Consider the following 117,661-nt stretch of genomic DNA (forward strand, 5'->3'; position numbering starts at 1 on the left):
GTTCTTTTCATTGCCTGAGGTTTCAAGTCTCACCGTTGTGGGACATGCCCACGGAGAGGCACTTGTGGAAGCGGCAGTACTGGCACTTGTTGCGGTTCTTCTTCTGGATTTTGCAGTTGCGTTCACACTTGTCGTACTCCAGCTTCAACCGGATGGTCCTCCTGAAGAAACCCTGGTCGAGACAAGAATAACACATACGATCCAAAACGTTATGACAGAGCGGCAAAAGCCTCGAGAGGTTTTGCACCCGAGGAACAAAAAACTCATCCTCAGATTAAGCTTCTATAATTTTGCATGAAAAAAATTAAAACTACCTGCTACTCAACAAGCTGGAAGATAACAGGTTCATTTTATGCTATAGATACAAACTGATTTGCATTGGGATGCTGGACCCTCTCATGCTTGCTTGCAAGTGTTATTATTACCATTATTACTTTGCTAATGCTTACAGACGTCACATGGGCCGATGCTTTGACGTACACCGATATCTCAGCTGGGACATTCCTCGGCCCTCGCTGTCACAAAGACTTTCTGCCAGTGTATCTGGATCCGCATGACCACGCACACACATCAGTCATCATCTTACACCCGGCCCGTGGCTGCCTTTTATGCACGACACTGTTATTAAGAGTTATTATGTGTCACGTATCACTTTACTGTGCCACTTTTAATGTGGCGAGGGAGAGCGAGGGGTGTGATCTTTATGACGGTGTTGAAATGGGGAAATGTGAAGCTCCGGACATATAATTTTGTGCCAGCCGACAAAAACAAAAACATTATGAAACAACCTAGGTGCACTAAACAGATGTGAGGTGTTTACAGCGTGTCTTCGCACGTCTGCGTGGAGATGTACAGACACAAGCGGAGCCCAGTTCTTTGCCGTGAGACAGGAGGAAAGACGGACGCAGGGAGACGTGATTCAAAATGGTTAAATGTAGGGGCATCTTTGTGGCACACACATAACGTCCACCTTCTGAGCAGGTACATTTACTTTTGTGATTTCACTGCTAAATCCCATTTCTGTCTGTGCCAACCATCCCGCTGCCGTAAGCGCTCACACCACATTCCGCCACCGCTTTAATAGCGAGGTGTCGGAAAATGCTACGCCGAGCCTGTCCAGCGCCGAAACAGTGAATTGTGACTCGCCACAGAGCCAGATTTTTTTTCCATGATGGCGACAACACCCCCCCCCCCCGGCAGAGAAATTTTGTAACGCGTAAAGGCGTCCGATGGTTCCATGTCGTCGCGTTCCCACTTTTAGAACGGCATCGCATCGGTCTGACACAGTTGACCGGTCGCGTGGCCAAATCTTTGACGGCGTGATGAGCGTTTGTTTGTGGCGATTCTGAGGAATGACGGAGCTCAAGAGCACACACACAGACACAGATTGGGAAATTGACGGAAAGACTTGGACTGGGAAAGGAAAATTGTGAATAGCCTCCTGCCTGCGTCCATCTCTCTTGTCTCCTTGAGATTCCAGTGAGAACTGAAGGCACGGTGCCAGCGGCGCAGAGTGAAAACAATCGGAACACACTTTTTCCTCTCTCCGCCTCGGGGAGAAGTGGGGCTATTATGGAGGGGAACGGCACAAAGATCCAGCAGCACCGCTGAAAAGCCTCTGTCCGGCTTCAAAGACACACGACACAAGGCGGTGGATTCACGGCGAAACTTTTGAGCGGGCAAGGTGATGAGTTACAAATATAGCAAACAAAGACTCGGGTCAGCAGGTCGGCCTGGGGCTCACGTGACTGCACAAACAATGCGGTGACGATTCTTAATAGTTTTAACAGGCGCACTGAGCTCAGTGGTCTCAGTTACAATGTGCTGTCTTAATATGAATATTTTTTTGGATCCAGAGCTTATTTCTTTTAGGACTGATGAGAATAGTTTTTTTTAAAACAAATGGAAAAATATCTTTTATCGTTAAATCAAAAAATGTGCCCGTAAGAAGGTAATTCAATCTGAGGAACAGCACTGCTCTGTGTGTGTGTGTGTGTGTGTGTGTGTGTGTGTGTGTGTGTGTGTGTGTGTGTGTGTGTGTGTGTGTGTGTGTGTGTGTGTGTGTGTGTGTGTGTGTGTGTGTGTGTCACTCAGCTGGGCACTGTGCCAAGCAGGGGAGAGGTGACGAGTCAGCCAAGGCCATCGCGTCCCCCAACTCACATGACCTGTCGGCATGTCTCGGAGTCTTTCCACTGGTCTCTGGCTCAGCTCCGCTGTGTGTGTGTGTGTGTGTGTGTGTGTGTGTGTGTGTGTGTGTGTGTGTGTGTGTGTGTGTGTGTGTGTGTGTGTGTGTGTGTGTGTGTGTGTGTGTGTGTGTGTGTGTGTCACAGGCAGTGCATGTGGGCGTTAATGTGCATGCGGGGGCATGAGTATGTGTTGGCTTGTATCATTTGTTTTTCAATTGTGAAACACCTGCACAGCAACATGAAGGAGAACCAACATTTGCTGCAACCTTGCCGCACAAGTGAATTGAATGTGGTCTTCACGTTTATATTTATATCTCAACGCGATGTTTCATGTTTCATGTCCCGTGTCACTTTGACACGTTCAGTATGTCAGGACATTCACACACAATTCATACTTTAGTCCCCGCCTCTCTCACCTTGCAGCCCTCGCATGCGTGCACCCCGTAGTGGAAGCCTGAGGCCTTGTCCGTGCACACCCTGCACCCCAGGCTGAGGCTCTCCTCGGGCCCCGGTGCGGCCCCGCAGCCCCCCGACGACGGACTGGAGGCCGGGGTCAAGGTGTCTGCGGCGGAGGGGAAACAACAGGGAGCGGTTACACCGGGCTCCCCATTGAACAAAGACGCATTAAGGATACACAGTGCAATTAAGGTGCGGAGCAAGCAACTACGGAATGTAGTTGGCAGACTGACAACACTTAAAGGAGCAGTTCCACATTTTGGTAAATTTGTTTTCTTCCTCCGAGTAAGGACTCTTCACAGTCATGAAGGCATGATGATATCTTTTGAATAAACAATACAATACAATACAAAACAAAGTTACACCTAAGGAGCTGCTGCCTTTGACAACCTGAGCACATCAGATAAGTGTCTCCCTCGAATGACAGAAGCCATGTGGACGCAAGAGAAATTGATCCCATTAGTATCTCATCTCCTTTTATCATTGGAGTCAAAAGGTCAAAAGCTCAGCGTTTTTAACAATCTACATTACCTGCTCTTGGATGAGATAGTGAAAATAAACTCTGGCATGTTTGGTTCAATTTTAAAAAGCAGCTTGAGCCACTGAGTGGAATTGACATTTGTCATCATAACCAAGGGCATATTCCCTCTCTTTCTGGAGGATCCGTCCACCTGTAACGACACTCACCCAGTGCGGTGGAGCTCTCCGACCCCGAGCCGGTGCTCTGGTACTCTGGGAAGTCGAATCCCAGCCCGTTGTCCCCCATCGACTGGGAGATGTCGCGGAGGTCCTCCATCAGGTCCCCACACAGAGGACTGTCCAGGAGGGAATCCCCCAGCGGGGACGGCGGGCTGTACAGATCCCCTGCCATGGTGGAGGTCAAGCCAGACCGGGGAGGGATAAAAAAAAACAAACTCCCTCCCTCACTCAGCCAACTGGAAGTAAGAGGAGAGAATAACGATTTAGGACCAAACCGAAGCACCAACCTCTGACAACAACCCTGGTTAGTTTTCCGCTTTGGTCCAAACGTTCTCAAGCCTTCACCCTTTTCCAAACCGACCGTTGTCCGTAAATTTCTCCAGAAATCCAGAGTTCTGGCTGAAGGTCGGCGAGTTCATGTCAGGGGAGAAAACGCTTCGTTACAGTCCATTTCGTCCACGTTAAAACTTTTGCACTTCTCACATCTGAAACCTGAGCTTTTTGAAAATAACGCTCAGGGGAGATGGATACATCTGACGTTCACAGCAAAATCGAAATATCACTATATTACACTATATCACTGTGGGCAATACTGAGGATACCTCTAGTATATATATATATATATTGTAATGTGGAAAACGGGGTGTAAATCAACACAGGAGAGGCATCGGGACCAGGCTGTGAGGCAAAAGAAGCTGCAACTTACCAATTTATCAGTATTCTATTACTATATCAAATACTATATTTCTACAGTTAAAGTCCAACATGTTTGGAGAGTGCTCAGATCTTAATTATTGTCCGTTTTTGGGGCTACCTCCCACCAGTTTCTCCGATCACTAAACCAGGACACATCTATAAATGTTTCAAGTCATACACGAGGGACAGAATCGCTCTTTTTTTCTTTCTTTCTTTAAGCAGCAGTAAGAGCCTTTAAAGATGATTTTTTTTTAGGCTTTTTCCGCCTTTAATTTGACAGGACAGCTCGGTGAGAAAGGGGAGAGAGAGAGAGAGAGGTGGGAAGACGCGGGAAATCGTCAGAGATCGAATTGGAACCCTGGACGTCTGCGTACATGTACATGTGTTCCTGCTCTATCCACTGAGCCACCCCGGCCAATGGTGGCTCAGATATTGATCAGCGACACATGTTGTTTACAAAATCGCTGTTGGTTGTGGGTTTATTAGGTTTCAGACAAAAACGGGAACAAATCCAGAGCCGGTTACATGTGTAACTTTTCGGGACACTTACGCCTGAGGTGAGGCTGATGAATTCATAATGTGAAGGTGTTTGGTTTGGGTTTAACATATATGTGGGAGGGGGTTGGTGGAGCTCCCAGCTGCTCCCAGCGGGGCGAAGAACATCTGTTGGAGCCATCGCACCACATCGCAGCACCGTGTCCAGAGCTATGGTTCCATTACGGCCCTCTGTCGTTCTATAGACTGCAGGCCGATGAACGCTTGGCCCCTTGCTCCTTACATCACCGCAATTTAATTCCATCCGTGTCACTACGACGTCATTCGATTGTTTGAGCGGGAATCAGAATGGTATCTCCGATCAAAGAGACTCGGCTGTTTGGGGGGGGGGCCCCCATGACGGCGCTCGTGGGAGCTCGGTGTAAAGTCTCCGTTTGCACAGCTGCACGCGCCTGTGAGGGCGAGCGTGGACGGGGCCGCTATGCGACTGTAAATTTCCTCTCTGATAAGTGGCCCTTTTTTTGAGCTAATGACTGAGCCACGATAATCAGGTAAATTGGCATCTTTGTCGGTCTGGAGCACAGGTCTGGAGGGAAAGCATGCACTCCGTCAACTCTGGAGGTCAGATAGCAGGGACGTGATTGATCAGCACGCTTGTTTATCTCGTCTTTGTGTGTTCTGCGTTTTGGAAGGACGAGTCCTGACGGCATGCCAGAACTTGTGTAAAGGGGAAATATCCGAGAGTGTGTGTGTGTGTGTGTGTATGTATGTGTGTGAATGCATGCATTTTTGCAGCTGTGGTATATTGTGCAACATACGCTATAAATGTGTTTTAGTGTGTGTCTTCTCGTCTACTGAAAGACTGTAAGACAAGGCACAGGGAGACTGTGCGACTGCACACACACACGTGCACACGCGCACACACGCACACACGCACATCTGCCCTGTGACAAACTGATGGCCCGGGAGTCAGCAGAGAGATTTCCACATCAGAGAGTAAATCCGCGAGACAGTAAATAGCTTTTTTTGTCTCTGAAACATATTCCTTGTCTTGAAAAAACGAGGGAGATCTTAGAGAAGGCAGCAGCGCCGGCGCACACCTACTGTACAGAACCTCATATGGTATCATTTATCTGCATTTTTTTACGCTCATGCCGATTTCTGCACAGTGGCTGAATTGTGTCCAAGACATGTAGGATTCCAGCTCTGGTTGCGCAGATATTACAGTATAGATGTGGAATGTGCCCCGTCCTGAAGTGCACCCTGTAAAGTTGAGTCGTAAACAGAAATGTAATGGGCAAGAACTTTGCTACTCTTTCAAGATATTTTTTCGAGAAGAAATTCCCCCCCAAAACAAGATTTGATGATACACACTTTCACTGTTTTATGGAATCCAAAAAATAAGAGATTAATAAAAATGAAAACATTTCAAACACGTCATTTAGCCTTACTGGGTCTCTGCTGTTATATCTTTGGCTTCCTCTTTCATAGATGACCCGGGCCCAGCAGGCCTCGCATGTTTCCATCTCACCTCAAAGCACATTGTGTTTTTTAAAAAATTCCCAGAGGAAAACTGTAATCCCAGACCGGGGGGGACTCTATCTTTAGGTCAAAGGAGAAGAGGAAACGCGGCAGGGGCGTCACGCCGCACGGCTAGAGCGTGTTAACAGATGACAGAACCCAGAGTCACAAGATGTTACGCGTGCGTGTAGGTCAGATGGATACCTGAACAGGTGACGGTCTCCATTTGAGATTCCAAGACTGGTGTCCGGTCGGCGGCGGCGGTTAGGAATAGAGAGCAGCTCTGTCTCCCCGTTTGTCGGTGCCCTCTGCGGAGTCGGGATCAGCTGCTGTGACCTTTTCAAGACCTTTCATCTCTCTGCAACCAGATCATCCAGGGCGAGCACACGCACACACGCGCACACACACATACACACACACACACACACACACACACACAGATACACAGAAAAAATTTAAAAGAGAGAGAAAAAAATCAGGTACAGAGCAGATCCCACAAGCAGCTTCCTCAAAACAAGTGATCTGACTGTGATTGTCCTCTTCTGCTGCTGCACACAGGCAGAGACATTGAAACAAACTGGGGGGGGGGGGTGTTCCTTTAATCACAATGACGCGTTTCTTGACACTGTGTGGGCGTGTGGGGGGTTTATTACAAAACCACCGGTCAGGAAGCTTAGAGTGGGGGCTCCCGATCCCTCCGGGCGAACAGCCACACGTTCGACTGCACGAGGGCTTTTGTAAGACAAGTGTAACCGGTTACTGGTGGTGAACAATAAACCTTACAATAAAAAAATTAAAAAAAACAACCTTTCAAGGCAAACAGGCAGCCGGGGTTCATATGATCTCAATGACATAACTTCATAGCTTTTGAGAGAGAAGTTATTATGCATCACCTCAGAGAAAAAGTATCCGGAGCACGTCCAGAAGCCGTCACCGGTCCGGGACGTCCGACACACACACACACACACACACACGCACACACAGGTCTTGAGATCGGCTCTACAACAGCCGTCGTGCGCCGGTCACCTCCGCTCGGTGTCGATCCTCAGCTTCTGACTTCTGCTGCGCACGATGTCACGTCGCGACCGGCGGCGTCATGACGCACACACCTCCTTGACACACCTATAGTTTCAGCCAATGGGCGCGCAGGGATTTGAACGCAGCGCGCTATTGGTGCTTGACGTGTGTTCCGCTTTCGGTGGCGCAGAATGTCACCTGAGAACATTTGCTCAAGTGCTGAAGCTTTGATTTTTGCCGTTCTTGTACGTCTACTTCACTTGGTACTTCATTATTATCATTATTATTATTATTATTTCATTGCAGAGGGAAATGTCGCACTTTTTTAATCCTCTGTATTCATTTAATAGCTGCTTAATTTACTGATCACATGTTTGTAGACAACACGATGATCTTACAAAATGATCTACAAATTAAACACAACATTCTTATAAAATACACAGCGGTATATAAAAGAAACTAAAAGCAGATCCGCCAGCGACAGCAGTAAAATTCTGCTTTCATTTGCTTTAATAATCGAATATTTTGTAATTGTGTGGTAGTCACAGTAGCCACTTTTCTGATTGGTGCTAATTTTGCTGATACCTTATACTTTTAGTATGAGCTTTTAAAAAAAAATACATGTCTTATATAGTTTCCTGTCAGATTTGTTATATGGGAGACGAACACAAGTATCGTCTTCCTCTATCATTTGTGCAAAACTGAAATGTAGACCATTGCATTTCAACAACAACAATAATGTAATATCTTTATTCATACAGCACATGGCAAGCATGAACAAAAAACACTGCATAAGTGAATAAAAGTACTAAAGGAATCACATTAAAAATTAAACATGGCGAAAACAGACCAAAAACTAGAATAATACAAAATTGGTGAAGGGTAGAATGATGTTTTACGGGTTAGATTCAGAAAGAAGCCCCTGACTGTGAGGTTTTCCAGAGGCCTCGGGGCTGTTATTTCAAAAGCTCTGTTTCCCTCAGTCCTCAGCTGAGAGCCTGGAACAGATAGCAGACCCCTGCCGGAGGGCCTTGGAGTGCGAGCCGGGTCAGAAGGGGATAAAAAGATCTGAGATATTACTGAGGAGTCAGATCATATGATGCATATGAAAACAACCTTCAATTCTAAATCATACTGGAAGCCGGTGTAGAGGATAAAACGTGGTCAAGAGCCCATCTCCTGTGTTTTATAATGTTATCGGTCTACAATCTTACTATTTAGGGATGTGAAGAGGCTGTTAAATCGTTGTGTGATGAGACAAGAGTATATGAAATAGTCTCAATTACCTAAGCGTCGAGTGGCAGATTATAGAACTTGTACAAACATGTTCTGTAATCTGCTGCTCGATGCTTAGGTTACAGTCAAACATGCCAAAAATTTCGAGCAACAGGCAAAATGCATTCCAACGGTCCCCCAGCAGATGGCAGCGTTTGAGTGTTTTTGTGTTGTTAATAATAATAATAATAATACATTTTATTTATGAATCACTTTTTTAACAATGCTCAAAGGCACTTTACATTGGTTAAACTATAAACACAAAATACAATACAAAAGAAGTTCTCAAGAGTTTGGGTTTTGAGTTGTTTGAGCCAACAACAAGATATTACATTTTCGGGGATGTCCAGTTTGTTATATCAACTATAAACCCTCCCGTAGAGAACTGTGTTATCAGCAGAACAGTGAAGGGGAAACACCGTGTCTACAAATAATATTAATAACTAATGCGAGCATGTTAAAAGAGAATAACATTGGTCCCACAATTGACCCCTGAGGTACTCCATATTTAACTGTAGCGAATGAAGAAAAATCAACACCAATCAATGCATCACATTGACGCCAATAGATTCCACTTACTCGGTAAAGAAAGTCAAAAAAAAATAAAAAATCACCATCAAATTCAAAAAGATATTGAAAACCAGGGACGATGCCAATGCTCTGCTGTAGGCCCGAGTACTTCCCCATTGAGTTGTAATGAAGGCCGATGCTCCTCCATAGGCACATAGTGGACCAGATCGTCGATATTGTTCCACCTTCGCTCAGTCGCTTACATTTACCAAAAGCTGGCAATTGACAATTTGCTTCACATTAATAAAACGGCCTCATAGCTCCTGAGCACAAACAACCGACTGGACGTCCACCATGTAGTCGTCCACATAGCGGCAGAGCACCTACACAGGGCACAAGGTACCGAGGTGCCTAACCTGGAGGGCTTTAAAACTGCAAAATCCATATTACTCTCGGACTAAAAAGTTATGACCTTGGGTTGGAGGAATGGGCTACAGGTCTCCGTTAGACGCTGTTGACAGACGAGAAGGGGGTGCATCAACAGAGCACGGAGATCCCAAGTAAGACTGCATCAACACCAGCTTGGCCTGCTCCTGCAGCTCAAGGCACCTAGCACCGCCTGCAGGATCCTGCACCGTCTATCAAACAATCCTTGCACAGACTTCAAGGATGCCCTACAGTGAACATTAGTGTGGGTCCATATGGTCCTGCTCTCGCTCTATCAGCAAGTATGGGGCCTGGGTGCTGTAGATCCTGGAGATAACCTATAGCCAACGGGCCCAGTTTCTTTCAATCTCTCCTTTTCTTTTTTTTTTTTTAAAAACCAGACCATGAGGCGAGCTGCTCCCTTCGCTGAACTTGTTGTATTTCATGCTCGGCATAACTAACATACAGCAAATACCATCCCTACCAAGTGGGCCGCACACGGGATGTGCACGTTCTCGTGGGCTTCTTTCTGTATGTTTACTGGGAGCCACGGTTAGTACACTGTGTGCGCACTCACTGGTGTAGTACGATACTTTGTTGCGCGTGTGCCCCGTTGTCGCACATAATTGAAATGACGCCGCCGTTGGGCACAAACGACGTGTCCTCCTTCCTCGGCTGGCTTCCACTATCACAAGTTTGAAAAACGCATTTATTGTTCCCTCCCCTTCTGCCACACAGCCAAGATGGCGACCATCGAAGTGTCCGGCATTTTACACACCATTTTTTGGGGGGGGTGGGGTTGGGGGTGGGGGGCGTTTTGAGCTCACTATCCGGGTACTTCATGTTTGGGTGCTTCCTCTTTCCAGCTCCATCAGCTGATTGACAACCAACCGTGCTGCCTTGTACTTGGTGTACCCTTGTCATTCATTCATTCATTTCAATATCCCTCCGCCCCTTAAGGCCAGAAGCCCCTCTGTGATTAACCCCACTGCCCGGCAGCGTGTCCTGCCCTCTCAGGGAGCCCTTTTTTCAAACTTCTATTCCCCGGTGTTGTGTGCATGACAGTGTTCACGACAGCTGTGATGCTGTTAACAAGTTTAGGTTCAATAAGTGACTTCCGTCTCAGTGTAACTCAATGAACACATCTCGCCTAAAAGGCCGAATTAATTTTCCAAATGCTGCATCATACTGATGCGTGGCGACTTTCCAACGTGTCTTTTTATCTGTGATTTAAGTTAATGGAACGCACCCCTCCTCTTTCTGTTTGCAGGCGATAGTCAGGACAATGTATCTCTGTGCAAACTGCTGTAGCAATTGTACAGACAACAGGTCATATCTGGCGCCACCTGCTGTATCAGAATGCATAACAATCTCCAAGTGAGTCTCTTCTAAAGTGAGGGATTCTCTGGGGGGATTTCAGCCATCGTCTTTTCCTGATAATTTCCAGAGTAGTACTTCTGACGGTGCTCAATGTTTGTTTGTTTTTTTCCACACAGGTAAGTGGGAGGATGATGATTTAGGATTTATTTTGCGGATACATCAGGTCCTGGTCTCGTGTTGCACGCTTTCTGCGGCTCGATTAGGTAGCAGCTAACGAACCTTTGGTGAAGTTTGGGATCTGCACTACGCTCTGAAAATGTGGTGTCAACATGAAACCATTTAGCCCAAAGAATACAGCACGGCTCCCTTTTTTTGTTATTTCCTTTGAATTTCCTATCTTCTAATAGTTTAGATCCTCCAGTTCCCCTTTGATCCAGCACATAATACACATCACAAATTATTTGTCTCCATTTAAAAGTACAAAGACACACCATGTTACACACTTGAATTCAAGACTACATGCTCCTAAGAGGCTTTTGAGATTAGCATTTCAACATATATTGAGATCCTTCAAAAGGATTACAGAATAAGGCAACATTTCTTATGAAAATATTGTAACATGAGACTCCAAACAACGCAAAGATCAGACTACAGTCATCGGTTGTATGCAATCATTTTTTATCCAGTCTTTATTGATGGTAAAAAGTACAAAGCTTAAACAGGTATGATGATTTAAAAAAAAAAAAAACTCTTGAGTGATAATTATAGTTGGTACCAAATGCATATTCTGATGAAGTTCCACTCACCGATTCAATGGAAACCTTTCGGTTCTTCGTTGAGCTCGGTAAACCACAATTTGTCAGATGCAGGGCGTAAACAAGGAACGTGTGTGTGCTCATGATGTATTGCTGCCCTCCAGGGAAGGCAGTAGGTTGTATAGTTAGCTCCTGATGGGGTAAAATCACAACCCTGAAACCACACAACCTACTACCTCACCCTGTACGAACACCAGAAGAAGCCACCCCGGACGGGTGGGAGCGCCACGGGGAGGCGAGGGGGGATCTTTGAGGGAAGTCACGTGTGGTCATTGAACAAACGAAGACGCAGCGTTTTTTAATGAGAACTTTTGACTCAAAAGGTCACAAAACAAAGTATTGAAATTATTAGCTAATGAAGACACATTGTTGATTTGTTTGAAATAATAATAAGCACAAACAAAGGGGTAGACTCCTAGATGTACACTTAAGTAACAAAGAAAGCTCAAAGCATTTAAAATCCCCCCCCAAAACCCTGCTTTTTAGAAGATTTGCCATATTTTTTTTAAAAATTAAAACACAAAAGTGCTCTCTAACTTATTACCTTCCCCTCGATATGATCCTTTCCCTCTGACTTTAATACATGTAATGTGATAAGAGACAAGAGACAGGTCCAATTTAAAGGGGAAAAACAAACATTTTACAACAAAAGGTCGCGTTTTCCTTCGTCCTGATGCCAGCACAGTCGCTTCAGGAAAGACAGTAAGTTGTATAGTCATCTGACAGCTTGGGAATGACCCTAAAACTATACAACCTACTACCTCACCCCAAAGGACAGTTTGACCTCCCGCAGCGTCTCCTGCGTCACCGTCAACCTGTCGGGGAACAAGAAGCTCGACAAAGAGACAAACGGCCTTCAGGAAACACAGGAAACAAAAAAAATACTGACACCAACTGTTTTCTGTGGACTGAAAAATGAAATATATATTTTCCGATCGTTAGTAAGTGAACCTTTGAATTGAGGTGGATTTGTCTTGCGGTGTGAACTTCCATGCTCATATATTATCACTGAACTACTAGCATTACTGTATTCCATTTACATTAAATATATAATAATGATTGAATTAAATTGTCACTGTACATTTTTTATGTAAAGCCAATTAAGACCCTTTTTCAAAAACGAATCCATATCCTAAATCATTTCCTAAATGACGAGGAAGTACTCGCTTCTGGTAGGTAGGGTTCATTACACAAAATCATACATTTGTTATCATTACTCTTTTAACAAGAATGTATTTTCATTTTATTTCACTTTCTATGAAAATGAATTCTGTGTATTCACAGACTGAGATGTTGTTTCTTGAGTGAGTATACTTCCTGTATCACTCGTGCTTGACACGTCAACTTCTCTCTCTGCGGTGGCGGCTTCAGGTTCGTCAGTTCATCTCCTCTCGGGTTTCCTCTTCCTGTTGGGGACAAATGAGAAGAGAAAGCAAGCTCGGTCAGGTGTCAAAAGGTCGGACTTTCACCTCTCGTTCTACACAAGAGCGTCACGTGACAATAGCGAAACATGCAAACACAAGGAGTGAAAGTGTCTTCTGCTCTGTTTTATTTATGAGGGTCCTGTGTTGTTCCCTGGTAGCTTAGGCAACAGGTAAAAGGTAAACAAACCCGCCAGGAGTTGATTGAGCAAAAAGTTCTGTGACGCTATCCGTCAGTGGGCTTCATCTGAAGCCCGTTTGTGTGCGGCTCAGGAAGCCTCAGCGCAAGTGAGCATACATTTTCACGTGCCCGTGTGTGTTCGGCTGAAAGGTCAAGAGACAGGTTGTGGTCGATCGAGGGAGTTTCCTGAGCGAGACGTGACAGACTGCGGCTCTGCTGCGGTTTCCCCTCGAGCTGGGGTGGGTGGGTGGGGGGGTGGGGGGGGGGTGTTCAGGTGAGGTCCAACTTATAAAAGTGAGTCAGTGCCTCAACTCCTCGCGCGCACACGCACAAGCCCGTTTGCGGCTGTTTTATTGCAGGTCGGTTATCCCATAAATGCCACACAAATCTCTAGCGCGAGCTACTTAATGTCCGAGCCTGTGAGGTATCACAGCACCTCGCTGGTTCCCTCACAACGCTCGACGGGAGTACTGCAAGGCGTCGGGGTCTGTGCGGGGAGACGACCTTTCACTAGGAAGGGTCGTTTAAAACAAATTGAAAAAAAATAAAAAGCTTAGCTCAATGTGTCTATATCCACCCCACCACGAAGGAGGTGGACTGAATTTTGCTGGTGGTGCTCACGGCCCCGGAAAAGTTTCTAGGATAGATTGTTCAATTCATTGTGAACTGTTTAAGTTGGAACTACTTTCTTAAAAAAGAAAAAGAAAAAAAGGCCCGTTTTCGGGAAGGAGATGGTGCAGAAGATTTTTTTTTGTAATTTTGGTTTGCTGAGAGCAATATTGACACAATCTCCCTCCTTTCCATAGTGCCGGAGAGGAGAAGAACGCAGATATTTCAAGTGTCCAAACTATTGCAAAGTGTTAAATTCATGCTTTTACAAGCAGTGTATTAAATCAATAATATATATATTAATGGCAGTTACTTATAAAATGTATATTTCCAAAGAATAAAATATATTCAGAGTGTATTATCACGGCCATACAACCCAAACGAACACCTGTATCCAGTCTTCGAAAAAATACTATTATACTATGAATTAATAAAATGAGAAACTGAGGAACACGACGGAGCCATGTGCTCTCGTACGACGTTCGAAAAGAATATATTTTCATGCACAATGTTTCAGACACACGGCGCCACAAACTGTGTTAAACTGTCGAGAATGATCCTCAGCGTAATTTGGGATTAGCCACTGCACTCTTTGAAGTCGGCGGACTTAAAACTGTAAAATCAGTAACTATTAATGAAAAGCATTTCCATTTTCCCCACAGTTTGATGTTTTTTTTTAAATTGTTAACATTTAAACGTTTATGTAAAAAGCACAGTCGCTCATGTCACCGGAAACACCGGGAAATAACGAGAAGACGATGCGAGATAAAACTCGTGACCTGGAATCAAACCTTTGACCCGTGTTTTGCTCCAGGACTGATTCCAGACATTCATGTGCTGTTGGAATTACATCTTATTCTCGTTCCCGTCAGCCTGCAGTTGACCAAAACCACCAACAGGTGTCACATCTCCCCAAGTGCACGAGGAGAGCGTGTGCAGAGCCAAGGGGCTCCCGTGACAATGAGTCCTTTGTGCAGTTCCGGGTGCCAGCCGGCCCGACGTGCCCTCGTGTACGGTTTCCCCTCTAATCTTCATTTGACCTTTAGGGTAACGGCTTTCTCTTTCACCTTTCCCCCCCCAAACGATTTCCTTTGAGGAGATTATCTTTGAGCTGCGGCAGCCGCTCACTGATTCAGATGACGTGACACACACACACACACACAAAACATGATTCGGTGGGTCGCTCTCCTGCAAGCTTGTGTTCCGATAAACTGACAAAAAATAAATAAAAACTGTATTAATTGTGGCACAGGAATCCAAGAGATTCAAATTCCCTACTAAAGACCTGGGTCAAGTGATTTTTGACTTTGAGCAGTGTTTCAAACACACACACACACGCGCGCACACAGAGTTAAATGCATCGTAGAGTGTGAGGTAAATATAAACTAACATGAAAAAAAAGGTTAAATATAGAAAAAGAAAAAAAAAGAAACTGGGGTCTGAGGTCTGACCAGGAAAAATAAAGTCATTCCCAAATAATGAGTGAGCCTGCAAATGAAAGAGGAAAAACAGAGACGTGAATATAGTTATCACACGCACGCGCACGCATGCATGCACGCACGCGAAGGTGTAGACCTCAGGTCATAAACCTGCCAAGCAGCTCCTTGAGTGTATCATTAAGGCCGATGTGACATGTGTTAGAGTGATCATGGCTGAATTTAGACTGGAGAAGCGTATTACCACACAACTGGCCGGTGATGGAGAAGCTGAGACTCGTCTCTCAGGAAAAAAAGAACATGCTCCAGAAAATGACCGGTGGAAATCACATATCCCCGTTCTGTGTTATTAGAATTACAAATTAAGGTTGTGGCTTTCTGTTCTACAGCTAGTTTTTTTTTTGTCCTCCAATTTCTGCCATTTGGGATTTCTTTCATGTGGTCGGATTTAAGTTTCTAAATTAACACCAAAAATGTTTGAATTGCAAAGTGTTCAAAATAGGTTTATAATAAAATACAATAATACAATAGTAAAATATTAAAAATATAAGGAATCAATTTTAACATGTAGACATGAACACTTTTCAGCTATTCAGCTGTTCACTTTTTCAGAAATTCAGCTGCAGATAATCCCGATTTTCAGTTTTTAATTTGTTTTTACTTACAAATAATTTTTAAAATATTGTGCCATATTACTTATTATATAAATAAATATTACAGCTGTCTCTCGACTTGCACTCTCTCTCAAATACTCAAACACACACACACACACACACACACACGAAAAACCCATTATGTAATGTGAAAGCTGAAATTTCAGAAAAAAATGTATTGTAAGTGTGAATAAAGAAATTTAATTAAATAAAATCTATTATTTTATGATCATATGTGATATATAATATTTAACATATAGCATATGATCAAGAAAAATCCTATTATTAAATAAAAAACACCATAATGTATTGTGATACAAAAATAATTATTGAAATAAAACCCTTTTCAATTTCACAATTACATTCAATTGAAGAGTCTAAATGCATGCATTTATATATATTCACTTGAAAACCACACACACACACACACACACTGAAGGACTTTGTATTGCTGAACCTTTAGAAAATGAAAAGATAGATTTTCCCACAAACTTTTGTTTCTGCTTCATTTAAATCCTCCCTTCAAAACAAAACCTCAACACACACACACACACACACACACACACACGCACACACACGCACACACACACACACACACACACACACACACACACACACACACACCAGAAACAAAAAGAGGGTGCAACTGAAATTCAAGTTAACATGTCTCATGCCTCATTTCCATCTGGTTCTTCTGTTTTACAAGTTACAGAAGACGCTGTTCGTGCCACATTTGCAATAGCAAGCAATAAAGACGAGTCCGTCTAGTTCCATCTTTAAAACTTACTTGGCCATGAGATGCTATGAATAATAATCAATACTTTAAGTTTGTCTGTGAAAATGTTCCCTTATACCTTTTCACTGCCTGTGTGTGCCTCTGAATTATTCTCCAAAGCACCTGTGTGTGTTTGAGTAAGACTGAGTGGCCATCTGTAGTGCCTGCATTGTGTGTGTGTGTGTGTGTGTGTGTGTGTGTGTGTGTGTGTGTGTGTGTGTTTGTGTGTGAATGCTCAGAGGAGGAGGCTGTGCCCTGCACTCCTTGGGAGAGGCGTGGGAACCCCATTCATCTTAGGAGCCAGGGTTCATTGTGGGGTACATAGCATCAAATGTGTCTGGGTGTTTGCCTGTGTGTGTGTGTGTGTGTGTGTGTGTGTGTGTGTGTGTGTGTGCGCGTGTGTGTGTGTGTGTGTGCGCCGGTGTGTGTGCGTGTATGTGTCTGGTTCAGTATGTGTGATTGCTTTATGTTCAGTTTTACACATCTCCTTCAATTGTGGGTTTTTCCGATGTTCTGTAACACATTGTAAGAATTGGATCATAAACCAGACACGCAGAGTCGATGTTGGAGCCAATTGTTTTTTCATTTTCTTCTCTTAAAAAATGTAATAAAAATCAACACACAACTCCTCTGTGATCTATCGTTTACAGCGTGAAGGTCAAACCTTTTTTTTTTTTAACACAAGAAATCAGTTTGTATTGTATAAACTCTCACAACAAACTGCGACTTGCCAACAGTTTTGTTTTAACATATGTGACTTTTCTAGGGATTCCAAGACCTAACCAGGTTTGTTTTCCTGGTGTTGTGGGGATAAATATTTTTTCCAGGGCGGACAATATTTTGAGCAAATATTCTCCGTGACTTTCGTTGTTATTCATTCTTCAAACAGGCCTGACAAATCAGACAATGTAAATATGCGGAGGACACTTTAAAACATGTCCATGAGGGGGGGGGGGGGATATTTTTGATGTTAACGCAACATCCAGCGCATCAACGCAGGTTCCTCCTCGTTTACCTAAACAGGTCGATTGTGAACACAAACCGCCGCAAATTTTATTTCTACAGCATATGCTGAACTGGATCGGATGAAACGATGGAGAAAGGAGAGAAACAGGAAATAGAGCGGAGAAAAAAAAATCGCGTCCACTGGTCTTGTGCTGCAGCTTTTAACGCTGCGACTCGCGAAACGACGGTTTTGTCCCAAGAACGACATATGTTCCTTCTCCAAACGCTGACGTGTTAATTCATGATTTTCACCTGGCTTAGAATAGGTTTTTTTTTTGAAAACGGCAAAATTAAGGGGGAAGCAGCGCCAGTGGTTTCCTAACGGGGCGACAGCAATGGCGCCTCTCGCGCTGTCCCCCCGAGGTGTGAGAGTGGCAGATGAATAGGCCTGTCAGACGTGGGACGTAGGTGGGAGGACTGGAGCTATCTGCGATGACTCACGCTGCCTCCGCTCCTACCTATCGGTCACGGCTGACTCTGATGTGCTTGAGGTGTTTCGATGCAAAGCCACATTGAGAGGCAATGTGGGAAGGAGAGGGTAAGGTTTTCAATTAGCGCTTCGCTCGAAGACGCTGATTTGTGGAGCGATAATTAAAACAATGCCATGCTGGATGGCAATGACGAGGGGTGTGGCGTGTGGAGTTAATTTTTTTTTATTATGTGGAAAATATGATTTAACACAGTTCAAATTAGAGCTGATGTTCTCCCTCAAGGACGACGCTGGTTGAAACTAACTTTAATGAATATGTGACTTTGTAGATATCTCACATCGCTTGGGGTTTAACTGAACCCTCGAACCGTACAATCTAACCTTATAGAGGATTTTCCACAGTTTGACGCCGCGGATCATTTTTCTGTTTACGCGTGTTGAGAAAGAAAATTCCAAAAATGAAAACAAACCATGAAGTAAAGTTTAATCACAAATAGGTCCAAAAGGCCTGTTCGAGCTGCATTAAAGCTACGTGTGGCCACGTGTCGGCGTTGACCCATTTACCAGCATTTAACCTTCTATTACAAACACTAAACCTTATTCACTAAAATTAGATTTTCGTGAGATTACTCGGTTGGTAGTTTTCTGACAGTCGACCTGAAGAGAAAAAGGAGGGAGAGACAGAGAAAGGGAGAGAGAGAAGGAGCGTTGTGGTGGGGCTCGGCCTTGTGTAGCAGGCCTCGTCTGGCCCTCAGCCCAACATTACAGCACTGGTCCCTCCCTGCTCCCTCCAAAACCCTCTCTTTCACACACACACACACGCGCACACACACACACACACACACACACACACACACACACACACACACACAGACACACACACACACAGACACACACAGAGACAGACAGACAGACAGACAGAAGGCCGACCTGGAGTGCAAAACAGCAGGTATAGGAACGCACCACAGGACAGATTAGCTCGGTTTTGTCCAAAATTCAACGCCCACGCCACGTCCCCCCCTCTCCTTCGCTTCACTTATATTTAGTGAAGCTTCCTCTCTCTGGATAGTCATGTCTTCCTGGAGGAAACAACATGCAGACACAACGTTTGAACGCACAAAAAAACACGGAGATCGAACGGAGCCGCGCTCCGACGTTTGTTTCCTCTTTTGTGTTTCAACCGTTCTGTCAGAAGAATACCTCTGCATGTGTGCATGCTTTCGCACGCACAGGCATATACACACACACACACACACACACACACTTACCTCCACACCCACACGTACTCTTTGACTTACCCACTGAGTCTTGGAGGCAGCTGGCACACACACACACCCGCCACAGTCGTCAGCTATCCGGGGCAAAGTGCCGAAAATCTCTGCCGCTCATTGTGCTGGATCTTTCCATAGCTGCACACAGTGTGTCCACATATCCTCTCTGTAGAGAAGGGGCAGAGAAGGAGCTTGGATTCAGTCACACAGCTCTGCACTCCATGCAAGGAGTAGGCGGGCACGCCGACGAGAGACCCATTCAGAGTCCCAGCAAGTGCCAGCCTCCCTCTGTGCCTCAACGCCTGGTCTATTTGTCTGTCTGCCCCTCTGTCTGGGTCTTACCCTGTCAATCCGGCCACCTCTCCGCCAAAACCCGACTCTAAGCCGCCGGTAACCTGCCTAACCTCGGCTAACTGCTTTGTAATATTTACAAACTGGCTCCCCTCGCTCTCCCCTGTCTGCCCACCTCCCAGTCCTAGACTGTCAGGGCCCGCCACAATGAGGAGGCCATGTGGGTTTCCGTTGGAGTCGCGTGTTCCTCCCGTCTGGCAGTTAACAAGGCTTTGAATGAGGAATGTTAGCAAACAGAGCCGCTGAATGTCGGGTGAATGCTAAGCCAGGCAGCCAGTCAGATCGCAGCGCTGGCCTGGGCATATGAATAATGCAGAGGACTCGACAGGGAGGAGAGGAGGAGAGGCTCCGCCTCCCACTGCCCCCTTCCACACTCCACCCACCCCTTCCTTCTCCCCGCTCGAAACTCAAATGCCTTCACGGGAGCAAGACAGCGGGGAGGGGATGGGGATGGGGGACTGGGGAGAGGATTCAAGATCTCTACCGCTACTCAGTTGTGCAATGAAAAAAAACAGAAGAAGCATCCTGCAAAAGGAGAAGAGTTACACATGCACATGTAATTACTGCAAATCAGTTCTTGAAACATACCACCCCCCACCCCCCCCCCGTCATTGGGAACTATCTCACTCTTTTTTGGCTTTTTGTGTCTTTTGTCTGAAATTGGCACCTGTCCCAGAAAAAGCCCTGTTGCTGCTCCGCCCTCCTGCTCGCCTTTCACTGGAGACTGCCCACGAGAGAGAGAGAGAGAGAGAGAGAGAGAGAGGGTGGGGCAGAAAACCCAAAAGAGGGAGAGGTTTGGAGATGGAAAGTGTGAGGAAGGTGGAGGGCAAATGAGATAAGAAGCACAAGAAAATACACGAGAAAGCATCTGGTTCAATCGAGACACAAGCACAGGTACAATGAAAACGAGCAGCTGCTGAAAAAGAAACGTCTCTCTTCGTCCACGGCTTCAAGGAGGATTCGGGGGGGGGGGGCACGGCGAGCAATGGAGAAACACGTGTTCAAAAAGCCTCTGCATCACGGTGGGGCAGGAGCCAAAAAAACGCGGATTCTGCCCAGTCCAATTTAACTCTCCTGACAACCACCAGGAAGAGGCCAAAACTGACCAAATGCAGGCGAAGTGACACAAGCAGGGGGTCCCGGAGAAGCTTCTTTTTTTGGGGGCAAATGGCGCCGAGACGTCGAAGCAGAAGTGAAGCGGAGCCACTTGTTGCGTGATATTGAGGATCAGATCTTGCAGACAGAAGTGAGAGCCGGCAGAGGGTTAAAATTCTGGGACTGGGAGTAGTAAAAAATCCCTCCCTCTTTTGGCACGGACGAGCTAAAGGGGAGGGCCCGCCTGTAGAAATAGCAGCAGAGCGTTTTTCCCTTCTCTCTCTCTCTTTTTTTTTCTTCTTTTTTCTTCTCAGAGCTGCAGCGTCCTAGTCTACCCTCTCGCATGTGGCCGGGACCCAGGGAGAGAGGGGAAGGAGAGCGATGGATAGAAAAAGAGGCAAGGGCAGGGAGGGGAGGGGGCGAGAGAGGGGGAGGGAAGAAGACCTGTGAGTGGAGGAGAAAGGGCTCAGCTGATGATGAAATACGGGACGTGTGGGAGTGCGTGCGCCACTGCGCGGTTTCATCACCGGGCCTGGGCGCGACGTGCGCGCGCACGAGGCGGGGTGGGCTGCACGGCAGGGGAGGGGGAGTCGAGTGTCCGTGTGTCTTCACAGCAAAGACACACGGACACTCGCGAATGATTAAAAGGATTCTGGGAAAACTTGCAACACCCTAACTTTGAGATTCGGGTGAAACATTAACGTTTGGCTCTTTTTATTCCCGAGCCGTTGCTGCTGTGAGCTGGATATCAGACATTTGTCATTCACCTACATGTTCCTTTATCACAAAACTTTCCGGGGGGTGGGGGGATGAAGACAAGCTGCAGCTGGCACCTTTTTTAAGGCCCGAAAAAGAGAGCGTGGCAACGAAAGGCGATGAATATTGTCTTGATTACTGTTTCTCTCTTGATTGACCACAGACACATTAATGTGCTGCAAAGGTGGCGACACCGGCTGATTTGGCACACGGTCGGAGCCAGATAAGCACCTGGGTGCCACTCGCCCCCGCCACGATTGCGACAGTGAAGCGCGCTGTAATATTTACCGCAGTGTGACCGCCATGTGCCGTTACTGGGCCACCCTCGCCTCGCCGCAAACTGCAGCGGCCCACTGCTCGCAAAACAAGGAGGAGAAGAGGAACGTCTGGGCAGGGTACCGGACGGTAAAATGGACCCCGCTGATGACTCTGCTCGCGTCCCGCGCCCTCCTTCCCCCCCTTTCGCCTCCCCCCTTCAGTGTCCAGCCTGTTCCGTCTCCCACCCTTTCTTGTCCTTTCAGCAGCACCGTTATAGCCCACAGTAATAAACAGCGCCGCTCTGAGCAGCCAGTGTTAATTTGAGCCTGCACAAGGAGGATCTTTTTTTATGTTTTTGTGCCAGATACCACCCCTGCTGTCTCTTTTTCTCGCTCTCTCTCTCTCTCTCTCTCTCCCTCCCAGCCTCATGCACACCTACCAACCTCTGCATCAGCACGCTGAAGGTTATTCTCACCCGTCCGGTGTACGCCCAACTTGACCCCCCCCCCCCAAAAAAAAATCTCTCTGTGGCTACAATGCTGTAATACCCCCTGGGTTGTTTGCAAAAGATTCCCGCATGGCAACAAAAAACAAAAACAAAAATTTCCCCTCATTTGGACACCCTTCCGCCTCCCCTCAAGTCTTTCTCCTTCCCAAAAGAAACCCAGAACTCTGCGCATGCAGGCTAAAATGTTTCCCCTCCTCTCTCCCCGAAGTAGCGGCCGCACAAAAGAGAGAGGGGGGGGCTGTCCAAAAACACAACGGATCTCACATCATGGAGCACGGCTCGGCGAGCTGCGCTTGATTTTCAATGGGGTCTTTATTGCTCACGCAGGTCTGAAGGGGAAATCTGCAGGAAAACCGCCCTAATCTTCACTTAGTCTTTTTATCATGTGTTGTTGTTTTTTTGTTTTCACTGTGGACGAGCAGACAAAGCGAGTAGGAGCTGGAAAAGCAAACTAATATGGCCGCTTGGTTACTTAGTCTCTCCTACCTCCTTACTCACAGTCTTGGATGCTGAACGAAAAAGGCGTTACGGTGCTTGTGTGTGTGTGTGTGTTTTTCTACTTTCTAGCGAGAGAGAGGGAGAGAGCGAGTGCACTTGTCTTGCTTAACTCTCCTCAGCTTTCCACAGTCTACAAATGAAACTCAGGCTTCCTGTGCTCTGTGTACTGCCGCTGCACCATCCGCATATCAAAAAAACCACACAACACACGAACTGGGAAAAACTTGCGGCTGTGAATAATGTGAAGCAGAAATCAGGTGACTACTACGCGGGGTTCAGCCCCGAGGCAACCCGTGAGTTCGGTTCACATAGCTGAGACATAAATTCACTTGTGTCCCTTGATAACAAAATAAAAACACAAAAAAAACGGATCGGGCGCGCCGCGCAGTTATCAGCTCGAACCCTGTGACGTCACATGGCGCCACGTCTTTGAACCAATGGCGATCGCTACATGCATGCAACGGTGTGCTGAGCATAAAACCAACAATGCTGTAAACAAATGCATGTTTCACTTGCAGTTCGGAGAGTCCCTCGGCCCCCTCCGCATCAATCCGAGACACCGTTTGTGCTCGTCAGTTGTTTACCATCCAACATGTGGCAGGAATTCAAAAAACTTGGCAGAGCTTGCCGCACCGTACGTCGCGGAGAGTTCACTTGAGGATACGTGCTCTGGTTTTGGCTGAGCTGCCAACTCCTGACACTGTAGCCCTCTGCGCGGCCTCACCCCTGCCGGAGCGGCCTGCGCAATGCTGCCATTGATGAAACTCCAACATTAACAACCTCATTTATGACACCTCCACCGCAGCGTTTTCATCAAGCTCCTTCCTCCTCCTGCTTTAAACCGATCCGGGGCCGGGGTCTTTCGAAAAAATGATTTGTTTTCGTGTCAAGTCATATTTTAAAAGCTCGGCATATTTCATCTTACGCGCAAGTAAAGAGGAGAAGCTTGCAGCAGAGCAATTAGGGGTCGACCACACATATATCAAAAATCTCAAATATGGAAATTGGGAGGGGAATTAAATACAAAATACTATCAAATAAGCCCATTACAGTAAATGTGTCAATGATGCACAGCTCATGTTGCCTTGTGATAACATGGCAGTGAATGTGTCAGAGTGGAAATGAGTTACAGGTCACTCATGAACCAAAACAATGGAGCTGTTGACTCAGTGGCCTTATCAGACCCTCGGCACCTTCACATCCTTCTGAATCATCACGCGAAACAAACACCAATCTATATGTGCACGTGCACGCGCGCACACACACACAGTTCTCAGAGCTGTGCAGCTCCGGAAAACACAAGAAAACACAAACATAGCACTGGAGAATAACGCAAGTCACAAAGTTGTTGTTATTACACAGAGGTAAAATAAAATATATACATAGTATAAAAATTGTTTAAAAAAACACGTAAATTGTGATTAAATGACAAATACATTTTTTTAATAGGAATCAGGGAAGATAAGCAAACGAACAGCATCTTTTTGAAGAAAAATCCATCACAAGCCTTAATTTATAATCAATTTCTGCACGAAATAAAAATGCAGATTCTAAATGCATTGCTTGTAGCTTTTAGTTAGCAGAGAATTACATGAAGTTAAATAAGTGCAAGCGCCTGAGAATGCCCGTACGGCGACGGGTGATCCCTCTCTATAGCTAGCTCTGTGAACATATGACATTTTAAAAGCCATAGTTCAAGTCTTATTCAAAAGCTCCATGACATGAATTCCTGAATAGGAAAAACTCACACACGTAATCTCTTTTGTGTTCAAAGTGATAAATTTAAAGATGCCTGTATAGTCACACTCCGGCGAACGCTCGCTCACACACACACACTTCCTCCTCTCTTTTGGTGACCAAAGCGGCGGGCCGGCTCTGTCGACAAGGTGGTCTGCGGAGGGGCCCCTCGGCAGCACGCGCCTCAACAACTTCTCCATTACAGCCGTGACCCCGGAGGTCAGTCTCTGAAGGGTTCTGAACAAAGGCCACGACCCCGGGGTCAGAAGTGTAATGCCGGTGGCAGGCTGGGGAGCCGCGGCAAAGGGCGCGTGCTGTTTGCTTTGAAAGGTAAGGATCACTAACACAGGGGCCTAATAAGGATTAAGGGGCCATCCCCTTTGGGATGTCACTCTGGGGCCCCATACATCAGTCTCTATTAACCTCCGTGACCCCCGGCGGCCATTATGGGGCCACAGGTCACAGTCGCTCGCGCCGCAGAGCAGTAAAAACTAACATTACATGCCGTCTCTCACGCGGGTGGTGCTGATTATGTGGACAAATTGTTTTGAGAGGTTAACGCCTTGTCAAATAGGTCTGCACATTGAGGAGGTTTGTTCAGGCAGCTTTCAACTTGTTGCAGTCGTTGGCAGATTTCAGTATTTAAGGAAGGTACTTCGATGTAAAAAGCAGTCATGACCCATGGGGTTAGCTGTCTCAGTGAAAAAACAAAAGCCTGACAGGTCGTGGAAAACTAAATGTAAGAACAATAATTAAATGCACATTTGAAAAATCATGTGAAAGTCATCATGAGGGTCTTCATTTATTTTTTTCACTTTGATAAAATGCCACCAAGAGTTTCGTTAAAACTTTGTTAAAGGCAGGTGAGCAGGAACTGCGAGACAGAATCACAAAATGGAGGACAGGAGACAACATGGCGGTCTAAAGGTCTGTCACTCACACACACACCAGCAATGATTTGCAAAATTGCGACGAGAACGTTGTACATTTTATAACATATCCCTTCAAGTAAAACAATGTTATTTTTTTAACAAATGCCAAATCATATTTTGTACAAAGGCTTAACAGTAGGAGATACCAATATGAATTCCTTTAGTCACTTTGGAGCCAAACACAGACAGAGTTTAACCCTGTGCAGTGAGTCAGGGACGAGAAACTAACAAGATGTTTTTTAACCTGTTTGATTTGTTTCACATTGTATTTATGGATTTCTCCTTTTAGAAAAAAAAAGTTGGTAGGGATTAAAAAAAAATGATTTCAGTTGTTTTAAAGTTTATAACAAATATGAAATACAATTATTTCAAGCCAGAATGAAAAAAAGAGACTAAAGTATTAAAGCATTTGTTTCTCTCTATATTACTGAATATAAAACACTCTCTCACACACACACACACACACACACATAAAAACATTTCAGCTTTAACACTACATAGTCAGTTTTAGTGTGTGTGTATGTGTGTGTATATTTTTTTATATTTATCTAGTAACATTATTATGAACAAAAATTTTAAATATATGCCACTCTGTGATTAATTGGTAATGTAATGTGAGCCACTGTAAACAGGAAAATTCCATTAATTTAGCAAATTTGCATTGCTTTTGCTATAATTATACATTATTAAAAACTCCAAATAGATTTATGGATTAGTTTTAAAAATGTACTTGGTTGAAATTGACTTGTTTAACAGAAAAGTTTGGTAAACTCAATTCTACATTTTAATGTAACCAAATAAGATAAAACAATAAAACAAAATACTATTTTGGCCTTTTTTTCCCTCAAACAAAAAAAGAAAACACCCAACACCTCAACAAACTTTGATTATGAATACAGACTCTGTATATTTTAAGAACAAATTGATGATAACTATGTTTTTGCTGCATTCTGCCTGGCAGAATTTCAAAGTCACTTTCATTATGATTGGTTTTCATGAACTGAACACTGGAAAGTATTATGGTAGAGTTGAAAACACTGTGCAGTCCTTTTCCCTCAAACTTATATCAGCAGTAATTGATATTTTCAAAAATACAATATTATAATTATCATTTAAAAATTAAGATATGGCTATTTTTAAACTCCTGAGGCTTCAGTTTCAGTTGGAAACCTTTAAAAGTACTTAGAGATTTCTTTCTCAACTTGTACAGGTATGCTGTACTGTGAAGATTGTTATCGAGGTTGTCACAACATGGTCTTATTTTAAATCTCTCTAGATTGCTAAAATAAATATAAAATATTGCAACTATCAGCAGAAAGGTGACCATCCATCCAATCATTTTAGACCTTTCAGATTGTATGTGTGTGTGTGTGAGACTGAAAAATCCACTTTTCATATCCAATAATTGCAAAATGCTTTGATCTTGTTTTTTTTCACTAATTCATATAGAAAGAACAACATGTATCAAATTTCTTTACCCTACAAAAATGCTTTTCAAATCTTATTTTGTAAATATACCCGTGTCAAGCAGCCGACCGACACTAAATAAACAAGGCGGTAGAAGGCTGCAAGGTCAAAATAACATTCTTGGTGTGTGTGTGTGTCTCCCGAGCACAGTTCACACTTATCAAGGGCAGCTAACTGAGCACTTTGATTCAGACGTAGTCCTTTGATAATCATTAAGCCACTCACCTCGAGCCGAGCGTCTCCGTGTAGAGGGAGCCCGTTCGACAGCAGAGGTTGGAAAAGAGGAGAGATGAGGTGGACCTGCGCATGCTAGAGACAAATGTCCCAAACAGATTTTAAAACAGCAGAGAAAGACGATAAATCCAAAACAAGCAGCGACTTTGACAGCTTCACGATTCATCCCCTTTTTTTTTTGTAGCTCGTCTCTCATTAAATTAAGGGCAGTGCTTTGGGAGAATCATTGTCCTACTTTCAGTTAACCATGAGACTCCCCCCTTCTAGGTCATTTTGCAAACTGTCAGGTGTATTGGAAAAGTTTGGTTTTCCAATTTAGCGTTAGAATAGAGTGCCCCTCTTGAGGATGTGAAAATTTGTAATTACAGGGATGTTTATCCAGGGGACAAAGAAACGACACTCCGATCCTTGACAAAATGAGCTTTTTACCCTTCATAAATTCTGATGTGAGGCATGCATTAAAAAAAAATCAATTCATAACTGTATTAATGCAGCAATCCTTACTACCTTGGTGCCTTATTAAAATATTGCATTAAATAGATTTTGATTGTGAGGCATCAAAACATTCTACAAAGCCATAGGAGGCAGGAAAAATGCTCCGAATGGGAATTCAAGTGCTCTCAAGGCTGCAACCTTTCAGCTTGAATGTGTTATTTTTGAGCACAGTTAGTTTGGAATAATACATTTTAAAAAAGAGAATCTACAATCTGACAGGCAGATGCATTTTTTTTTTTATATTTGAAACTTAACCCCCATTCTCTCCCCCCTCCCATCTCACAAACACTCTCCTGGTCCCCCGGCTACTTACTGCTCATATTTCGGGGGTCTGTCCCACATTAATTAAAACATTTTTTTGGGGCTCTTACAAAAGACCAGCTCAACACAGGTCTCTGGCATTCTCAGGGAGTGGTACCACCTCTTAAAGGGTGCGGACCTGCTGTCGGTTCTACTTTAATGCCACGTCACAGAGACACTGCAGCCTGGATGGTCCAGGCGTGACCTAGCTCAGCCCAGATAGGAGCCACTCGCACCCCAGCCCCGAACAGGACCGTACACCCACATTTCATACGGGGAAGGCGGCGATGGCTCTGTGTGTGTGTGTGTGTGTGTCTGTGTAAGGGGGAGGTGAAGAAATTTATTTTAACTGCTAAATCGCTGTCCTTCCTGTGTCTGTGATTTCGCAGCCCCTCTCTCTCTCTTCTCTTTTACTTTCCAAAAATCAGACATTTGTCGGACTGAGTGACAGCACGCTCGTTTCAGTCGCTCGTATCACGTTCGGCTGACTGACGGTTTAGAAACGCACCAAACAAACAAGTTTTTGTTTGATTTCATTTCTAGTTTGCACACACAAGCTACTCTCTCTCTCACACACACACACACACACACACACACACACACACACACACACACACACACACACACACACACACACACACACACACACACACACACACACACACACACACACACACACACACACGTCTCTCGTCTGGTTTACACATGGTGACACGAGGCATACGAGTATGTCTTTGTGAAACCAATATAATCTAATAATCAGAGATTTATCTGTAAATTTATGAATTTAGGAAATAATTTGTATATACTTTTTTTTTTATTGCTGGTTCACCGTGGTTTACTAAGAAGAACACATCCCTGACCAAAAATGCGTGTGTGTGTGTGTCAGTGTGACTTAATGATCTGTTCAAGGACATCCATGTAGCACGCTCAAATTGAAAAATGAAGAGTGATAATAGGTGGGGGCATCTCCGAGGCTTGATGCTTGTGATTTATCTTTAATTGGATTTTACAAAGGGGTCTCCTGGTGGGAGGCGGCGGACTGGTTTCTGAACTGTCTCTACAACTTCGTGCAAAACGTACAGACAAATAGGCAAAGTCTTTTCCGAGCATTTAGAGAAATGCAATTAAACCTGAAACCGTCTTAAATCTGACCGGCATAATTATTGTTTTGTAAAATCAACACAGCAGCGCGGAAAGGTTCGTCTGCATATTTTTACATATATTTCGTGTGACAACACTGAACCTTTTTTTTTTAATGTGTTTTGTTCCCTGCTCTTTTCCTATTCAGAACTGACCTTGATATTTACCCCAAATCATTGTCCAAAAATGAAACCCTGATCTAAATGGTCAAACAATGTATGGCATTCATTTTGCTTTGTCAGAGAATTTAAAAAAAGAAGCCTAAAACTTTTCCTTATACTTTTCTTTTTAAAATATATTTTCTGGGGAGTTTTTTATGGTTTGAAATGCCAAACACATAAATCACTTTAAACCACCGGCTCTTTTTCCTCAGAGTATTAGCGCACTGTGCGGTTTGCTGCAGTGTGCAGTCTAGCAAGAGGGGAAAGGAGACGCTGGCCCTCAGGGGTTAAGATGCTAGCAGTCATGTGCCTGTCGGCTGCAACAAAAGCCTGCCTATGTAGGGTGCATACAGATGGAGCGAGCTCCTTTGTGTGCAGCGTTTCACACGTCGCAGCCTCGGAGCTGCCAGGTCTGGTTCTCTGGGCCTGGCTACAGGCCTGGCTAGCAGCTTGTAGCACCTGACGCTGGGCTCACACTTTGATTTGCCCTGCTCGAGAACCAGGCGCAGCGAGGTTTGAAAGATAATGGGAGCCGAAGTCCAGACAGTGGGTCGCACAGCTCCACACAATCAACTGCAACAAACTACAGTACAACAGAGCCCGGTGCTGTGGCCAGGCGGGACTCAGGCTCCCACTCAGGTCTGCCACAAAATATTTGATTCGTCCGTCCTTTGTTGTCCGTAAGATACGCCTGTAAAATACTGATGTAAATACAAACAGCCTGAGTTTTTAATCATGTGTACAGCTGTGCACGATGTGTACATAGTTCTGCAGCCTACTATACACACTGTGTCTGTCTATTCGGCTATATTTATGCTAGGTGCGCCAAGTCACTAAGGCATGGTCCTTATATTGTACATGTGAGTGTACACAGTGATTAAACTAGCAGATGCCTGAAAACCCCTTCAACAAACGAAGTATAGACCTTCACAAGCTTTTCAGTCTCCTGAGATTGAAAGATGTTTTTTCTCTACATAAATGTCTTGTTTGCCCTCGTATGGCGTTTTTTCTTCTTTTTTCTTTTAATACACTTGCTGTGCGGACGTTCATACAGTTTGCTCCTCCTACCCGTGGTCAGGCACGAACTGCACATCGTGATACATACTGAAAACTAATACTATTCTATTCTTTAGCTTTACATGTTCAAACAAGTCTCTTTCGTCGTTGACAAAAACATAAACTGTGACTCTGCCACTGATACAAAGTGGCACATGATGTGCTGCAAAAGAAAATGCATGCTCCTATGACTATATTCAAAATATGACTTGACCTTGAACGCAGACAATAAGTTTCATTATGCACCACATGTTATTCACAATGTGAATGTCACTGTGGTAAATCGCAATTGTGTGTCACACTGTTTGTTGAAGGCCATTACACTTTGAATAAAACCTCATTGTTATCAAAAGTGATAAAAGAGGCATGTTATGATACTGTCGTGTTCCTCGTGAATAAACAGACATAAACAATAAGCAACAACGCTTTAAATCTCTACAGTATATTCAATTCGCGAGCCACTCGGGTGGATCCTCTTACCGAGAGTGAGCGAGGGGGTGGGGGGTTCCATACGCTACCTGAGGACCCTTCAGCAGCACACCTGGCTGTCGTGAGGAGGCAGCCTTTGACCTTTTTAATGCAGGACAATCTCTGTGAGCACGAGGAGACCACACAGCCATGGCTGCACTTGAAGCCCACATTAAGTGGATGGAAATTCTGCAGAGGACCAGCATTATTCTACTACATCAAGTGCATAGCCCACGTGCTTTCACACAGTTAACTTTTCAAAAAATATCATTATGTATAAGCATATCGTCGACAGAAATACTTGTTAAACTGTGCTTTTTTGGGGTTTCGGTTTTTGTAAAGCCCCGAGCGAGCCCATCTGAGCGACAGAGGCTACACTCAGAAGAAAATAGAAGCATGAAAAGTCAATTCTGCGATCCTTCCAAAAATGACAATGAATCTTTAATGAGATGATACTCTGTTCTCTCTAAATATTCTTCTAAAATAGGCTGACTGGCACAAAAACAACATTTGTTTCAATGTTAGGACCAATGGTTTCGCTAAAAGCGCTTCTGCTCAAATTAGCATGGTGGTATTTTACTTAAAACGTGAAAATATTTGAATGTGACCCAGTGATGCTTCTTATAGCTAATAACGTATTAGAAACAGAATTAGTGTCTGCTTTTAAGATGAACTGAAATGACAAACAGCATGTTAGCCTCCGTTTTAAAGAGACGAAGAATGCAAAAAAAAGTCAAACATGAGAATACAATGCGTCAAGTTCCCAGAGAAGAGGAGTGACAAACTAAAAGTCCTGCAAACTAACAGTTACTTTTTAGCAATTTTTTTTTTAACGGCACAATGGTAATGTAAGCTGCCATCACACTTGTTCTTGAAGCTGGTGAGGTGCAACAAGCTCCCGTGAAACACACACACACACACACACACACACACACACACACACACACACACACACACACACACGGATACTGTACATGCCACATGCATGAGTTATATACAACCAGGACGAGCCAGCTGGGAGCCTGACAACCACAGCGATGGAGGAGACGTGAGGGAGGGAGGGAGGGGGAAAGGTACCCTAGGGTGTTAGTTTTCTGCCAGGGAGTCCCTATTGACCTGTTAAACCTTTGTGACTGGAACAAATGCAAATGGCGCTGACTTGTTCACACAAAATACTAAAGGCCCATTCAAATGAGGCCCAGGGCCACAATACAGCAGTGGCCGAGCACTCTGTGGAGGCAGGGCAGCCTCCAGTCTGAGAGAGCCACAGGGACAGGGATTCTTTAAAGAACATCGCCGAGTTCATTTCGGTCGTCTGGTGGAGAGCAGCCACTCACTCTCATTACTTCTCCTTCCCGAGCACAGACTCACGCACTGACGGATACCAGATAAAGTTACCTCACACCTCTACTGTAATTCTGCCTTAATAAATCATAAACACAGTTACACTGCCCTGAACTTTAACTCATAATGACCTTGTATGTAGTAGTTTGTAACTGAACACCAGTGGACGCGAACTGTTCCTGTTATGAAGCATGGCACCAGTCATGCTTGATATTCAGACACAGCATAAGCCAACTAGGCTTTTGCAAGGGTACCCTGTGTCCCTGTGGCTTGTATCATATCCTACTTTTTCAAAATGTGTCAATGGAGTATAGAACAAATAATGAGATGAGAGCAAGGAGGGAGGGGTAGAGAGTGGCAAAGAAATATATAAATGGAATCATAAATAGAGTGACTACATAACAAACAAATAACAATATGAGAGATTAATTCTCATACAATAAGAGTTATGTACCCATAATAAAGAAGCATCCGTGTGGCTGCTAAAATGTGAGTAAGGTATTTACATGCGACAGAGATGGAAGAAAGCCCGACAGGCCCGGTCGAGGTTTTCCATAATCAGAGAATGAGCAATTCAAACAGACATAGGAGATTTGAATGAGTCAGGCCACAACTTGGTTAACTGGGTTACAAAAACAAAATTCTTTCTGCATGCAAACGTCATCTGTGATGCTAAAAATGAAAGCAGCGGGGGCACTGTGGGAGGCTCTGGGATGAAAATAACCATTAAAATGCCAAACAAAACACCTTTGAATGAAATACGGTATCGTACGTGTAGCACAGAGGCTTGGTTCGTCTATAGCTCATTGGACTGTAAATGTGTCAAAAGAAACTAAACGAATACGATTTGTTTTTAGTATACAGCACAGTAGGTTGTTGGAAGTCATTGAGGGCTTTCTTGTTCCATCCCTTTCTGTCCAAATAAGATGAGTCGAAGCCTGAGGATGGCTCTCAGCAGCACATCTGGACAACACCTGATGTGAGGGATGCTGCCCACTGGACCTTCACTACACCAGCTCTATCAAATGAAGGGTTATTTCCAAAAGTACGGATGTGGTGGGAAGAAAACCAACCATCTTCTCAATCCACTACACTAAAAGTGGAAACTTAAGTCACTACAGTAGATTTGATGAGCAAAGTATTACATTTTATTTTGTTTTTTTATAGGGACTTGATTTGATAGATATAAAAAATATATATATATTACTATGACTCTGAATTGCTTCCTTTGTAATTTGGCTAATTTGATTTAAATAATAACTTTTGTCTGGATTCATCTGATCAGAGAATTTCAACAAAAAGAAGTAAAATAAATTTGAACATTAATTGTTAAAAATCCTTAATTGCAGTATGCATGGAAGTTAGGAAAAGACCACCACGGAGCTCAGAGAATCCGACTGTACTTACACTAGACTATTAACTTATGCCACTGCGGATGTCATTGAAATAGGTAAATGAAAATGTTGCTGAGGCACGGAAATGTGGGATGGCGTTATCTACTTTCCTTTCCTATAAGATGGTCCAGTGTGTCCTATGCTAGAAAGATAAGAAAGGAAGCAATGAAGCACCCTTTCCCACGTCTCTGTGCCACTCTGGGTCACTCCACTCGGTTTTCGACCGCAGGCCCAGATTTAAGTCTAACAGCATTTACAAACAGTTTTTATGGACTGTAAAAGCTCGTTTTGTGGGCACGAGCAACTTGTTACACAGAACAGCCCAAAGAGTGCAACGGTTGTAAACAACAACACCAATAATGTTTCATTTCTGATTTATATATATTTAATTTTTGCTAGTAACTATCAGGTAGAGACTAGAGCCCGACCAAAGTTAAAAATTTCCATTATATATATATCAAATCCTTATTATAAAGAAGTGAGGCTTCATTTTTAACAGTTTAGCCATAAACTTTACTACATATAAAGAAAACACAAATAAAACCAAATATATAGAACCTAAATCAAGAAAGCTTTTTTTTTTTTTTTACATAGAATGTACAGATAAACACATATCTTCTCTGCATTGTTTAATCTGTAGAATCAAAGTTTTAATATTGGAGCATATTGGCAAACATAAATGCTGATATGTCTGTGAAAGGCTCATATCGACCAGGCTCTTGCAGAGACATAAAAAGTTCTTCTGTATTACTGCTTCTATTATCTTTTTCTACACCACTGAGGGTTTACTAAAATATTGCATATATATAATGGGAAATAACACGAAGTAAACTCTTTATGCTACTTTACACTACAAATCATTAGGTGTAGTGCCAAGTATGACACATTCTGCTTAAATCAATCATTTAACTGAATTGAGGCATTTGTCAGAGTGAGTGCCTAAAATCTTTGGATATAATAATCAAATAATAAGTTGATGCTTATTCATCTATCCCACTGGACAGAAAGGAAGAGCCAAAGTGCACTGAGGGTCCCGATGTCAAACGTCCATCCTGAACAAACAGGAAAATGACAGAGGTCTCGGCCGACGCAGCTACAACAACAAAACAAACATTTATAGAACCTTTTCTGTCCCACTCTTATCAGTGGAAAGCATATCCGGCATCTAATCCCTCAAAGCCACAGACCTTTATTTCGTATTCTAGCGAAGCTCCTAATGTTTCCAAACATTCTTATGTCATGCTGAATTATGGGGAAACGGTACAAACTGACGTGAGAGAATTCTTCACATTCGAAACAGCACGGTTCAGTCAACACGTGAACAAAATGCCGTGGCTTCAGGCTGCAGACCTACTGTTTGGTAGGTGACTGTCGCGCGAGGAGGAGGGTTTTGTTTTTTTTCATGGATACACTTATGATTAAGCGGAACATCAGGTTTCGAGCCGCAACTGTGAACTCGGCGAACTTTTCTGAGCCTGACAATGACCTCGCGCTGCAGGAATTACACTGCAGCTGAGAACTCCACCCACCTGCTAAAAACAAACACGATAAAAATACCTGCAGCCAGGATTTCACCCTGGCCAGGGACAGGTACAGGTACTGTACTGTCAGAGAGGCCATGTTGTTGGGATCAACTTCATAAATAAAGAAACAAGTTTATCTATTCCCAGAGAGTCAAATCCCCCAAAATCTTCGACACAGTTTCGCTGCTCGAAAGCTCAAGTCAGGCCTCTTTCTCCTTCACGGGGAGAGTCAGAGTGCTGATGGTGTTGCTGGACAAACTGTGGCTCATCACGCGAGTCTGATTCAGCTAATTGTGGTCTATTAAAGATTCCCTCAACTGGATTGAAACATTAAACAGAGACTGACAGTTTGAGCATTAATCATCGGAATTTCTGTCTGGATAGCACTTCGCAGTTTCACAGGAGATGACGAACGATGCCCAGAAGCATCCTGCTTGAACTCAGGAGATATAATTATGAGAAATGCTTTAAGAGATTTCATTTTCTAGTACCTGGTAAATTCCGTATAGATTCAAAATAAAATGTTCATGCAAAATGAATGCAAATTAACGTATTATATGTAACATAGGATTTGTATTGCATAGATAATCAGCATTTTGCAACATTTTGGAGGCATAAAGAAATATAATAAAGCATCTTGGACCTGCATGTCCTCCAAGAGTCTGGCCAAAATGACAAAATTGTAAGGGACATAATCTCTTTGTTTTTGTCCATTTGTCTCAGAGGACATTTATGTGCATTACAGTCATCATGTACTGTACTCACCTGCTTTGCAGCATCTGAGAACTTGCGGTTCCGCGTCCACTTTTTTTTTGTCCTCTGTGGACCTGCACCCAAAAACACACAAAAAAAACAAATCAAAGACGGCGGAAAGTCATAGCTCCTCGTTCGTTTTGACCGGCACTGTGATAAATGATCGAAAAGCTGCAATTGATTATGACGTGTGGTACTTGGTTCTGTTGCCGGTTGTTCTCCCGCAGTGTGCCAGTACAAGCTGAGCGCAGGACATTCTTCGTGAGAACATTTCTGCATGTTGCATGTCAGCGCTGATGGGCACAGGACTCTTGGTATTCTGTAGCGCCCCGATGCCCAAAGCTGAGAAAAAGTAGGATCGGTTCATCCTTAAAAAAAAAAGGAGCAGACGTTTACCGTCCATAGGTTGTGTCCATTTCAGAAAGTATAATAATAAAACAAGTCACCGATTCACTTTCTGCCCTTTTACGAAGGTCAGAGCATAAAGCTTTAAATGGACACGTTGTCCTGAGTAATCCGGCCCTTCTGCTGTACGCACACAACAAATAGAGGAAAGGGGTAAAGGCTGCTGCATTACTCTGCGATCAGTGCAGTTCGGTATCTCCACTGTTCAAAAGCCGAGATAGCTATGAATGCTTCTATCACACTGCAGTGGCAGTGATACAGTATGTCCCACTTCATTACCTTTCAATCTTGCAGACGTGCAGGTCAAAAACAGTTTAAGCAAAACAGATGAAAGAGGCTGAGTAGGTGGTTTCAGTTCAGAGCATGCTTTTTGATTTAATTCCCCCCCAAAATAAAAAAAAATGTACAATCGAACCTCGAAGATGAGATTATCTTCGATTAGGGTTTAGGTCATGCAGTTTTTTCGAACATTTGCCTTGGCCCGAATTTGATTCTTGGAACAAATGTCATCCAACATGAAATGTGACTGGGAGCAAATGTAATCTTGGTGACCTTCAAGCCAAAAGTGTTGTTCTGCCAGTAAGATGATATTTAATGTTATTATCTTAGCCGCTTATCTCTCACGCTGAAGGTTTTATCAGCTATTTCTAGCTTTTGCTCTTTCCATGCCCACATTTAAGGAACACAAAGGGATTCGGAATACTTAAGCCAGTTTGTGTAGGTGTTTTATGCCCCCCCCTCTCCTAAGTACATAACACGGGCAGCTTTTTTCTCCTGTGCGTATGTTAAAACTAAACTGGAAGAACCTGCACTGCTCCCCACAGAGCTTTGCTTCATTTGCTTTTTCGTCTCTCCTTTCCTCTGTCCCCCCCCCCCCCCCCTCGAACGTTCTCACAGGACTCGTGAACTCTCCATAAACTAGCCGATTCCCGCCAGAACCCTGTGCTGTCTATCCCGACATCAGTAGGACTACAAGTGAAACAAAATGGTGTGGAAAAAAAGACGAGATAGGCAATAAGGTATATGGAGGGAGGGAGGGAGGGAAAGACAAAAAGAGAGAGAAGCAGGCCAGATTGCAGAGGGTTGAATCAATGCAGCGGCCTGGTCTCTTATTTTCCCTCCCCTCTCTTTTTTCTTTTTTTCATTTTTTTCTCTCGCTCTCAAATGATTCACAGTGGAAAGAAAAGGCCTTTTCCCTGTCCTCAGTTGAACTCCACATCAGCTTCCTGTTAGAAAGGCAAGGAGGAAACACCCAGAGCAACATGCGCGCGCACACACACGGACATGCACACACACACGCACACACGGACACACACACACACACAGGAAGGCCTTCACCAGTGGATTCTTCGCTGCCAGAGAAATTAGGTCAAGCACTTAAATGCCCTGCACTGAGATGCGCAGAGATTTAAAATGTGAAGTGTTTGGTGGGGACAGCAAAGGCATACCAGAGCAACAAACATATACACGTAAACACACTCACAACTGCCCTCGCTGCAATTGAAAATACACACTAGCTACACACTGTATTATCAACTCATGGCTTGCCACATTAATAATACCAAGAAGAGAAAAAAAGAAGAAGAAAGAATCAGGGACAGACGCCCACTGCTCCTACTGTTAATTCACCATCTGTGCAGATCAGAACATAACAAAGTGTCTCAGGCAAACACGAAAAAAATAAAAATAATCGACGTGCATCTAAAAGAGGCCAAGAGAAACACCTCTGAAGTCTCTTCACGGGACAAAACTACGTGTCCACATTCTCAAAACGCCAGATGACCTGATTAGGGAGTGACAGGAGTCTCAGTGCGCCTCTACAACACAGTTTAGGACGGGACTGGGCAGCGCAACACACTACGCTGCAGTATCAGCCGTGCACGCCAACCCTCCCCTCCCCGCACTCTGACCTGAAATGCCCTTAAAGAAACAACACACCATCATCACCATCGCATCCAATCAACTATTCATAGAAAGGCTGGATTGCTCTTGGTCTGATCTCGCCGTTTAGGGTTTCAATCAATTGCGTGAGATATGAGAGAGCGGGAGAGAGCGGGAGTGAGTGTGTGTGTGTGTGTGTGTGGGGGGGTTTGAACTACAGGGTAAATCACACAACAATCTCGCCAGTTCTCACTCTACAACCACGTGCTCTCTCTCCAGTCCCACTAACTCACAGTGGAGAAAAGAACCCAGGTCCATTGTCTCTGTTCCACTTTTCTCAAAAAGTACAATGGCATGTTTTCCTGTTTGTGACGGTGACTGTGCTTTATGAACATGCGATAGCACATCACAGGTTTGCGACTGAGGGCGGTGGCCAGAAGGTCACCGTGACCCTGTTCGTAATTCCGGCTTTTGACAGTTGTTTGTCTCTCCGGAGAAGAGTGTGAGAAAAAAAGAGACAACGTGGTAACTGCACAACACCATGTTTCTGTCAGCCAACACAGATCTCTTTTTTTGGGATACACTGCTGAGTTGCAATTTCCACTGACACTCCGGTACGAACAGAATCTTGCCCGGCCGGCCAACCTGCAGATGAGAGCGCGCGCACACACACACACACACACACACACACACACACGCGCGCACACACACACCGAAATACATGCAGGATGCCAGATGATCTCAAAGGATTAACAACGCCTAAAGATAAACTGATAAGTGTGTGTGTTTGTGTGCGCCACTTGAAAACTTGTGACTGAGCACAGGGTTACGATGTGCTGTGGGTAGACGTTAGCTTAGCCACGAACATTAGTTGTGGTATGATCTTAGACAACTAAACAAAAAAAAAGAAAAAAGAGAGACCTCCATCTAGCACATAATCAAGAGACTATTATTTTTTTTTACATAATGTGATGTAAAGCAAAACTGTTTCTGGGATTTTCAGTGCACATGTGCATTTTGCTTTAGTTGATGGGCCAAATGTATTATTTTCCAGGGAAATGTGCAATTTGATCAATTCATAGTCTATAGCATGACAATATAATATTTTGACTATACAATGAACTCGATGTGAACACATAGCACACTATTTATATTGTTCTCTAATGTGAAAATCTACATGACCAACCTTATGAACGTGCAGCTCCTGTTATTACACACATACACACACACACACACACACACATATACAGTATAATGCCAAATAAATATTACTACACACATCCTCATTTTAATTTTAATTCCTTAAAGGAAGGTAAATATATTTTTGAAATCATATTCAAGTTCACAGCACACCTGAAAAGCAGCCAGCAAACACCCTCGCAGGTATTTTTAACCATTAAAAAAAAAAAAAATTACACAGCAACTTCTGAGTCAGCTCCTCTCAGATTTCAATGAATTAATTTCATCAACAACAAAAAAAAAAAAGAAGAAAAAAAAATTCTCTGAGGGGAAAACCACAGTGACACACCGGGGGAGAACCGGACCAGCTCCACCATATGTCTTCACGTCTTACATGCACCGATCATCGCGCGGCGAACGGGGTGAACGCAGCGCTCCTAATTGAACGCACGTTTTTTTTTTTTAATTTTTTTGTTTTTTCTTACAAATCTTACAAATGGCTCACGTGGACGGCGGTGATGTGTGTTGTTGTTGTTGTTGTTGTTGTTGTCGACGCCATGCGCCTCATCTGTGCTCGCATCGGGGGACAAAGGGGGAAAAGATTAGCGCCTCAGCCAGTGCGGAGGGACGAGCTGCGTTGCTCCGCGTTCGCAGCGCCGGCGACCATTTCGTTTCCCACGCAAACACACTGGAATCACGCGGCGGGGGGACTCCTTCTCAAATGTACGGACGATTAATGTCTAATCTTAAATCTGTAAGCGCCCAGGACCCCCCCCTTCCTCAAGGACTGTGGATGCTTCAGTCACAACAGCGTCGACACCCGCTGACCCAGTCTCGGGGAGTGAAGACACAACGACGCGCCCTCGTCTGTCATTTCCTGCGCACTTTGCGCAAGTGTCCGACGCCTCTGATCCAAAACTAAGACAGGACAAAGAGTAACAGTGATACATAGAATGTCAACGCACCGGCTGGGTGTCAAGTTCAAAGTCGCGTGGGCTCTTCCTCCGGGTGGGTTGGGGGGGGGGGCGCTGGGGGGTGGTGGTGGCGGGGGGTGGGGGGATATGGGCCGCGGCTTGTCCAACAACTCCAAAACCTCCGTGGGCTTTACATTTCCCGGACGGTGGTGGCTCGTCCTCTCCTCGGCGATAGGTCTGGTCCCGGCGAGAGCGGAGAGACGCGGGGTGGAGGGGGGGGGGGGGGGGGGGGGGGGGGGGGGGGGGGGGGGGGGGGGGGGGGGGGGGGGGGGGGGGGGGGGGGGGGGGGGGGGGGGGGGTAGCACAAAGCGACGATGTTTACAGACTGACGCGCAGACAAACAACAAAAAAAACATAGTCGTGTTGAATAATGTCGGGTGACAATTTCCGAGAGCGGCTACATCGGGACAAATAAAGGAGTCGTCCCCCCCCCCCCCCCGCCCGTCGCCCGCCCCCTCTCTCTCTCTCTCTCTCTCTCTCTCTCTCTCCCAGCTCGGTTCAATGGGGACACGGGCGGCGGCGGCAGACTGCGCTGCTCGTCCTGCGCGTCCTGCGCCGCCGACCAACCCAGATGCGTCGAGTTCAGCCGAGGTGAAAAGCGCCGTTACACAACCGGCCGGGCCCGGGGCGTGCGGCGAGCAGGCCCGCGGCCCCACTGTCGCGCTGCTACTCGGACGTCTCCGAAATGTCGCAGGAAAGAAGGGAGAGAGTTCCCACAGCGAGATATCTGCAACACTACAACTGCGGTTGAAACGTTATTAAGCCCCCCCTCTCTCGCCCTCTCGCTGCCCCTTCCGCGGGTCCTATTCGCTCCGGGGAACTTACCTGATGTCCGCCTCGAGAGAAGAACAAGGCGCGTTCAGGGTGTCCTTCACTTCACTTGAGGGTCGGGGAAGGTGACCCGAACTGCCCCTCGCGAAATTGTACATTTAAAAAGGAGTCATAGTTGCTGTTTGACTCGGTGAAGTGCAACAGGGGCACCGTCAAGTCACCGCTCTGACGTCGTGCACGGACCTCGGCTCCATCTGGGATTAGCCTATTTTAGAAAATAATACTCCGTGTTTATCATTTGCGCCTCTCCCGACCTCACCCCGACACCCTCCCACCCCACAGTGTTTAACGGCGAGCATGCGCATGTTTTAATGCCACTATGGAGTCTTATTAACATTAAAATATAGGTATTTCATATTTAACAAGTAGGACAAACCGAAGCAGTCGTGCGGTCAAAGAGAATTAACAAAACCGAAAGAGGTCACACGCGCACTGCGCACTTCATTTCTCATGCTAGCCACATCTTTAGCTCCAAAGCTAAATGTCCGTCTGTGTTCAAGCTAGCCGACGACACACACGCAGAGGCACCGTGGGACTTGAACGCAGCGTTTCTCACACCTGTTTGCCCCGCGTTAATGCGCCTGACTCGAGCCCGCCCGGCTGAGAGTCGAGTCGACGGAGGTCCGGTTATCCGGTCAGTCGCCTCAGGTGACTCAGAAGACAGGCCCAGACTTGTCGAATTAACCCGATTTGCCTCGTAGACACTTTATTGATTAATCGACTGTGTGTGTGTGTGTGTGTGTGTGTGTGTGAGAGTGTGTGTGTTTAAATCCCACTTTTACACAGGTAAATTAAACAATCGCTCCCCCAACATTTAAAGTCCTTTTATTCTCTCATCCTGGTTCATAAGAGTCTCGATTTAATTTCATTTCATTTAGTTTAATGAAACGATGACAATACACCAATGTTTGATGTCACATTTGTACTTTTTGGCTTTTTACTCAACACTATTTTTTTTACAGCTTGAGAGCAGTGGAATTACAGTCATTTTAAGTTTGCTTGTAAATTTATGTTAATATGAAAAAAAGTACATTTTCGGTGGATTTCTCACCAGATTCACAATCTAATGATCATATTGATATATATTTATTAAAAAATGTTTATGCTTCACAAAACACATCGCATTAGCTCAGATGGATAGTCTCAGAGTCATTATTTAAAATGCAGAGACAGAAATCAAAGTGCATGTTAAATAAAGTTGATCAGTTTTTATAGTACAAAGAATATTTTTTTAAAGGCACTGATAATATTCAATTGAAATATGGACTCCCTTGACTCTTTATTAACAGTCCTTTGCCAAGAAATAGAGGGAAGGAAATTGATTGGTAAGTAGTAAAACTGCAAGTTGACTATTAAAGGAAATAGTTAATTTTTCTACTTATTGTGAAAATCACATTAGTTAATTTACAAACTTGGCTGTCCTTTGAATTAATTTTTGTTTGCAGGGAATGTTTTATAGAAAAAAACTGCAATTAGAAACACCCGTTGTGTTTATGGTTTGTCATAAAAATCTGAGACAGAAACTCAAATAATTAACTTGAAATGAATATCAAAGTAAAAGGTAATGCTCTCTTGTTCGGTTCAACACAGGCTTGTTTATGCAGCTTGCAGTGTATGTGTGTGTGTGTGTTTTGTCTCTGTACCATGTCGTAGCACCGGACCCACTGTGAACCTGTACAACAGAAGCGAGAGTATTGCTTGGTGGTAAATCTGTGTTCTTGACCCATCGACTGTGTGTGAAAGCACAAAAAACTACAAATTAAGGGAGAAAGGTCGATACCGAGAGAAAAAGAGAAAGAGAGAGGGAGTGGTGTGTGTGGGTGTGTGTGTGTGTGTGTGTGTCTGTGTGTGTTCCTACATCTCGACTGCATATGGACTGCTGAGTATGTAGGCTAAAGATAATAGGGATTAGGATGTGCCACAAGTTAATGCTGATGATGATGTTCACACACACACAAACACACACACACACACACACACACACACACACACCCACACCTTTTTTTAAAATTTCCAAATACAGTGTTTAATAGTAAAATAAAGCTGAATGTATGGACGTATTAAGTTGGAAAGACTGCTTGATTATAAATCAAAGAATTAGATTATAATTCACTAACAGACAGCAAATTAATTTCATCCAATTCTAAATAAACATTATCACCAATGTGCAAATTATAATTAAATAAATAAATACATTATAATTACTTTGATACTGGTAAAGCAAATATTTTCAAAAAATTTTGAACTGCTTAGATTTGTTCCATAACCATGACTGTATACAATAAAACATTTTTTTTAAGCTTAATGTATTTGCTCCATAAGGAGACATTTCAAGCCTCTCACTGAAGCCTCTAATGTCCCACATGTAATCACACATATTATATGAAATATTACACATTATGGTACCTATAAGGGTGTTGGATGATATTACTTTTTTAATATTATCAAGTCCCCTATATATATATAGATAGATATATGTATTCCTCTCTTGCTTTGTTTTAGTAAAATTGATATTAATCAAATGTTTTATTTTATCTAAACTTTTATTCTTCTACTGTAAAGTCTGCTTTAGGTCTTCTGCTGTGATTTTATCTGTATTTTTTTTTTATTTATCTGAATTAATATCCTGAAGCTCTAACTTACGCAGACATTTAGTAATTCACTTTGGAAGAAACTTGACAATGAACAGGACAGTCACTGTGGTGGACATCACAAAATCCAAGCAGCAACTCTCAAACTTGAACAAGAACGCAACAAAAAGTCTGAATGTCGCGGTAAAAGATTGAAATATCACTTTGAGTGCAATATTAAAAGAGGTTAAGTCACGCTGATGGACATACTGTAGATACGGTATCGAGCACTCATCATCCAAAACCTTACACCTAAATGCACTCGAGCACTCGATACTCATCAATCTTTCATTCAATACATGATTTGTACACAAACTCAGTCACTCAATTCAATTAAGGAAGAGGTATCGACAGGAGAAGACCATTGACTCCACTTTGAGATGAGTCTTTATTTCCACACTTTGAACCAGGAGAGGAAAAGAGAGGAGGGAAAGAGGTTGTGTCTTGTGGAGGTGGCCAGGGCACTCACTCCATTTGGCACTACTAATTTGCGATCACTCTCTTTGAGCTCTCTCCCTACCACGTCTCCAGACAGTGTGGATGGCAGCGGAGACAAAGCTAGCATTCTCCTCCGCCCCGAGACCCCTCTTAGTTTTATGTCAGGCCACTGCTCTCGGACCATTCTGCATGGAGTACCCGACAAACGACAGCACCTAGGGGAGAGGAGAAGAGGAAGGAGAGGCGCGGCGAGGGGAGGTGTGGAAAAAAAAAAGTGGGAGGAGGCTTTGGTGAGAGCCAACTACTGTCTCTCTCTCTCTCTTTCTCTCTCTCTCTCTCTCTCTCTCTCTCCCCCCCCCCCCTCGCCGCCAAACTCTCTTCTTGCCGCTCCTTCCTCTCCTTGGATGGCACCCCAGCCTGGTCCCCTCAGACGTGCTGCAGTGCAGTGCCACGCCCCGGCCGAGCGCCATGAAAAGACTCCAGAACCCGATCGATCGCGCAGCTCTGACCAGGACAGCCGATCGCATCCTCCATCTCGCCCCTCCACCGTCTGCAGTCACTTAGCCAGCAAACTGAATGGAGATAAGTGTTTTTTTAAAAGTTCGACCGAGTCCCGAGCAGCTCGGTTTCGGCCGCTGCACCTGCGCCGTTGAAATAAGGTGCATCCTCTGGGAATCTGATACACACCGGATGAGAAACCCTTTTATGAGGCACATCAGGCCATGAGACGACAGAGCCACATGGAAATACAGTTTCTGTGTCACTAATGTCACTGGTTTTAGTGTCTGACACTTAAAAAGTATCCCAAAGAATTCCACACAGAGAAGGTGCAGGTTATAATTTGGGGCGAAGCTGCGCCATTGAAACTGCCTCAGAGATTATTTCCGTCCACCCCCCCTCCTTCATGGTTGGCATGCACTCGGTATTCATTTATTAAAGTTTTTGTTTGACTAATGCAGGTTGGCTGAGCAATGCGTGTTTGTACAGCAAACGCCCCTGTCAAAGCAAATCATTAAGACGAGTGAGGGATAATTGCATTTCATGGAGCTCGCTGAAAAGGAGTCAACGTCCCGAGTGTAACTTATATCTGATTTCATCTTTTGAGAAAATCAGCGTGAGCACTCGTGGCATGCGCTACTGTCCGAACGAGTTCCTCCCCCTGCCTTATCGGCTCCATTATCAGCAGTCCGGCGGACGTGCAGTGTGTTTTTGCGGCCCCGGTTGCCATAGGTAACACGTCAGTGATTACCCAGAGGGCCAAGGGTGTCCTCAAGCTCAGGTCAGAGGCACTTCTCCGCGAGAGAGAGAGAGAGAGAGAGAGAGAGAGAGAGAGAGAGAGAGAGAGAGAGAGAGAGGGATACGACAGTAGGCTGCAGCTGCCGTCTGTAACTCCAGGCCTGTGCAGTTATCAGTCTTATCTGCCGGAAAAGGCTGCACTGCGTTCACGTCGGTGTATGTGAGCCGTGTCGGGGCGTATTTTTTATTAAACCTGAACATGTTGTTTTTCGATTTCTAGGTGGTGATTTTGAACACGGTGGCGCTACATTTCTCACACGATTATCTCATCTTAAGTCGACTGCCACGTGTTTAGCCGTGACTCAATCGATGAATCAATGACTCGACTGTTTTCCTCCTTTACACATCAATTATGTTTGAAAGCAGATCCCCCCCCCCCAAAAAAAAAAAGAAATAGTAAAGCTAACAAAAATACAGAGGGAAAGGGAAAATACTGCCTCAGTCCTCTTTTTTCGGCTTGGGCCGATTCCCACAGGTTGTCTCACTTATTAGCTGCTTTCCTGCACTGGACCGACGAGCACAATCCCTCTCAGTCTCACTCGAACACATAACAATGCCAGGAATGGCTGCATTTGTGCAGCACGACCATTAGGCAACATCCGACTTGCCTAATTCATTCAATTTCTCCCTCGGCCATGCCAGCACAATTGGCCTGAAAGGGTGCAGGTGGGGGGCTAAGAGGAGGCTGGGAAAGCGCGTCGCTGAAATGCAAGCGGGGCCGAAGCTGGTCGCGCACAGTTCGCATCACTTTTTCAGGTGCGGACGGGTTAAAGTGCAGGACAAAGGGGCAGTCTGTTGGGAAATTCGTGTCCTTGAGGCGATCCCAGCAGGGCTCAGTGGTCACTGTGACTGCCCCCCCCCCCCCACACACACACACACACTGGAGCTCGACCCCGACTATATCTTTAGCTGTGAATGGTACAAATGACCGGATCGTGTGGCCGTACTTTGTCCCCACTTCAATCCCCTTTCTCAGTTTCTCACTTTTCTTTCTCTCCGGATGATCACAAACAGCCATTGTCACTGCGGACCACGAGAACAATCGGGTTCTTATGCTGCGGCCGGTCAGGGGATGGGAGGGTAAACTTCAGCAATGACTGCGCTAAGTAAATTATAGCTCCAATGGCCTGGTGCGGTTTGGAGAGGCTGTGCTTTGTGAGAGGTCCTGCAGCTGAAAACCACGAGTTCAGCACATTTTGCTGCTGCTGCAGCTGCAGTGCAAAATGGCAACACACACAAAAGTTGTATTTTCTGAGCACGGCGCACACCGGTGCGAACGAGAATCAGGAGCACGCTTACTTTTCAATCTCCGCCGTGTCACGTCTTGTGAAAACTGAATCATTGCGAGACTGCGGGAGAGGATTGCCACAAGTGCTCCCTCTCTCTCTCTCTCTCACCCTCCCTCTCTCCCTGTTCCCTCGCTCTCTCTCAGATCGAGGCTCCGCCTGTCGACTGTCCTCCCGCTCTCCCAGTCACTCCACCCCTCCCGCCCTATCCCCTTTCTACATGACATCATCCGCACATCTGTCGTCCCACCAGGGCGCTGGTGACACAGACAGGCCACAAAATTAGTAGAGCTCTCTCCCTCCGCCTTTCATCCCCGTCTCTTTCTTCCCCCTCTGACTCCTGGTCCCCCCCCCCCCCCCCCCCCCTCTCTATAGGTGCTTTTCTTCCTGTCTTTCTTTCTTTCCTGGACACCTTTTTTTTTTTACGCCCCCCCCCCCCCCCCCCCCCCCCCAACCTCTGCATTATGTCCTGCAAATAATATGGTTGCACACTACATTACATCTGCCCGTTTCCTACAATGTGGCACGTACATTTGAGCCGGCAGGAAACGGCCATTAAACTAAATGATCCATGGGCCTCACCCCAGCCTTGACCCGTGTGATTGTGAGCAAACTCAATCAGCGAGGTCAGCACTAACATGATGTGACTCTCCGCAAAAGTTTTCTCCCTCGACTTTCTCTGATTTGAGCCATTAGAGCCTGCTAAAACCGGTTACGAGGTCGCGGTTGTATCGACGTGTGTGTGTGTGTGTGTGTGTGAGCATGAGAGAGGACAGAGAAAGAGAGTGGGAGCAATTTTTTGGGGTGTTTTTCGACGATTAAGGGCTAAGGGTATCTTCAAGGGAATAGAAAACTTACAGAAGTGTAACACATGTTGGATTCCCAAAGCCCCAGTGCAATAATTCTCCACATACGAATTACTAACAGACCAAATCATGTTGTGCTGGATCGCACCAGCTGCAGTGGTGTAAATTTTAAAAAAAATATACTATTAATTCACAAGTTAACTAAGTTTCCTTTAAAAAAATAAAAAAGGTACTTTATCTAAAGGGGTTAAAGGGAGCAGACAAGCAGCTCTTAAACAATTCCGAACCCAACACCCCCCAAAAAAATGAATGAGTACAGTAAATGCGTGCTACATAAAAAGCATCGTAAAAGAAAAATAGCTACAATTATATATATTTTTAATTATTATTTGCTGAGCCAAATGGTGTTTTTTTTTTTGTCTTTATAACTTTTAATTGTTAGTTTGAGGAAATCTTACTGAGAAGTTTTTCATACATGTTGTCATTGACAAATGTGGCACTGCGGTGCAACCGGATTCTGCATTTGGAAAGCTCTCTGTGTGGTTCAGATCTCTTTTTGCAGTCACTGTGGACCCTTCGGCAGATCTAATGGCTTTTGAATCCTATTGTCAGTTACTAATGACTGGACGGTGTTTGCGTGGGAGACTTGCAACAAACAAGTTTGAATTTTAGAAATAACTTTTAAATTTCTGCTGTCAAAATGCTTTGTGTGTTTAAAAAAATACCTCGTACTACTTCGGCTTTGTGCAGAGCAGCAGTGCACACAGTTATATTTTGATGTTACAGGCCGTCTTTGACTGAACGCCACGTGTCCCGTGTTTGCGCGAGGCAAACGTGACGGTTACATTTTGAAATCTCGAAATGGTAGGAACCAAGATGGTGGAACCACTGAGGAGCGTTGCGAGCGACGGTGCCTTCGCCTCCCCGTCCTGTGAAACACAGGAGTAAAGAGCCCCCTTGAGGATCGAGAAATCACCTACTTTATACACGACTGGTGACTCTGAAACTGCTGACACGCGGAAAACATCAAACTCTACTCGGGGCCTCGCTCTTAAATATTTCAAACAATGGGAAATGAATGAGCTCACATCACAAAATATGCATTATCAACTTACATACAGGACTGAACGGATACTACTGCATTGTTACGATAAGTTCTCTCGGAGCCGTTTAATGCACGATTGGTCTGTTTTGAGCAAACGTGCTGAGTTCCAGCTGCTGTTCTCGTGCCATGAAAGACAAGAGGAGAGTTGTGAGGTCGGTCCGACGAGCGAAAAACATGCTTGACCTAAAGCAGAGATGGTCCGAACTCAGGCGAGATCTTCTCTGGTGCTTTGTCTCCCTCTGCAGTTGCAGCCAAATAAAGACGGATGCAGGGGGAGATTAAAAACCAGAGTGAGGTGCTAAAACCGTTGCAAAATAGTGTGTGTGTGCGGGGGGGGGGGGGGGGGGGGGGGGGGGGGAAGTAGCCAGGTACGATGAAGACTTTCTAAGAGAAACAAGCTAAGTAAAAAGCAGTTTCAACTCATTTTCCCCCCTTTTTGGCTCCAGGCTTGTTTTTGAAAACCTTCTCTCTTTTTTTTGGTGACACTGCACTATATCCACTTTCCCAGCATCTGTAACATGTTTACTCCTCGAAAATCTGTATTTCCACACCAGGAACATAAATCCCGGGTTTTACATGAAAGGAAATCTGTCCCCGAGACATTTATGCACCTCGTGGCATTGTTGAAAAGCGCGGCCCTCCCTTCGTCTGCTCTCAAAAGGGTTCAAGATGCTTCCCCCCGACGACAGTAATCGCTTAAAAGTGGAACCGTCCCTTACATGGGAACGATTTCCCTCTGTCATCTTTTCCTGTTTGTTTCGTGGAGGCTCTGAATAGTGTCAATTAGATTTGATTACAAAGCAGTCTCTTCTAGTCTGTGTCATAAATACACTACTGCCTGTTAAAACCCCCGCGGAGTTGGTTTTGTTTTTCATCTGCGACACTCTGTGTTCCCTTCACAACGCAGGGGGGGCCATGTTCACTACAACCACACCTGGAGTTCCAGTTCATTCCGACATGCCTCTCACCCCATTACATATACAAGCACCATGTGCTTGTCTTGCCGTATTAAAGTCTGAACAATGCCTCTGACATTGCGGTGAAGCTTGGAAGCCACTTGAGTTGCACGTAGCTATGTTACAAAGTGGCCCGCGGGCACTCGTCTGACCTGAACAGATTAAACCCATCAGCTTGTCTCGGGAGATCATAGACACGCACACGTTACGTACGACCAGAGGCCTTTGATGCACGTGTGATTAAAGCCCAAGTGTCGTACTCCGACGTTGAGGCTGGTGTTAATCTGCATTTGTGTTGCTGTCAACAAATCCGAGGGAAAGACTAAAAGCAACAATGTGACATTAGCCCGTCTCGGTACTGTCTGTGTCAGCGATGCTGCGGCGGTGGATCTGCATGTTGTTCAGTACGTGTGGTGACCTAACGACTGTTGGGCAGCTCCTGGGTGTTCTCGCATGTTTTTCTCAGACGCCTTTCGGTAAATACTGACGACGGCAATAGTGCATTGGGTTTTTCTTTCATTTATTATTCATCCCGACGGATAAAATTCTTTGGGCCTTCAGGGACAGACCAGGCGTCGCTATTCCACGACAAGATATTTCAGGTTTTGAGAGCCTGCAAGGTTTTGTTCAGAGAATTTCTAATATGAATAAACTAGTTTCTGAATGGTTGTTCGTCTCTGTATGTTGGCACTGCGATACCCTGGCGACCTGTCTACCCCGCCTCTCGCCCAATGTCAGCTGGGATTGGCCCAAGCCCCACCGCGACCCTTAATGGATAAAGCGGTATTGATAGTGGATGGCTCGATGGATGGATACACTCGTTTTTATATTATTTTATTATTACATTTCATTTTGCTGACACGTTTGTCCAAAGTGACTTACAATTATTGAGGCAGATAGCATCAAGGGCCTTGCCTTAGGGCCCACACTGGGATGACCTGGAATTGAACCTCGACATTATGTGCCAAAGTCAGCGGTGTAACCCACTAAGCTGTACCAGCTGCCTCTTTGATTTTTTGCTACCGACTGCTGATCATTTGACTTAATAATACTTTTTTCATTTTATTTTATCAGAGCACCATTTTCAAGTGCACAGACAAAATATTGTTTAAAAAAAAGGGAGATGTATTTTTGTTAAGCCGATCACAGTATTTATGGAATAATAAATAAAGGTTTACCGTACGTGAACAGGTTGGGATGGTCCAGGCAGTCACAGCAGCCACAGCAGCTGACGGTGTTGGTAAGGTCACATTAGACGTGATGTCACATGTCTGATGCAAGTAGTAAATGAAGAAAAAAAAAATTATCAGAGGGATCACAAACTATAAACAATATATGATGGTGAATAGTGATAGAGAATGACAACAGTGAGTGAAGAGGGAAAAGGGGGGAACATTTGTGTCTAATGATGAATGTAAAGAATGAATGAAAACGCTGATGTGTTGGCTGCTCCGCCTGAGGTTCGAGGCGCTTTCTAAAATATTAATGAACCAGCTTTGGAACACAAGATATCACGACACTATTAAAATTCCCCCCTGAATTCACAGGGAACAATCCAAAAGCTTTTGTTTTCTGTTGATGAGCTTCTCCTGAGGATGGGATTGACCATGCCTCACACTTGCCCTGCTTCTTGTGATTAATTATCAGACGTTTACTGTTATAATCAATAATTCCCCAACAACTACTAAAGGGACACTGCTGAGGATTCTGAGCAGAGGGCATGAGATCCAAACTCGCACAGAGCCACGAGACACCATAATCAATCTGGACTTTATAGGCTCCTATCCAAGTGGCAACCCAGCGTTTGTGAGCTGCCATTTTGAAGCCTCGAGTTTAGTATTTTGGCCAGCGCCATCTTGTTTTTTCTTGGGGCGGGGCCTGACTGAGAGCTCGAGGATGCTTACACCTGTGAACCGCACCCACTGGGTGTTACAAGCTTTCAATCACACAGTATTCATGTGCCAATGCATACCATTTATACTTTATCGTTTATTCTACTCTAAATTGAACCATAAGTTACAATATGAACATCATGCTGTATTGAAGAAGACTCGAAACTAGCGACTGAGACCATAAACTCCTCAGGAAAACGTTTGCTGACGTTATAAATCAAGTGAGCAGTTAGGGTCATTTTTTCTCATTGACTTCTTCTGGCAACCTGTGAGTCACCCTCTGCTGGCCCTTTGAGAGAATGCAGGCTTTCAGCCCCTTCCGCACTGGGTTCACTTTTGGGACCCACAGTCCTTTTTATATACAGTCCATCCAGCCTGGGCCCTCTCTGGCGTCACTGCTACAGTTTCTCCCTGCCGGTTTCCAGCCCTGTCATTCGTCCTTGTAATGTGGATGATGTTTTCAAAAAACATTTCTGTCAAAACGGACAGTTTCCCCGATAGATTCTTTTTTTTTTTTTTTTTTTTTGAAGGAGTCCACTGTCATCACTGATCCGATGTGTTGCTCGACAGTAAAACAAAAAACAAAAACGAATTCCTGTGCAGCTCCCCACTTCCCGTGTCTCCCTGTTCACCTCTTCTTCTGCTTCTCAAAAAAAAAAATATGAAAAGAAACAGATATCACCAGGGCGAACGCCAGGACAGTGAGTGCACACAGCTTAAGTGCTATCTTGGCTTTGGAAATTGTGGTTTAGGAGGATTATTTGGACAGAACGCGAGAGGGATTGAGAAAGAGACAGAGAAACTGGGTGAAAAAAAAAAAAAGAACAGACAGAACACACATACACAAAGGGGGCTCTTCCTCCGCCCGCCCCGAGCCAGAGACATTATCTGCGAATTGTCCGCTGGAATGGCTGCACGTTGAGGTTTACGACGGCCAAGACGCTCCAATTTAGTGGCAAAGCCGCTTCTCATTCTCAACGGCACCGAGCACATCCGACTGCAGCTACAGTTACACATAGTCTGAGCGGGCATACACATCAAGCCAATCTCATACACAGCCAAAGAATGGGAGGTATTTTCTTTTATGTTTTTGCACTATCTCTCAAAATGCTCCGCTAGACCGCTGCCGAGAATTCAGATGAAAAGGTCAATCATGTCCACAGTGCTCCCCTCAATCACTCTCTAAGAGAGTGTCTCACTTTGTGTCCACATGACCGATGCCTCGGAACAAATTGTATTAATATTATCTCCTTTGCGGCTATTTGTTGGAGCTCAAGTGAAGCTCGGGATCGTCTCAATTTTCAGTCTCCAAAACGTCAACAACAAGCGGAGAAAATATGTACTTTGTCCTCGGTCCACTCCGCCAAGTAGACCAATAAAAACGCCCCGTCCTTTGAAGGTCCCTTGGAATTGAACGGGGGCCGTCTCCTCCCATTGTACTTTTTTTCTTTCTTTCTTCTACTCTCTTCAAACAGCGGCCTGTTTGCTGTAGAACATCTTTTAAAAGGAAGAAACTGCAAATATACCTTTTGTTGTCGTCCTCGTTGGCCTTTTCTATCTAATTGCACTTGGGCACCTCGAGGACTACATGGGTTTAACAGGTATATTCACTACATAGAAAATTGTATTCTAACATAGATGTTGTTCCAAAAAAAGGGGCAACTTTTAGGGCTACAACTTTACTTCAAATCAAATTTGTTTTCATCACATAAAAATGCAGGCTTGTTTTTAAATTTCTTTTGATTTACAGATACTGCACTTCATGCTATATGAACAGATTGGATACTCTGGGACAATGTATTTTTCCTTCATACCACCACACGATGGCGTATATTGTTGGTGAAGCACCAGCAGGAATATACAGAGTGAGCTGTATAACCCCAGAGTCTGAGCATCTGCCCCGCTGGAGAGCCAATAAGGGAGAAAGTGGAAATCCAGCCGCACAGAGCCCAGCTTGAATTTTGAGGACTGCAAAGAAAAAGAAAAAAAATTGAATTTCTCTGCTGGGAATTAATAACACTACATCTTAAGAGGTGATGGAAGTCTAATTTTTTTCTCCCCCACACATTCATTTTAGTCTTCTGTGGTCATCAGAATCATCAACATCATCAATTTGTTAGGTGATTAATTTCCTCATATAATCAATCATTTTTGGCTACAAAAGTTTTGCTCATAATTTACCTGACATTACCATAGACACATAGACACACAGACAGACAGACAGACAGACAGACAAACAGATAGATAGATAGATAGATAGATAGATAGATAGATAGATATGCTGATTGGGGGGTGTCACCCATCCTTCCAGTGCCACAACATTCGCACTTCTGGAAACGTGAGCAGTGCGTATTTGGAATCGGAGCATCCGGAACCCCCTACTGACCCCCCCACCCACCCCTGTCTGTTTTTCCCACCCAGTCCTCCAACAGCCCAGGTGACGGAGCGCACTTCGGCCGAAGGGATGCAGCCTCTCATCACCTCCCAACACACGGACAGCAGAGGTCGGAGCCGCCGCAGCGCGCCACGGCTGCACCGTCGCTGAAGAAGACCACCACCACCACCACCACCACCCCCCCCCCCCCCCTCACCAGCGGCGGGGGAACGGAGAGAACCTGCAGGACTTCACATCAAAAGGATATAACTTCTCGTTTTTGTTTTTTTCAAACTTCATCTCTTTTTCTTTCTTTTTCTCTCCAAACCGCAAGAGCGCAGCAAACGCGGTGTTCAATGCGCAACCATGCTCATCATCTCCTCCCGCAGCGCGCTGCTGTCCGTCTACTACCCGCAGATCTTCCTCATCCTCACCAGCGGTAGCTACCTGTAAGGTTTCCTATACTCATGCACTTGCTTCAATTCGATCGTCGGTCAAGTCTTTTTTTCTTTGTTTTTGACGCCAAGCTCCCCCGGACACGTGCAGACGCGCGGAGGAAAATGCGCGTCAATTACGCAGCACCGGGGGGAAATTGGGAAAAGTCAAGTCCGGATCTCACACAGGGGAATCGTTCATAAATGTTTGCTGCGGGGGATTTTTTATTATATAACGAGAGCATGTGCAGGGTGTTTCAAAACTTGAACCTTGTTCAGTGGAGTAAATGGCGATATAGATATAGTGTGTTCATTTTTAAATTGGATCTGGTATTATTTTGGAAATGGTAAAAAAAAAAAAAATTTAAAAAATGTTGGAGTAAAATTGAGGAACCATCTGGTAGGATTTGATTTTATTCCATAATGGAAACGAGGGCTTCAGGCTGTTCCCCATAATGATGTGAGCAGTTATGTCATGCTCACTGTAAGATTGTGTCATAAGTCGACTATACTAATAAAGAAGTGCATGGAGCCAATATTTAATCCACATGATTTTTGATGAGGTCATCACCTGCTCATGTGGATTTACACATTAAGCCATGGCCACTTTGTCTCGTATAAAGCAGCATATTGAAACAAATATTGGACAACCTCATGGTCTCTCTCTCTCTAAAGGAGCAGCAGGCCGATGTAATGAGCTTTTTCATGACATGGCCATCTCTATACATGCCTCTCATAACAAGGGCAGTTCCTGAAACCTAAAATAGCTGTGGTGATTTAATGTATGTTTTCTGTGACAGAAGAGAGGAGGACGAAAAAGCATGAGCTGCGGCCAAAGTCCCATTTCTGTGATTATTACAATTTTTCGCGTTCAACGTCTTTATGAAGGTCCATTGAATTACGCACGATGTGGGGGGGGGGGTAGGAATGAACGATGCAGAGTATGTGTTCTTACTGTGTAACTTCCGATCAGGGCTCGTTTATCTTCATTACGTATACAGACTGGCAACTGGAATGAAAAGTTTAGCAAAACCTTTGTTCATTGGAAATAAATGTTCTCTTGTTTTGCTCAGATCACAACCAAGCGATGACTGTTTCAGCCAGAATCTATATACTTCCTTGTAAAAAACAGTTTTTCCTCTGTCATTAATCTCCCTCTCTCTCTCTCTCTGTACAGGGCGCTGTCCTCCGTGGTCGCTCTGGGCGCGAACATCATCTGCAACAAGATCCCGGGACTGGCGCCCCGTCAGAGGGCCCTCTGTCAGACGCGGCCCGACGCCATCATCATCATCGGCGAGGGCGCCCAGCTGGGCATCAACGAATGCCAGTACCAGTTCCGGTATGGCCGGTGGAACTGCTCGGCCCTGGGCGAGAGGACCGTGTTCGGACAAGAGCTGAGAGTAGGTCAGTCCGTTTGAAACTCAAAAGATTCTTCACGTTTCCTTGGAGAGCTTTTAAATGCTACCGTGTGACGCTGAGGAGCATTGCTCTGAGGGCCAGGGGGCCTTAGTGAGATGCGAGGCAACAGGTATGCTCAGGTGCACAGCTTGTTTTCAAAGTCTTCTCCATTGTCTTGCGGCATGAGAAAAAAAAGCTGCAGTCGGCATTAAAGCAGACTTCTTGACGGGTGGCAAAACTCAAGCGAAGGCATTTTCTGCTTGGCACCGCACATGCGGCGACCACAATGAATTCACTGCCTTTGTTTCTGTCACTATAAAAGTCCAACTCAAAAGGATTTGTTCGTGTCCCCAGAGGGAGGTTCGGTGTGTGATTTGGCGTGTGGATCATCACTGCGCTTGCGACACACCGTCGCAGGAAAGCAGTCGTAAACGGGAGTGGGGAGACTCTTCCTCGTGAAAGCGCGGTCGGAAGGCTTATCTGGGCGTGCCATCTACTGAAAGAATTTATAACTGCAATCTGTGAACGCAGAAAACACAATCTCGCCGGGGGGTTTTTTCGAGCGCAACATTCTCGTGCCGTTTGATTTCTCACAGAAGCCCCGTTTGCTTCCACAGTGTGTGAACTTCTCGTTTAAATTGTGTCTCCCTCCGAAAATATGTTTTGTTGCGGTCTCGCTGCGGGTTTGGGCCCCATGTTTAATCTAGCAGCTCTGGGAGCAATCACTTTCCGTCTACACGGGAGAAGGGCAGGCAGACGTCTGGATCCCTTTATTTCTTTTGTCAAGAGGAAATGTCTCTTTTCTCTTGTGGCGTGTAAACCGGCCCCGAAGAGACACTTTGGTCTCGGCCTTGTTCCTTTCCATGAAGACAGTTTTTTAACCAAATGAGAGTTTCCTGTGAGATTTGATCTAATTGGATGTGTATAAAAAAATATAATTAGAGGGTCACAACTAATGGTGTAGAATGTGTCCGATTTCCAGGCGTCTTCATGGGTCGGTTGCTTTCCTCTTCACATTCTTCTCCATTGTTTTCTGTGCATTTTAATAAATTGAACCGTCAGCCTCCTCTTGTGTCGCCTATGCACCCTCTGCCACTTCGCGCCATTGACCTGCCGGGGCCCACGATCTCATTAAGGAATTGAGAAAGACCAGAGAGATTCGTGAAAACCACTAATTGAAGTCAGCTCCGGCAGCTGGATGGCAACAATGGAGCCCTGCATGCGCCGCCGTGCAATCCAAACAAATCACGGTGCGAGGAGATGGCTGTTTGGCTATGGCATGCGCCTGATGCCTTGAGAAACGCTTCCCCCATACAATGTGTCTCCGAATGGGTCGCGGATTACGGCTGATGAGAGAGGACTTCAGGGTTTGTTATGAGTTATGGACTGGGGGAACCGCAGGCCCAACGGTTTCAGCGAGCGGGCTTGTCAGGTTGGAGGGGAGCCATCGGAATCGCCTCTACCAGAGACGCCACGCATTAATACTTGAGGAGGAACAAAGGCCTAGGCATTATCCTGATTGGAGAGATGATATCCCGTTACCAATTGTTGTGCCAATACATTCACCCCCCCCCCCCCCCACCAACATAAATATAAATGTGTTTATCCTGAAGTTCAAATGGTGACACACACGAAAAAGCTTGGAAGTGGGCACATCTCAGTCGAGCCTTGGCCACAGATCATTTCAACATGGGACGCCAGCGGTATCGCTTTGCCGTAATAACGCTGACCGCCTGAGACACGGACACAGAACGACACTTAAGCCGTGTGAGAAACTGCATTGATGAAAAACAATAAGCAACTCCACAAGTTGCCGACACAGAGGGGGAAAGAAGAAAAAAAAAGCTCCTCTAGTCCGCCAGTAGATGTCACTTGTGTTTTCTTCACCGCACTTATTATTGTTGCTCCAACTGTGACAGAGTACAGATGCAGATCAGAGATAGGAAAACGAGGCACGTAAATATAATTACATGACTCTAAGTGGTGGCTGTCTCTCTCTGAAAGAGTAGTCCAGCCACAGTAAGTTTGGGGGTTCATAGGCCCCAAGCAGGTTCCTCTGAATGCGAAAGCCGGCCCAGTAGTCCAGCCATCAGATCTCCTTATCTAGTGCCACAAATCTGAGTAACTGTATCAGAAAATAACTACTCTCCCATCTCGAGCACAATTAAAGAATTCTCAAATCCTTTTGCTCATCCGAGAAAAAACTCAGCGTGGCAACGGCCTTACAGTATATCGGCTTCTCCCGGGTATTTTCCCAGGTAAAAGAATCTATCCATAATCTATGCCGCTTGTCCTTTGAGGGTCATGAGGGGGGCAGGAGGCGATCCCAGTTTACACCGGGCGAGATGCAGGCCGACATGCAGGGACAAAACAACGACGCATGCTCACATTCACACCAACAGGCAATTAAGAGTCTCCCAAACTAAGAGTAACAGAGAGGAGAACATGCAAACTCCTCCCCGAAAGGCCCATTCAGCCCGTCGGATTCGAAACCCGACTTGGGTCTCAAGCCAAAGAGACGTTGTACAACTTCACAGGCCTATAATCCTGCTTGTGCCATAACTATATGACGTGTTTTGCAATTCTTTCCTTTCAGAGGCAAGAGCTGTAATAACTAATTTCAGAATGAGAGAATTTTTTTTATCACTGTACTTCCATTTATTCCTTTTCTCCTCCATTCTCTTCAGGCAGCAGGGAGGCAGCGTTCACTTACGCCATCACTGCGGCCGGAGTCGCCCATGCAGTGACTGCAGCCTGTAGCCAGGGCAACCTGAGCCAGTGCGGCTGTGACCGCGAGAAGCAGGGCTACCACGACCAGGAGGAGGGCTGGAAGTGGGGCGGCTGCTCGGCCGACGTCAAGTACGGAGTGGAGTTCTCGCGGCGCTTCGTGGACGCCCGGGAGATCAAGAAGAACGCCCGGCGGCTCATGAACCTGCACAACAATGAGGCAGGGCGAAAGGTAATGAAGTGCATCTACTGCTAAATCGGAGGCTACATTCTTTTCCACATCAACGTCAAGCTCAGTCCCGAGGGCAAAACAGTCACCTGTCAATTTTGTCATCTGCGAATTTTTGCATGGCATTATAACATAAATCTGGTTCAGACCACGACGTAACCCAATACGCACATGGTTGCACAAACGGCCTCTGGTCAGTTTTCTCGGGGCTGTCACGCCATTTTGTGGTCTGAGGAAAAGGTAACGTTAATTAGAGACTCCAGTTTTTGGGGGTACGAGTTATTTTCCCCAGGTTTCTGACATAAAGTTGGCATTCAGGTCAGGGTGCGGAAAGGTGAAATGTATGCCGAGAGCCCGGCGTACCGAACGAGACAGATTATGTGGCCGTGTGCGATTACCCTTAAGCGTTTCAAAGTCGAAGCCAAGGACGCAGATTCAAAATGACAATTCGTGCGTTTTTCTCCCGCAGAACAGGCTCTTTTACTTTACATTGACCCAACCTGTCCTCTCTCTTTCTCTCTCTCTCTCTCTCTCTCTCTGCGATCAGATCCTCGAGGAGAGGATGAAGCTCGAGTGCAAGTGTCACGGCGTCTCCGGCTCGTGCACCACCAAGACGTGCTGGATCACCCTGCCCAAGTTCAGAGAGATCGGCTACCTGCTGAAGGAGCGCTACAGCGCCGCAGTTCAAGTGGAGCCCGTCCGGGCCTCGCGGCTCCGCCAGCCGTCCTTCCTGCGCCTCAAAGAGGCCCGGGGCTACCAGAAGCCCACGGACACGGACCTGGTCTACCTTGAGCACTCGCCCAACTACTGCGAGGAGGACGCGGCGACGGGGAGCATGGGGACGAGGGGCCGCCTGTGCAACGGCACCTCGACCCACGCGGACAGCTGCAACGTGATCTGCTGCGGCCGGGGCTACGACACGCACCACTACACGCGCGTCTGGCAGTGCAACTGCAAGTTCCACTGGTGCTGTTTCGTCAAGTGCAACACCTGCAGCGAGAGATCGGAGGTCTTCACCTGCAAGTAGGGAACAGGAGAAGCGGGACGGCGGGGCGAGGGATGGGAGAACGGACAAGGGCCGAAGAGGTAAGGGCATATGACGAAAGTTGGAATTCGAAGTGAAGGACTTGGAAGTATTTATTCGACATTTTGCACATTTTGACATCCTATTTGGAATTCTCCGAAGAAAGGAGAGACAGGTGTGAAATGGAACACAAGGTTCTAGACACCTGCATTTCAGAGACATATTGCAGCAGAATGGATTTGGATCTTCTACTTTTCACCTTCCGGCAAAGCAAATATTTTTTGAAGACAACGTCTCGCAAAAAAAATGCAGCTCCCAGATGTTACGGCACAAGAGGGGGAAAAAAAAACGCAGCGAGGACTCTTGTCGGATCTGGAGAAGCACGGGACACGCGCGAAGCGGAAGTGCTGCAGTACTGCCACGGAAAGAAGACGGACACTGAGAGGTGGCAGTGGAATATACGTTTTGACTGTACGCTCACACTGTATTTCTGTTTGAACACTGAAAATAAAAACAAGATTATTTATGTTAAAGAAAAAAATAATGATCAAAACTTCCAAACTGAAGCCCTAACCCTCTGATAGCAAATTCAACTGTGCTGTTTTTTTCTTCCCTTTTTTTTGATCCCCGGTTGCTGCTGATATGTTTCAGGCTTGGATTCACATTTTCAGCTAAATCCCTTTTTTTTCCCCCATTCACATTATCAGTGGTCGGTACTTTGCTGTATATTAAGTGTTTTTCTTTTGCACTCACACAGTCACATTTCTTCCCCTCTCTTTTTTCTCCATTGGACATTAAGTAATTAGTGGGGCTGGTGCTGTGTTGAGCTCTCTCTCTCTCTCTCTCTCTCTCATGGACATATTCCCACCAGGGGCCAGACCCTTTGTTACGCCAAAGAGGACAACAGAAACCACCGACAGACTATTTTAAGCATGCAACTTGTCAGTTGCAGCAGCAAAAAATCCTGACAGCGTTCATTATATTGGTTGTTTTTTTTGGGGAGGGCTCTCGACTTCTGAAAGAAAAGCGCGTCGGCCTCGGCGGAGCTCCGTCAAGGTGCAATCACGTTCGGACACATCCAACATTCCCGTGAACGACGGAGACGGCCTCTGCTTACACAAGGCCTTCCAGCGCGGTTTAGGCCTGCCTGGGTGGATGGCATGTGCCCCGACCACACGGAGGGGGGGGATCAAAGGCCCCCTTTCAAAGCTATTTTTGGACCCCACCCTTAATGTGTTCAGAAATGTTTATTTAGGCTTTATATAACTTACAAAACAATTTGAAGAGTATATTTTTATATGAGGAACGTGGCACTTTATGTCATTTGTAGATGGGGAAACAAAAGTCGCTATTTAATGTCGTTGTGATCAGAGTTTATAGCTATAAGTTATTTGGAAATTTGTGTCTTTGATCGAGGTTCCTGAAATTGTAAATACTCCTTGTGTGTTTTTATCCGAGTGGCCCAGACAGTCCATCTCGATGCGACCCGTCACAATTCAAAGTCGCTCGTAGGTGGAAAAATCCAATGAATCTCGTGGAGACCGCTGTATACGATTAAATACGTGGAAGTTGCTGGTAGATAGAACATTGGAAGTTTTGGAGATTTCTGTTTCCAGTTGTCTTTATGGAGCTAAAAGTGTAGTTATAACTTGAAACACGGCTAAATTAAGTTTATTGTTCTGTGGCTAAAACAAAGTCTGCATCACTTACAAATATGGACAGATTTTTCATTTTTTTTCTTTTTTTACCAATAAAATCTGAGTATCCTTTTCACGCCTTTTTGGGTTTCATGTCACATCTGGCCTTATTAAAATCATTACAAAAAGCTGTTTGTCACACACAATTCTTTATTACACATCATATAAACATAATCAATTGACCGCAAAATGAAGCACGTACTTGACACCCCGTCAAAGTGTTTTTTCGCGTTTTGGTTCTTGTGGGTAATTATCAAACCAGAAGGCACAAAGACACTGTGGTAGAGGCCTACGGGATAAAACGCTGATATGGGAAACGGGAAATTCTGTTCTTGACCGCGCTAAATGTGTTCGGAGGTGAACAGGCGACCGTGGCCGTGCCACCTCATTCAGCCTGGCTGAATCGCACAGCCTCTTTCCTGTGGGGGCTGAAAAGCATTGCAGCCAGCCAGTCGAGCGCGAGTAACAGCTGTTTTGTTAGCCGTCTGAAATCCTGGGGACCGGAACCGCATAAGCTCCCTCCACTATGCCGGCGGATTGAGGGGAGAGTCGGCGGCCGATTGTTTCAATACATTTTGTCATTAAAAATCAGAGGCAGAGCAAACAGGGTGGGGCAGGGTGCGGGCCGGCCCGTAAAGCGCTGCATTGTTGAGGTGTCAGGACCGCTCAGCTTATCTGGCAACGGGAGGAGCAGGGAGGGATGTCATTCTGCAAACTAATGCTTCTGGTCTGAATCACTCACTCACACACACTTTTAGTTTGCTCTCATCCATCGACTACTGATCCGGTATCACTATCATTGATCAACACAAGAAGCGCTTGCTCACACACACACACGCGCGCACACACACGCGCGCACACACGCGCGCACACAGGCCCGCGCACACAGACCCACACACACACGCCCACACACAACTACACGTAAGTAGGAAAAAACAGTTAGTATTTACTAAATCTCTACAAAAGTCTATGCAGTCTGGTCAAACTCAATTATAATAGCGAGGAGCGAGGAGAAAGAACAGAAGTCTAAAGGTGTAAAACATGACGATGGTTAATGATTAATACTGCGCGTCATAAGCCCTCATGCCTTTTTGATCTATACAACAGCAACAGGATTGAAATAGAAGATTAAGAGTGAGATGATGAAGAATAAGGTTGAATTCACTGGACTATGTTGAGTCTAAAACTACTGTTTTAATCTTGATACAAGAAGCAAAAGCAAACAAAGTGACAAGCTCATGCTTCATACTGAGCATGTTTTTTTCGATACAAAACATGCATAGTTTGTTAGTTTTTATTGCATTTGCACTGATGTCCTTAGATTAGAATATTAATAAGACTATGTCACTTTAGATGAGCGAGTATTTTGAGCGTTTGAAAGAGGAAAAGAAAAGTCTTAGCCACCATTTTAATTAGCTAAGATGGTGAGGGGGTTGATTACATCGTAGGTTTTTGGGGGTCATTCCCCGTTTCGCAGTTACTGCAGAAGTCACTACGGGCCTGGGATTAAACCCCACCCCCCGCTGGCAACATCAGTGTCTGTGAAAAGGGAAAAGCCTGGACACTGTGGTGCCCTTTGTCTTTGGATTAGACGACAAAGCATACGCCTTGTCAAAGGGTACCAGCATGAGCTCACATGTCCCAAAACTCTTCATTTTTCCCAGACTTGGGTCAAGATGGAACAAGAGCTGCTGACGTCTTGGCCTTTTGATTTTGGTACACGCAGGGGGCATGGGCCTTTTGTGTGTAAACAATACGGTAAGGGCCAGTCTGAGCATGAGTACTATGAACAAAGCGGTAGAAAAGTAATTTATACCTACTCTTCTATATAAATATTTAAATAAATAAAAAACATTTTTCCATTTACTATATAAGCAATGTGCCTGTCCATTTTTGGAAACAGGCACAGAGTCATTGACCTGCAGATGAAGCTTAAGAACCTGGTCACGTTAAGGATGCTTGCAGCACAATAGGAGTACATGTGCACGCAAGCGCATGCACATGTACTTGATCCCCCTTCTTAACAGTGACTTCACATGAAAACCTGCTTGTGGGGGGAGGAGCTCCTTCTCCCGGCTGCCTCTCCGGGGTCTTTATGAGTCTTTCCTCACGGTTTTGAGCAGCACACCTCCATCTCGCTCCTCCACCAGGAATCCCAGCTCCCTGAGAGCGGAGTAGTCGGCCGGGCCTTGGCGCTCCAGGTCGGCCACCAGCTCCTGGTTCTGTGTGTTGTTTTCGAGGATGTTCCGGATGGCGAAGATGGCCCACTGGCTGATGACTGGAAGCGTCCAGTTAAGGACAGCGACACCAGAATTTTAACAAGAGCATGACTGATACGGAGACATAAACACAAACGCTGCTCATTGACGGCCAATCAAACTGCGTTCATGTGAATACAGGTCCTGTCAGACAGCAAACTGGAGGAGAGATTGGTTATTGTGTGTTTTTTTTATGATCAGACATTTTCTAATTCCCCTGACACAAACCGGAGAAACCAAGTCTGGAGGAAGGGGATAGAGGTAGTTCGTGACCCACGCTAACCCTGCAACGAAGTCTGCCATGAAAGATGATATTCCCAAATCTCTCTCTCTTCCAAGTGCACGGAAACTGAAACTGGTTGTTGTTGTTATGACGATTGTGCCAACGGCAAGCATCAGGCACGCCCCACCGTCAAACTGCATAAGATTAAAGATTAAATGTAGACTGGTGGAGAGGTAAACAGTGAAAACCAACTCTGGATATCAAGCTCACGAGGATCTAGTTTTTTTTCCTCAGGCTCGCAGCCCAATAAACAAACAAGTTTTCGCAGACAGGATTAGGTTTTGTGTTGGAAAACATTTTCATGTATAAATCAAAATTACTTAATTTATGTTTGACAATCTCTCTCTCTGAACAGAAACAAATGCTGACACCTACATGAAAACAGTGGCCAGCATGTGTGTGTGTGTGTGTGTGTGTGTGTGTGTGTAAGCATGTATGGGAGGGGGGGGCATGGAGACAAGGCTCAGCTCAGACTATTGACCTGGCACAGTGTCCGCTCTTTACCGACTGGTAGCAGGGCTTCCAGCTACCTTCTTATTCCCAAGGAACTCAGTGGTTGTGGCTCAGTGATGTACACTCTCACCAGGTCAGGGTCAGGGTTTGCTGGTTCACATCAGGTGCCTCCACTTATAGTGCAGAGTCATCACTGCATCAGGTAGGCCAGTGCAAATCTAATGCAAACCCAATGGCTGTCCTTCAATAAATCAAATCTTTGTGAAGCCTGCACTGTTCTGAGATCAAGGTTGGATCCCAGCAGCTGACACTTTAGAAGAGATGAGTTCAAAGGTAGTGAACAAGGCTGTGTTCAAATTGGACCAGATGGCTCAAACTGCAGCAATCGAAGCTTCGTGCAGCGGTTACGTTTCAGTCGCAAATGCACCAACAGTGCCAGAATAAGAGACACAAAGACAATAATTACTTGTCCAGTGATTTAAACGAATGTGCGATGCATGTAACACAAACACAGATGTGTCTTATTTTTTTTCCAGATCAGACAAAAGGATACATGGGTTGTTGCTGTCTATGTTGCAGTTGTCCAGGATGAGGGGGAGGCCGTCCAGCTCTCTCACCTGAGGAAAACACATTCAGTGAGATGTTAAAAGAATTTACTGTTACTGGTGGATCACATTTTGACTTCCAATAACATTTGGAATAGCGGATATTATACTGTTGCTGAAAACATTCCTAGCCTAACTTTTAGCGTATATGTATTTGTACACTAATATGAACCTCGGAAATCTCAGGGAAAATAAAAGAATACATCTATGAACAACAAACCATGTTTTTGATGGCTTTTTCTCACATTTTCAAAGCAATAAGTGCGTGTCATATTTAAAGCAACACTATATTTTGCTTGCTTTGTCTGATGTCCATGTTTCTGTGGTCTGAAAAAGCAAAACATACCACAGGCACAGTCTTGCCTGCGCTCATCAGTACCATTTAACTTCCATAGAAACATTTCAGTGAATTGGAGGATTTGGTCAGGCAGTGCAGTCTAGCCAGCAATCACCGTTTAAAGAGAAAAACAAAGCACAAATACATTATGGAAAAAAGGAAAAAGCGTTCGACCTAAGTGTCCCCGTCCTCAGCGGAGCCTCGCGTCCATGCAGGAGCAGCAGTGCGGTTGTGGGTTACTCTGCGACCGTCACAACAGGGTGATCTGCTCTGTCTCATTTGTCTGATTCTATAGGCTTAATTGTTGTCTTTGCTTACGCCTGCTCCCCTCTTGCCATTGTGGTCACCCTTCAAATGCACTGCGAGGAGCTCCAGAACACCGCCGGGTTGCTGAGTTTCAGAAAAATTGAAATGTCATTTCGACTGCCGGAGAAACAAAGTCGCTGACTGGCACGGGCGCCCAGGCAGGTCTGCGTTTTTCCAACTTTCGGCAGGATCGTCTGCAGTTGCTTACATTGTGTCCAAACCCATAAAGAGATGAATAACAAGTGACTGGACCCTGACGGCAGCCCCGGTGCACGCAGTTCAGTGCTTCCTCGCATGCACATCTTAAATTACAATATCTCCCAAAGGTGAACAGAATGACATTTGGTTTACTGGAAGAGATCTTAGTGAAAACAGATACGGGGTGATTTCTGACCACTGACAGACCACAGATCAGCATCCATGAATATTACAGAGGGGCCAACGGAGGGTGGCCATCCCACAAGCATTCCACAAATCTGTTTCTATTAAGTAGGACTGAGTCTATAATGTACCACAGATAGAGGCCAACTCCTCCCCATCCACTTCATTATTTATCAGTTTTTTATGGTAATAGCGAGACGCTGACAGATGGAGACAAACTGATAAAATCGTTGAGGGAGGGAATGTTTCACATTTCAGCGCAAAAAACCAAGCTGTTGTGTTGAAAGACGCCATGAGCTTGCAGTCGTAGGAACACACACAGCCTTGTGCTCCATTAGATGTTACACGAGTGTGCAACTTCTCAGTTATTCTCAGTCCTCGAGAGATTGTGTGGTGTTAATACGTTCAGCACATTGCGAGAACGTGCTCTCTTAAAAAAAAGTGCTAATCAGTGTAGAGCTAGATCTGACCAGGGGACAACTCCTCCTCTCCTTGAACTTTAACCCCATTGTGTTCGAGAACAATAAGGGTTAGGGTTAGTACCAATGGAAAAATAAGTATCATACATTTTTTTAAAGTTATGATTTAGGGCCTGAATATATTTCCCTTCTGTCAAATACATATATTTTATATATTTCCTGATAGACCCAAGATGGCGGTGCTCTTTGATCTCCAGTTTGGTGCTTTTTTGTGTGATGTGTTCTTTTATTTTTAATATTATGCACCAACCAGGAGCAGCACTCTTCATTTCGTTGTATTTCCTACAATATGACAATACAGGCTTTCTAATCTATTCTTCTAATAGGGCTGAAACTGACAATTATTTCCATAACTGTGTAATGCAACAGTTTTTACAATTGTATTAATTAGTCAATTGTTTAGTTTAGTGAAGAATGACCGTTCCGAGTTCCCAGACCTCACGGTGACATTTTAAAATAGTCTGAGTGCCGAACCCAAATATATTACATTTAAAAAGTATTTTTTTTAAACAGGAAAACAAGCAGCAAATAACTTGATTAGGACAGTATTTTTTTGTTGATCAACTAATAGCTTCTGTCCTTTTTTCTTGGCTTAGAAACATTGTTATGGCCGCAGGGGCTTTTTGCTGGACAACCAGAAAGTATGCTTCCCAACAGCAGCTTTACAAAATGTGAAATGGCATGTTCAAAGACCAAAGAACAATCAAACCTTTAAAAAATTCTATACTTCCTTGACCAGCACAGAAAACTGTGAAACATGTCTAAGCTACTTCGGCCTACTTAGCTACTTTAGGCATATTAATTCACTGATATTCATTTACTCTTCTTTTGTTACCATAATTCACACCAACTGGTTTTAAAAATAATGACTTAATCAATTAATCTGTTTTGAGTCCAAACCTTTTCCTGGTTGTTGGTATTGCTGTGACAGAGGTTTCCAATCAGCCGGATGAGGTGAGCCTTGAAGCTGATGACGGGGGAATAGGAAGAGGAATCTCCATCTCCGCTGAGGGAGGAGAAGTTCTGAGCAGCACTGAAAATATTCTTACTGGCCTTCCCGATGGAGTGCACCTGCCCCAGGAGCTCTACAGGGAGAATGTTAAGGGGGGGAAAGCAGAAGGATGTAAAAGAAGAGAATATAGAAACTTAATTAATCAAGATATGTGTCAAATTCATCCGCATTAGAACTCAAAAGTAGGGTGGGTTGTGCGCTGGAATTTCACTTGTTTTCCTATGGGTGATTTAATGGGAATCTGGGGCTTTGACTCCACCATTTCAAAGAGTCCCTACAGTGTGCAGATGACACATTAAGACTAAAACAACCAAATCGGACCCAGTTGTGGAGCCTGCCATGTGTGATGTGCGTGTGTTTTCATTTACCAACGGTGGTCACCAGAAGGTCAGGGTGGTCCTGTAGGAACATGAACTGCTTATGGTCTGAGGTCATCTCACACAGAACATCCAGCAGACTGATCACTGTCAGCGCCTCCTGCAGGACCTACAGGGGATTACAACCGACAGCCGTCAGTCACAAGAGGAAGGGGATGCGAGAGATAACGCTGTAGGGGAAAATCTATGGCGCTACATTTGTGCCTCTCTGCTGGGCAAGCAACTTGAGAAACTTGAGAAGCACAGGAATACATAACCTGGCAACCTGGCACAGCATTATATTTGTTTTTAACGCCATTAAATCTTGCTCTTTGGTAGTGCTAGTCTCAGATGATCCTCCCCTTTTCTTCCACACAGTTTGAATCAAAGCCCTTAGATCTGGTTTGTCTGTCCATCTGTACCTCATCACTGGAAGCAGAACCAGTGGCAAGTGTGAGCACAGCTCCACAACCTTTCTGGAAGAAATTGGCCAGGAAACGAGCCACGCTGGGTGGGACGCCGCACTCCTCCGAGTCTTCCTCCCTCAGCTGGGCAAAGAGCAGCTCGAGCAGTGTTAGTCTGGAAAAGACAAAAGATTCGAGTTTTCTGGTGACAGGCAGCATTAACCTTTTTGGGGCAAATCACTAGTTAGTCTGCAGAATTAGAAACCGCTTCGTTCTGGATTCAGAAAGGTTATTCAATAAAGACCCGTCTCTGAGCAGGTTAGTTTCTGTAGGAGACAAGGGTTTACTGTGACAGATCTTATTTGGGATTTTCTGCATCTGTTTGTCACTGTACTAAAAGTGAGGTACCTTTCATGGTGAGACATCCCTGAGTACATGCTCTCCACCAGAGCTGAGGATTTGAGGAAATGCTGGGTTGCGATGAGAACCCTGGAAATCAATAAAGATCACAGAAAAACTTTACTAATGAGTAGTAGTAATCTGTTCACACATGAACTAATAAAAGCAATACACACCATCACACCATCACTCACACACACACACACACACAGACAGACAGACAGACAGACAGACAGACAGACAGACAGACAGACAGACACACAGACACACACACACACACACACACACACACACACACACACACACACACACACACACACACACACACACACACACACACACACACACACACACACACACACACACACACACACACACACACACACACACACTTACGTCCAGTCCAGGTCAGGTTGAGTCCTGCAGAGCTCCATCACCCTGAGAGCCAGCTGGATGTTCTGAGGCTCAGACATCTCTTCGACCTTGGCTTTGTCTAGACACGTGTGGAGCACCATGGAGGCGTAGTTCACCGTCTTTTCATCGTCCGACCCGAGCAGCTGCCTGCTCACACGTGTTCGTTCAGGTTGACAATTTAGCACAGTTGAAGTCATAATGAATTGACCATGTTTATCTCCTAGTAGCCGTGGAAAATGTTAACATGGATTGGCAAACGTTATAACAACTCACAGGAGAAGATTCGGGAAGCTCAGCTGCCAAATTACATCCTTGCACTTTTGGTTTCCCACGGCCAAATTACCGAGGAACTGGATCCCACAGCGGAGAGCTGGACAACGTGATATATGGGATAATATCACAAAGGTTCATTTCCAAGATAGTCTATTTTTATTAGGAACTTACCTTCAAATATGCCATCTCTGCTCTCCACATTTGCGGTCAGAAGGAAGCTCAGGAGTTTGAGGGATACGTCGACGAAACCGAGCTCCCTACGTGAAAAAATGGTTGGGCATTAATTTGTGCTTAGATGCTTTGTTGCATATTTCTTTTGTTAGAGAAGTTACGGGCAGGCTTATCGATCACCTGAGCAGACTCTGGTTGCGTGTGCTCTGGACACACGCGTTCCTCTGTGCCCTGAAGCACTCGGCAATCAGCTGCAGCTGCAGCTGTCGGGCGGTGGGCCGCAGCTCCTCGCCGCCGTCGCCTCCCTCCTCCTCGGCAGCCTGCAGCTCGCCGCTGAGCCTGGTGAGGACCTGCAGGAGACGGGTGAAGGCCTGCTCCTCCACGGCATCCCTGACAACAGGAAGTAGACAGGCAGGAGAAAACGGGGATAGACAGCGAGTTGAAATCCAGTGGATTTTGGCTCCTAACCTGGGAGGAAATCCTTGTGGGGTGACACTGAAGTTGAAGAAACTAGTTAATTGCTGCTTTATTACTCATCACTTCCGCCTTTGCTGTTGTTGCTATTACAATTCAAAATGTCTGCTGCTGGAAACCTGTGAATGTGAGTATCCCCAGGCATTATTATGGTGAGGCAGGGTCGCCTTCCTGTAATAATACAGTAGAATAAACTTCCAAACAAACCTAATACAGCAACTTAACTCCACTGGCCTGGACAGTGGTGATTAACGGACCAGTCCGCTGGACGTGACGGGGCTTATTTGACAGCTGGACTTAGCCAAGCAAGCTAACACCCTCGTTTGCTAGTTTCCGGTTTTTTTTAAATAAAAATAATAATAAAAAAAGCAGAACATGACTCTGTCCGCACCTGTGCTCCCTGTCCCGCAACGCAGCCGTGAACGTCTTCAGCGCCTGCAGGTGTTCGGGGCGGTGTTTCTCGTTACAAACGCCGGCGATAGACGCTGAGAGGTCCTGGTTGCTGTTGGTGAGCGCGGCCATGTTTGCTTGCTTCATTCAGCGGGGGAGGGGGCGGGACTTCCGGTCGGGAGAGTCTCTAACACGCTATTGGTTATAAACCCAGGACGAGGGCGGAGTCAGAGCATGTGCTGCTGTTTTCGCTCACCACAGCTTCTTGCTGCTGCACTGCTGCCAGAGAGAGAGAGACTACAGTATGTCATGTGAGAGAAAAATGTAATATACCAGCGCTGTGGATGGAGACACACTAAAGTCACAACCCACAGTAGCAAGAAATGGGAAGATATTACTTATACTTATATAACTTATTTGGGGAATAAAGGGGTTATTGCACTTATATTTGGTCAAAACTCAGTGGGTAGGCTCTAACTAACCACCCATTCATTATACTTACATACTGCCTGTTCCCATGTCATTTCTATAGCAATCATCTGTTCTATCTACTATCATTTCATCAAACATAACTCCATTGAGGAATACGACGCCGAAGCAATGAAATCTCAAAGCTGGATTTTGAAAAAAGAACCCATTATAAAGAAGTAGCTGATTCTTTCTTGCTTTCTTCAGGTTATAACAGACGCTTTATTATTATTAGGATTATTATTATTATTTCACTAAAGTATAACCAATGCACCAATTTATCCATACTGCCGTGCCTCCCAGTGTGATTGACAACTTCAGCCTTATTGTCCCGCAAGGGGAATTTTGCCTCGCAGCCAAATGCAACATAAAACATCCACAGACTTGTTCTACATAAGTCTATTTTGATTTATTCCATGTTCTGTTTTTTTTTATTCCATTTTATTTTATCCTATTCTTATTCCAAACCTGTACTCATTCTGTCTTTGGGCCACTGTAATAACCGGATATCCCCCATGGGGAACCATAAAGGATTTAAAACTTAGTACAAACTACCTGAGAAAATGTACATCAAGTGACAGGGAGTATACATACAACCATCTTCATCCAACACAATCATCACTGGTTAAATCATTATCATCATCGCTCCTGCTATATTTGGACGTGCTCCGCAATATTATACCCACGTTCTGGGGAATTTCTGAAGTGGAAGTTTTGTACGGGCTTCAAGTTGCAGCTGCACCCACATCTTAAATCAGTTTCGCCTAGAGCAACGTTTGAAAGGTCTGAATATCATTTCATGTGCCAAGTTGTGGGACAATTGTTGCAGCTGCAAAAAATAAAAAAAAAAACAAGCCACAGGACAAGCCTTTGAGATTTCCATGTAGAGTGGTGAATTTTAGATTACAGGATTTTCCTCCTTTGGTTGTCCCCCGTGTTTTCACTGGCCGGGCGCAGCGCAGAAGTGGTGAGAGGGGCAGATCAACATGGAAGAGGGTGGATTATGGATGGTAAGAGGTATCCACCTCAAGCAATTTGTCAGCTTTTAAGACGAGTATTCCAAAAACCAAACCTTTCCCGGTATAGGATTCCCCATTATTCACTCTTTGAGCGGAGTAACTGGAAATATCCTCGCAAACTGGAAGTGGTATAGAATGATTAAGCATTGAGTTACAGGAAAAACAGGACATCCTATCATATTTTAGTCCTTCTGGAGACCTCAGCTATGCTAACTAGAAGACGACTGGGTTAGTGTGCAGCGGTGGCTCTCCCTCCTCATGAGAAAAACATGAACGCAAAGAGCTGCACCGAGTCTTTATTATTCACAGACGTGCAAGCCTAACGATACAAAAACACAGTCGACGTTTGAAAGCATTTTGGTTTAAATTTTTTTAAGAAAATGACAGCATGTTACATCTGGTCTGTCAAAGCGGATGAAATGGATCACAGGTTCCACAGGTTCACCAACAGTCTATCATAGTAGCACTCATGACAACAAAGTCTGAATTCAAATGAAACACAAAGGACAGGCTATTGCCTGTTATTCTGATTTAATTAAAAAAGGCATGGTAACATTCAACGCATCTGGATTACAGTTATCAGGAGAGAGAAAGGTGTCAGTTCTGTTGCTTGACAAACACATTTTCAGCCCTGATAGCAGAGTGGCTCTATGGATACCAATGTTTCTTGGTCGGTCAGCCCATGACTTTGGTCCACACTGAAATATCTCAACGACGAAGACCTGTCGACAACTAATGACATAGATGGTTTGCTGGCTTCAGTGCATCTGCACTTGGAATCTGGCAAACAACATCTTTAAAATTTGAGTTTGTTTGTTTCTTTTAATGTCCAGAAAATTAAATGTGGCATTCATGAATATTCAAATTGATATTTGAATGCTTTTTGAGAAAGTTACATGTTGTCTTACAAATTGTAAGTGTTTTCATTCCCTCCTTAGCTCAGCTCAGAACCAGAACTCGGAGAATAAGATGTGCACGACGACGATTTTGCAATGGGAGAAGTGTCCCGACACGTAATAATTCATAGCCACCTTCAGCACAATAACCCTGGGGCCAGTGATGGGCTTCACCTGCTGAACAACACCTGAGGGAGGACACGGACCATGATTAGTGACTCAGTAAAACGTTGAAACGTTGACTACCTGCTTCCAAGTGACACTCTAGTCTCTTACCAATAATCTTGCCCTGGTGGAAGTGCTTCACCACGACAAAGCAATCGTGGAACTGCTCATCGGGATCCACGATCTCAAAGAAGACATCAGTCCCACCGGGGAGAGGGGCAGGGTGAGCCGCCACACTTGTCCGCAGGAAAATGATTTCTGTTGGGCGAATTGGTTTAAAGTTTTTATTACTCTGATAGAGGCAAACCACAAAGTGCGTTCAGTCCCTCAAATCAGACATTTATGCTCCAATTAAACAGTGGTCCTGTGGGTTGAAATATGTAATCGAATCTTATGCACTGTGGCAGGTCGGCGGACGGAAACTTGTATTTCTATGAGGCTGCAAATCATCTTTAGAATTTGCTTTTGAAAGCTACATGAGTTAAGAAATATGATACAATTTCTAGAACAAAAAAAATCACACACGGCATCAGTGACACCAAGGCAAATGCATGAAATCAGATTCAAACTTGCGTTGCCAAGCCAGCCACCGCAAAGCCCTTTCAAAGAATCGAAATTCATTCCACTTTTATCGTACCCTCTGGTCCTCTGAAGTCTCGAAAGGTTGGCAGGGAGAGGGCGCTGTAGGTGATGAGGTTGATGGGGTCCACAGCGCAGACGGGGTCCCCGGGTTGGCAGGCCTTAACGCAACGCAAATTGACCGAATTATCCTGTCTGTGTATAAGAGGGAAAGACAGACGTGATTTTGAGAAAGAAGGGGGGAGAAGAGGATCAGCAACAGAAGTATGGGAAAAACAAACAACCGTCAAAAGTGTCTATGTGAAAATAAGGAAAACCAGATGCCACTATCATTATCCCGAGGCATTTCGCTACCTATGTAACAATTTGAACTTAGCGTTTTGGAAAATGAGGTGGTGATACAACCCGAAGAGCTTTGCATTTTCAATCAGCTCTACATTCACCGAACCCCTAGAAGAAGTGGAACAGGAATCGTGTCTGGCTGCATTTATCCAGCTGACCAACAAGGCTCGTGGCCGGTTTTGGTATCACTTACAGGGAGATTTATTGATAACCGCCCAATACCAACACGAAAAGCACCATCCATCACGAGAGCTCCACCACTAATTGAGAGCCCCACGCTTGGCCGGGGGCCCCGGGTGCCCATAAATAAGTCCGTGCTTATTTTTCTTGCCGTCTGCTGAGACGGGGATGTTTGATCCAACGGTGAGGCTGCTTGGAGCAGATCATAGGAAAAATTGGTTTCTACATTAAAAAAAAATTTTTTAAATGACCACAGCAGAGGAAGCGCGAGAGTAGTGGCAGAAAAACCATTGCCGGTGTGTGTGTGCTTACATATTAAAGAGTGAAAAGCCATTTTTTAGCTGTCACTTTTTTTTATTCCAGTCACATAGAAAGTACAAATGAAAGGAAGCTGCCGCGGATACATGAGGTAGAATGAGTCGACGTCGACACTTAATGCGTATGAATAATACGGACTCGAGCGTTGCAGAAATCTTCAGCAGCTAATGAGCCCCATCTAGTGGTAAACAAAATGTCCTATTAAACCTACAGATGCATCATGTGCAAGAATAAAAAATTTTAAAAAGGCATTGAGAGTAGATTTTTCTAGTATCCATCATCTCATCTAACTCTGTGAGAAAACAAATTAGTGTTTTGACCAAAATTAGTACTCTTTTAAGGGTAAAATTTTGACCTTCCATCAAATTTATAATAATTATTGTGATAATATTATATGATAAATATCTAAATCTAGCTTCCATCCCCACAGCATCATAGCAGTTAATCAGCGACAATGTCACTCTGGCCATGACATAGTTAAAAAAAGAGGAAGAGCTGAAATATAAAATAAAGGTTAATGTTACAAATGGATACTGACAAAAATGGATTTAGAAATAAATATCACCTAATTTGTTGAAGAAGTGGCACTAATTCATTGTGACAAGACATCCGTAGAGTCTTGTTTGAGAATATGATAGTCAGCCAGAATTAGTAGTAGAAACCATACATGAGAGGTGAACACAAGACAGGGACAGACTTTAAAATATTTAAAAGTATTTGTGTCAAATTTCACAAAGACTTTTTAATATGTTCTCGGGGGTTTGATCGGCTGCTCGCGTGTGACAAACACAGCGATCTTGGCCATGTACAGATGTGCCGTTCCGTAACGAATCAGCCTCATCTCCACGGTGAGAAAGAAGTCCCGGGGCTCGGACAAGGCGCGGCGCAGGGAGATCAGTCCGCCGTGGGCCTGCTGCTGCTGCACGGTGAAGTATCCCTCCTCGTCACCGGACACTATGCTCAACAGCATCACGTCTCCCGGGACGGAATTGGAGGGTCCCATCCTGAAGACGTCGGCTGGGACGGGAGTGCTGGCGGGGAAGCTGACGTTGTAGAAGGAGATTCTCAGTGGAAGGGAGAGACACGACGCCGGGTCCCGCGTGAACTCGCAAGTTACGCGCTCGCAACGGCTGAAAAGGGAAAACATGGAAAGGGCTCGTTGGACGCAGGGCGGGACTGGCTGTACACATGGGAAGCGAGAGATGCTAAAAAGAGGGAGGGAACGGAGGAAAGGCGGAGACGGCGGCAGGAGTTCTGCTGCAGGAGAACGCCAACAGTGGGGGCCCGAAATCCAACAGTGTAAAAAAACGAGAAAGATGACAGGACGGAGTCTCCATACTAGACTACAGACGAGTGAGATGCATCATGCACAGCTCCAGGCGACGATCGACCCTTTAGTATCAACAGACAAAAAAGCCTATGATTCGACAAGTATGGCTTTCAGCTCTCACCCCTGTGCTGCTTGCTGGAAGTTTTGTGGACAGCGGAATGACAGGCAGTGAAATCCTCCCTGGATGTTGAAGCAGCTCTCAGACAAGGAACAGGTGTGGGTCCCTGCCGCACATTCATCGATATCTGAAAACACAGACGGGGGGAAAAAAATCTGAATTTTACAAATTACTTTTTAAAAGTATGTGGAAGTGTCAAGCTCTGACACTGGACCAGAACTAGATGATTTTCCCGGGGTGATACCCAGATGCCTTTTAAACACAACATTTCTGACATCTTTGGAGCGTGAGTTTTCTTTTTCTGACCTTGACACGTGCGTCCGTTTGGGCCGAGTGTGTAGCCAGTGGGCGGGCAGGTGCAGAGGAAACTTCCTGGAGCGTTGGTGCAGCTGTAGGAACACACATGACTTCCGGCAGGCAGCCCGCACTCATCAATATCTGGGAGGAGTAGAGGGTGGCAGGGATGCCAGGTTAGTATCACAATATATACGTGTTAACCAGTAAAAAAATTAAACACTGTAATAAGCTTTTTTTTATATATATATATCAAAGCTTCAGAGTTCTTGCAAAGAAGTAATTTTCTTCAAACGCCCCCAAGCACCGAAAAAACGACCAACAGCACCTTCGCAGGATATCCCATCGATGTCACTCAGCTGGAAACCATGGCGACAGTAGCACTGGTAGGAGCCGTAGACGTTGGAACACTCCTGGCTACATGGGTTCATCTCGCACTCGTTGATATCTGTCAACATGACAGTACATGTCTTTGAAACGTGAACTTTGTATTATCACATGGAAGAATTTCTGCTTCCAAATTTATAGCATGAAAATGAATCATAATATTGATGACTTCCCCAATCCTGAGTGAGAAAAGCATGTCTATGAAGCCCAGTCACTTAATTACACATCGGAATAACATTTGGTGGATCATCTAACTGGATGAATTTAGTGTTCCACAAGCTCAGACATAATTTAAGTCTTAGTGAATGAATGAAAATGAAATTCACCATCGCAGTTTCTGCCATCGTCGGACAATTTGAAGCCAATGGTGCAGATGCACTGGTAGGACCCCTCGGTGTTCTCACACTTGTGGGCGCAGAGTCGTCCGGGATAATGCCAGCACTCATTGATATCTGAGGAACGCAGAGGACACGTTGTGAATTTAAAGATTAAAAGTACCGTTGATCAAAAAATGCAAACTCTGATATTGAAGGCACGACATTACAATGCAAACAAAAAGGGTAGCGATGAATACGGTACCATCGCACAGTTTGGTGATGCTGTTGAAGACAAAGCCGATCCTGCACTCGCAGCGGTACGATCCCACGAGGTTCACGCAGCCGTGGTTGCCGCACACGTTGCCCGCGCGACACTCGTCTACATCTGTGAGAGGAGAGAGGCGGGCGAGGGGGTGGAAGACAGATGAAGGGGCGGTGACGTCTCCTCGTTAGATTCGAAAAGAGGTGAGATACGGTGATTTTTCGAACGTGGCGAATACATTTATTGTATCTGGATCTACCTTCACAGCGTGTGCCGTCCTCAGTCAGATGATAGCCCCTCCCACAGGTGACCGTGTTCCTGCGACAGGTGTAGGAGCCCATTGTGTTGATACAAGTGTGGCCGGGGTGGCATGGACCGGTGTGGGCCACACACTCATTTATATCTAATGAGATCATTAAAAAAAAAAAATCAGCAAACCACTTTTTACCGGTGGAAGGTTTTTACTAAAGAGTGACACCGCGCTCACCGTTGCAGTTGCCGACGGCGTCCTGTATGAAACCGGCGTCGCACCTCTCCCTCGGGCGGCAGCGGAACGAGCCGGCGGTGTTGTTGCACGTGAAGTCTGGTCCACAGTTGTGGCTGCCCAAAGCACACTCGTCAATGTCTGGAACAAAAGCAATGTGCGTATATCTCGCCTGAGCAAATATTCTACATATTTGAACAACTTGGACAACCCATATTGTGATTTGTGTTTCGTATATATATATATATATATATACGTATATTCATTTATAATTTCCACTGTGCTCTGGACTTGTTACCTCTGCAACCGTTGCTGTCTGTGAGTTCGTACCCGGTGCCACAGCTGGTTTCCCTCTGACAGCGGAAGGAGCCCTCCGTGTTAATGCACGTCTGGCCGGAGATGCAGTTGTGGCTATCCGTCAGACACTCATTAATATCTGAGGAGAAACAAAGGTGTGTGTTGTCCATCCGTGTACACTGAAGCATTTTCAGCCGCCTGTGCCATCACATTTTGTTTTTAATGGTCAACAAACATGAGCGTTGTAAGCAGCTCTGTGAGACAGTGCGGGGTCGCCAGACTTGATCTTCTTTCTTTTTTTTCGGGCCCTGCTCAGGTAGACCTAGTTTGTTTTGTAACAGAGTATCGCAGTGCACTGTGGTATTTTTCCCTTAAAGAGGCATCAGACAACTCTTGTGCCCCTAGCGGTTCCAGGTGGTATTATTGTCTGGTCTCTGTGCAGGCCACATTTCCTCAATATTACTATATTTCAGCTGTCAGACCAACACTGACATCAACAGAGCCATGTGCCACTGATAAGAGACCTTTAAAACCTCCCTCAAAACTCACCAATTCCAACTGGCCTATCCCACTTAACTCCACTCTCCATCAAAATCATGGATATGTTTTGTTTGTTTTTATTTGAAAATGAGTTTGTTTTTAACTATATTTGCCTTTTCTAAACTGTGTCTTTGCTTGTTTTAACTGTAAGGTGTTCTTGAGTGTTATGAAAGGCGCCCATAAATAAAATGAATTATTATTATTATAAGATAAGATAAGATAATCCTTTATTCGGCCCACAACAGGGAAATTTGGGTGTTACAGCAGCAAGGTGGATAGCAGAATATAAAAAAGCAACAGGTATGTACAAAATATAAAATATGAAATATAAATACGATGTGATTTCAAGTAAGATGTTAATGCCTCTGTATCACTCACCCTCACAGTTCACTTTGTCACTTTGCAGTTGATATCCATCGTGGCAGGCGCACGTATCGTTGGCTGCACGCAGCTGGGAGCAAGTGGAGTCTGAAAAGATCCAGGTTCATAGGAATCATGTCACTGGCTGATGGAAGACAGAGATGCTTACTACTGTAACCAAGGAGATCACATTAAGATATGAAGAATTACCACCCCCTGGTAGTTTGCCTCGGCCAACCAGTGGTGTCTTTTTTTGGCTAGATGGAACTAATCACTATATTGCACTCCATCAAATAGTGGTGAAAAAAGTGTGATTTTATGATGTCACAGCGAATTTGACCTTTGACCCATTGGCTATTAAATGTTTTTATTTCATCAATTGTCAAATGAGACATTTGTGTGACATTTTGTTGTCATATAGCGTGTGAATTCTTGAGGTATGGCCAAAAAACCTGTTGGATGCTGCCATAAGCTTCTTTCCAGACGTGAACTCTTTGCCGATCACATCATGACAAACGCAGCAGGAAATTATCCGAGTCAAGTTTCAGGGAAATGTGCGGACTTCTGGGCATGTCTGAAGGCAGCTAGCTATAGTGGAAATGGAAGAATCGATGGAGTGGGCGCTGATTCAGGAAGACGGAGACCGTGGATGTCTTAAGCAAAAGTATTTATTATAAGGGCTCAATATTGAGGAGACTTCCTGTTCGCCACAACAGATCAACAGGTTCACAGTATGGCATCCCAAAGATAGTCCTCCTGTCTCCGGTCTCTGTAGTGTCAGAGTAATGTCGTCGTCTAACCGCGACCATGACACCCCCCGAGACGGCCCACCGACTGTTTCGGCTTGCCATAGCTGAGATGACCTCGCTTGGTGCCTGAGAAAGCTCATCTTGAGAGTATCTCAGGAGGACAGGACAAAAAAATCTCACAACAATAGTGACCTTGACCTTTGGCCACCAGAATCTAGGTATGTTCATCCTGGAGTCCAAGGTGAAACCTTTGTAACCAAAGTGAAGAAATCCCCTCCTCGGCGCTCCAGAGTGGACAGACGATCATTACAAACAATGAATGACTACGTTATCCCCCCCGCAGTGAAAACAATCAAATTCTCTGCATATCTAATGAGGACGGAGGTCAGACAGCTCGTCACGAGGTACAAACCGGCAGCTGCTCTTATCATCCCTGTGCATTTGCTCCACACACAAGCAACGCAATGAGAGATTTGCTTCTCTCCACCAGCTCCACCACCTTAAACAAATGTGTCACGGCGCAGATACAGCGCAGATAGGGGCTGATCAACAACAACAAAAGGGCACCAGACACAAGAAGGCTATTTGGGCTTTTTACCTTCGGCATTTGGTCTCGCTTCCTCCGTTGTGTTTTTGTCACAGCAGGTCCTCGCCACGCTTTCACACCGTTTCCCCAGCGACAGACCTTGAAGCTCGCAGCTCAGACCATGGGCGGGCGCCGTCAGGCCGAGAGTACAGCAGACACAACACATCTACATGGGGGGAGATGGAAAGAAAAAAAAAGAAATACACAATTTGTGAGGATTTATAAGGAGGTGGGTAAAGGGTAAAACGTTTATTGACAACCACCTTGGCGATTTGCAGTTCCCTGAAGTGTGCTTCGAAGAAAACCGTCTCACAGGGCCCCTGCATTTGGGCCATTTTGACGCCGCTTCGACAGTGCTTGTCCGCTGCTGTCGCCGCACAGCACTGCACTTGGGCGATTCTGGAAATAAGCGGAGGATAGGCAAGAAAAAACGCTCGCTATTTACATGAGATACAGCCCGAGATCAGCTGACTGCCGGTGGACTTGTGTCGAAAAAGACTACATTTTATTTACGGTGTCTCCGTGGCAAATGTTCCCTCCTCTGACGTCCATGTGTTGGCCAGGTGTTCCTCTACTTACAACAATCATCACCTCCCCAAGTTCTGAAAGTCAAACGGGGCCCTTCAGTGTTAAAAAAAATGCTCCGGGGGAGGGGGGGGGGGGCACTTAACGCCCCGCGTTCACTGTGTAGTTATATGTGGCGACCCTCCCCTGCGGTGGGATGGATGGCTGAGGGGCTGGGGAGATGATTTGCAGCCTGCAGCCCTGCGGGTGTTCCTGCTTTTAAAGATGCCGCGACAAACGCCAGCCTACAGCACACACACACACACACACACACACACACACACTCTGTCACACTTTCCTTTTGTGATATAGTTGGACCCACGGTTGAACTGCAAAACCCTACGTTGTGTTTTCAACATTTCAGACCAATCGATATGTAGTAAAACTTGACAATAATCATCCTCAGGTATTCTGTCCCTGGACCCCCTTGTATTGACCGTTACTTTGCCCCAGGGGCCCATGAACGGACTCAGTGAGACCCTCTTAGGCAACTCCCCAACATGTCTTGTTCTCTCTTCATGCATCCATACCTTGGACCCAATTTGAGACCCCCACCCCAACCCCCACCAAAACGTCCAACGTTGCTGGGAGAGAAACCAGGTGTTGCCTTACCTGCATGGGTAGGAGTCCGAGATCGGCCTGAGGATCTCACAGTCCTGACCTCTCTGGCCCGCCGCACTCCCCTCCCGGCAGCACTCTGGCAAAGTGAGAGGCTGGGTCTCTGATGGCACAAGATGGGATTAAGTAAAAGAGGGAGCGAGAGACAGCAGAAGCAGGCATGATGTATGATGTCATAATAGTTAAACTAGTTATAGTTTGGTCTAAGTGCAATAATAAATAAAACCAAATGTGGGCAACCCAGCAGATTGTATTTGATATATACAAGAGCAGCAGAATTATAGTAAATTCTGCTTGTATCTGATATTTTACATTGGGTAAAAATATATTTTACATTAGGTACTATCCATTCAAATCAATAAAGTATATTTTTATTATAGTTAAACAGTATAGTGAGGTATAAGTGTCACAGGTTTGAAGGAGCAGGACCCAAATGAAGGTAACAATGAACAAAAAGAGTATTTAATAACTAAGGTAATACATAAATAAACAAAATCCAACTCTCCAAAACTCAAATCAAAAATCCCAAAAACATACTACAATGGCACAATAGAATTCCTGAAATTTAGTCATGGCTTTTGGTTTGGGTGTGCCACCCCGAGATTTTCAGTTGCCCAGTTGCCCAGCCACCCCGTGACACAATCCCTGAGGGCGCCACTGGGACACTCTCAGGCTGGGTGCCAAGTGGTTGACTCAGAGTTAATCAAAGTGGGACACACTCTCACGAGGGCATGGAAACTTTAGGAGCCCAAGTTGAACTTCCACACCACCTTGAGGTTAGACTTTAATACCCCCCCCCCCACACACAAAAATGTAATAACTCCTCATGCGCATTCAAAAACTACAAACACCCAACAACCAGACCTCCAAATCTGTGCGTCACGCTCACCCTGTGCGTGCACGACTCCGCACAAAGACACCAAGAGCAGGCTCCAGTGCGCCATGGCACTCCGAGGGACTTGGCGCTGCGTACAGATGATTTGGACGAAGTGGTGAGGAGTGAGCGGGACGGACGGGGCGCGCGTCTGCTGCTGCGGGAGACTCGGGACGGAGAACGCGACGGCGGCGCAGATGTGTCCGAGCCGAGGGGGTTTGGGGAATTTGGGGGCGGGGGGAGCCGCGCTGGGTGTGTGTGTGTGTGTGTGTGTGTGCGTGAGGGTGACCGCACCACCGCAGGCGACAGGACAGTGCGCTCCCGTCTGGCTGCGAATTAATCATTTGGTAAGTTCGTATTTAGGCCCCAATATTTCAGATTCACGTTTTTTTTTATATAGAATCTCGATACAATTTTGGATTGTAACGCAGACTTCACATATACAAACTGAGGAACGTCATGTGATTTTCAAATGAGCAGGCTCGTGAATTCAAACCCAAGAGGATTTCACAGATTTTTTTTTTTCACATTTGCATCACGATTGTTGTATATTTTAAACACAGTTGGGCTCATTAGAAGTGTCACATTCATTTCAGTCTTGCTTGTTTCATTCACGTTTGACTGGCTGAAAATGCGTCTTTATTAGTTAGATGTTAAATCCAAAGGGATGGAATGGATTTTCTATGCGATAAAAATACACAAATCTTAAATCCAGCAGGCAGGAGAAAAAGAACCAATAAAACCATTAAAATAAATGTTGTCCCTGCCCCCCCCCCCCTCCTAATTTTATAAAGCTTTGGTTTTAGAAACACAGTTTGACTTAGAAGTACTTTATTTTCTTGAGCCCAATGATGTAAAATTATCAGATAAATAATATACAATGAAAAAAACAAAAGCTACATGACCCTGTGTGTGTGTATTGTCATAAAGATGACAATAGTGATCATCAGGTTTAACATGTAACACTGTTTATTACAAATATTGAAAATGCAGGCATATTTAATGCTCAACATTGTGTGGAGTTCATGTACAGGTCCCGTGCCGACTCAACGTATGACAACGCGATGACAGTCCGACAAAATAATCTCAGTTTCAAGTCAAAGTGGCAGTTTTTGACTCACTCTCTTCATCCAGAGTGAGGTAATGGCCTGGCAGAGGTGGGACAGAGGCATCTGTGGAAAATGTTTTGACCGATTTCCCCCCCCCCCCCCCCCGAAATTGACGGGCAGGGACACTATCTGGAAAACACACTGTTGTCGGACAGATAATTGTGTCTCTGAATTATCTCAGCGATGACGTTTGAATAAATAAAACATTTTTTGCTTAGAGATGTTCTCTTGATTAAAAATCCAAATCATTGTTGCACTGACGTGTCACTTCTGTCAACAGCAGCCCTATTCATCGGATACAATAAAATTAAAAAAACAATACTATTGCGATAAAACATCATTTGTTTACGGGCCAAATGGCTTTTGAACAAACGAGCTGAAAGTCTATAAAGACCCAAAAAATTATGGAGGTATTATTTATATTAAGACATCTCGCATGCATTACTAATCCACTTTTTTTCTTTTTCTGACCACAGCATTCGCGCCTTCGCTTCATCACGTCGTTATGTACAAGTGACAAGCAAAGAGAACTGACGAGGACTTCAAACCTGTCGACGTCACAGGTTCACCTTCTGCGTTACAGTAAAATTCTAACTTCTGTAGAGTTCACTCCCTTCAATGAGCATTCACAGCATCACTCCCATTACAACTGTCTGTTCAGTGTCTGTTCTCCCCCAGCCCCCCACACCACCCCCGCCCCCTTTTCCCCTCCCAAATTGTAAATATAACATAGTACAAAAAATGTTCTGATTGCAGCAAATTGGAGGTCCCCACTGGGGCCGATTCTGCGGAAGACTGAAATCATCTTTTGTGCAGTCTCTTCCCTGATGCGGTCCATCTATCCCGCCTCCTCTGTGGCCGTGTCTGCGGGGGCCGCCGCCTCCTCCTCCTCCTCCTCCTGGGTGTCGGGTGACTCCACAGTCTCGTCTGTAGGGAGCTGAGGGCTCTCCTCTTTCGGGGAGCCGGGAGCCACTTTGTCTTTTGTTTCACTATCGGCGGCAGCAGCAGCAGCAGCAGCAGCAGCAGCAGCAGCAGCAGCAGCAGTCAAAGAGCTTTTCACCTCCTCCGCAGGAGCCTCCTCATCCTTCTTGACCTCGTCTGCGAGCGGAGTGCCGTCCACGGCGGCCGCCTCCTTCTCCTCCTTCTCCTCCGTCTCCTCCTTCTCCTTTTCACTCGTGTCGGTCGCCTTCTCCTCCGTTTCTGACCTTTCCCCCTCAACCGGGGCTGCCGCTTCTTCCAGAGGAGCCAAATCCTCTTCTATGGGGGGGATTCCTTCTCCTGCCCGACTTTGTGGTTTATCATCTTCCACGGGCGCCATGCCTTCCTCCATCGTCTCCTCCTCTTCTTCTTCATCTATCTCGTCCTCCAGAGGAGGGATCATCTGTTCTTCCCTTCCGCCGGCGAATATCATGTCTGGGTAGACCAGCTTCAGCTGTTCCTCAAAGTAGTCCTCCAAGTACAGGCCTGCACTCCCCACCTCTGAGGTCACCTGTAGAGCCGGTGCACAGAAACGTGAAGAAAATATGTACTTGGGTAAAAACTCAAACTCCTGCAAATGATTGTTTGGGGTCTGACTGTAAGTCAACTCGTATCAATCAAGGAAAGTTTAATCAAGGACGACAGGAGTTGGTTGTAGATATTCACAGACGCAAAAAGAACTGAGACGTCATCAATTCAAATTTTCTTGGATAACCATGACCTGGATGACATTTTATTAAAAAAATTAACAAAAAATAAAAAACATGTTTACCTTGTAGTATTTTGCACAGTTGAAAAATATTAGCCTGACGTCTGCGACGAATCCCTCTGGACAACTGTAACTTTCGCCCTCCTTCGACTTCGACTCCAGTTTCCTCTTCACTATGGACAAATCCATCGGAAACTGGATCAGCTCCTTGTACCTTCTCGTCTCCTACGTGGGAAAATTATCAAAATATGTAAGCACCCTTAGCAGCAGATATGAGAATCAGATTTTTTTTTATTGCCACTTTCAAAAACAACTAATTTTGAAAATAAAAAGACATATTAAATATATATATTTAAATATGAACTTATTAGGATTTTTAGAAACTCACATTGGCATGGTGGTGTTACTGTAACTAAGCATCTTAACACAGGAACATTTTGCCTGAGGTAGTGAACTGTGGTAGAAAATCACATCTATCAGATCGCACTGTAGTTGGCAATTCTCCACTGGAATTAAAATACTAAGTCTACCTTCTCTTCATTTATAAGTCATAAAAGTGAAATCCAATAATCTTCTCTATGAACTAATAAAAGTTACTTTCACTGCATCTTATTTTTACTGACTCAAAGTCTCTTCACAACACTGTTCACCGGTTAAGCACTCTTTCCTCACCAGATTTGTTGTTTTTTTTACTTCACGGACAAAATACTGAACACAGGGCCTTACCGACGGAGAGGCCGCCTGCTGGAAGTCGGTGCTGAAGTCGTTGCAGAACAGACGCAGGAGCAACCTCTCGCACCTCTGTACAATTAAAAAGGAGGCAACATTAGGTTCAATTAATTAAATCCGTTTGGCACATCACGTTTTGTTGGAAGAGAATTGTGGAAGGAAAAAAAACAATTTTTTGTCTGCCAATAACCCGGGACAACCCGGCTTTGGTAGTGAAAGCACGTACCCGTCTGTCAACCGGTGGGATTCTGTATGACACGACGTCATCCTTGCTGTCACAGTTGTACACCATCTCAGGTGAGACGAGGTCTCGGCAGAACGAGCAGAACCACTCGCCGCTGCGGAGAGAAGAAGCCGTTAGGTCACATTCAAGGATCGACCATTCACTGCAGAGCGAGATCAAGACCGTCCTCTCTCATCATTAGTGTTAACGTACGGTCTTCTACTCAGCATTAGAAAAAACTGGTAGTACTGTCCATATTATACAAGTGATATCCAACATGTATGACATGTTCTATAAAGAGAGTAATACTTGTATTCTCTCGAAAAAACGATCCAAACGTTTAAGGGAAGGTAAGACTGACCCCAGTTGACTTGCTAGCACCACAATAACATCTAAAGGTATAAAACATTAATAACTCTGAAACTCAATTTCATTTAGAACGCAAGAAATTAAGGGTTTTTATGTTGTTAAGCGAATGGTAATTACAACAATTATGGGCAAGTAAAAACTATACTAAGGGTTCCTACACATTTTACATTTTAAAATGGCATTCTTTTTCCAGACTTCACTGTAGATTTTTCAGACCATAATTGACATCAGAGTACAAACAGCTAAATATTTATTAAGGAAATATTATTATAAAAAAAGAATATTATTTTGTAAATGAATCATTTAAAAATCCAACTGTTAACATATTACATTCTGACTGTATTTTGCTATTATGTTGCACTTCGTTCACAAAAATTTGTGGTTTCTCCAGAGAGTTGATTGTGATGTTCATGTGCGAGTCTAATAATTGATATACTGATACCTCCGATTCTGACGTTACCTGTTCAGCGACTAATTCTCATATTAAAAGATTGATATTTTAAACTCAGTAATTTGGGGTAAATGTGTATTTTATCATCAACACAGTTCAAAGTACAAAGTAACTAGCTTTCACCAGGATCATCTAAATAGGTATCTAAATATACTAAATGATTCCCTGGACTAGAGAGAGTGAGACAGATCGTTGGCATTCTAAAATCTTTGGATTTACGTCTGTTTACACTTCAGTCTGTTTACACTTCAGTCTGTTTACACTAATATATACTCTCCCTTCTTTTTTCCATCAAATCATTTAATATAATTCCATACTTTTCCAAACTACGTAGGAACCCTGGATACTTATGTTTGACTAGGACAAAATGTGCAGCAAAAATCACACAGACAGGTTGCAGATGAGACTGACACTCTCTCCCTCATGTATCATATCATTTATTCATCTTTTCCTATTTATTCTTGGGATGGCTCCCGACATAGTATTCTCATCGTGTAACTGTGCGAACGTGAGCCGTGAGCGTTTAAGATCTCGCTGTCACCTGGGAGACTCGTGCAGCGTGGGAATGTGGCAGGACAGGTGGAAAACTTTGGGACACTTGTCGCAACAGAGCAGCTCCCCTCCATTCTGACACACGGCGCACCAGTCCTCGTTGGGATCTTCCTCGGGCTCCGCCCTCTTTTCAGACTCCGCCTGCGCTGCGGGCTGAGGACGCGGCTCGCTGCCGGCGGCGAACCCGGATCCAGGGGCCAGGTCCGAGACGGATGCCTTCTGCTGCTGTCGGGGCTTTGACTGAGCCCCCGTGCTGCTGTCAGGCAGGCTGGACCCTACACTGGACTGCACCTGCAGGCAATGGAAATGCAGGATATATATATATATATATATATATATATATACACAAAATCAGATACATAGCCGGCCCAAGTATTTATTGAGCCGAATTTGGTGGCCCCCTGGTGGCCACAAGCATCGGCTTAGCTCGCTTATATGTCATGTCGGCTCCTATTAGATACAATGACAAAAAAAAAGACAATGGGAAAGTGATCACTTGATATTGTTGACTGCGGATTCAGCAGAATAGTCCTTTATACTTAGGAACTGCTAACTATGCCATTTTCAGGTTGAAGTAAAACAAAATATTATACAACCAAATATAGAATCTTTTCTCTTACAAAACGAACTTCATCCTCGTCCTCCGGTTCGTCTTTGATGACGATAACGGGCCCTGGGGAAAACCTTCTCCGGCGCTTGGCTGGGGGGGCAGGCGGTGGCTCAGAAGTCTGCTTCCAGGAAGACGTCCTTCAGCACACAAGATTGCCAATGACAAGAGAAGGGAAAATTGTGATGTTTTCACCCCTGTCCTTTGGTTGATTGGTTGGTTTCTTTGTCAAATGGATTTCTCAAAAACTACTGAACTGAATCGCCACAAAACCTGGTGGAAGGATGCGACATGGGCCAGGAAAGAACTCATTCAATTATGGGCTATACATTTTATGGGTTTTCTCTTTGTCCATGTCCCATCCTTTCACCAGGTTTCGTGGAACTCCGCTCTGTGGTTTTTGCTAATGATCCAGCTCACAAGCAAAAACAAACAAACCAACTGGGGTGAAAACAACCTCCTTCACAGAGGTGATGAGAAAACGTAAGGCTAAGTAGACGAGTAGTGAACGTTGCAGACTGTAAATATCATGCATAGATACAGGCAACATTTTCACAGTAATTCAACTTAATGTACAGAAAACAATTTAAAAGGTCAGTTTGATCTGGGATTTAGGAACTTTTCTTACCCTGTGCCTCTGTCTGAAGAAGACGGTTTGGCCATCGGGGAATTCTGCCTTGCTTGAACTTGAGAAGAGAGGACGAGAAGAAAAAAAAGACTTTGAAAATTTGGAAGTCATGACGACATGTTATGCACAAATCACTTTTTCAGTGTGTATCTGTGAAGCCTGTGGGCCCACAAACTGTAAAAAAGACCACACTCATTTTTTATGAGCTGGCTATGCCCTACAGCCTGAGATATGCCAGGAGAAACTAAGATTTATTCCCATATTCGGGTAAGATTTTTAGGGGCTGAGGCTAGATCACAGCCTGTATACTGACCTGCTATGTGGTTGAGTGTGATCGTCTTGTCCGCAGGTCCTGTGGGCAGACTTGAACCGTAGCTGGATTTGGGGATGGAGATGGTGATGGAGGGGACAGACACGGTGGGCTCACTCCTCTTCATGAAGGAGGACTCTGGCACACCCCTCTGAGGAAAACAAAGCAAAGATTGGGTATGATTGACGCATCGTCACAATTACTCAAGTCAAAGTGGAGTAGCACTTTCTCTCTGCTAATGTAACAATAAGAAAATCTCTTTGGTTGCTTTGCTACAGACCTGATGTAGCGACGTCTGTGTAGCTGCTCCGGTGGGCAGAGGCTGCGAGTAGCGAGAAGTGCCCTGCAACACATCCATGGGTTTAGGAGGGAAGCTGGAGCTATGGATCAGTTCTCTCAGGGACTACATGTAGAAAAAAATAGAATATAATAGAATAAGTCAGGTTTTATAAATTAGAAATACATCAAATAAATCCAAATACAGTCCGAGGAACAAAATATTGGTACAATAAAATGGAAAACAAGTTGCCCATGTGTGGCATACAAGACTTACAGTAAATTGACACATCCACCTTCTAATGTGTCTACCTGCACTTACCTGAGCAGATGGGAAGCCTGTGTTGTGAAGCATGGAGGAGGTGGGGCTCCTTGCGTTAGGGTGGGAGCTCCCGTACCTGCGTGCCGGTTGCGCCACGCTGGGGGGTCCCTGGGAGGGGGAGGACCCGCCGTAGATGGGCCTGGTCGGTGGTGGAGGGCCAGGGGGTCCCGGGAGCCTAACGCTCTGGTTCCAGGACCAGTAGTTGGGATGGGGCTGTCTGTGGGACTGTTGGGAAAGCTTGTCAACCTTGGACAAAGGGGTGGTGGAACAGTTTCAGTGCTGGAAGAGGCTGTGCTTTATGTCTACTCTGTAAAATCTATAACTTAAAAAGACAAATAAAGGGCATGAGAATGTTTCATGGTATTCAACGCAAGAAGAGACAGGGAATCAAAACAACTACCTGCATTTGGAGCTGGGCCAGCGTGCTCTGTCGCTGCTGAGCTGAGAGGGACAGAGCTCCGGCGGGTGCCTCCGCTCTGGGAGCTGTTTGGTTGGGGACGGGCGGCCGTCCCGGGCCCCTTTCTACCACAAGAGAACCTGGACGAATCAAGCAAACGGTTACTAAACAATTCTGAATTCTCATGTGCCGACCCACCATGACGTCACCCATTGGTTTGTGAGCTGCAGTTTTGAATCCTTGAGTTAAGCACTTTGGCCAGGCGCCATCTTGGTTTTTTTTAGACCAGAAGTAACCATATTTGGAGGAGCAGGGGAGTGGGGTCTGACGGCGACCTCGTCCACTCCACGTCCACCTTGAACTACAACCTGCAACTATAGGACTGTCAATCACACCACACGCTCCAATACATACCATGCTTTATCATCTATTTTACTCTAATATGGGAACATCACAAAATGAACATCATGCTGTATTGAAGAAGACTAAGAACTAGCGATTGAGACCATAAACACTTCAAGACAATGTTTACTGACGTTATTAATCATGTGAGTCATTTTTTCACAGGCTTTTCTTTAGAAACTGACTTATTTTTCTAACCAGCATTTGTGTCAGTGTAATAAAGGACTCTACAAAGATCAAAAACGATGCAGCAGCACAACTAGACATTTCCTCTTTTTCAACCACTCGACTGGTGGTGATGAAACTTTGGTCTGGGAGTCGGATGCATTGGACTAGTAGCGGCTAGTGTATCCCAGAGCTGCTAGCCAGCTCGTAGCGGCTAGTGAGCTCACTTCTATCAAACTCAAAACCTTTGGATTTTTGCCAACCGACACAGACTCGTGTGACACCACTCAAGGCAAACTATCAAATCACAAAAGGTTTTATCCGGTGCTGTTTTCCCCCATAAAGGCGGTAGAACTACCTGACAAATGCAAACAAATTTTGATATGTAAAATTCATTATCCTCCTCTGCTGCCTTTCAGACACTGATGTGCTTTATTTTATTTTGCGGTTTTTCATCTAGATGTATTTCACATTTTCTCCTCTGCTTTATTCAGTAATAATAAACCAAAAGGTGTCCCAAAACAAATGAGAACATTGACCGGAGTCATGTTTCACGGATACATTTCTCTTGATGGTTTAGGGATAAAAGGACTAAGCTAATTTAAATCAAAAAACATTTTAACTGAGACAGCAGAAGCAGTAATGATAAATATCTGATAAATATACAGGTGAGTTGTCCAGTTTTGAGACTATTGTTAGCATCACAAAGCACAAATAAGCACATACACGTGCTTAAAATCAACAAGAAGATAATGCACAACATAATATTGTCAAGTGCAAACATAACACTGGTAAAACTGCTATTTGGGCCAGAGGCATAAAATATGCAAATTTAAACCGGTCTTGTTTACGACATCCAAAAGCCCGCTTGCGAAGATAAAATGAAGGTACGGGAAGACGTGGCCAACACTTCATGCTAAGAAACAGTTAATTACTATGAGAATTTCCTTTAAAAAGAAGAATATATATTTCCTCTTCCTGATTTTTTTTAACATCATAGAAAATCAAGGAGGCTGCATCCAACCTCTATACAATGAGAATCACTTGAAATGACAAAAAAAAAGTCAAAAGGCAAAACAAACTTTTCACACTAAACAGTCTAGAAATCAGAGGGAAACATTTGTTATCTCACAATCGGCCAGCAGTAAGTATTACATTGATAAATGTATTTATAGTGGACGTTTTAGCTTATGCAAGTCTTACCGAGGTCCACATTGGTGGCCCAGAATCCAGAGCGACACTGAAAGCGAACAGTACTCTGGGGGACGATGGAGGGATTACAGCTTGCTCTCATCAGGTAGTGGATCTGGTAAAGGATCTAGGAGACAAAAAAAAATTTCCCAGTGTCACTGGAATAATAAAACATTTGTTGAATTTTATGAAATAATTACTGGGGAAAAACTTACCAGTCTCTTGCAATACAGGAGGGCTGTTCCACTGTGGCTGGCTGTGGCCCATTTCGTGAAGCTAATGACATGGTCAAGGTGCCTGCTCAGCGAGTTGACGTCGTCCTGCTGCTTTTTCAAACCCACCTCGTGTTCCTTAGTTAGACCCTGAGAGTGCATGTGAAATATAAGAAAACATGATCGCATGATTGGCTTTAAAAAAGTCATTATTTATTGACAATAAATTAAAACACCGCACCTCAAGCTGGTTGACCAGAATCTTCCCCTTCCTGTTGATCTCCATGATCAAATTACAGATGGACTTCTTTATTTCATTCGTTACAGCTTTGCGGTTTTCTTCGACTTGTTGAAGCCTGGGAGAATCAAAGTAGGTCGAGAGATCGTTGTCATAGCATGCCTTACATTAACCAAGCACCACTTTGAATATAATTAAATTGGCCCATAAAACACATGCAGTATTTCACTGTTTTAGGGGAAGCGATTAGCTGAAGTAATATATTCCAAACATAATTTTGAAATGCATATAAAACAGAAACTCTGATCAAGCTCCAGGTGTTGAGGAGGACTTTACCCAGAGCTGATACAGCTGGAAACGTCCTGGATGGCCTTTCTCTTGTCTTGCAACTGCTGCGTCATGTTCTCCAGGTACTGCCTGTGGTTCCTGTACGCATCCTCCAAAAACTGGTAGCTAGACACAAAGAATATCGAATTCTGTGGTGAATTTCTTTTTCTGTCACCTGGATTAATCACTGGGTATTCTTGGTAACAGGCAATGGCTTTTAAAACACTCAAATATATGTATGTATGTATATATATATATATATATATATATATATATATATATATATATATATTTATTTTTTTTTTAAACATTTCCTACTTGTGATCTTTGTGCTTCAGCAGCTGACAGTCACGACAGGTGAGTCGGTCACACGTCTCACAGAAGAGCTTCAGTGGCTCCTGCTTGTGGACATCACAAAACACTGGCTTCTGCGCGGAAAACCCGACCGCCTCTGCGACACAGATGAATGGCAAATTCAATTACACAAAGAAATGTAATGGCTCAAATTTTTAGCTCAGCATTTCAAGAAATCTATATCGACACTGTAGACCGCGCACCTCTCTTCACTGGTTAAATGGTAAAAGGTCAATGTCACTTGTCAATGTTTTGTTTTCTGGGGGCACAATTAGGTGGTTTGCTGTCTAGCAGCATTCAAGCGATATCAAAACATGACAATATTTCTTGTATACGTGAAAAAAGCTTTCTCGCGGACGAGTATCCAGCTGCAGCTCGAATAATGTCAGAGTCTGAGAGCGTCGAATACGCCCCGGCCACGTTTAAATCGTTTGTGCGGCTGCATTTTGGGAAAAATTAAAGTAGAACTGGAGTGATGATAATGCATCGTAACATCCCTAAAGTCCAGAAAACATGACTACTTATTGATTGTAGACTCATGTCACAGAAAATGGCTTTGCCCAAACACACGCACACGCACACGCCTACTACCTGGAGACATCTCTTCCTTCTGGCGTATGGTGTGATCCCTGGTGAACTTCACCCGTTGGTGCGCCTCGACGCACGTCAAGCACAGAAACTCGACGCACTCCACACAGTAACCTGTTGCCTCCGTGTTGTCGTCACAGCTCATGCACACCTATCAAAGACACAGAGAAGAGACGCAACTAATTCCTTTTTTTTCTCATTTTCCCACGGTCGTGAGAGGAAAGGCTTCGGGAGCGCGCGGGCGACGGCCAACCTGGCTGGTTTTCTCCACGGTGCTGCTCGGCACCTCCGCAGAGTCCTTGACAAAGAAGTTGTCCAGCACGTCCATCTCCCAGAATTCCTGTCTGCACACTGGACATCGAATGGCACCCACTGCAGGAGCGACAGAGCAGATCCGTCAGTTTGAGCTGCCGGCTCACACAGGCATCGGTCGTATCGGCTCTCAGACTTTATTCGTTGTAAAGATACATATTCTCTGGGTAGCCTGACATGCTTTACATCTATCCTGGCACAAGAGAGCTCCTGGGACACAGCCTAAAATGTTCCATCAACAACAACAACAACAACAACAACAACAACAGCTGTATGAGGTTCTGACAAGATGCTCTCACGTGGTTTGCTGTTGTCGACCTGGCCGTGCGCGTCCCGCCGCGGGTCGGCGCTCCGGAAGGGCGCCGGCAGACACCTCTTGCAGAGGGAGTGGAGGCACGGCAGCAGCTTGGGCTCCCTGTTGTGGAAGCTCAGCTTGCAGACGGGACAGGTGTCCATGAGCCCGAAGGCGCCCGGCTGCTTCGACCGCTCCTCCTCGGCGGGCAGACTCTCCGCCTCGTTCTCCACGATGATGACAATGTCGTCGCTGTCAACGTTTTCGGCGCTTTCGTCCATTTTCCCCCGCACACCCCCTACTACCAATCTTTAGAGCCAGCCAATCAATCGAGCGTTGCGATTGGAAACAAAGGGGCAGCCTTTAATTCGAACGTAACGCAGCAAGTAGAGACTATAACCGCTAATGTTGTGCATTGCAACTTTACAGAAACCTCTATTTCACCCGATCATGGCGGTTTATTAACCGGCGCGCCAACCGCTGTAGTTTGGGTCCACTTATTTCCGTAATGGAAGCTAACTTAGCAATGTAGCTTGTTTGGGCTGCACGTTCGCTCGAGTCAATAGATGAAGGGAATCCCCGGGTTCGCAGCGGTTCTTATCAACACTATTATAGGATATCGGCGCCGCAGTCACACGCGGATTCAACTTATGCTACATACATGGTGTGTTGAAGCTCATACATCCACGGGGAGAGGGCGACCATCTGTGCCTTCGTCTCTCAAAACACAAACGATGTATTACCCATGATGCACTGCGGGGATTTAAAGCCACAGCGCCTGGTTCGCCGTCGTTGTCGACGTCGCTTCGGCTCAAGTCAAGTCAAGCTTTATTAATATAATGATAATAATAATTTTATTTGTATAGCACCTTTCAGAAGTAGCTAAACAAAGTGCTTTCACAAAAACATACAAATTACACAGACAATGACAATTTGGATTCCAACAATAATAATACGGTTTTCAGGTCACATAAAAAAAAGATATACAAATTATCAATACTAATAAAGCACATTTAAAACAACCGACGGTTGACCAAACTGCTGTACAGGTCGATGAACAACACAATACAATAAGTAAAATAGTACACATAAAATACAATAAAAGTAAAAAAAAACAACCAAAAAACAGTCTGAATTAAAAGCCAGGGGAAAAACAAGTCAGTTTTCAACAAGGATTTAAAAACCCTCTAGGGTCTGGGCAGGTCTAATGTGTGTGGGCAGGCTATTCCAGAGCCTAGGGGCAGCCTAGGTCACCTCTGGTTTTTAATCTAGTCCTATAAGGGACGTCCAGCAGCAGTTGATAAGCCGACCTCAGTGATCTGGCTGGAGTGTGACGATTTAAAAAGTTCAGCTAAGTACAGAGCTGCCAGCCGATTTAAAGCTTTAAAAGCAGGCAACACAAGTTTAAAATCAACCCTGAAGCGGACAGGGAGCCAGTGGAGTGAGGCCAGAACTGGTGTAATGTGGTCGCACCTTTATGTTGTTGTTGTGGTTACAAAACAAAGACGCAGTGAAAATGATTAATGTAGTCAATATGTTTTATGTCCTTACTCTTGCGTCCTTTTTCATTTCTTTATCTATTCTTTTTCTTTTCTTTATTTTATGCAATTTCTTGCTTTATTATGTAGTCATTGCTGGTGATTTTGGACTCACTGAAGATGTGTGTTTTGTTCTTGTGGCTGTTGTTGTTGACAGCTTGAAATAAAATAAAAAAATATAAAAAATAAATGCAACCAGAAAAATGTGTTGTAACTAATTGCATTTATGCTTATGTTTGGCCCTGACCCGCATAAACAACACCACGTATTTCTTTACGAGCTTCATGGTAAAAAACACAGAAGGACCTGGTTCATAAATGTGGAGGTTATAGGGGTTAAAGGAAAGCCCCTAACATGACATTCCAGAGGAAGAAAACGTAAAACCACATGTGCTACTCACATTACATATATTGACAAAGAGACACGACAAGAGCTGATATCACAGGGATGTGACGATTTGTTAAAAAAAAACAAAAAACGGTGACGCCAAGGAGTGGAGCCTCCTCTGGGATTTAATCAGTGACAGATCATATGACAACAGCCCTGGGAGGAGTCAAAGTCCTCATTGTGTGTGCTCAGATGTTTGAACTGTTGTTCCAAAGTCCAGCCTCGCTGCATCATATTATATTCTCAGACCCGGGGTATCAAGAACAGACTGCATGCAGCAGCAGCAGCAGCAGCAGCGAAAGTTTGGGAATTTTTACACTTTGCTGAGGATGAACTTAACGGCTGAGGACCACTCCATCCCTCTGAGTGATGGGAACAGCATACCTCTGATAGGACTGGGGACTTATGGGGACCCACGCACGGTAAGACACAAAGCTAAATGCGTCAGATTGCAGATGTACACTGTTCACTCTGTGACTTCAGAGATATTATTCCCTGTGTTCATTTCTCTCTCTCTCTTTCTGTCTTCTTGACAAGACCCCCAAAGGATCCGCATATGAATCAGTAAAACTGGCCATTGACACAGGGTACAGACACTTTGATGGGGCTTTGGTCTATTTCAACGAACATGAGGTGGGACAAGCAATAAGGGAAAAGATTGCAGATGGAACCGTGAAGAGAGAGGAAATCTTCTACTGTGGAAAGGTTTGCAGAATTGACTTGTTTGTGTGTGTGTGTGTGTGTGAAAAGTTCTTGAAGTTCGTCCAACTGAAAGGCTGCACAGCAAATGCCAAATGTCATAACTGTTTTTTGTGCACTTTGCTACGCAGTTGTGGAACACATTCCATCCCCCAGACTTGGTGCGGCCCGCCTTGGAGAAAACTTTGAAGACATTGCAGCTAGATTACATTGACCTGTATATAGTAGAAATGCCGACAGCGTTCAAGGTATACAACTATTCAATATCTCAAGACCTGAAAAACCATTGAATTATTTTACCCCACAAGAATATTACTGAAATACTATAATCTGAATAATAATTTCTTAAGCCAGGAGATACATTCTACCCCAGAGATGAAAGTGGGAAGTACATCTATCATACGACTGACCTCTGTGCGACATGGGAGGTGAGAATTGTTGTCCTACTTTCCATTCAATATTTGAACAAGATAATAATAATATATTTGCATATTCAGGAAGTCTCCCTAACTGCCTCTGTCCTTGTCAACAAATTAACCCTTTTCCTCCCACTTGCCATTTTAAAGCTCACGTAAAAGCTCAAACTGTGTTGCAGAAGTGGGAAAATGTCCTGAGCTTGTGTTAACCACATGCTTATATCAGACAGTCAACAAAAACCCATTCATACATCCATCTGCAGGGTTTCAGGGCTCATTACTGCATCACTCTGTGGGAAAAATCTCAAAACTCAACCAGATAACCAGCGGTGTTAATTGTAACAAGTCATTCACTCACTCACTCATTCACTTCTTATTTATTTTAAGAATGAAGATCAGTTTTCCTTTCCATTCGTAACCATATTACTTCTATTTTAAGGTCAATGTGGAGAGCAGAAATAGATAGACACGTTGTCATAAACACGCGGTCAAGGTCCGCCCCTTGTTGTGTGCCTGTAAAACATTGACAATTGTTTTTCATTTTTTTACGTCTTGGTCAGGCTCTGGAGGCTTGCAAAGATGCCGGGCTTGTGAAGTCTCTCGGAGTATCCAACTTCAACAAGCGACAGCTGGAGCTGATTCTTAACAAACCGGGGCTGAAACACAAGCCTGTCTCAAACCAGGTACAAACACAATAAAGATGCACCTGTATCCTGAAAATAAGGCAAATGATAAGAAAACGATTAACGCTGGGTAGGAGACAGTGCTGACAAAGACAACTAAATGAACAAAGGCAGTGACTCGAGGAATTAACATATAATATTTGTGCTTTTTACAAAAAACATAGGTCGAATGCAATCCCTATTTCACGCAGCCAAAGTTGCTTGAATACTGCCAGCAGAAAGATATTATCATCGTAGGATACAGCCCCTTGGGGACATCTCGAGATGCATCCTGGTATGGGAGAGAAATGCAAATGCGTCACTTTCAGATTATGTGTAACTAACTGTGTAACTTTTAATTAAACAGGGTAAACCTAAAATGCCCGCCACTGTTGGACGATGAGCTCCTGGTCTCTGTGGCTAAGAAGTATAACAAGACCTCAGCCCAGGTGGCCCTGAGGTTCAATGTGCAGAGAGGGGTGGTGGTCATCCCAAAGAGCTTCAACCATGTTCGCATACAGAAGAACTTTGAGGTTTGTTTGCACGGCTCCGGAGAAGTACATCTTGATAAAAACAACAACCCAGAAGTAAAACATGAAATGTGTTGTGACACGTCTGTTTTTAAACACTGCAGATATTCGGCTTCTCTCTCACTGAGGCTGAGATGAAGGCGATTGAGGGGTTGAACAAGGATATTCGTTTTGTGGAGCTCCTCATGTGAGTACAGTGCATACCGCTCATGCTGTGAGTGATGCCGTGCTCCACGGATGAACAAATAATGAATATCTCTTTCCATTTACTCAACAGGTGGTCCGATCACCCTGAGTATCCATTCCATGATGAGTACTAGACACCACAGATCTCAAGACCTCACTGAAATTTGCTCAAATAAGTTTTGCTCGTCAGAAATCCTATTGCTTTTGGCCTGTTACTAACCCTGCTCCTTTTCTTATGAACCGTATATTATAATTATAACCATTATAAATGTATATTTCCATTCTGTGCAACACCCACATTTATTGCTGTATAGCCCATATATTAAAAACTTTAAGAAACCCAACGTAATCTTACAAATCCATATAGATCCTAAACGGCAAACATGCCCTAACCCTCTTTTTGTTTTTTGTTTAGATAGTCCAAGTTTGCACAAATATATATAAGGAAAGTTAAAGTGTGCAATGTTTTTGTGCAAGGGTTTTTAGTTTTGGTTAGTGGTGACACCTAGTGGTTTAGTGGTGAAACCTAGTGGTTGAGCTTGTGCACAGCCCTGAATGAACAGCATGCATTGTTGACATGCTGAGTAAAGCAAGGTGTTTGCTGGTTACAAGACGATGTTAATGATTTAAGAAGAAAATAAATACTGGTGGTCAAACATCAGTTGGAGCGTGGTTTATCTGTACTGGAAGAAAAGCTTTGGGAGCAGATGTATCTGTCAAAGTGCAAGCACAACAATCCATGCGCCACCACGCGAGGTGACAACTATTTAACTATCCTGCAAAGGATCGTGCTCTGGTCTCCCAGCTTCCCTCCCTACACACATTTTTAAACACCTCTAAAATAATGTTGCACACATGTAGCGACTATAACTCATGTAGTACTTGTCAAAGACAGATCCGGAAGTACCACGGCTTGTAAGGCGGAAGTGGAGAATGGGTACTTATTGCATGATTGTAAACTTGTCCAATAGCAACAGTTTAATGTATCATTGTTATTATTGGGCCAAATTGCCATTTATGAATACGATTTTTGAACACAGCAGTAAAATTAAGTAAAGTCTCATATTTGGTAGAACACGACTTGTTTTCGTCGATGCAACGGACCCTTTTATAAAACAATGCTGCCTTAATGTGCTGTTGGATATAGCCCTTGCGCCTATTGAAAAGGTCCGACAAAATGGTATAAAAGACTGTTGAATTCACTTTAACTGTACAAGGTTCCTGAGAATTGGTGACTAAATAGTAGCCATGCCGGTCAGGGCAATTCTGCAACCATACATCAGTGTTTTTGTTGCTAAATGTATATTTATTACTACTTGAAGGCATTTTCTCCCCTTGAATTTAATGATACATATGATAAAAAAGTTGTCTCTGGAACAAGTTAATGAAAAACTACTATTCACGGGCAAGGCACTAGCATTTACACAACCATGTATCTATGTATACAACTAGCGAACGCGAAAGTTGTGAGGTAAACGACAAAATGTCCGAGTGTCCATGAACGCCCCACAACAGCTCTCCCAACCTTGCTAGTTGTTAGCACGCTGGCTAATGCGGCTACAGTACCGACGGACGACGTTAAATTATACGAAGAGCGCCATTCGGCCAAACAAAGCGAATCGATTAATGCTCGTTTTCCGTCTGGTTCCGACGAACCCACGCGAACCACCCCGGGCGGTCTCGCTCGGTCGACTTCCTTAGCTAATGTTAGCTGCGCAACGGTCGCTAAGCTGATTCTAGCCACTCGAATTAGCCGTGTGCTAGTTTTCTATCGCCCCGGATGCCTCAATGAATGGGGGTGGATGCGGAGAGTGAAGACACACAGTCAACAATGTACGCTCGCTGCTGCTGCTAGCTTCCTCCTTGTTGTGGTCCGGCTTGGCTGGTGCTTCGCTGCCAGGTTCTCGGAAGAAGTGCACGCCAGGAGTGGATTTTATTCGGGGGGAAACCGGGCAAGCGAGCGCGATTACGTTAGCTAGTCTATGTGGCCAGCTAGCCACACTCGGCGCATCGTGTATAAGTTAGTTGGAAAAATGCATCATCCGAAAGAGACCGTGCACTACCCAGGTACACGGACTTAGCCATAGCCACGTTAGCTTGCGTGACATAATATCACAGCCACTCATTTTTACATTTTTCATATTTTTTGGTGTGTTTACAAACTTCGTTCCATAGTCTTTGAGACGTCCCCGGCTCACGTCTACACCGCGGACTTGATTTACACGACGCTGTCACCCGTGAGAAGGAATGATCGCGTTTCGGACTGACCCTGCCCTCCGTCCCAGGTAGGGGAGTGGTGGTGGTGGTGGAGACTCCCCGGTCTGGCCTGGCCCGCTGTTTACGGGTGATGGGAAAGCACTGATCGGAAGCTGCTCGGTTTTTTGTTTTTTTTTTGTTGTTGTTATTATTATCACAGACTATGATTTGCCATCTCGACTGGAAGGATACATAGGAAATTGGAAAGCACCACGATGGACACGGAGGAAGTTCTCCAAGAAGAAAGCCATTGGAATACAACCATGGGCTGTTGAGCGCCACTCGGTGCGGAGGTTGTTTTTTTTGTGTCTTTTTATTTGATCCGCAAAGACTGTTGCAGTCGAAACACACACACACCGACCGACATGTCTGCGTTCGCCGAGTTCGTGCCCCCACCTGAGTGCCCGGTCTTTGAGCCGAGCTGGGAGGATTTCTCGGACCCATTAGGATTCATCAACAAGATCCGACCCATCGCAGAGAAGACGGGCATCTGCAAGATCCGACCCCCCGAGGTAAACTCGTCTCACACTGACAAACGATGGGATAGCCATTCGATCCTGATCTGTGATCTATTGGCCTCCAGCTGGAGCGCTGGTAGCGCTGCTCCTACGTCGGGCCTGCGTCCACAGATTTGCGATCGGACGACGTTCCTGGTTGCCATTACTCTAATAGAGGTCAAATAAGGCTTCATTTCTCTGCCATCACGCGCATATATTTCGAAATGGGACGACACTGGGGTTTCCTTTGTTGATCCTAAAAAAAGTTTTAGAAAGTAATTCAACAGTTAAAAAAGAAAAAAAAATTGTTTGTCTTTTTCCTGATGGCTCACCCCATGTTCCAGTACGACGGGTTGCACCACGACATCGTGAGCCACATCCAGCCCCCCCTGTCAGACCATAGCCCATATTTATGTCATATGTAATCTGTCGTATACACATTCATAGCATCCTTTTGACTTACTAGGTTTCTAGGACCGTTGCATCTGTACGACCAGCAGAGACTTATTGTACACGTAGAAAACAGTGGCTCCAACAGGGATCATGCACAGTTGGAAGTGTACAAAAATAGACTCAACTCCTTTTTGTCGTGAGTGACAGTATTGTGTTATGAATACATCAGTTTAAACCCCCTCAAAGAAACTCACTAAATGAGTTCCGCTCACGCGCCCTTTCTTTGATTCGCTCTCCAAGTTGCGGAGGTTTGTGTCCGTCATTTCCTCATTGTTGTTGTATGTTGTCCTTGGAAGAGGTTAACGTTTTTTTTGTAACATGTGTGTTTCCTGTCTATCAGGACTGGCAGCCTCCGTTTGCCTGCGACGTGCGCAACTTTCGCTTCACCCCCCGAGTGCAGAGGCTGAACGAACTCGAGGTGAGTTTTTGCCAAGATGATGCCCCCGCTGTTGCCAAGAAGATGATGCCACCATTGTCACGAATGTGTCTCAAGTGTTGCTTTTATGAAGAGCATGAAGGGGGGGGGGGGGAACTATTCAGAACCACAACATGTATTTTGGAAATGATTCTCGCCGCAATTAGTTTTGATTGACATTTTCACCTGATGATGCATCTGCATCTGCTGAGATTTAGTTCATCAGTTCCATTGTTTAATGTGTTTAAAGCTAAGCGGACCTTCAATATCAGAGTTACTGTACACGTTTTGCACCTAACAAGAGCATCAAAGTGCAGCCATCCAGACATAATTTTTCGCCTGAGGTGTCCGGTCCAGCGTGCATGACAGCAGAGTATTTGGGCTCACGCATTCAGAGTCGGTCCTCTCTCTTTCCTACACGTCCAGGCCCTCACTCGGGTAAGGCTCAACTTTCTGGATCAAATCGCAAAGTTCTGGGAGCTGCAGGGATCCAAGATTCGGTTCCCTCACATGGAGAGAAAGGTTTTGGACCTCTATCAGCTTAGCAAGGTAAAACTAGCTACATTTGATTTTGTGTGTGTGTATGTCATTTGTTTTTAGAATGAATATAAAGTTGATAGTAGAGTATGATTGGGGATGAATGTTTTTTTTGGCTTGCTACAAGATGCTTTGACACATCTTGAAAATGAGAAACTGTTCCAATGATTTTTGTATAGCAAAGAAGCTCCTTTACATTTTGTTTTGCACATTGACGTGTGTGTGTGTGTGTGCGTGTGTGCGCGTGTGTGCGCGTGTGTGCGCGCGTGTGTGCGCGTGTGTGTGTGTGTGTGTGTGTTTCAGATTGTGTCGACTGAGGGCGGCTTCGAGACGGTGTGTAAAGAGAAGAGGTGGTCCAAGGTGGCTAGCCGAATGGGCTTCCCATCTGGGAAAGGCACCGGCTCATTGCTTCGCTCCCACTACGAGAGGATCCTTTACCCCTACGAGCTCTTTCAGTCTGGAGCCACGTTAACCGTGAGTGGTGCTTACTGCAGTTTGTGTAAACTTCACGTAGTAGCTGCACAATCTGAAAAATCCTGTAATTGGTGTGAAATTGCAGCTGACAAAATTTCTTTTAATAAACGCATTTGCTTTTACCCTCACCTTTTCTCCAATCAGGGCATCCAGAGGCTCTATGATGAGGGCGATGATGGGGAGGAAGTAGACGAGGGAGTCGGTGAGGAGGCGGTGGAGGAAGAGGAGCAAGATGAGGAGGAGGAGGAGGAGGAGGAGAAGGAGAAAGACAGGGAGGGTGACGGAATGCAAACCAAAGAGCAGCTTCTGCCTGAGAGACGGTCCAGGCGACTGAAGTCTGAGGTAAACGGAAAACAAAAACAACTAAAAGTCTTTTGGGTATCTGTAAGTTTTGCCAGGAGACTGGGGGCACAGAAGTTTAATTTCTTTTGCAAACAGGTCACAAATTCATCTTTTATGTCAGAGCAATCACTTCCCCAAAAACAGTAATCATTTTAAAACTGGCTTATCTGCTGTTAGCATCTCTCCCTGCCCCCTGATCCAGATTTGCCCACGTGCCCCAGATGAAATCTTAACCCTTGGTGCTTTCGCAGGATTGCTCTGTTTCACATCTTTGCCATTTTGTTGCTGTGTTTGTCTAGAGAGAAAACAAGGAGCCAAAAGGCCTCAAAATCTTCAGCACGAGTCCCAAGATGATGGGCCTGGAGATTGTGTCCGCCGGTAAGGATCCTTTTTTGGTTGACCTGTGTTTTTACTCATGGGTGTTGTGTGAGCTGCATCCATACTACTACGCTTTCTTTTCAAAACAGTGTTTTTCAACTATCTCCGTCCCCATAATGCTTTAGCTCCGTATCATTTTTAATCCCCGTCCACACTAACACGCCTAATAACGTGACCATTCACGTAGACTGAGCATGTGCGTATCGGTGTAAACAGGAAGAAGATTGTCTACTCCGCAGTTGGTTACTTAGTTACAGAAAAAAACTATGAACGCGAAAAGGCAATGGTGAAAAGCAAGAGCAGGGGTTTCTTATCTTGAAGCGAGGATGAGGTGGAACTACTATTTAAAGTGTTTACAATGTTTTGCATTCACCGCTGGTAGTTGGGTTGTGACCGATAAGAGCCATTGCATCATCGTTTCCAAACGTCTTCATTTTTCCCGTCCAGGCTACAATGCTCCCGCAGTTTTCAAATTAAAACGGGATCAGCAGTAGTGTGGATGGCAGGTTTAAACGTAGCAGCAGTGATGCATTTTAAAACAAAAATGTTGTGGGTGTAGCCTGACAGTATTTCTTGGATCACATCTGCAAATTTTCGTTTAGATGACGGATTCAACAAGAAGCAGCGTCACCTCAAAGCCCAGGCGTTCGCCATCAAAATGAGACCTCGCAAGGAGACACTGCAAGTCAACTTTGTGAGTCACGGTACAGTGTTCTTTGACGTTTGCCTGATGGCTGACGTTCATTGTATCCCCTGTAACTTTGGAAATGACCTTCCCTTTATATTATGTGACATCGATCCCCCCTCCAGATTGACCTCTACCTCTGCCTGGTGTGTGGTCGTGGCGATGAGGAGGACCGGCTCCTGCTGTGCGATGGCTGTGACGACAGCTACCACACCTTCTGTCTGATCCCGCCTCTACAGGATGTGCCCAAGGGCGACTGGCGTTGCCCGAAGTGTGTTGCTGAGGTAAGACCTTTACGCTGCTGGCCAATTAATATCCTCAAAGAAAGCTAAAATATATTAATTGATTCTTTTCAGATCCTCACACGGGACAATGCACGTTTAAAAGAAACTTTTTCAATGGCCGTCTAGCCTAATTTCACATCAGGGTTATGTCATCTCTCATTTATTAACAGATGATTAGAATTGGTTTATTATTGTTCTGTTATTCTCTTTGTATCTATTGTGTAAAAGCTTTATATGTGGGTATTACCCTGTTGTAATGATCTTTCCTCCCAGGAGTGCAGTAAGCCGAGAGAGGCGTTTGGCTTTGAGCAGGCTGTGAGAGAGTACTCCCTCCAGAGTTTCGGAGAGATGGCTGACCACTTCAAGTCCGACTATTTCAACATGCCTGTACATGTATGTGAAATCTATGTCGTAGATATAATACACTAACTGTTCCATGGACGTGGATGTCACACTATAACACTTAGAAAGTTAAATGTGTCGCTTGCGGGCATTTGCGGTGAAAAGATAAAGTCTGGGGTGTTCACAAGTTCCACTTTGTGCCTCCAGATGGTTCCCACAGAGCTGGTGGAGAAGGAGTTCTGGCGGCTGGTCAGCAGCATCGAGGAGGACGTCATCGTGGAGTACGGTGCCGACATCAGCTCCAAAGAGGTGGGCAGTGGGTTTCCTGTCCGGGACGGCAATAGGAGGCTACTGGGGGACGAAGAGGTGCGAACATTGTTTATACTTCCACAGACATAAATTAGAAAATGTTGATTGACAAGCCTGTATCAAAGAGGTTTTTGGTTAAATTGTTCAGCATATGTGGAATCTGTAATAGGTGCATATTCTGTTTAGCTTACTTATAACCCTAGTTGAGTCTATTAAAGTCTTATAACCAATAAAAAATACTGTTAATAGAGATTCCCTAGTGTCCTAAGTAGCTTTCAGACACTCAAATCCGGACATTTTCCGAAGGCGCTCTAAGCCAGAACACAAATGTCCACAAATGTTGTTTCTGAAATTTTCGCTTCTGACCCAGACATTTTCCTCCCACATTTTTCATAAGATAAGACGAGATAATCCTTTATTTCGATGGTAATGGGAATGGGAACCATTTGAACGTTACAGCAGCAAAGTGGACAGCAGAATAGCAAATGGCAATAAGATATGTACAAATATAAGACATAAATACTATATACAGAGCAGTGACAATAATTGCACAGTGAAATTAATATTGCACTTTTAAGTGCTCCAGGGAATTATTACAGTGCTTGAGTCCTGGAGCGCACGCGTGTGTATTCTACCGAGAGCAGTCTCACAGCAGCAGGAAGTAAGGATTAGGGTTGTCACGATACCATATTTTAGACTTCGATACGATACGATAAGAAATGATACTCAATACCACTTTAGATACCATGGTAAAAAGAAAAAAGTTCCTAGACACACAAATAAGATAACTTTGTTGATTAAAACTACCATAACACAGTACAGGTACAGAAAAAAATAGAATACTGAACGCACACCAACATTATTAATACCAATTCAAATGTGAACAACATTGTGACACATTGAGTTATATTAACGCAACATTACCTCGCTAAATTCCTTGAAAAGGTCCTTCAAATGTTTGGCCAAATTACCGGTTTTCCTCCTTTGGTCGAAACCGCTTTGAAACACCGTTTACAAATTGGCTTGTTAAAGTCTTTCGCCTTTCGTTGCGAATCTACCTAGGCACAAGTTGAGGATCAAATGATTTTTCTCCATGCCGTTTCTTGTGCTTCGGTATTTTCGATACTATTGAACATGAAAATAACGGGACAACATATCGTTTTAAACACGTTATATCGAAAAGTATCGAAGTATTGATACTTTCGACACCCGTAGTAAGGATTATGTGTGAATGTCCAGACCCAATATTACAGACATTTCTGGAGTTATTGTCTGAAAACAGCTCTGGAGACACTACTTGGTCATTTTATTCGTCCAGTCGATCCCCTAAAACCGTTTGTACTTTACTTAATGACTCTATTAAGTGAGACCACAGCATTTTCCCCTGAAGTGAAACGAAGCACCTCCTTCCCCTCTCCTGACAGGAGTATGCCAACTCGGGCTGGAACCTGAACAACATGCCGGTGCTGGAGCAGTCCGTGCTCACCCACATCAATGTGGATATCTCGGGCATGAAGGTACCCTGGCTTTATGTGGGCATGTGTTTCTCCTCTTTCTGCTGGCACATCGAGGACCACTGGAGTTACTCCATCAACTTCTTGCACTGGTGAGATACGGGGGCCCACATGACTTTGTTTCAGCTCTGACTCGTGTGCACTGGTGTAGACATACAATCCACTGTTAATTGCCTGATGACAATTGAAAAAGTACAAAGAATTGAAATATTCATGCTCCATGTCCTAATTCTGTTCCACTGGAGCATCAGGTGAATATCTTTTTATTTCTCTTTTTTCCAGGGGTGAGCCAAAGACTTGGTACGGAGTGCCAGCCTCGGCGGCAGAGCAGCTGGAGGCCGTCATGAAGAAGTTGGCGCCAGAGCTGTTCGACTCGCAGCCAGACCTCCTCCATCAACTAGTCACCATCATGAATCCCAATGTCCTCATGGAGCATGGCGTCCCTGTATGTATCCTGTGCGTTAGTGGGTTGATATTTGACTTTACAAGACATTGGTTGTGTTTTTCATTTTTTTTTTCTCCTCCTCAGGTGTACAGGACCAATCAGTGTGCGGGGGAGTTTGTCGTGACCTTCCCTCGGGCGTACCACAGCGGTTTCAACCAGGGCTACAACTTCGCAGAGGCTGTTAACTTCTGCACCGCTGACTGGGTGAGGGGAACATTTTGATTCCACTTCTTCTTCAAAAAAGTGTTTTTATTACTGAGCAAGGGTGTTCATCTTTCACCCATGCTCTTCTTCAGTTGCCTATGGGCCGCCAGTGCGTGGCCCACTACAGACGCCTCCACCGCTACTGCGTCTTCTCGCATGAGGAGCTGCTGTGCAAGATGGCCGCGGATCCAGAGAGCCTCGATGTGGAGCTGGCGGCCGCCGTGTTCAAGGAAATGGGAAATATGATGGAGGAGGAGACCAAACTCCGACAGGCCATCCAGGAAATGGTGAGAAGAATCTCCAGTTTTTGCAAATTACACGGACTTAGATTGGTGCTGATAATGATCTGTCCCATAAGCCGTGTCTCATCTGCAGTTTGATTTCGCTGTTAATGGTTTTAACTGGCACTAATCTCATTTTCATTTGTTCTGTTTCCTCCTCACCTTCAGGGGGTGCTGTCCTCAGAACAGGAGGTTTTCGAGCTGGTGCCCGATGATGAGCGCCAGTGCCACAAGTGTAAGACGACCTGTTTCCTGTCTGCGCTGACATGTTCCTGCAGCCCCGATCGTCTGGTTTGTCTCCACCACTCGGCAGATCTCTGCGACTGTCCGCTCGGCAACAAGTGTCTCCGGTAAGAAGTCTTGCTTTCTGGGCACAGTGCCAGTTGACTTAGATCTAATGAAATAGTAACTGTACAGTCCATTATTTGTAATTAAAATTAGGCTTGCAGTGACCTATTCTACATTTACTTGGCCACACCAGCCATATCAATGAGTTTTCTGCCACGATATATCGCAGGTATCGCTACGATCTGGAGGAGTTTCCGTCCATGCTCTATGGGGTCAAGACACGGGCTCAGTCCTATGACACGTGGGCGAAGAGGGTCACAGAGGCCCTGGCTGCAGACCAGAAAAACAAGAAAGGTTTATATACTTTATTTTTTACTTCAAAATACATTCACACACTAAAAATTGTCTGTGGGGTTTTTATGATTCCTTGGTTGGTCTCGCAGATCTTATTGAGCTCAAGGTTTCACTGGAGGATGCAGAGGACAGAAAGTATCCCGAGAACAATCTGTTCCGACGCCTCAGGGAGATGGTCAAGGAGGCGGAGACGTGCTCCTCCGTAGCCCAGCTGCTGCTCAGCCGAAAGCAGAGGCACAGGTCAGTGGACATGGATGCACAATCCCTTAATGTAATTCAACAAAAAAAGCAATTTGCTGATCAACCACCATGTGCAAACACTTGGAACAATTCTATTCCATTTGTAAATCGATACGCCAACAGTTCAGGTTCAAAGGTGAACTAACTCGTTACGCTTTGTTTTCCTCGTGTGTGCAGCAGCCGCCTGCGTTCTGAGAGCAGTCGTAACCGTACCAAACTGACGGTGGACGAGCTCAAGGCCTTTGTGGATCAGCTCTACAGGCTGCCCTGCATCCTCAGCCAGGCCCGACAAGTCAAAGTTAGTCCCGTCAATACCCACGTGCTTGTCCATGCAGCCACATCCCAAATTAATAAATGCCCCTTTTTCCTCCCTCAAAACTATTGAACTTCGCCTTTTTTACTTTCGCCTTCAATCTCCATTTTTAACCTCCCATGTCTCCAGGAGTTACTGGAAAATGTGGAGGATTTCCACGAGCGAGCTCAGGCTGCATTGTCGGACGAGATGCCCGATTCCTCCAAGCTGCAGGCGCTTTTGGACCTGGGCAGCGGGCTGGACGTTGAGCTGCCCGAGCTTCCCAGACTCAAACAGGAGCTCCAGCAGGCCCGCTGGCTCGACGAGGTAGATTCTTCTAAAGAGCCGCAACCTTTGTTCTTTCTGTGTGTAATGAGTTGTTGAAGTTGTGGTCTCGTGTAATACGCTGTCCTTCCTCACTTCCCAGGTTCGCGTCACGCTGGCCGAGCCCCACCGGGTCACCCTAGAGCTGATGAAGAGGCTGATAGACTCTGGGGTGGGTCTGGCTCCGCACCACGCTGTGGAGAAGGCCATGGCCGAACTGCAAGAGATCCTCACTGTCTCGGAGCGATGGGAGGATAAGGCCCGTGCCTGCCTGCAGGCGAGGTGAGGCTGCACTCATGCAAATAAATACACACATATTTTCAAAGGCCACAAAAAAAGCTGAGTCACGCTTGATCACCCCATGCCCGTCTATCCTCCTATAACCCCCAGGCCTCGACACAGCATGGTGACCTTGGAGAGCATTGTGCTGGAAGCCAGGAACATCCCAGCATATCTACCCAATATTTTGGCCCTCCGAGAGGCCCTGCAGAAGGCCAAGGAGTGGACCTCCAAGGTGGAGGCCATCCAGAGCGGGAGTAGCTACGCTTACCTGGAGCAGCTGGAGAGTTTGCTGGCCAGGGGTCGTTCCATCCCCGTCCGGTTAGACCCGCTCAACCAGGTCGAGTCTCAGGTGTCCGCAGCCCGAGCCTGGAGGGAGAGGACGGCCCGCACCTTCCTCAAGAAGAACTCCACGTACACACTGCTCCAGGTGAGCCATCATGATTCAAGGAGGGCGGAGTTGTTGATTTGGCTGTGAGGTGGGAATAGTATTGTTTTGTGATGGTAAAAACCAAACATATGGAATACAAGTCTCCAGATCACAGATTTTTCACTTTAGCAGCAAATCGGGCGATGGATTCATGTTCACGCAGGGTGGAGTAACACGTACTTGAAGAAGAGTGAAAAAGTCTATGTCTCTTCTCCTAGGTTCTCAGTCCTCGCGTGGACATCGGGATCTACGGCAACAGCAAGAGCAAACGGAAGCGGGTCAAGGAGCTCATGGAGAAGGAGCGGGGAGGCTTCGACCCGGACACCCTCAGCGACCTGGAGGAGAGCCTGGAGGAGGTGCGCGAGCCTTCCACCGTTGTCGCTGCCTTCAAAGCCAAAGAGCACAAAGAGGTGGAGTCCATCCACTCCCTCCGCGCCGCCAACCTGGCCAAGATGGCAATGGCCGACCGCATCGAGGAGGTCAAGTTCTGCCTGTGTCGAAAAACGGCCAGCGGCTTCATGTTGCAGTGCGAGCTTTGCAAGGACTGGTTCCACGGAGCGTGCGTGCCCCTGCCCAAGACGGGATCTCAGAAGAAAGTCGGTTCGGGCTGGCAAAGTAACAGCAAAGACTCCAAATTCCTGTGTCCGCTGTGTCAGCGGTCGAGGAGGCCAAGGCTAGAGACCATCCTGTCGCTGCTGGTGTCGCTGCAGAAGTTGCCGGTCCGTCTGCCGGAGGGAGAGGCTCTCCAGTGTTTGACTGAGAGGGCGATGAGTTGGCAGGTATGCATGGAAATAACTTTGCCGATTAGAACCCGCAACTGTCGCCGACTTCGTTTTGAGCACGTAATTCCCAGTTTATTGAATCCTCACGCACTCTTACTGTCCCACCAGGACCGAGCACGTCAAGCTCTGGCCACCGATGAGTTGTCTTCAGCCCTGGCAAAGCTGTCTGTGCTGAGCCAGCGCATGGTGGAGCAGGCCGCGCGGGAGAAAACGGAGAAAATCATCAACGCGGAGCTTCAGAAGGCCGCCGCCAACCCTGACTTGCAGGTATCAGATTTAAACGATTGAATGGATTAAACGATGTTGATTCCTGCTCTCTTTACAGTGCATCATCTTTAAGATGTGAGGTAGTGTAGTTCTTATGGACTCTACTGTACTTTGGATGTAAATATGGAATACACCAGTAGAGGGCACAAATAACTAGACCACAAAATATATTTGACTCGTGAGGAAATGTAGGGAATTACACATTGGATTGTAATATACATATACATATATTTGTGTGTGTGGGTGTGTATATATATGTATATATGTGTGTGTATAGATATAAGTATATATGTATATGTGTGTGTATATCTATGTGTATATATTTGTATATATATATATATGTATATTACCATCCAAATATATATATATATGTATATATATGTACAAAGGATATGTATAAAGGATTGTAATTCTTTGTGTGTTACCGGCTTTAGCACATTGTGTTTTGTCTTTACTTGTGACTTTAACATTTTATCACCAGCTAATCCAGAAAACGAGGGTTGACATATTTGAATCATACATTGGTTGTAAATTAATTATTTTCATTTTGGTTATTCTGAAGGCATCAGGAAAAACATTAAATTAGCAACATGCGTTTTAGGAAAAGACAAGATTGTATAGATGCTATTTTTTGGTATTTTGAAAATGCTGTTTTGAAAATGCTCCTTAAAAAAGAAAAAAAGGCTGTGCCTCACATGACACCCTGAAGCGTTTGTTGCCACACCTATTGATCCACAATACACTCTACCACACACCTTTTGTTTTTGTAATTTTAAAGAATTAAAGTTTTTAAAGAACTACTGACACAGATTTGTGGCAAAATATCAGCTTTAATGTACAAAACATTAGAGACGTTGAGTGTGTTTTTTTCCCCCTCACCAGGGCCACATCCAGACGTTCCAGCAGTCGGGTTTCAGCAGAGCCGCATCCCCTCGCCAGTCTGTCGACTACGACGATGAGGAGACAGACTCGGACGAGGATATCAGGGAGACCTACGGTTATGATTTGAAGGTAAGTGCAGCAGGAATTGAGTGACGTTGTTGAAAACCCTGCGTTGGCCAGCAGGATTTTTGTTTCTTATTCTTTCCTCTCTGCTCGTCTTGCTTTGTTTTAGGACCCAGGTGAGGTGAAGCCCTACCTGTTCTGCGACGAGGAGATTCCGGTTAAGTCCGAGGAGGTGGTCAGTCACATGTGGCCGGCAGCCACGCCTTCCTTCTGCTCCGAGCACGCCTACTCCTCGGCCTCCAAGTCTTGTGTGCAAAGTGAGGCCACATTTCCTTTTTTTATTTTTGCCATCCCCACACATTTAATGTCACTCTTGAGAAACGATAGATTGTAGTTTTTGCTCGTGTCTTTGACGACAAGAAATGCCTTCGTCGTCTCATCGTCAAAATGTGACTCCTCAGCCTTGGGCACACCCAGAAAGCAGCCGAGGAAGACGCCGCTCGTCCCCCGCAGCCTGGAGCCGCCCGTGCTCGAGCTGTCACCGCAGGCCAAGGCCCAGCTGGAGGAGCTGATGATGCTGGGAGACCTGCTGGAGGTGTCCCTGGATGAGACCCAGCACATCTGGAGGATCCTGCAGGCCACGCACCCCCCCTCCGAGGAGAGATTCCTGCAGGTCATGGAGGTAGGGAAGGTCAAGGAAAATCCTGCCTGCAAGAATTATAGATAGAAATAGTAATTCATGTGTCATTGTTCCTTTGTTTTCTACAGCCTGACGATTCTCTGATGGAAAAGCCCCTGAAGATCAAGCTTAAAGACTCGGAGAAGAAGAGGAAGCGGAAGCTGGAAAGAGCCGAGCACCACCACATGCTGATGGCTGCCGCGGCCGCCGGCGGAGGCTCGGTGATTGGGGAAATGCGACCGGCCAAGTCCAAGGAGCTGAAGAGAGTCGGCCTGGAGCTCGGCCTGGGCGGAAAACCCAAGAAAAAGAAGCTCAAACTCAACCTGGACAAGAATCGGGAGATGAAGCAGCTCGCCAAGCGGCTGGCCAAGGAGGAGAAGGAGAGGAAGAGGAAGGAGAAGGCTGCCGCCAAGGCCGAGGCCATCCGAGAGGGACTGGAGAAGAGGAAGGAGAAGAAGATCCTCGACATTCCCTCCAAGTACGACTGGTCTGGAGCGGAGGACTCCAACGACGAAAACGCCGTGTGTGCAGCCAAGAACTGCCAGAGACCCTGTAAAGATAAGGTGAGCACTCGGTCATCGGCCTCTCTGGATTTAAAGAAAAACATTTTTCCTATTATTGTGATTTGTTAATGAAATATGCCCGAGTCCGACTGATCTACGCTCAAGTTTTAGCATTTAAAATCAAGACCTGTGTTGTACGGAGTCACGAGGAGGCGAATCGTAGATGATTGATAGATACAGCTGTGGTTTATTAGTTAACACAAGTCAAAGGTGACCATGTGACTGTGCTCCTCTGTGAAACTCAACGTTCTGGAGGTTGTCAATTATTATTGTTATGTATTTAATAGGAATATGTCCAACATTCTAATGATATAATATAGACATCTTTTACTTGGCACTGAAGGTTATATTCACTTGGGTCCTTCTGCAACTACAAATCATCATTTATATTTCTGAAGAATTTTTTTCTTGATTAAATTGTTTAGTAGAAAAAAGTGAAAACATTTCCCATCACATTTTCCCCAAAACACCGGTGATGACTTCAAATGTCTTATTTGGTCTTAAACCTTAAACAAGCAAACACAAAAAATTTGGTCTTAAACCTAAACAAGCAAACACAAAAAAACAAAAAAAGTGCACCTAACATTCGTTATTACAGGACTGACCATGGGCAGGTGTAAACATTCAGAGTTCCAGTTCCAGACCAGGTAAATTGTTCACATAAGTTATCAGAGGGTCCCAGGTCTTGTAGAATCTGTTGATGGAACCGTTGAGGGTACATCAGATTTTTTCCAGTTTAACATTCTGCATAATGTCCCTAATCCAGTGGTGGTGTGATGGAGCAGTAGCAGCCTTCCATTTAAATAAAATCAAGCTTTTAGTTAATAAGGAGGAAAAGGCAATAACCCTCTGTAAATGAACAGGGGGAACAGACCCCGTTGTATCAGAAAACCAACCAAAAACAGCAACCAAGGGAGAAGGTGAGATGTTATAAGCATAAGCATTAGAGATGACTTCAAAAAAGGATGACCAGAAAGGAACAAGTTTCGGACAAGACCAGAACATATGATAGGAAGTAGCTGGCTTTAATATAATTTAAATGTTAATGTATATACATTGTCAAAATCCATATAAAACATAGCAGCTTTGTAAGATGTCGCACAGCCTTGTGTATTCAAATTTGGAGACTGAGACGTCACACATGACGGGCACTAGGGCTGCAACTAACGATTAATTTCATTATTCGATTAATCTGTTGATTATTTTCTTGGTTAATCAATTAGTTGTTTGGTCCATAAAATGTCATAAAATGGTGAAAAATGTTGGTCGTGCTTCCCTAAATCCCAAGACGATGTTTTGTTTTGTCCACACACCAAATATATTTAGTGTACCGTCATAAAAGGAGCATAGAAACCAGAAAATATTCCCATTTAAGAAGCTAAAAATCATAACGATTTCTTATTGATTAATCAATTAACTGTTGCAGCTCTAACAGGCACACTACTTCTCTCTCTTAAGTCCCAATCATACTTTTTTTCACTCCCTGCTGCTGTGAGATGTTTATTCATTTTATATAAGTTGTTTATTCTTTTATTTTTGTGCGTCTCTCGTTTTCTACATCTTTTCTGTGGCGTTGTATACCATGAGCACGGCTCCCAGCAGCTGTCCCACGGTCAGGGCTCGGTACACGCTCTCGGCATTGTGAAATCCGCTGTTGTTGGTTTAAAACTGTGTTGGCAGAAGACGTCGTCAGTTGGGACTCCTGACCCTGATAGGCCACATCCGGCTTTGAGAGGCGGAAAATACCGGTTGATTCTTTGATCAGAACAAGTTTACAGGTCGTCGAAAACTGTAAACACCCGGGGGATGACACAGGTTTTTTTTCTTTTTTTCTTTGCCGAGTACAGAGTTAATAACAAACACATCTCCAAATGAACATCGCAGGGCTTTATTGAATGTCAACCGCTGATAACAGCACTGGAACACCTTAAGGAGAGTTACACATAACGTATTAACAGGACACGCCGCTTCCCTCTCGACACAGCGCTCCAGACTCGCCACTGAGTTAACCAGTGGCCAGCCTCCGTTCCCCCTACGTGCCCACAGGGCAGCCAATTGGAGCCGAGGAACTGGTAGGCCTGCAGCTCAGCAGGCGGAGCAAAGATGATGAAATGGTAAAGGTGCCGCAGAGATTATTAACAGTTGTGTGGCGTTAATGGGGATTAAAAGGGGGTTCCTCGGGCACTTCCTTCTCATTTCAGTCAGTCCTCACATGTTATGTTGAGAATTTATATCCACTTATTTACCCAGGATGTGATCAGATCTGACCTGCTCTCCATGTCCGAAGGCTTTAATCTCCATGTGTGGGATTCGGGCCCCATAGCCCCTTCTTTTCACAGCAGACACGTTGGAACGTCATAGCAGGAAATGCACACATGTAAAACTTAACATAAAATTTAAAAAAGCCTGGTTCCAGGGCCCTCGGTGTTGTGCAAAGTGTCATGGCTCACCTGGACATTTGATGGAACTTTCCCATTATTAACATTAGTTTCTCTTGTCTGAAACAAGGCCTGTTTTAAACACAATCCCTTGTTTTACAGAAACCGATAGAAAGATGCATTTATAGAATTTACATGTTGTCACGTATCGCTGTAGATGGCCCAACACTTTTAACCATATCGACCGATTGACTTGAGGATTTTGTTCGTTCTTAATACAATATTTGCACAGCATGTGTGACTTTGATGAGGTACACTCAGTTAGTCCAGTAAAGTTATTTATCTGTGTTTTGTGTTGAGAGTCGGGGGCTTGTTCTGTGTTTTTTTGGCTCTGTATTCCAGTTAATTATGTCAATCAAACAATGACTGACCTGCAGACACGTGGTGTTAAAGATTTACACATTAATGATGTTTTTTCCAGAATTTTGTGTTTTGCTTGACAAACCACTGCCACACCGCCGGCGTTGCCCGAGTTGCGTGTTTGTCCCTGACTGTAATGTCTCCGCAACATCAACTTGAGGAAAATGTCTTCAAATTTGTTCCGAAGGGTCCTCTTGCATTCAAAAGATGAAGGGATTCGAAGGTCAAGGTCGCTAGTGATCCCACAGAACACGTTTTGGGTCAAAACTCAAGAATAATGCACAAAAAATACAAATAAAACCTTTAATGAGTTTCACTACATACAACGTGAGTCTGGGCAGACGTTGGCGGAGGGATCCCACAACCACCAAGGGGCGTCTCATTTCTCCCTCACATGTCTGCATTCGTCTCTGTGTGTGTTTCCAGGTGGACTGGGTGCAGTGCGACGGCGGCTGCGACGAGTGGTTCCACCAGGTGTGTGTGGGCGTGTCGTGCGAAATGGCCGAGAACGAGGACTACATCTGCGTGGACTGCTCGCGGAAGGCCACCGGGGGAGGCGGGGGGCTGACTGTCGAGGAGGTGGCAGAGGAGAGCGTGGTGGTGCTGGCTACGTCCATGTGCAGCGTGCAGAGTCTGCCCCCGTCCGTCGTGGCCTCGTGGTCCCACGTGCCCGCTGCCGCTCATCTGAACCCAACAACTACACACCACCAGCAGCAGCAGCAAGAGCCTCAGCAGGGCAGTTAGCGCTCGGACAATGGCTTTGGACTGAGTTTTGAATACTGTACCTCACACAAACAATGAGCATAATGCAAAACTAGTGTCCAGGCTAGTACTTCAACCCATAAGACTGTACAGCATCTGACGTAGAGAATAACCCCGCGTGTGTAAGCGTGACGGAGGACGGACAAGCCGAGGTGCATTTCTGGAGCTGCCTCGATCACAGAGCACAAGAAAAAAAAAAACCTCACATCTGGACGACAACTACGAATCTTTTTAGCTTTGACCATGTGGCTCCAGCAACGACACGTTATCCCCGATGTGCCGCAAAGGTGGTCGGTGCACAGACGGGATTCAGTCCTTCTAAAGCAGTTTTAGGTCTGGAATCAGCCACCAGCTACGTGCCCCCCCCCCCCCGATCCTCCTCCTCAAGAATAATAAAGTCATAGGTACAACTTACTTCACTTCCAGTCAAACAAACTCTCCCCAGCTGTTGTGTTCAGTGCAAAACGGGCAAATAAACAAGAAAAATCAGATCCCAGTCGTGTTTTGCCGGACGTCCTGAACCTCTCCTCTCTGTCCTCCGCCCGGCCCTTCAGACAAGCCACTTCTCAATACGTAGGACGTCAGACTAGGAAAAAAAACCAAATGGTTGTAATGTAGTGGAATTATTTATAATGTACATAGCTTCTAAGCGATTAAACAAATGGATTGTGGCTTTTTTTTTGTTTTTTGTTTTCTCACCTTTAATAAACTGTTCCTAGACAAATAATGAATAACTGTGAAGAATTTTCTTTCTTTTGTGTTCACATTGTAAAAAAAAACAAAAACCACAGGGACATGGAAAGAGACCAAAGCAACAAGAAAAACAACAACTTTGCAATCAAAAGTTATCAAAAGTAGTAAATGATAGGCTGTATGTATGAATATTTTTAAACTTTTATTTTCTTTTACTCGGCCGACTCAGGAATCGTGTACAGGAAATCAGCTGTGACTCTCGTCCACATTGTTGAGAGAGGTCGATTGATTTTCCAGGTGGTGAGTTAAGCTTTACATTCCCCGTGTTTACTCATTAGCCCCATTACAGGGAGGATTAGGTCGCATGTTGTGCGCCTCTGCTCTGCTCGGAAGCCTTACATGTGTTTTCTTTTCGT

The 117,661-nt window shown here is 45.0% G+C and overlaps 8 protein-coding genes across 22 annotated transcripts in view; 3 read left to right on the top strand and 5 right to left on the bottom strand.

Moving 5' to 3' along the window:
* pparaa (peroxisome proliferator-activated receptor alpha a) overlaps positions 1–7,121 on the bottom strand; it is a 10,004-nt gene extending 2,883 nt beyond the window's left edge. The window contains exons 1-5 of one of the 2 annotated variants that reach the window (XM_047336020.1): positions 6,947–7,121; positions 6,258–6,411; positions 3,330–3,577; positions 2,603–2,748; positions 34–172 (exon numbers count right to left, since the gene is read on the bottom strand). In XM_047336020.1, the coding sequence (XP_047191976.1) occupies positions 34–172; positions 2,603–2,748; positions 3,330–3,513 (469 nt within the window). In that variant the 5' untranslated portion in view covers positions 3,514–3,577; positions 6,258–6,411; positions 6,947–7,121. The remainder of the gene's footprint in view (positions 1–33; positions 173–2,602; positions 2,749–3,329; positions 3,578–6,257; positions 6,412–6,946) is intronic. The other variant, XM_035614759.2, reaches the window with a different exon arrangement.
* Positions 7,122–11,262: 4,141 nt separating this feature from the next.
* Positions 11,263–42,863, bottom strand: LOC118288542 (vegetative cell wall protein gp1-like). Of its 7 annotated transcripts, XM_035614770.2 has the most exons (6): positions 40,935–41,199; positions 40,101–40,286; positions 35,683–35,744; positions 27,025–27,108; positions 19,225–19,363; positions 11,263–12,822 (listed from the first exon to the last, which is right to left on the bottom strand). In XM_035614770.2, exons 1-5 carry the CDS (start codon positions 41,036–41,038, stop codon positions 19,278–19,280), a joined length of 522 nt encoding a protein of 173 aa, XP_035470663.2. In that variant the 5' UTR covers positions 41,039–41,199; the 3' UTR covers positions 11,263–12,822; positions 19,225–19,277. The 7 variants fall into 7 exon arrangements, 1 of the variants encoding a protein (XP_035470663.2); XR_004785884.2 differs by lacking the exons at positions 27,025–27,108; positions 40,101–40,286 and adding an exon at positions 41,317–42,863 and having other exon boundaries at positions 40,935–41,145; XR_007031762.1 differs by lacking the exons at positions 40,101–40,286; positions 40,935–41,199 and adding an exon at positions 35,868–36,809.
* A 6,934-nt stretch (positions 42,864–49,797) lies between these two features.
* On the top strand, positions 49,798–61,352 carry wnt7ba (wingless-type MMTV integration site family, member 7Ba). 5 transcript variants are annotated; one of them, XM_047336432.1, is made up of 7 exons: positions 49,810–49,933; positions 52,825–52,950; positions 53,100–53,382; positions 53,771–54,172; positions 55,335–55,561; positions 58,243–58,514; positions 59,059–61,352. In XM_047336432.1, exons 4-7 carry the CDS (start codon positions 54,090–54,092, stop codon positions 59,536–59,538), a joined length of 1,062 nt encoding a protein of 353 aa, XP_047192388.1. In that variant the 5' UTR covers positions 49,810–49,933; positions 52,825–52,950; positions 53,100–53,382; positions 53,771–54,089; the 3' UTR covers positions 59,539–61,352. The 5 variants fall into 5 exon arrangements, with proteins under 5 accessions (XP_047192389.1, XP_047192388.1, XP_035470547.2 ...); XM_035614654.2 differs by having other exon boundaries at positions 53,771–54,162; XM_047336433.1 differs by lacking the exon at positions 52,825–52,950 and having other exon boundaries at positions 49,798–49,933.
* A 10-nt stretch (positions 61,353–61,362) lies between these two features.
* atxn10 (ataxin 10) lies at positions 61,363–70,385 on the bottom strand. Its single transcript, XM_035614633.2, has 11 exons — positions 70,229–70,385; positions 69,544–69,753; positions 69,364–69,449; positions 69,193–69,289; positions 68,902–69,066; positions 68,515–68,595; positions 68,125–68,281; positions 67,715–67,832; positions 67,235–67,419; positions 64,780–64,843; positions 61,363–63,510 (listed from the first exon to the last, which is right to left on the bottom strand). The coding sequence occupies exons 1-11, from the start codon at positions 70,372–70,374 to the stop codon at positions 63,326–63,328; spliced, it is 1,494 nt and encodes a 497-aa protein (XP_035470526.1). The 5' UTR covers positions 70,375–70,385; the 3' UTR covers positions 61,363–63,325.
* A 1,609-nt stretch (positions 70,386–71,994) lies between these two features.
* On the bottom strand, positions 71,995–83,771 carry LOC118288214 (fibulin-1). 2 transcript variants are annotated; one of them, XM_035614057.2, is made up of 16 exons: positions 81,990–83,771; positions 81,095–81,203; positions 80,182–80,317; positions 79,931–80,084; positions 78,602–78,691; positions 77,685–77,822; positions 77,390–77,527; positions 77,162–77,305; positions 76,903–77,025; positions 76,650–76,775; positions 76,265–76,384; positions 75,949–76,080; positions 75,646–75,769; positions 73,413–73,549; positions 72,887–73,033; positions 71,995–72,798 (listed from the first exon to the last, which is right to left on the bottom strand). In XM_035614057.2, exons 1-16 carry the CDS (start codon positions 82,042–82,044, stop codon positions 72,659–72,661), a joined length of 2,013 nt encoding a protein of 670 aa, XP_035469950.2. In that variant the 5' UTR covers positions 82,045–83,771; the 3' UTR covers positions 71,995–72,658. The 2 variants fall into 2 exon arrangements, with proteins under 2 accessions (XP_035469950.2, XP_035469960.1); XM_035614067.2 differs by lacking the exons at positions 71,995–72,798; positions 72,887–73,033; positions 73,413–73,549 and adding an exon at positions 73,584–75,324.
* A 15-nt stretch (positions 83,772–83,786) lies between these two features.
* On the bottom strand, positions 83,787–94,483 carry trim24 (tripartite motif containing 24). Of its 3 annotated transcripts, none has more exons than XM_047336412.1 (19): positions 93,723–94,483; positions 93,365–93,483; positions 93,115–93,262; positions 92,488–92,620; positions 92,179–92,295; positions 91,846–91,960; positions 91,608–91,754; positions 91,405–91,519; positions 89,635–89,774; positions 89,238–89,483; positions 88,920–89,042; positions 88,643–88,790; positions 88,330–88,387; positions 87,715–87,841; positions 87,084–87,385; positions 85,726–85,837; positions 85,497–85,571; positions 84,834–84,995; positions 83,787–84,572 (listed from the first exon to the last, which is right to left on the bottom strand). In XM_047336412.1, the coding sequence occupies exons 1-19, from the start codon at positions 93,994–93,996 to the stop codon at positions 83,922–83,924; spliced, it is 3,312 nt and encodes a 1,103-aa protein (XP_047192368.1). In that variant the 5' UTR covers positions 93,997–94,483; the 3' UTR covers positions 83,787–83,921. The 3 variants fall into 3 exon arrangements, with proteins under 3 accessions (XP_047192368.1, XP_047192369.1, XP_035469897.2); XM_047336413.1 differs by having other exon boundaries at positions 89,238–89,462; positions 89,638–89,774; positions 93,723–94,482; XM_035614004.2 differs by having other exon boundaries at positions 89,638–89,774; positions 93,723–94,482.
* Positions 94,484–95,859: 1,376 nt separating this feature from the next.
* LOC118288246 (aldo-keto reductase family 1 member D1) lies at positions 95,860–98,794 on the top strand. The gene is made up of 9 exons (XM_035614149.2): positions 95,860–96,062; positions 96,178–96,345; positions 96,471–96,587; positions 96,690–96,767; positions 97,316–97,438; positions 97,603–97,712; positions 97,785–97,950; positions 98,052–98,134; positions 98,225–98,794. Exons 1-9 carry the CDS (start codon positions 95,913–95,915, stop codon positions 98,265–98,267), a joined length of 1,038 nt encoding a protein of 345 aa, XP_035470042.1. The 5' UTR covers positions 95,860–95,912; the 3' UTR covers positions 98,268–98,794.
* A 794-nt stretch (positions 98,795–99,588) lies between these two features.
* Positions 99,589–117,279, top strand: kdm5a (lysine (K)-specific demethylase 5A). The gene is made up of 28 exons (XM_035613991.2): positions 99,589–100,901; positions 101,680–101,757; positions 102,181–102,303; positions 102,595–102,765; positions 102,910–103,107; positions 103,407–103,485; positions 104,088–104,179; positions 104,296–104,454; positions 104,728–104,847; positions 105,004–105,162; positions 106,530–106,711; positions 106,902–107,064; positions 107,149–107,268; positions 107,361–107,555; positions 107,718–107,899; positions 108,067–108,191; positions 108,281–108,431; positions 108,609–108,729; positions 108,874–109,050; positions 109,151–109,329; positions 109,438–109,756; positions 109,975–110,535; positions 110,647–110,805; positions 111,688–111,816; positions 111,920–112,067; positions 112,212–112,432; positions 112,519–112,992; positions 116,217–117,279. The coding sequence occupies exons 1-28, from the start codon at positions 100,755–100,757 to the stop codon at positions 116,532–116,534; spliced, it is 5,250 nt and encodes a 1,749-aa protein (XP_035469884.2). The 5' UTR covers positions 99,589–100,754; the 3' UTR covers positions 116,535–117,279.
* The last annotated feature ends 382 nt before the right edge of the window (positions 117,280–117,661 follow it).

This window comes from Scophthalmus maximus, chromosome 12 (assembly GCF_022379125.1).
Source record: "Scophthalmus maximus strain ysfricsl-2021 chromosome 12, ASM2237912v1, whole genome shotgun sequence".
Classification (NCBI taxonomy): domain Eukaryota; kingdom Metazoa; phylum Chordata; class Actinopteri; order Pleuronectiformes; family Scophthalmidae; genus Scophthalmus; species Scophthalmus maximus.

Bases quoted from the DNA above. Each gene is read 5' to 3' on its own strand.
- LOC118288542 (XM_035614770.2), bottom strand. From the start codon at position 41,038: ATGTACAATTTCGCGAGGGGCAGTTCGGGTCACCTTCCCCGACCCTCA. The intron at 40,287-40,934 runs GTAAGTTCCCCG...CGCCGGGACCAG, and splicing joins TCTCTCGAGGCGGACATCAG to ACCTATCGCCGAGGAGAGGA. The intron at 27,109-35,682 runs GTGAGTACAGTA...ATTTGTCTCTAG, and splicing joins TCTCAGATGCTGCAAAGCAG to CATGCGCAGGTCCACCTCAT.
- wnt7ba (XM_047336433.1), top strand. From the start codon at position 54,090: ATGCTCATCATCTCCTCCCGCAGCGCGCTGCTGTCCGTCTACTACCCG. The intron at 55,562-58,242 runs GTCAGTCCGTTT...CATTCTCTTCAG, and splicing joins CGGACAAGAGCTGAGAGTAG to GCAGCAGGGAGGCAGCGTTC. The intron at 58,515-59,058 runs GTAATGAAGTGC...CTCTGCGATCAG, and splicing joins ACAATGAGGCAGGGCGAAAG to ATCCTCGAGGAGAGGATGAA.
- atxn10 (XM_035614633.2), bottom strand. From the start codon at position 70,374: ATGAAGCAAGCAAACATGGCCGCGCTCACCAACAGCAACCAGGACCTC. The intron at 69,290-69,363 runs GTAAGTTCCTAA...CACGTTGTCCAG, and splicing joins CAGAGATGGCATATTTGAAG to CTCTCCGCTGTGGGATCCAG. The intron at 68,596-68,901 runs GTAAGTGTGTGT...ATTGATTTCCAG, and splicing joins CAACCTGACCTGGACTGGAC to GGTTCTCATCGCAACCCAGC.
- LOC118288214 (XM_035614057.2), bottom strand. From the start codon at position 82,044: ATGGCGCACTGGAGCCTGCTCTTGGTGTCTTTGTGCGGAGTCGTGCAC. The intron at 77,026-77,161 runs GTAGATCCAGAT...CTCCTCTCACAG, and splicing joins GGACGGCACACGCTGTGAAG to ATGTAGACGAGTGTCGCGCG. The intron at 76,081-76,264 runs GTGCTGTTGGTC...TACTCCTCCCAG, and splicing joins CGATGGGATATCCTGCGAAG to ATATTGATGAGTGCGGGCTG.
- trim24 (XM_047336412.1), bottom strand. From the start codon at position 93,996: ATGGACGAAAGCGCCGAAAACGTTGACAGCGACGACATTGTCATCATC. The intron at 88,388-88,642 runs GTCAGTATACAG...TCTCTTCTCAAG, and splicing joins CACACTCAACCACATAGCAG to TTCAAGCAAGGCAGAATTCC. The intron at 85,838-87,083 runs GTGACAGCGAGA...TTCTCTCCGCAG, and splicing joins ACGCTGCACGAGTCTCCCAG to CGGCGAGTGGTTCTGCTCGT.
- LOC118288246 (XM_035614149.2), top strand. From the start codon at position 95,913: ATGCAGCAGCAGCAGCAGCAGCAGCGAAAGTTTGGGAATTTTTACACT. The intron at 96,063-96,177 runs GTAAGACACAAA...CTTCTTGACAAG, and splicing joins CTTATGGGGACCCACGCACG to ACCCCCAAAGGATCCGCATA. The intron at 96,768-97,315 runs GTGAGAATTGTT...CGTCTTGGTCAG, and splicing joins ACCTCTGTGCGACATGGGAG to GCTCTGGAGGCTTGCAAAGA.
- kdm5a (XM_035613991.2), top strand. From the start codon at position 100,755: ATGTCTGCGTTCGCCGAGTTCGTGCCCCCACCTGAGTGCCCGGTCTTT. The intron at 105,163-106,529 runs GTGCGAACATTG...CTCTCCTGACAG, and splicing joins GGCTACTGGGGGACGAAGAG to GAGTATGCCAACTCGGGCTG. The intron at 107,065-107,148 runs GTATGTATCCTG...TCTCCTCCTCAG, and splicing joins TCATGGAGCATGGCGTCCCT to GTGTACAGGACCAATCAGTG.